At 39.3% G+C, this 144,179-nt stretch overlaps 2 protein-coding genes across 3 annotated transcripts; both read left to right on the forward strand.

Annotated features, from left to right (window-relative positions):
• Window positions 1-1,077: 1,077 nt before the first annotated feature.
• Window positions 1,078-71,618, forward strand: LOC149222254 (CLIP-associated protein-like). 2 transcript variants are annotated; one of them, XM_089385328.1, is made up of 11 exons: window positions 1,081-1,835; window positions 3,230-3,385; window positions 3,625-3,687; window positions 3,834-3,902; window positions 4,206-4,380; window positions 35,418-35,579; window positions 62,894-62,991; window positions 68,252-68,326; window positions 68,461-68,529; window positions 68,647-68,732; window positions 68,816-71,618. In XM_089385328.1, exons 1-11 carry the CDS (start codon window positions 1,491-1,493, stop codon window positions 68,937-68,939), a joined length of 1,422 nt encoding a protein of 473 aa, XP_089241454.1. In that variant the 5' UTR covers window positions 1,081-1,490; the 3' UTR covers window positions 68,940-71,618. The 2 variants fall into 2 exon arrangements, with proteins under 2 accessions (XP_089241455.1, XP_089241454.1); XM_089385329.1 differs by lacking the exon at window positions 35,418-35,579 and having other exon boundaries at window positions 1,078-1,835.
• Window positions 71,619-71,995: 377 nt separating this feature from the next.
• On the forward strand, window positions 71,996-118,910 carry LOC149222255 (CLIP-associated protein-like). The gene is made up of 9 exons (XM_089385330.1): window positions 71,996-73,879; window positions 74,038-74,139; window positions 116,410-116,514; window positions 116,724-116,798; window positions 116,903-116,971; window positions 117,106-117,174; window positions 117,925-118,026; window positions 118,164-118,286; window positions 118,378-118,910. The coding sequence occupies exons 1-9, from the start codon at window positions 72,137-72,139 to the stop codon at window positions 118,414-118,416; spliced, it is 2,427 nt and encodes an 808-aa protein (XP_089241456.1). The 5' UTR covers window positions 71,996-72,136; the 3' UTR covers window positions 118,417-118,910.
• Window positions 118,911-144,179: the final 25,269 nt, after the last annotated feature.

Here is a 144,179-nt window from a genome sequence, read left to right on the forward strand (position 1 = left end):
TTACCCAACAGAATGTTTTAATCCATCTAATTAAGATTTAAATTTTATAATCTCTTATGATACTTTATCTATACCAACTATAAAAGACATTTACCCAATAGAGTAGTTTTGTAGTAAGCACATGTACCCAACATACTATAGTTTGTAACCTTTGAAGTTGTAGAATGTGACATTAAAATACAATAAGATGTTAATGGGAGGCAGTAACGATTTGTAGCAGCTATAGAATAGGAGAGGAGTGGAGTGGAGTGGAGGTAGAGTGTATAGGGGGTAATTAAGATTTAAATTTTATAATCTCTTATGATACTTTATCTATACCAACTATAAAAGACATTTACCCAATAGAGTAGTTTTGTAGTAAGCACATGTACCCAACATACTATAGTTTGTAACCTTTGAAGTTGTAGAATGTGACATTAAAATACAATAAGATGTTAATGGGAGGCAGTAACGGTTTGTAGTAGCTATAGAATAGGAGAGGAGTGGAGTGGAGTGGAGGTAGAGTGTATAGGGGGTACAAGGGTGTTCATGGTGGATATCCATTACCTACCGGATTACAACTCATCACCAATTGGACTTTCAACTTCGCTACTTGTCAAATTCGACCACGCATCAAAACCTTGGAATCCAAGTATTTAAAATATATATCTAAAATTGATGATACAGATTGATAATGAAACCATGCCCAACTAAACATCTAACTCCACAACCTTTTTTCGCGTAAAATAATGAAACCATGCCCAACTAAACATCTAACTCCACAACCTTTTTTCGCGTAAAATAATGAAACCATGCCCAACTAAACATCTAACTCCACAACCTTTTTTCGCGTAAAAACCCTCCACACGAATAATACTTTGCCGTTAAACGCCGATAAAGTAAGTACATACGGTTAAAGTATCCTACAGAGCATCGCAAACACCCCTAATTTGACAGCTCCCCTATTTTTGGCAGAGAAGTCAGAAAGGTGGGGCTCGGCCTCGCTTTTTTTAATTATTAATGGTTTAACTTTTAATATTGCGTTGTGAAAGAAAATTGAAAGGTACGAAAGAAATGGAAATGTCCATTCTCTCTCTCTCCTACCGTTCTTCTCTCTTCCTTTTTATTTTATTTTTTTCCCGGCGACTGCAGAGGCAGACGAAGAAAGAGAAGTGTATGGGATTTGTTGGTGCAGAGGAAGAGGAGCGGAAGAGGCGGCAGCAAATGAATGATGTAATGCAAATTATAAAATAAATGAGTGCAGTAGAGTGGAGTGGACAAAGGAGCTTTTTTTTTCTCATGTCTGGATCAGGCAGCAGGGCGGCAGGGCCAGGGCTTCACTTGCTTCCTTCTCATGGCCGCAACCGCAGGTGCAAGATCTGAGTTTCGAAACCCCCATTAAGCGAGCCATTGTATTGTATGCACAAAATTTAGGTTCCCAGATCCGCACGGGTTTGATCCCCAGTGGCGGGACCATATCGTGGCTTTATTTGGAGTCCAGATGTTTAGCAATGATAACCACAATGGAGGAAGCGATAGAGATGGTGCAGGCCAAGGACACGAAGGAGCGTATGGCCGGCGTGGAGAGGCTGCAGCAGCTCCTGGAGCATTCGACCAAGAGTATGAGTGCGACCGAAGTGACCAATCTCGTGGACGCATCTATGTCGCTCTTGAAGGATAATAATTTTAGGGTCAGTCAGGGCGCTCTGCAGGCACTTGCATTCGCGGCATCATTGTCTGGGGAGCATCTGAAGCTACATTTCAATGCCTTGCTGCCAGCCATTGTTGAAAGGTTAGGAGATGGCAAACAGCCCGTGCGCGATGCCGCTCGCAGGCTTTTGCTGGCTCTCATGGAGGTATTCTTTCCTTCTTTTTCCCTTTTGTGGTTGCTCAATATCGACTGAGCTGTAACTTTCCCGGAGTCATGTCAAGGTATCGAAATTTGCTATATATTCCAGGTTAACACAGCCACGCTCAGATGAATCTCCGCAATTTCTGGGATAAATGCACGCGATTTGTTATAATTAGTAAAATTCCTGCCCATCATAAAATTATCTTATCTTATCTATACTGTAATACTTGGCTATTTTTGTCTATGGATTCTTTCTGTCAGTCCTTATAACACGACAAGATTAGTCACGTAGGAGTAATTGACGGTTATATTGAAAACTAAATTGTAGTTTATTGCGTTTAAATCCGCCTTGTGTTTTAGGATCTTCTTCTAGCAGTGAGTTAAGCGATATTTCACCACTTCATATGCCACAGTGAGAAATTGTAGAACTTGATTTACTAGGAATGTTTTGCTTGATGCTATAATCAAGTGCAAGAGGACAGTTTGCACAAAGCTTTTCACTTGAGATGACGAACATCAAAGATATTTGATCATTTCCAAGTAGTCTCTAAAAACAGGTGAATGCTGCCAATCGTGCCAACAACTAAAAAAAACAAATAAATGCTATCAATTATGTCATTGACCATTGGCATTAAAGGAAGATTCTGCTTATCACACCTTGTCTATGCGCATGATTTTGCAAAGAAGACTGCTCATTGCCTTTTAAACTAGAATACAGAGATTCAAATGTTAAGTAGGGGTGAAGACCATTGCTAAACCTTGCCTGCTTTAGCGAGTGATATCCGCTGTGATTCATCTAAACCTGATAGTTATTCACCTATTGAAAACATAAACTGGCGTCGGGCAAATGAATTCTTGATTAAGGCTTGGTCTTACTATCATTTTAAGCGACAGTTTCTATGTTCAGTAGCATTATGCATATCTACCATTTTTCGTTTGAGATACGGTGCCCTTTGCGGCTTTTTCCTATCTCCAAGTGTGAGGAATTCGGTTTATGGCATTGTATTTCTGGTTTCTTTCCGTGCTAGATGCTTGTCATTATTATTGTTGTTGCACTTCTAAGTTTTTGGTTAAAACGTAAAAGTAAAGGCCTGCAATCTTTGTTGATTACAGTTTCTGATTCTATGTTGTTTATGAGACCCTGACTCAAATATTTCTCTCATTAAGACTCCGGGATATAAATTTATACGAATCCAGTTTGATAGAATGCTCTATTTTATATGGTCTCTGATTTCCTTGGAGGTACTTGTAGAAACCTTGAAATTTGTTTACAAGATTGTGACTATCAAAATAATTTGAAAGCGACATTCTTGTATCATTTAGATTTTGAAGTGCAAGTAATAGTGAAATTAGTTTTGTACATCAAATAATTTTAAAATTATATAATGTGTCTGTCAGGTATCATCACCAACAATAATTGTGGAGAGAGCAGGGAGCTATGCTTGGACACATAAAAATTGGCGAGTTCGTGAAGAATTTGCTCGAACTGTTGCATCTGCTATCAGTCTTTTTGCTGCCACTGAGCTTCCTTTCCAGCGTTTAGTGCTTCCATCGGTATGTAGATTTCCTCCATTACTTTCAGAATGACATTACACAGCTGCTCTTTATCAAATCAACCAAAAAAAATACATCATGCAGTGCTTTTTATCAAATCAACCAAAAAATAAAGGAGATTACGCAGTGCTTTTGTGTACTCATGCTATCTGTGCGAATTTTTTAGTTAGCGTGGTTATTAGTTGTCTTTTTAGTGTTGTGTCATATGATAATTCTTTACTCTGGCATTATTTTTTCAGGTGTTACATTTGCTAGAAGACTCAAACAGCAATGTTAGGGAAGCAGCTATTCTATGTTTTGAGGTACGTTAACATATATATGAGGTGATGTTATATATATCAAAAGTAGTGTTTGCAAAACACTATCATGAAGTACAGTGCCAGTTTTTTTGCATAAAAATGATTAGGTGTCTGTTTTTGATAAAAATGTTGAAACCGTTGCCTTTCAGGAAATGTATCATCAAGGAGGACCTCAGTTTCGGGAGGAACTCCAACGTCACAATCTTCGCCCAAGCCAGGTAAGTCCATCAAATGTTGGAGGTTAGATCTTGTTGTTACTTACCGGAAAGCTTGATTGTTCAATGTCTTATTTCTCTGCAGTAAGATCAGGATATAGTTTATACATTGCCCATTATGATGGTGTAGAAGTTTTCCCGTTGATACCACAGCCAAGTATGACTCTATGAGTACATAAACTAATAGTTATATTGCCACATGCGAGTGTATTCAAGCAAAATTGTGGGTAGCCACATGCGAGTGTATTCAAGCAAAATTGTGGCTACTTTGATTGTGCTCAGCCAATTAGGTGTCGTTTGCTGCAGCTGAAAGAGATCAATGCCAGGTTGGAGAAGATAGAACCAAAGATGCGGGCATTTGAGGGAATGACAGGTCATTTTGCACCTTCAGAAATAAAGTTGTCTTCAAGTTTGCCTGTTATTGGCAACAAACGAAATAGTCCAAAGACAAAGACAGTCCGTGAATCATCTCTCACAGCAGGTTCGTGGTTTCTGGAATACTTAATCTCAAGTTTCATTTGAGAAGCATAGTTGCTACTTTTGACTATTTCTAGGATGCTTCCCAATACCATCATAGAAGGTGAACATTGCATCTTTACGTTTGCAATACACTTTCAAAATTTGAAATTAAGTGCCATATGTGGAACCTTTTCGATGTGTTATGGAGATCAAATTTTGATTTTTGTGTTTTTTATCATTTAGTTTCCAAAAAGCACAATATACATGCTAATTGAACTTAACTGAGGTTAACCCTTAAGTTTTAACAGACATCAAAGGTTTAGTTTTCTATCATTAGTGAAATCCCGTGGTTTACATTGGCTTGATGATATAAATAATGAACGGTTTAATAAATGTGTATGGACCAAAGTAATTGTGCTGCCTATATTGTATATATACTATATAGTTATGCTATCCGCTTACATCTCCATATTTAGTTTTGTTGTTGAATGGTAGCGACTCTTGCCCAGAAATAATAGTCCAGAAATCTCAATTAGTTGATATGCCTGTCATGTTGATATGTAGTAGTCCTTTGATATGAACTCTTTGATGGGACATTGATATCCCCAAAATATGTAACTAAGCATGAAATAACTTTTCACTAGAAATAAAAAATGTCTGGCTGGCAATCATCCTCTACCTGCATCATGCTTAAAAAATGGCCTGAAGGGGGAAACAACATCTTGTCAATATCCAAATCTTGTTGAGTTTGACACATTTTACTACAGCTGCCTTGTTTACTTTTCTGAGTTCTCATATGATTCAGAAAGAACAGACAAGTAGTTGTAAATTTTTGAATTTGGTTATTTCTCATAATTGGTGCATTTTTTTTTTTGGTTGGAAGCTTAACACTGGATTTGCTGTTTTTCTTAAAAAAATCAGAATTTGGCCATTTATAAGGATTGTGGAGGGTTTTGTGAAATTTAATTACCACATCTATTGAAAAATAGACATTCTGACTGTAGATGAGGGAGATAAAGGCATGCTGCCACTGTAAAGTGTAAACACCGTGAGAAAGAGAATGAAGTATACTATCACTGCAAGTTTTTTCTGCCGACTGATATTGAGTATGATGAGAACATGGCATACCCTTTGCTCATATCAAGTTCTCTGAACATTTGTGCTGCTGCCATCAATTCTCTGATAACATGGGAGGGAAGCATTTGTTGCCATCGAATTCTTCTGTTTGTATGTCAGCTTTATCTGAATTCATGTGACTTGTGCTACATATCCTTGGAAATGGCTTGTCCATACAAATTTTGCATTGAAACATGTACATTCTTTCATGGTTCAGATTGATGAGTGTTGTATCTGGAGCAGCACCAGCCTGTTACGAAAGCAAAATATTTACGTACTCTCAACTATTATATAATTAAATTATTCTACATTGCATCTCTATAGACTTTAGCAGTCATTGATATGCAGAGGCAGGTCCCTTGTCCCACAAACAAGGGGGTTCTCATACACCAATTTGATGTCTGGCTTGCCTTTGACCTTAAAATTAGATTATATTTATAATTCCTATTCAACCTTAGCCACTACCTTCCTATTTAGCCTTGGTCACATTAAATGAAATTGGCTTATACTCTAAGGTGCTAGTGACTTGATTATATGTTTTTATAGGGAAAGAACGGTTTAAAATGTTCGAGGGCTGAGGCATATTATTCTAATTAAAGGAGGTTTAACATTGGTGAGTCCATGTTAAAATACAAAGAAATGATTTTATTTGAAGTGAAACTTCATATTTAAAGGTTTTTTTGGATCACCCTCGGAGGCTTAACCACTGCTAGAACTTGATGGGAATATTATTATATTTGTGTGCACTAACAAATTTTCTGGAATATCATTGTTGCTGAATTCAAACCAAGTGACTTATGTCAGAAGGTGCTTCTAGAATCACACCCAGAGGAGCTGCACTGCATAACATGGATCTTCTTTGGCTTGGGTTCCAGGTTTGAGGGGTGTCTATTGTTGGATTTTTAGTACCTCAGAAAGTGTCCAGAGTGCCATCAATGACAGAAGTCGCTGAGAAGACCTAGGTGCATGGAGAGAAGATATGGTGGCAGGTACAACAGCAGAGCTGGTACATGCATGTGTTACTGGTGTGCAGGCATGTACGGCAGCAGGGTGACCCTCCTCCAGCTGAGATTCAGGACAGATCTGTACAGCAGTGAATGAGGGTGCAGAGCTAACTTTGTTTTTAGAAGAGACGCAGGTAGAGGGCGCTTGCATACCTTTGGAGCCTTGGCATGCATGCACTGTCCTTGATGCTTAAAGTTCTCAGCAGTCCATGTTTAGCAGTTTGCTTTTGTTAGTTGCTTTTCTAGTTTGAGAAAAGTAAGGTCCAGATTTAGAACTAGTGTTTCTGTTTGTTTTCAGTTGGATGCCATTTTTAGGTCTAGTTCTACGTAGATGCTATTTCCAGTTTTTGCAGTTCAGATTATTTTTACATGCATTCAGTTAAAAGAGTGCCGATCCCTAGGTAGTGGTTACATGAACACAGTTGAAGTTGGCACAAATCTCAAAGATATAACAGGCTTTCATGTCTAGCATATTTTCCAGTTGAACTTAATCCTTTATTGGCTCTTCTATCCATGCAGGGGACCACATAGTTAAGTAGGGTTTGACTTAGTCTAGTAGTTACCATTGCTAATTTGTTTAGAATCAATATACTTGCCATTCCGCTACTCTATACAGGAGGTAAAGGGCAGACCATTGAACATGTGACTATTATTCTTTGAGAGTGCAGTGGCTTACTGTTTTCCCAGTTCATGAATAAACAGAGCTGCAGATTCAAAACTCAGATTTCCTGTGTGTGTTTACTGTGTGTTGCTGTTAGAAATTTCCTTCAGTATGTGTCACAGATTTTATTTTTATTTTAAGCTACAACAGCTTTGATTGAAGATTAAGGCTTTAATTTCCTAAGCTTAGGGTTTGTATTGAAGTGCATATCTGACTGCTATGGTCTAGAAATTTAACATGGTATCAGAGTAGTGTATCGGAAGCCTTCTAGAATTCTGTGTATGGAGAAATCAGCCTTGAAGTGAAAATGAGGTGTTGGAGGGTTTTAGTGGGTGATATATCTAGGGTTTAGTGACTTTGCAGATTTGTGCCAGTTGGCATGTGGATCTGAGAAGGGTTGTGGGGGTGTGAAACCCTAGTTGACCCAATGAGTGGAGATTGAAGCTTGTTTAATGGAGTTGTAGTAATGGGCATTCCCATTATGCATAGAGTCACTTGTTGGAGGGTGCGTTCAAATTTGCACCATGGAAGTGGAGATCACAGAACCTCTAGGAAGTAATGAAGGTTTGATACCTTGTGGAGAACGAGGTCAAGCCTTGACAAATCACAACGATCTCAAAGTACAACAAGAATTAAATGAACGTGAAGCAAGTCTTGTTGGATTAGGTGAAGGATCATCTAATCCCTCATATGTTGGGAAGAACATGGCTAAGGAGATGTATGATGTGTTGGGAACTTGTATCAAAGTGTGAGCAATCAAGGAAGAAACTCTTGGGAAACAAGCTCTTGCCACAAGCTGCATATGCAGGACAAACACAGTAGCAATCTATTTATTGAAGCTAGCAATGTTCAAAGAGTAGCTTGGTGCAGTTGGTGACAGAATCAAAGATAATGAGCTAGTTTGGATTTCTCTGAATAGCGTTAGTTCCTCGTGGCCCAATATTATCTAGGTTATTTGTGGTGTGAGAGAAGCTTTGATACGTTGAGGAGGAGGAGGTCAAATCTTTGACAAATCCCAAATATCTCACAGAGTACAACAAGAATTAAATGAATGTGAAGCAAGTACTGCTGGATTAGGTGAAGGATCATCTAATCCCTTGCATCGTTGGGAAGAACACTGCTAATGAGATTTATGATGTCTTGGGAACTTGCATCAAAATTTGAACATGTCCGGTAAAAAGCTCTTGAGCAACAAGCTTACCACGAGCCACATCCAAAACAAATAAATAGCAAACTATCTGTTGAAGCTAGCAATGTTGAATGACCAACTTCGTGCAATTGGTGATGAATCTAAAGATAATGAGCTTGGAATGTTTTAGTTCGTCTTAGTAGGGGTGTGATGCTTTTATTGGAGAGGACATGAAACTAGAACAAGCATCAAGCAGTTACAAGCAATGTTGCATGAAGTGGGAGCGAAGCGGAAGCGGAAGCGTCATTTTCCAAAAATCTAGGAAGCGAAGTGTCCGCAGAAGCGTCTGCTATATATATATATTTTTATATTTTTTTTTTGCATTTATACTCAAAACAAACATCCCAAATACCAAATTAATTGTAGAAGACATGAAAACATGCATATTTTTGCATAAATCAAGATAGATATGGCATCCATGATTCCATTGTAGTTACTAGTATGTACAACAATCATCTATATTTTAGCTATTACAAACATACATCAAATTTTTAAGCATATTATAAAACATAAAACATAGAGCATATTATGATTTATCTAGCAAGTGAGCAACTGTCAACATTTGTCATGTCCAAAATTCAAATAATAATGTTTACAAAATATGTCACTTGGTCACCGCCAAGCCAAAAAGGTTCAAAATTCAAATTCACAAGTCTACAAGTCTAATGAGTAATCTATGACAAAAAGTAGTAGATTGTGAATATATGTACTAATCTCTCCTCCTTCCACCACGAATAGAACGTGGTGGCGGGCCTCCACGTGGTGGCAATGAAGAAGATGGTGCCTGTGTAAGTCGTGGCACTGAAACTGATGAAGAAGAACCCCCTGCTGTTGGTGTTGAACCATGGAACCTAGGAACCAAGGGACCAGATGGGGGTGGGGGTGGTGGCATATCAACACGGTCATCATCATCCTAGAATCGCTCAAAAAATTCATGCAAAAAAAAAACACTAGTTAACAAAAAAATTAAAAACATGAATTAGAGAAATGCTTTATAAGGGAAAATTGGAAAATTAATACCACAATGGACATACCTGGAAAAGAGCATCCTCTAATTGCTCTAGTCGCAACTCTCCATCCTCCAAATTGGGCTCCTTTGGATTCTTGTCCCAAATCAACAAGTCTTTATTAGACTTTGCATCTTCACAGTAATGGGACAACAATCGCAAGTTGTAATGAACATAAACCAAGCTCTCTGCCCGGTCTAAACTCAACCTGTTCCTTTTAACACTGTGGATGAAAGAATAAGAGCTCCAACACCTCTCTGCAGAAGAAGTGTTTACCACCTGTGATAGCACCCGCAATGCCAAACTCTGTAGAAGTGGAGTACCCCCTCCATGCATGTTCCACCACTCAAGAGCAGAAAAAGTCTCTCGATCTTTAATTGCATGCATGCTCCCAAATGGACCAGTGTTGAGCATATAGTTGCTCACCTGTCTCCGTACCAATGCAGCGTCCTCCTCATCAGGGATTAATTTACTCAATGCAGCCATATATTTTTGGTGAACCTCTTGATCTTGGTGTGGTTTTCTCCTGCTTCCCCCCCCAGGTGCTGGTGTTGAAAGCCATGATGGATGATAGTATTTAGGTGTCAAAACATATGCTAATGCATGCAATGGAATATTTAGCATTTCCCATCGGTTTTGCACCTCTACACGAATATAATTGTACAAGGTGGTATCTCTAGGCTCAACAATGTCTTTAATCTGCCCCAACATGCTATCCATTTGCTCATACACCTCCCCAATTACTGGTCGATCTGAATCTGCAAACTTGATCATGTAATAAATTGGTTTGGTGAATTGCAAAACATATTTAACCTGTGACCAAAAGTAACTGTCAAGAACAGTGTCCTTGACTGCATTAGCACCATCTGTGTCAGTGTTAATTTCATCCCATGTTTCAGCACACACCAGATTAGTTAAAGCTTGTCTCACCTTCACTAGCCGCCTAAAGGTGAGGTAATAACTAGCAAATCTTGTCTTTGCAATTTTAAGCAATTGCAACTTGGAGTAAGTGCCATAGAAGTAGTTTACCCTTGTATGCCCTGTGATGAATTTAATGAGCTGCTTCCCTTTCCTGTAAACCTCAGCAATCCACCCACATTCTTTGTGTTTCACAATATCATGCATCAAAAGGTTCAATGTGTGAACCAGGCACCCAGACCAAAAGATGTGTGGATGAGTACGCTCAATAATTTTTCCTGCTGCCTTACAATTTGCTGCATTATCTGTGATCACTTGAACCACATTATTCGGACCAACATCTTTGATTGATTTCAATAGGAGATCTGCAATGTTTTGTGCAGTTGCAGTGATGGAGGAGGAGTCATGACATGCAATAAATACTGCACCACTAGAAGAAACACCAAGAACATTTATCAAATGTTGGTTTCTAATATTTGTCCACCCATCTGATACAATGGATACCCCAGAATCTACCCACTCATTTGTAAAACGTGTCAAAGCTCTTTGAACCTTAGCTTTTTCTCTTTCTAATAACACTGTTCTAGCTTTCTCATAGTTGGGGGCCTTGTATCCTTTTGGGGCTTCATTGATGGCCTTTACCATGTCATGCCAATAGGGAGAGCGAAGCACATTGAATGGTACACCGCAAGCACAAAGAAAACGGACTATCTTTCCATCCACATCATCCCTCCCAGCAACATTAAGGAAATCCCCTATTGTTCTTCTACCTCCAGAGCTTGCAGAAGTACCATGAGGAGATGAGCAACTACCAAATTTAGAGGTTGCACTTGATTCAGAATGAGTTTTTTGTTTCTTGTTTTTTTGTTGTGCAGCCATCTCTATTTGGATGTATTTTCTTCTTTCTTCAGTTGAAATGTTTGGGCAAATTTGTACCCCCACAGAACCCTTTTTTTCATCACTGTCCAGCACCCCACAAAGATGCCTCCTCAGACTGGTATATGAACCACAATATGGTTTTCCTCCATGACAACCATGAGGGCACACAAATTTGTAAGATCCACCACACTTTCCCCCATCAAGTTTGGTCACATAGTTCCACAAGGGTGTTGATGTAGCTTTCCCATCTTGTGTTTCAGTGTCCCCTTCAAGTTCATCCCCTTCCTCTTCAAACCCTTCCTCCTCATCATACATTGGGTCACTACTATTAGGACCATCACCAATGTCCTCTTCTGTTTCTTCCCTTCTATTCCTCACCCTTGCCATCATTAAAACCAAGAGTGGAATGATACATAGAAGCCAAAAGAACACCATCTTGGAATATGGATATAGGTGGTGGACAACGACAACCTGTAAATAAAGGAGCAAGTAGAAACAATGGGAAAGAGTAAGAGAGGGAGGAGAAAAATACAATTTTATTTTCAAAAAAACAAGGGAGTTTGGGGTTTGAACTTACCTCTTTAGCTCTTGTAGATGAAGTCCTCCAAGCTCCTCCTCCTTCTCCTAGCTCCTCCAAGCTCTCCTCTCTTCTCCTCTCCTTTCCTCTCTTCTCTTCTCCTCTCCTCTCTTCTCTTCTCCAACTCTCATAAACTCAAAGTGAGAAAATGAGGAATGAATGGGGGCTTTATTCTTTTCATTCCTCACCTTAAACTCACCCTAACCCACTCCCTTAAGCTTTAGTTAACTTAACTTAAAAAAAAAAAAAAAAAAAAATAAAAAAAAAATTGTTTTTCTCTTGGGCGCGCCCCTTTCCGCCGAAGCGTACGGAAGCGTGCGTGAAGCGCACGCTTCCTGCTCCGAAGCGTGGCGCTTCGGCGGCCCGAAGCGCCGTACGAAGCGCGCTTCGGAGCTGGCGCTTCGGAAAAACCAGGAAGCGCAATTTTTTTTAGGAATCGCGCTTCCTAATTTCCGAAGCGCGCTTCGGAAGGCGCTTCGTACGGCGCTTCCGTACGGGGCGCGCTTCCGAGCTTCGGAGCGGGGGGGGGGGGGGGCGCTTCCTGCAACACTGGTTACAGGTATGAGGATGTACTAGACCTATCCTTGATTGGGAAGGTGAGGAGAGGAGGTAGGAAAGGAGGACTTGGGACGGTTTAGAAGGCCAAGGAGAAAGAATTAGATTCATGTTAGGGGAAGAAAGTTGTGTCATATCAAGTGCTTTAGGTGTGACAAGCACAATCATCTTCTCAATGTCCATGATGAAGGGAGAAGGTAAGTAGCAGCAGGAGTTTAGAGAGAGTGCAGATGCTTCTTGTGTGGTTGATTTGACTGCCATGCTAGATACCCATCTTGCTGTGGTGTTGAGTTTTAGGGGTTAGATGGTCTGTGGACAATGGTGCTTTGAGAGATGATGGTATCTTGATAGTGGAGCTTTGAGACACTAATTATGATAGAAAGATATTCAACAAGTTTCAAGCGCTAGAGGGAGGACTGTTTTTGGAGTTGTTTAATGTCCTCTCCAAATTGATGGGCTAATGGGGGACAAAATAACTTATCTGACCCTTTAGGCTATAATCTTGATAAAGGGGTAAAATCTTTTTTGTTTCTATGTTGGGGCAACACTAGGCAAAAGTTGGGTCAACTGTGGTAAAAAAACCCAAAATTGGGGGTTGCACCCACAACCACTCACATTCTGGAGCCCATGGAGAAACCTATAAATAGAGAAGAGTTGAGACCAAAATATCATCGTCACATTGGATCAAAATACATTTGTGTTCTTGAGCTATGGCTTTGAAGGTTTTAATACCCCTTTTCCGGTTCCCTGCTAATTTTAGTGGTGAAAGATTCCACCCTAGTTAGTAAAACTACCTTTATCTTTTCTTTTTTCTATTTTGTTTAGGCACAGGAAGATAATCTAAGGAATAACAAAATTGGTGAAGAAGCTGAGACAAAGAAGTTGAAATCTCCTTGAAGCAAGACAAATTTGTTTCGAGGCATAACATAGGCAAACTTTCTGAATCAGAACGAAGTACGATGAGGCTGAATCTATGTTGTTTTCTCCCTGGAACTCATACGTAACAATTCTTTTGAGACAGGCCGAAATATCTCTAAGATTGGATGGGGGTTTCTGAACAATTTTTGGCTTGTTATGTGGTCACTCGGGGGGGGGGGGGGGTAATTGTAGTCTATTACAGATTCAAGGCCATACTGAGGCCATACCATATGTTGTGGTAGATACGAAAGGGTTTTTTGAGCCCTCACAGTGGATTATTTCTTCTCTAGTAGATTTGAAGCCTTACGAAAATTCGTGCTCTTGAAGCAGAGTTCGGAGGGGCATCCTGAATTGGTTGGAGGTTTTGAAGCATTCAAGGTCAGACCATATCGTATTTGGCAAATGATCCTAAAGAATAATTTTGGTGGTTTAATTGGCTTGAGGTCATCAAAAAATTTTTGGTCTCAATTTTGTGAATAAGAGATAAGTTGATAACTGTTTGTTTAGTCTGTGGATAATATAGGACATCATCAGTTCGACTTATAGGACAATTAGGAAATATCTGTTTATTGAACAAAAGTTGTTGGACCTGGAATGTGTTACTGGAATTGTGGTTGAATTTCTCTATGGTAGTGAATGCAATATTATACTTTCTGATCATTGTTATACTTGCTGTGGAAAGGAAGTCGTATGATTTAATCCTATGTTGTATTATTGAATGTTCTGTCCACTTCATCATTGAAACAAGCAAAGAAAATAACTGTTGAAACCCCAATATTGAAGAAACCCTAGGGCAAAAATTTCCCTAGGATACCACAATGGTATTAGATTTGTGCATCCTTCCAACTAAGTATATGAGTTTTGCATGCTTCCAGAAGATACAAGCAACGCCATAGTAAGGAGAAAAAGGAACACTCATCATTCAACCATGGGAAATAGAACAATGTAAGGAGACTAGGATACTGCTATCTTACTAAATACAATAATTCATGGGCAACAAGAAATGAGTAACTTGTTATTGCAAGGGCAACAACAAGGACAATAGTTGATTCAAGGGTAATAGGAAATAGCTCGGGCGTTAGCTCAAGGAAAACAACAATTAGCCTAGCTCACGGCCCAATTCGTAGGGAACCTAAACGTTGCTGGCAATAATGCTAACAAAACCATTACTGAAGGCAACAATAACCATAACCCTGGTCTCAATGTACACACTAATACCAGGATAACCAACAAAAGAAGTTATAGCCCATTACTTCCTCAAATTTTAAATAATAATAAAGCAACGATAAACCAGGGAGCAACAGATCAAACTAGAGTCTTTGATGAATACCTCTAGCAATATGCAACACTATGAGATGATACGTGGGCTGTCTTGACTTTTCAAGAATTCTGCAACATCAAATACTGGAACAGAGTTCAAAGGTCTTGATGTGATAGTAGAGGATGGGTACAACTTGGACTGCACGCGAGTAGTTCTAGGTTTGAGCATATCAATTGGCAATTATACTTTCGCTAGTGACTTTTATGTAATAGATCTTGCAGATATTTATGTAGTGTTGGGAGTCCAATGGCTATACTCGTTGGGAAAGTTCACTATGGACTACCAAGTAATGGATATGGAATCCAAAGTATCAAATGGCAGTGAAGTAGTATTGAGAGGCATGGCAAATGGTAGCCCACAAGTCTTCCGCGAGGAGAATGGTGGCCATATATAGGCATGGAGATGTAGCATATGCGGCAGAATGTATGATTACAAGCCAAAAGACACCTAGCAATAGCAGCCCGCAAGACAAAGCAAACATTCAACAAGTACTGGACAAACATGGCCAGGTATTTGGTGACATTCACCCATGATTGCATCTTTAAAGAGGATTTGAACATACTATAGAGTTGGAAGAAGGGGCCAAGCCTGTAGTTACCACACCATATCGACACCTAACGAAATTTAAGGATGAGATAAAGAAGGCAATCCAGCGATTGCTAGCTATGGGCCACATTAGACCTAACTCATGTCCATTCGCCTCGTTGGTGGTTCTGGTTAAAAGGATGGAACATGGAGGATGTGTATTGACTGTAAGGTACTCAACAAAAAAACTAGCAAGAACATGTACCCTATTCCTAGGAGTGATGAATTACTAGATGAATTACATGGAGCATTGTATTTTTTCAAAATTGACCTACGATTAGCATATCATCAACTTTGGGTTCAAGAGCAAGATGTGCCAAAAACAATGTTTCAATGCCATTGTGGGCACTTTGAGTTTTTGTTCATGCCATTTGGGCAAACCAATGCTCCCGCCACATTCCAATCATGTGTGAACAACATCTTCAAGAAGCAGTTAAGGAAATTCTTACTAGTTTTTGTTGACGACCTTCTCTTATACAAGACATGGGAAGCTCACTTGGGACATCTGGATGAAATCTTGAGCATAATGCAACAACAATCACTCTATGCCAAGGCATTAAAATGCGAGTTTGGAATGATGAAGATTCTTTATTTGGGACACAATTAGTGCGAAAGGAGTACATGTACATCAAGAGAAGATTGAAGCAATATTGGATTGGCCTACATTGAAGAATTTGATTGAGTTGCGAGGATTTTTTGGAATTTGTAGCTATTACTGGTGATTCGCCAAAGGTTTCTCTCAATGAAGCGCACCATTAACAAGTTTGACAAAGAAAGGAGCATTCAGGTGGATGGAGGAATCATACAAGACATTCAATAAGCTCAAGGAAGTAATGAGCTCATGTCTCTTGCGCTGGCATTTACCAACTTCAGTCAAGCCTTTGTATTAGAATGTGATGCATTAGGAGAAGGAATAGGAGCAGTTTTGATAAAGAAGGGCCATATAATTGCACTCAGAAGTCGGAAACTCTAGGACTCAAAGACTCTACTCCATATACAACAAGGAAATTTTTGTTAAAATGCATGCCTTGGCAAAGTTCAGACAATACTTGGTGGGAAATGGGTTCGTAGTGAAGGTAGACCACAACAACTTGCGTCATTTCCCACAAAAAGACCTAAACAAAAGGCTATGAAAGTGGGTGAGTAAGGTCCAGGCCTATGATTTTGATATTGAATATGTAAAAGGGAAGAAAAATATTGTGGCTGATGCACTATCGAGGAAACCAGCAACATGTTACCTCATGGAACATGGCTCATCTCTTAGCAGAATACTCTAAGAATAAGTTTTCTTGCGCACTGACGGATGGACTCATTCGAGATGATAGGTACAAAATCGTTGCTGATATTATTTACTAAAGATAGGATATACTTGGTCCTTGAATCCACACTCAAGGAAAAGATCTTCAAAGCTATACATGACATATCATTAGTAGGACACTAGGGATTTTTCAAAACTTACCTACAGATCAGGGAACGATTTCATGGAAAGGTATCAAGGAAGACGTGATGAAATATGTCAAGAAATGCATGACAACTCAACAAAGTAAGGTCGAGCACACACAACCCGCAGGTTTACTCCAACCTCTACCAATTCCAAAGCAAAAATGGGAGAGTATCTCAATGGACTTTATCATAGGACTACCCAAAGCACAACGCAAATATTGTATCTACACCGTGGTTGATAGGTTGACAAAATTTGCACATTTCGTTGCAACCCTAACTATTTATTCGGCCAAATGGGTAGCATAATTATTCTTCGAATAATTCTTTAGACTCCATGGACTACCTAAGTATATAGTTAGCGATTAGGATATAGGCTTATGGGTGCATTTTGGCAGGAACTTTTTAGGCTAGTGGGAATAGAATTAACCCCTAGCATTAGTTACCACCCACAGACAGATGGTCAGACAGAGGTTGTGAATAAGTGGATTGAAGGATACTTACGTAATTATGTGATTGGTCAACAAAAAGCATGGATCAAATTGTTGTACCTTGAGGAGCATTGTTACAATACCACTTACCATTTATCTATTGAGATGATAGATTTCAGAGCACTGTATGGTTATGATGCACCGTCCTTTATCGACAGGGTTTTTGGAGATAGCAAGGTCTGAATTGCTAAAGATTGGATACAAGAGAGCCAGGACATTCTCAGGGTACTCAAGGAAAACATGCATGCTGCCCAAAATCAACAAAAGATGTATGCAGACCAACATCGAACATAATGCTGTTTCGAGGTAGGAGACTTAGTCTTATTGAGATTACAACCATATAGATAATCTACACTCAAGAAGAGTGATGCAGAAAAGTTGAAGTCGAGGTTTTATGGGCCTTACAAAGTTCTTGGAAGGATTGGCGAAGTGGTGTATGAGTTAAAACTACTAGGAAAGAGAAAAATTCATAACGTCTTCCAAGTAGCGTGTCTCAAGAAGGCTGTATCGAATTGCCTCTGTTGGACGAAGAAGGGCAACTAGAGTTGATTCCAGAAGCAACCATGGCAGTGCGAGAAAAGAAACTAAGGGGCAGAGTAATTTTAGAATATCTTATTAGATGGAAATATCTACAAGAATAAGATGCCACATGGGAAGGAGAATGAGTTTTACAACATCCCAATTTGCAATTGCTTGAGGGCAGGCAATTTAGGGAATGGGGGACTGTAATGTCCTCTCCAAATTGATGGGCTAATGGGGGACGAAATAGCTTATCTGACTGCATAGGCTATAGTTTTGATAAAGGGGTAAAACACAATTTTTTCCAACAACACTGGACAAAAATAGGGTCGGCTGGGGCCAAAAAACCCAAAATTGGTGGTTGCACCCACAACCTCTCACATCTTGGAGCCCATGGAGAAATCTATAAATAGAGAAGAGTTGAGATCAAAATATCATCACATTGGATCAAAATACATCTGTTTTCTTAAGCTGTGGCTTTGAGGGTTTTAAGACCCCGTTTCCCTACTAATTTCAGTGGTGGAAAATTCCACCCTAGTTAGTGAAACTACCTTATCTTTTCTTTTTCCATTTGTTTTGGCGCAGGTAGATTATCTATCTAAGGAATTGCAAAATTGGTGAAGAAGCTGAAGCAAAGAAGTCGAAATCTCCCTGAAGCTAGACAAATCTGTTTTGAGGCATAACAGAGGCAAACTTTCTCAAGCAGAACAAAGTACACTGAGGTTGAATCTATGCAGTTTTCTCCCTGAAGGCTGAAACTCATACAGAATGATTCTTCTGAGGTAGTCCAGAATATTTCTGAGGTTGGGAGGGGGCTAATTGTAGTCTGTTACAGATCTGAGGCCATACTGAGGCCATACCAAGCTCTACGGTAGATACAGAAGGGTTTTCTGAGCCGTCACAGTGGATTATTTGTTCTCTAGCAGACTGAAAGCCTTACAAAAATTCGTGCTCCTGTAGCAGAGCTCGGAGGGGCTTCTTGAATTGGTCGAAGGAGGTCTGGAAGATTTCAAGATTGGACCATTGCCTGTTTGGAAAATGATCCTGAAGAAGAATTTTGACGGTTTGGTTGTCCTAAGGTCATTGGACACTTTCTGGTTTCAATTTTTTGAATAAGAAATAAGCTAATAGCTGTTTGTTTAGTCTGCGGATAGTATAGGACAACATCAGTTCCACTTATAGGACAAGTAGGAAATATCTGCTTATTGAACAAAACTTGTTGGACTTGGATCATGTTACTGGAACTGTGGTTGAATTTCTCTATGATAGTGAATGCAATATTGTAATTTCTGATCATTGAGTAATAGTTATACTTACTGTGGAAAGGAAGTTGTATGTTGTCTGAACCTTTCTCTGGAATATTCAGACAATATGAATAACTGTGGAAATCTCCACTGGTGTATGGTTTAATCAGATGTTGTATTATTGAATGTTCTGTCTACCTCATCATTGAAACAAGCAAAGAAAATAATTGTTGAAACATCAGTATTGAAGAAACCCTAGGGCAAAAATCTCACGAGGATAACACAAGTTGGGTGATGATGCCACATGGATTGGGTTCCATATTTTTCCAGATACCTTTGAGTGATGTACTTGAGTTAGATTGTCTTGTGTTTTCCTGATTTAATAAAGTGTTTCCTTTCAGTTTCTTGCATGATATATTTATAGTATTTGGCCGAGTTTGATGGCCAACTAGTCACCATAAGAGACAACAACCATGGAACTGGTCGAGTTTTGGTCAGGATTGTCAGAAGGTGGCCTTTATAGGCTACCTGCCGATCCAGTTGAGCAGGAATGGCAAGATGCCATGACGGAAGAGGGTTCCCCCAATGATGGGAAGATGAATATAGAACCCACTGTGGAATCAATGATTGATTCCTTGATTGCAGCTGATGGTACCATGAAAAAGTACCAGGATAATGTTGTTACAAAAGGAATCACGCCATTAAAGGTAGCTATTAGCTAACCTTGATGAGACACTTATTCTAGTTGTTGGAGGGTTCTCCCAGGAAGAGGGAGTTGCCTTGGATGGGCTGATATATGCACTACAAGTTTTGGATTTTAGTGTCAATTAGAGTGTACTCATGCTGTTCTGTTCTGAGTTTAGTGCATATTTCAATTGGTTATTTATAGATTTAAGACACTAGTCCTGCCCTGTATACGTATGAGTTTATTATTGTAGGAAGTCCTGAAGAGTTCATGAAGTGTTGTGAGAAGGTTTTGACCAATGAAGATGGCATGAAGGGTGAAAGAGCTTGGCAGGTTTTTGATGCAGTGTTCATTGTAGAGAATATTTTCACTTTGAAGATTTTGAAGAGAGTTCAGAGTACAGATGCAAGCAGTGATCCAGAGTCATGTTTCATTAGGTTAGTTGGTGGTCAGTGGTTTGACCAAGCACCTATCTAAGGGGAAATTCTAGATGTGAGGGAGTATCTTGTTTTTGGCAGAGAACGCTTTCCTTGGTAAAAAGGAGTGTTGGATTTTTAGGACCTCAAAAATGTCCTGCAGTGCTATTAATGGCAGAAGCTAGCAAAAAAAGCTTGGGTGCGTGCAGAAAATGTACGGTGTTAGGTATAATAGCAGAGTAGGTACAGGCAGGTGTGACAGATGTGCAGTTCTGCATAGTAGCAGGGCAACGCTCCTGTTAGAGATTCTGTACATTTCTGTACAACAGTGAATGAGGGTGCAATGCTGACATTTATTAAGGAGAGGGAGAGGAAGAGGGTGCATGTATAGCTTTGGTATTCATGTCCCATTCTGAAGATACTTCCAATGTTCAACAGTTTGCTTTTATCAGTAGCTTTTCTAGTTTGAGAAACGTAAGTTCCAGATTTAGAACTAGTGGTTTTGTTTGTTTTCAGTTAATGCTATTTCTAGGTCTAGTTCCAGTTAGATGCTATTTTCAGTTCTAGCAGTTCACTTCTAAATTTGCATATAGTTAGTTAAGAGAGTGCTGATCCCTAGGTAGTGGTTGCATGAAGGGAGTTGGAGTAGGCAGAGATCTCAACTTTCAAGGAGATAGCAGGCTTGAATTCCTAGCATATTCTCCAGTTGAGCTACAGTCCTTACTGACCTTTCTATCCAAGCATTGAAGTACACTAGTTAAGTACGGTTTGACTTTGTGTAGCAGTCCCAATTGTTGCATATGTTTAGATTCAATGTAATTCCCATTGAACATGTGTCACTATTATTATTTGAGAGGGTGGTTGCTTGCTGTTGGTCCTGTCCACCTTCTCAAATGCTCTACCCTCCTTCAAATAAACAGAGTCGCAGATTTGAAACTCAGATTTTCTGAGTGTGATTACTGTGTGGTGGCTGTTAGTAATTTCCAGCAGTATGTGTAGCAAAATTTGTTAACTTACAATACTTTTCACTGAAGTTTTAGGTTATAATGTCCTAGGGTTAGGGTTTGTATCAAAGTGTTCATCTGACTAAATTAGCCTGGAACTTCCACCCATCCTCAGCCCCTTTTTAGCATGCCATTTGAGTGGTTCAGACTACAGCAAGAAGGAAACCCTGGTGAATGGCTTAATACTTTGTCAATCTTCACAGATGAACCAAGGTTCTGTTGGCTATTGTTAACTCTTTGAAATTGCATTTGTTCTGCATTGTGCCTAGTACATTCAATTGTGATATGGTTTTTTAAAGTGAGTTGCATTTCAGTTGGGAGATGGGATTTGCTACTATCATATGGGCCAATAAATAGGGTCCTTTAGGATTTATTTAAAGTTTTAGTTTCAACTCTATATCATTGTAATGTTCCCTTCTAATTACTTGTGCTGAGGAGGATGAAGTAGTCTATCCAGCCCCATAGGCTATACTCAATGATAAAGGAGGAAACCCATTATCCAATGTTTTGGGCAGCTTTGAGTAAACTTGGGGTAATTGGGGCAAGTCTTGTGGAGAAAGCCAGAATTGGGGCTAAGTGGAGGGAACTTGTAACCCCTCACAGTAAAACAAGCAGAAGAGATGGTAGACCATATAAGGAATCTATAAATAAGAGAGATGAAATCATTTTATCATCATTGATTTGATTGGATATTTCTGTTTTTGAGGTGAGGTTCCGAGGATTTTAGGACCCCTAATTTCCCTTGATTGGTTTCGGTGGTGCTGATCCCACCCTAGCCAATCTCCTCTTCTTTCTCCTTTGTTTAGCATAATTTTCTGAGGCATTTCTTATTTGGTTGTTGGCAAGCATGGTGATTTCTGTGTTAATTGATTTGAGGAGATATTCTGTGGTTTCTGTCCAAGACAGCGAGGATGCTTGAGGCCTAAAACCAAGGGCAACAGGGTGTCTGTGGAGCAATAAACCCACCAGAGTTAGCAGAGGCCCTCTAGGGCAACATCTGAGGCAGCATGCCCTACCTAGACACGGGCTGAAGCAGTGGCGTGACACCAGGGTTTCTCCGGAGGCAGCAGAGCTCTGTAAGATCTTGTCTGTTATAGTACGGGATTTGTGATGCCCGGGTTAGGGTTGGTGATCATGTCCAGCAAGCAGCAGTCCCCTACTCGAGTTCATGCTGAGGCAGCCGCAGATTCCTGGAGACCAGATACCAGTGTTAGATCACACACAGTGACTGATCCTGGCAACAAGGTCTGCTATTAATTGCTCTGTGGCAACAAAATAGTCTTGAGGGAAGCAAATGCCCATTTTGACACTAACCACAGCTCCAAGGTAATTTCAAGGAGTCTGGACAGAGTGGCTTATAGCAGGAGGCTTATATATAAAGGCAACAGGCTACTGAGGGCAATTTTACCTAATGACCCATTGCAAATAGCTGGCTATCTGAAGGGAAGACTAATAGCCCTAGGGCAGTAGGATTATTAATAGTTGTAGAATTGAATTTTAGTAGTACTGGGAATTATAACCTAGTATGTATTTGGTGAACTGGTAGCACATGCCTGTACTGTTGGTGGAATTTGCTCATTGATTACACTATTTACCAAGATTGTTATTACTTCTATCCAAAAGAATTAAAAAATAGTATTGTGATATTAGTGGAATACAAAGTTGGTCATGTACTCTATCAAACCCTAAGGGCAAAAGTTCCCTAGGGATGTTACAATCAAATTTTGTGAATCACAGTAGTCTAACTGTTAGACAATTTTTCTCTCTTCTGGGCATTTTTTTTGGCCTAATTTTGCCTAATCTGCAGAAATTGACCACCTTAGGGATTTTCCAGGGCACCATTTCCATTTATACATTCAAAATGCATTTTAAACAACTAAAATTCTCCATATTGCTGAAAGTAGCATCGCTGGATTTTGGAGAAAAAAGCAAAAAATTCTAATAGTTACACTGCTCTGCTTGATTAGTCATCTCTCTAGAATGAGATTTCTAAATTCGTTTGTGACATTCTCCCTCCCCCAAGATGAGTTCTTTTTGTCTGCTCTTTTTATTTTTGTTTTTCATGAATATTGTTAAATTTGGGAGTGAAATAGCAAGCCAGTCATTGGGTTTTTTTTCTTGTTCCTTTTTGCCATTCAATATGAGGGCCTCTTATGGCATTATATTTTCTTAGCTATTAGATTGTCTGTGAAGATGCAATTCTTTCTTGAAATCAAGAGGATGATATTATGATGATAATGGCTTATACTTCAAAAGTCTCAAGTTGATATTTTTTTGCACCAAATTCTACATCATCCTAGCTTGAGTCTCAACTCTCATTCTTATGGTAGACTATTTATGGTGCGAGGGCTTTGGTATTGCTGTATAAAGGCATTCAAGGCCTTCTTGTTCTCTCACTTTGGATATTGCTCTTTGTAGATTGAGGTTGAACTTGACTTTTTGGAAGTTCATGTTATCACTTAGAGAATTGAAGTTTCTTCAGCAAAGGCATCAAGTTTTGCTATGGGAACTTTGTACTTATTTTGAATTGTTTCTCATGCTTTCATTACTTGTGTTCAATTTTCTCCAAGAAGTTAAGCTCAAGAATGTGTTAGTTCGATTGTCTATGATTTGTAAAGTATCATCTCTCGGCTTTTTAATTATTATCTAATCATTGGGGTCTATTTATGACCCTAGGACTTTTATTTGTTGAATTTCTTTCTCTTGCTTTGGTTTCTTGTTTAATTACCACCGACACTAAAGTTGAGAAATGTTGTTATGATTTATGGCAGTCTCTTTTTTGTTTTGACATTTATCTAGTTCATGCTCGTTTGGGCATTTTTTTTTATTTGTTTCTTTATTTCTGTTTTGCTTTAATTTTTTAATTACCAGAGAAATATGCTATCTGTAGCTCATAATAGTTAACCATCTTGAGTGCACATTGGGCATTATTTGCCTATTGGATCATAAAATGATGTACACTTCATTATAGCTAGACGATTTGCGTTATGTTGGAATGCATGTGTTAAGCCCTAGTCAAGGCCACTTTAACCCTAAAACCCCTTTGTTAAGCCCTAGATATTGACTTGTATTTTTATTGTTATATTGTTATGTAGGCCTGAACCTTTTCTTGTATCATTTCTTTATAATTGTACCTTTGTCTCCTATATATGTGGACAACTAGTCTTATCATTTTTAAGGAGAACCTTTAATTGTACCCTTGTCTCCTATATATATGAAGGAGAACAAGTTTTATCATTTTTAAGGAGTCTTATCATTTTTAAGGAGAACCTTTAATTGTACCCTTGTCTCCTATATATATGAAGGAGAACAAGTTTTATCATTTTTAAGGCGTGTGGTTCATAACATTTGATGTCAGGGCTATGATTTTTTTATCCTCAAATCTAGTCTTGGCATTTTCACTAAAACTTTTTCTAAGAAGCTCCGCATAGTGAAATTTTGAGGAGATAGAGAACAAATATTGAAGTACTTATGCTCAAAATTTCAAATTCTTGTTTGCTATACTATCGGAGATACACCTTGTTGAAGTTAGGGTTTGTGATTGATCTTTAAAATCAGTTTCAAATTAGTCATATTGGAATTTTGGCTATAGATTTCTTTTGGGGAGGCCTCGCAACGTGAAATTTTGCGGCTGTTAGGGAGAGATATCAGGGTGTAAGTGGTCAAAATTTCAGACCTTGATTTGCTATAATTTTAGAGATATACCCTTTGGAAGTTAGGGTTTGTGACTAGCCTTGAAATCATCACTTAAATGAGTCATCGTGGTAGGTTTGCTATGACTTTTTTCTAGGGAAGCTATAGGCAACTTGCCATAACTTTCACTGGGAACATCATTTTTTGATCGAACTTGTGGAATTACTAAAGGCATATCAAAGTACGACATGCCAAAATTTCAGGCCTGAAAGGGATCAAATTTCAAATATATATGAGGACAAAGGTCGGCCATCCAAATACTCTACAAGTTATGGTTTTGAAAGATACATAACTTAGAATTGGCATGAATTTTGGTTGGAGGATTTATTTTGGTGATTCAAAATTGTGATAAAGAGGAAAAAGAGTATTATTATTTTCTCACATGGCTCCTAAGGGTGCTTTTAAAATATACTTCACCAAATAAACCCCTAGATAGCTCTACCATTACTCACGAAGAAAGAGAAGAAATTTCTCAATATCTTGAAGAGGGAAAGAAATTGGAAAACAAAATGGATAAGATGGAAAGAATATGGAAGTTTTGAAAAACTCCATGTCCACCAACCTCTTACATACTTGAGAGGATAAACTTCCTAAAGGAGATGCTAAGATGTAAGGGAATCTTGAAAATGTGGAGGAAATAAAGATCGAGTTCGAAGATCATGATTTTTCATCACCTTAAGATCCATGTTATTAGAGATTCAATGTGGCACTAAGGAGCTACTTCATTTTGAGGATTGATATGAGGAAGTTTGATGGTAATGATCCTATAACATGGATATTCCAAATTTAGCAATGGTTTGATGTATACCAAGTGATAGCTTTACAAAAGGTAAATAGAACAAGATCGATTTGTATGATATGAATGGTGTTGTGAAAGGAAAAATGATTCTATTGTATCTTGGTCCGCTTTTATGGAGGAATTGATAGCATAGTATAGGGATATACATTCTTTAGTTAATTGGTAAATGTTTGGCAAACAGGTCCAATTACATAGCTCATTCAGTGATTCCAAAAGTTAGCTTCAAAGTAAAGAAAATTTCCGAGTACAATTTGTTAGACCTCTTTATTGCAACTTTAATGGAAAGCATCTAACATGAGGCACGTCTCTTTGAACCTAAGTCCATAGAGCATGCTTTCAGCGTGGCAAGGAAAGTTGAAGTAAAAATATAGTTACTAGAAGTGCGGTCATTGACAATTATAGAGAACATCATGTTCCCTCTCCTAACCTCTCACTCAACCGAAAAGGTTGACACCTCCGCAAATGGATGAAAAAAATCAAAAGGACTATGTTTCATTTATGTTAGCAAGTACTGTAAGGGCTACAAATGTGGTGAGAATAAATTAATTATACATAGATCGTGAAGAGGAGGAAGATCAAGAATTGTAATCGTCACATGATTTAGAGCTAGAAGAGATTACTCTGACAATATGTTGTCATGCATTGGATGGCACCAATACTCCACAATCCCTCAAGATAGAAAGATATATCAAAAAGAAAATAGTGTTGATTGATTAAGGTGGTACCTATAACTTCATTAGTTACAAATTGGCAAATGATCCGGATTTAAACAGGAACACAACAAATTACAGAGATAACCATAAACACAAAAATGCAGCGGAAATAATACTTCATTTCATTAATGTAAAATACTGAGATATGCTTACAAACAGAAAATAAAAATAAACAACTAGGGCGATGGTAGCTTATCTCTGAACTGTGTTACAACGAGGCTCGAAGGCCTATTTATTGTTGAGAAACAATGGAAAACCCAAAAAATCCAAAAACCTAACCCTAGAAGATGAAACGCCAAACTGTGGGCTCCGTTTGGGTAAATTGGTACATCAACTTCCCGGGGTCGTAACTTTGGCATACGATCTCTGTTTGATGCGTACAATATCTCGTTAGAAAGATCTATCTGAGAACTACAACTTTGGGAAGAGCAACATCAGTTCATGGACCCATGTTGCTCCCAATTTTCCCAAAAAATGTCGTTTAGGGCTTCAAAACGGCTCCAGAAGTTTAGGACCCGAAAAACTGCTAAAAATAGTAAATTGTGCTACAATTAAGGAAACTGAAAGGCTGAAAGAAACAATGGTGGGGGTCCAAGTGGACTTGGCAGGTGGCCACCAATATCCACCTGGATCATTCCTCCCCCCTTAGGAAGCAATGGTCCCCATTGTGTTGAGTTTCTCCATGAGATGAGGAAAATTCTGCTGAACTTGGTCCCGGGTGAGCCACTTGCCCTGGTGAAGGAGTTGGCCTGCGTTGACAACTCGATACAGTTGGATGTTCTACTGGCGAGTGTGCTTGATCTGTGTGTCCATGATCCGATCAGTTGTAGCTTGTTCCATGCAATCTGGATTTAACTCTGTGGGTGTGAGTTGTTCTGCAATGTCGGATGTGTCTAGTAATGGTGGAAAGTATGGCCGAAGGCGGTCCACATTGAACACTGGGTGCAGGCCAAGGAATGGGGGAATGCTGAGCTCAAATGCATTGTCTCCCACAGCTTTGGTAATGGTGTAAGGACCATATCGGAGTGGTCTGAGTTTCCAATAGGCTCCGGTAAGGCGTTCCTTTTGCAAATGCAACCAGACTTTGTTGCCCACCTACAACTTGTGTGGCACCCAATGTTGATCATGTCGCTGCTTCTACTTGGCATTTGATTTCTCCAGAATGTCATGGACTTGCTAGCGAATATGTTGGATGTGCTCAATGAAGTTGTTTGCCTTATCTGTTTCGGACTGGACATGAGCCGAATCTGCGTGAGTCGATGCAAATGGCATGGCCACATCAATGGGACATAGTGGCTAGAATCCCAAGCCCACCTGAAAAGGGCTGTGGCCAGTCGAGCTGTGGACAGCCCAGTTGTAGTTGTGTTGAACATAGGGGAGGCTGTCATCCCATGTGTGTGGATGCTTTGAGTTGTACATGCGCAGAAAGTGTACAATCATCCTGTTGACAACCTCTATCTGGCCATCAGTTTGAGGATGGAAGGTTGTGGACTTAGTGAGTTTGGTGTCCAGCATCGACCAGAGACTGGACCAAAATGTACTGAGGAACCTGCTATCTCGATCCGAGATGATAGACTATGGGATCCCAAAGTGCATCCACACTCGTTCAAAGAAGAGTTTAGCAGTGGCTTTTGCTGTGATATTCTTCTTGCAGGCCACCATAATGGCCATCATCGAGAACCTGTCGACGACCACAAAAACACAGTCATTTCCATGTTTAGTGGAAGGAAGGCCTGACATGTAATCCATGGAGAAGGATTCCCAAGGTCGACTAGGGGTAGGCAGCGAGGTATAGAGGCCTTGCTTCTTGATTGTCGGTTTGGCAATGGCGCAGGCAGTGCATGATCTGATGTACTTCCCGAAATCCTGTCGAAGATTTGGCTAGTAGAAATACTTATGTAGTATTGCCACCGTTTTCTCGACGTCGAAATGCCCAGCAGCTCGACTGTAGTGTGGTTCCCAAATCATCTTGGCACGCTCGCTTGAAGGAACACAAAGGTGACCCAGGTGGCATAACAGGGCATCCTGGAGGTGAAAATTTGGAACATGCCAACCCTCCAAGAGTGTCTGGTATGTGTGGCCAAAGTCTGGGTCGCTTTTGTAGAGAAGTGGCCAATCAAAAGTCTCGTGCCCACAAGAGTTGAGCACGGTGGTTAATGACATGATCGGTGGTCGACTGAGGTAATCTGCAACATTATTGGTGCTGCCCTTCTTATACTTGATATTCAAATGGAACTGTTGCAGGTATGTGGACCACTTCTGATGGCGATCATTCTGTAATTTCCCTTGGGTCTGTATGAACTGGAGGGGTCGGTGGTCTGTGTGGATGACCGTTTCCTTCCCCAAAATGTAATGTTTCCATTTTCGGCAGGCCTGCACAATGGAATACATCTCTTTGTCATAAGTGGGATACTTCCGGACTGTGTCTGAAAGTGTCTCACTGTGATATGCCATTGGATGCCCGTGTTGAGTGAGGACTACCCTAATAGCATAGTCAGAGGCATCTGTCTCGACCTCTAATGGTTGTTGCAAGTCTGGCAATGCGAGCACTAGTGCCGAGTAGAGACGGTCTTTAAACTCTGTGAATGCCTTTTGTTGAGATTCAGACCAAAAGAATTTTGCTTTCGCTCCTCCCTTGGTGACTTGACTCAGGGGCCAAGTGATATGAGAAAATCCCAACACGAACCTGCGGTAGAAGTTGGCAAGACCAAGAAAGCCGCAGAGCTCCGTTAGAGTGGTTGGAGAGGGCCAATCCCGAAGGACTTCGATCTTGGTTGGATCCACATGCACCCCCTGTTCATCAATAATGTATCCCAGATACTGAACTTGGGTCATGCCAAAAGTGCATTTCTCCAAATTGGCGCATAACTTGTGTTGCCGCAGTGTTTGGAGAACCTGTCGGATGTGCTCTTCCCAACTCTGGCTGAAGATCAGGATGTCATCCAAGTATACCACTACGAATGAGTTGGTGAATGGCTGCAAGATGTCATCCATTAGCCTCATGAAGGTTGCAGGAGCATTCGTCAATCCGAAAGGCATAACCAACCATTCGAAAAGGCCCTCCTTGGCTTTGAAGGCAGTCTTCCACACATCGGAGGGTTCGATTGGTCCCTGGTGATATCTTGACTTCAAATCGAACTTGCTGAAATATTTTGCCTCCTTCAGTTGGTCCAGGAGGTCATCGATCCGTGGGGTCGGGTACCTATCACAGAGAGTGATTTTATTCAGTGCCCGATAGTCAATACGGAGTCTCCAAGTCCCATCCTTCTTCTGTACCAACACGATCAGGCTCCCACAGGGCGATGAACTTGGACGAATGTGACCTTTCTGTAGTAGCTCCTGAATCTGCCTCTTGATTTCATTGTTTTCCAACACGGAGCGTCGATAGATTGGTCCATTAGGCAGCGACGCACTTGGGGTCAGATCGATGGAGTGCTTGACCTGACAGTGCAGAGGAACCCCTGTAGGGGAGGTTAAGATGTCCTCATACTCCTCCATGACCTTGTCCATCTATAGTTGTCGTGCGGAGGGGCCCTGTTTGGAGGTCGTGGCCACTGTCTTCTTCTTTCCTTGAGGGCATATCATTAGGAAAACAAATTTCCCCGTTTTGGAAATGAGCTTACTGCATTGTTTTGAAGTATTTCCCAAAATAATAATAACAGCACGGGGCCTTGATTCATACACAACATGTCGCTTCCACTAGTATGGTTCTCCTAATAATACGTCACAAACTTCAAGGGGAGCAATGTCACACAATACCTCATCCGTGAAGGGCTTGATGTTGTATGGAAGGCGAGGGCTTGATGTTGTATGGAAGGCGACACCGCTGGCTCACCCGAAGATCCCGTCTTTGCTGAAGCTACCCGATGGTGTACGGTTGTGGATGTGCTGTGGTCGATAAGCCCAGCCGCTTCACGACCTCTGCCGAAATGAGGTTCTTTTGGCTCCCGCTGTTAACGATGCACTGTAGTGGGGATCCCTTTACCCACATATGGGAGTGGAAGAGACACTCCTCCTCCTCTGGATCTTCGGGTTCCTCCTTCTGGATCTTCGTGGTGGCAACGGTGGCGTTGGGCTCCACATCGATAATCTGCTTCCTTTTGTCATTCCCCTTGTCGGGTTCTGACTCAGAGTCAGAACATGCATCTGATTCTGAAATCTTTAGCTTAGCCACCAGTGACTGCTTGGCCCGACACTCACTTGTGTTGTGAGTGGAGCTCTTATGGAACTCACACCATTTTCCCGTGTCTTTTTTCGGCTTTGCGGCGCTGTTCTTTGCTTGCAGCTTTGACGGGTTGTCTTGGGCCACCCTGCCTTGGCTTTGTCCTTTGTTCTACGGTTTGAGGGCACCTTTCCCTTGCTTCGGATTTGTAAGTCCAAAGTCTCGCTTCTTTTGTTTAAACTTTTGCTCGACCTTGACGACATATTGGTATGCCGTGCCGAGCGAGGAGATGTTCAGGAATTCTATTTCTTCCTGGATGTACTTGTGCTGGCAGCGGTGGTATTTGAGTATCAAATACTGCCTCAAATCCTTGATACCCAACTTTGTGCGAAGGGTATGGAAAATATTGGTAAACTCCGGCACGTCTTGGTCCCTTCCCTGCCGCAGCGTGGTCCACTTTATGTATTGATCCTCATAGCTTCCGACAGGGTAGCACTGCTCCTTGATGGCATCCTGGAATGAATTCCAGGTGGGTGCGGTTGAAAATAGTGAGCCGGTACTTTCATCCTTCTTCGCAGTAGGTTTCCCACCAGTCCTTGACGTGGGGGGTTGCTTTGAGAACAACGAAAATAATCTTTTCCCGTCTGGAAAAATCATGAACAGAAAAATAACCTTCTAGCAGATATAACCATTTATCAACGACATTTGTGTCTATGTGACCCTCAAATTTGGGGATTTCAAAATTAACTTGTACCTTAAAGAGTGTGGCGTTTCCAGAGTAGCTGTGGGAAGCCGATGCGTCACCCCTGGGTAGCTGCTGAAGGATCTAGGCAAAGTTGTCCATCATCGCGTTCCTTTGTCGCTCGAGGGCTTCTTCGAGCAAGATTTTGATAGGATCTCCTGCTCCCTCGTCTTTCTTTTCATTCGCCATGGGAGGCCGTCGAGTTTTCGAGGCTGGTCTTGCAAAGTTTCGACCAATTCAAGCCCTAACTCCTTATATCCCGACCTCGTTGGGGACATGCAAAGAAAAACAGAGAAGAAGCAGACCGCTCTGATACCACTGATCCGGATTTAAACTGGAACACAACAAATTACAGAGATAACCATAAACACAAAATTGCAGCGGAAATAATACTTCATTTCATTAATGTAAAATACTGAGATATGCTTACAAACAAAAAATGGAAATAAACAGCTAGGGCGATGATAGCTTATCTCTGAGAAGAGATGTGGTGGCTACATGCCTTTGAACTGTGTTACAATGAGGCTCGAAGGCCTATTTATTGTTGAGAAACAATGGAAAGCCCTGAACATCGAAAAACCTAACCCTAGAAGATGAAACGCCAAACTGTGGACCCCGTTTGGGTAAATTGGTACATCAACTTCCCGGGGTCGTAACTTTGGCATACGACCTCCATTTGACGCGTACAATATCTCATTAGAAAGATCTATCTGAGAACTACAACTTTGGGAAGAGCAACATTGGTCCATGGACCCATGTTGCTCCCAGTTTTCCCAAAAAACGTCATTGAGGGCCTCAAAACGGCTCCGGAAGTTTAGGAACCAAAAAACTGCTAAAAATAGTAAATTGTGTTACAATTAAGGAAACTGAAAGGCTGAAAGAAGCAATGGTGGGGGTCCAAGTGGACTTGGCGGGTGGCCACCAATATCCACCTGGATCAGCAAAAATTCTTAGTTGCTTTGTATTTCCATCACTAAAATCTCATGTAATGATTGCAGATAGAGGTAACATAAATTGTTAAGAGAAGTGAGGTTGTATTAGGGTTCGATTCAAGAAATGTTAGAGGCTAACATCATTCAACTTAAGCCAAAGTGTTTTCACTTCACTAATGATGATGGTTAGAAAAAATATGGTTCATGGTGTATGTGTCCATATCATAGTATTCAAAACCGTAACCAGTAATTGGACCGGTCCACCTATCAAATTGGAAATAGTGAAACTGGGATTGGTCAGATATCAATGAATTGGTCTTTAAAGAAATACATGAAATAATTAATTTTTAATGAAAAAAACTATTTTTAAGATTTAAAACCATGATTCTAAACCAATAGAGACAAAATATGCAAAGTTTTCTCATCTATATACCATATAAAGGTGAATATATCAAAATGGCACCGAGTGCAATGCATATTTGTAATAAAGTACACAATCAATGAGGCTCTAAATGGCCCCTAGACTCGAAAAAAAATGCTACAAGCTATGGGGCCACTGGCCTACTACAAGTCTACATATCAGTGATCGACATGATCACTTCTCATCATGATCAAACTCATCACCACTACTAGACATGGGATCATCAACGTGAGCTATATAAATATCATCTGCTCAGGGTTTGAGCGCTCCTCAAGCTCCTCTGCAACCTCAATAGTAGTAGTAGCAACAACACAACTAGACATCAAAACTACAAACCATTGATCAACATGATTACTCATTAAAGTCATCATTGATTCAACACCATTAGAAATGGGATCATTAACAAGAGTTACATAAACATCATCTAGCTCAAAGTTTTTAGACATGGATTGCTCAACCTTGTAATATGGTAGAAATTGAAAATGTTTAACATGCCTAACCAATGATTTTGGTTTGAGTGAAGGGTTCACATCTCCTCAACCTTATAATATGTTAGAAAAAGCTTAGCATGCATCACCAATAATTTTCCTTCTAGGGAGGGGTGCATTTTTGTTAAAGCCATGGTAGAGGAGTTAAACAATCAATACCACCAACATAAACAAAGTTAAACAATCAATGCGACTAACATCAAGGTACTTGAAGGGCTTCATGCTCTTGATCAAATGCAAATCACATACCCTCACACATGACATAATCAAATGGAAACATTGCAATCCCCCAAATCCTGAAATCCAATGAGGTGGAATCCACTCTCAAACATCCTGAGTCATTTCATGGCAATGTTAAAAATTTAAGTAAAAATGATTGATTTCAGAATTTTCAGCCTTTTTACTTTAAGAATTTAACATTACCATTGATTGCCAACATTGCTAGGGTTTGGATGTGTGAGGCGAATGAGAGGGGACACATGCTTTTAAAGGCTTGAAGGGGCTGTTTTTGGAGGGAAACAACCACTAGTTTCCTTCAAAACCGCTTCAAAACCCACAAAACCACCTTCTGTGGGGTTCACGGCTGGCCTGACAATAAACTGACCAGTTTATGGCCGGTTAGGCCCAGAAACCCTAGCCTGCAAGGTGCAAAACTGGTTTTTCTACTGGTTGGATGGCTCAGCCTAATGAACCGGCCAGTTTGACTGGTTTACACTTCGAACTGGCTGGTTTTGAATACTATAGTCCAGATAAATTAACACTGAGGTATTATGGCCCTTCTAAGGTGTTGCAGAAGATTGAAAACATGATTTACAAATTGGGGTTGCCTTGATCTTTATGTGTACATCCAATCTTCCATGTTTCTTGCTTAAAGATGGTAATAGGTGACAAGATCTCAGTGCAAACTACTTTACCAAAGATTAAAGAAGGGATAATCATACTAGAACCAGCAATAATCCTTGAAATAAGGGTTAAGCAGCTGAGAAATTGAGCAATTGCTTAAGTTCCTCAACAAATGGAAGAACTTACTAGTGGAAGCGGTGACATGGATATATGAGTTATTCATGTAGAAACTCCTAAAGTTATAGTCAAGTGTTGAGGACAACACTTGTTTGAAGTGGTGGGGCATGTTAAGACCTAGTCAAGCCCCATGTTAATCTTGAAACCCCTTATTAAGCTCCAGATATTCAATTATTACATTTCTATTGTTATATTGTTTTGTAGGCCAAAACCTTTCATTATAATTGTGCACTTTGTCTCCTATATATATATACCAAGGAGACCTAATCTTAGGATCATCGTATCTTCTGTTATATTATATTGATTGTAAAAGGAGGTTCCACTCTCAGTAGATTGGATTCATTGACTTCTTATCATTTTTAAGGTGCATGGTTCATAACATCATGAAATTTGTTGCATAGTCAGTAAATAAAGTTAAACAACTCTGTCAAATTCTTAATCGGTTCAGATATATATAACCTGTGCACTTGTGCACAGTTGACAAGCACATGCACTCAGTGTAGTTGATACTATTGCCTATTTTCTTCTATCGGAGTTTACCCGTGTTCGTTGAAAGTTGAAATATTTTAGTTTTTGTGTTTGCCATTGATACATATCAATTTTTTTTCCTCCCAAGGGATACGTGTATTCTCTAAAATGTATTAGAAACATGGCAATCATTGATTGACAATTACTGAGTAATGCATATGATTCAAGTTGTTGTGGGAATCAAGGAGAGGTGATGGCATTAAACTTCGAGTTGTAATTGCACTGATGTGTTAATTATACTCTCTCTTGTGTTTTCTTCTTTGCATTAAAGTATAAGGAAAAAATTGAAATTCTTAAATTTAGTGCAGCACTCGTTATCACCATGCCTTGATATTTGATCTAGAGCCAGTTATAATTCTCTTGCTGATTCAAAATTTTTCTGCGCAAAGGGAATTTTGGGAGTACTGTTAGTTTTCTTCACTGTTTTGGATATATCCATTACTGCCAACTTGTAAAGATTATGCATCCTGAAGGCTTCCTTCAAAAATTGAAGTTATATGCAATGGACTGTATTGAGTACTGTTGTTTTTGCTTCATATGTTCGGTTCAAAGTCGCTACTTCATCAGTAATTGCTACTGTAACTATTCTATCAAAACTGTTAAAAGGATTGCTAAGAAGCAGAAAGTGTTCTCCAACCCATCTTTCATGCAGCAGATTCAGTAAGGCTAAGCCATGCTGGATTGCAACTCTTGAATTATTGGATAATTAGGTGCATGTGCCTTAACTCTGTGCACATAAATGACTCACCTATCGAACAGTTGAATGCAATGTTTGGTTCTGGGTGAACTTTATAGTGGATCCTGTTGAGTGACAGTACTTGTTTTTTTTGGTCTGTGTATGGTTTCATTTTCTGTGGATGTTTGAGCAGAATTGCTTTATCTAATTTCGTGATCTGTTCATGGATGTATTTTCAATCTTATTGTCTTCATGGAAATATTTCTTCGAGTTTTTACTAGCTTATTTCTATAGAAATCTGGTTTTTAAAAGAGGATATTTCAAACTCCATTTGATAGTTTAGTGTCAAATGGCAGGTGATAATGATGTCACTGAGAAGCCTGTTGATCCTATAAAAGTTTATTCTGAAAAGGAATTAGTCAGAGAAATGGATAAGATTGCTGGGATGCTTACACCAGAGCAGGACTGGTCAGTAAGGATCGCTGCCATGCAAAAAGTTGAAGGTCTTGTTTTTGGAGGTCAGTTTGTATGCTGAAATTGTCTTGCTATTCATTCAGGTTTTATGATGAAACCTTTTATTCGGGAATGGTTACAAGTCTGTGTCTCTGAAGTGTTTTGAAGAAACATGCATTTTATTCTCTTATTATAGCCTATATGGAGTCTGATTATTACTGAATATGTATATCTATGAGTGACAAATAAGAAAGTTCAGGATTGATGTAGTGCCCCTTGGGGGAAAATTACCCTTAGGGTCGAAAAGAGCACATGACAAAAATTGTATTCCAACTAGTATCACAGTATTCTTTCAATTTCTGCGACAGAGATGATATTGAATTCAACAAACAGTGTAACCAGTATTGATTCTACCAACGACTCATACATATTACAAACAAACCAAGTCAACAATTACAAGTCCATGATCCCTTACAATAGGATACTATAGTTAATTCACCATCAGTTCCTGCTGCCCCTATACTACTGATCTAACCTTACAGCCAGCTAGGGTCCTACCTTGGATTTGACCTTCTTGTTTTAGCCCCACTCAGCTGGTTCCTCCAATTTGATGCAGCCTCTTTTTGTTCTGCTAACAACACCTCGACATTGGCTGCCACAGGCCTGTAGGTTCCTCTGTGGCCTAAGTGCTCCATTGCTGTCTCCAACGGTGTTTCCAATTGCGCTGCTACAGGGAAGATTTCCCATGCTTCCTTGCTTCTCAGATATACTGACTTGCTGCCTCTCAATGTTGATTTTTAATGTACCTTGGACTAGTGGTTTCCCATGGGTTAGTCTCTACCTAGGGAAAAGTGTCCAAAATAATTCTTTTCTTAAGTGTGACTTTATAAAGTGAAAGTGACTTTATAAGTGGTAAAGTCAATGTTAAATTATAAAGTGAAAAGTGACTTTAGACATAAAGTATAATGTGGGTACTTTATTTAATGGGTGAGTTAAAAAATAGAAAGTGAGAATTAAATGCACGTTTATTCTTATTCTTTGATCTAAATGAATTTGAGCCATTAGATCTTAGGGGTGCCCAAAAGTCATTTAGGGAAACAAAAGGGGGAAAAGAAAAGAGAGACTGCATTCATTTTTCATGAGCAGATTGGAGAAAGGAGGTTGAGAGCTCGAGAAAAGTGGTAAGGAGCCAAAAGATCGACTACCTTAATGCCTGTTTCGAAGATGGATAATTTTGTATCCAACTCTGTAAAGGCGGGAGCAGGTCTATGAATAGGAGCTCATCACTTGACTGGAAGGCATTGAATGAAGTAAATGACGGAGTCATTTTATTTGTACGAATCTTCTCTTCTAATTCAGATTAATATAGAAAGAATCTCAAAAAGAGATTTCGATAAGGCCTTACCCTCTCAGCCTTCTGTAGTGTACGACTCATAAGCTTCAGATTCCGACCCGTCTGTCGTTCCATAATCAGGGATGTACCCCAGGCGTCTAGCCAGCCCGCCAGCCATCCAGCCAGCCGATTCTTATCCCACCTAGTCCAGGTAGAAACAATCAATGGTTCCGTAGCGTAGGTGCACTTCCAATCACTGTCTCCCCTGGGAATATATATATATATATATATATATATATATATATATATATATATATATATATATATATATATACGGGCAAGCTTGTGTTGGTTTGGATTCCAACGTACAACCAGTAGGGCTGGGGACAAGAAAGTCAAGGTTCAAGGAGGGGCGCAAAGCCGGGGTTTCTTTCAACCAGCCCGGATTCTCCCAGCAAGTGAGAAGCAAGCCCTGGTTCTTTTATTAGACCAGGCTCGGGTTCAACCAACTTCGGTTGATTTCTCCTAGCCCTCGGTTTCGACCGCTACCTAATTAGCTCCGCTACCACAGGTTCTCACTTTGTGGACCAAAGGAAATTGAACCAAAAAGAAGGTTTTATTCTCGGCCTAACAAGCACAACTAGAACAAGGTAGCCACAAGGCGGGCCGCCTACTTTAATAAGGAATATTCTCTAAAAAGGGGTTATCTCATTAGAGAAATAGAAACTAGGTAATATGTAAATAATAGAAGGTTCCCAGTAGGATTAGTTGGATTAGATTAGCTTTCAATCACTAACTATACCTTATATATGTATTAACAACTGCGAGATTATAGAAACTTTCAAGCAGAATTTGCCTCCTAGCCTCTTCATGTGGATACCAAGCCCTAGGGATCGGCCCTAAGGTATGCAGGAACTCGTGTACCCAATACTCAGGCTGAAGGCCTTCCCTACTCCATTTCTGTACACACTTCGGAATGTGAATGGAAGGGTCTGTCTTACCTCTCCCTTATGGTCAATGGCTCCGGTCTTGAAAACCGGTATAGATAAAAAAACTATCGAGGGTTCGAATCCCTCTCTCTCCTTTTGTTTTTCAACAATTGCATTTACCGGTCCAATAAAAAAAAGAGAATAGCTCGGCTGTATATGGTCGAGCTACAAGGATCCAGTTGGAAAAAGAGTGGGGAACCATAGGGGATCGAGAGGTGGGAATCGTAAGATATCGGGAAGGTTCTCGTTGCATCATTTAGAATAATAGAATCAAATGATTCCTCAATAAACCATTGCATCATTGCCACTGCCATCCCATGCCTAGGAAGCTGTTGGTGGCACATATTTAGCAAGTACGAAGACATGTCAAAGGTTGGAGGAATGTCAACAGTGTGGATATTTGTCCCTGGAGACGACATGGTGAAAAATAGAAAATGCATTGGGTAAGGGCCGGGTTGAGTCCTGTCACTAGCGGGTCCGGCTGGGAGAAAAAAGAAAGAAACGTAATTGCTTTGAGGCTAGAACCGTGATGCTACACGAACTAACCCGACGAGTAGGCTTCGCTTTACTTATGAGATTATGCTTTGCTCGATGAAACCTAACACCCTACGAATAACTTCCAATCACTCTCAAGCAGTTGCCGCTGTTGGGTGAATATCCTTTGCTATTGAATTTTAAGAAGCTGTGGCACTGACTTTCTGAAGGAGAAATTTGTTGCAACGAGCTGAAAGAGTGATTTCTGGGCAAAGTTGGGCACATAAATCGAGGCATAGAAGACATTAGAAGGTATAGTATGAACATCATTCAATGCTGTAAGCTGCATGCTGTTCGAGAGAAGTTTTGATTTCTTTTGAAAAAAATCCATATAGCGGTATGGAAATCCTTACAATACATATTTTCAGCTTCAAGTGGGCACGGAAATTGAGGCAAAGTGGGCACAATTTTCAAGGAGTTTTGGGCTGAAGAGATAAGTTGTATTTTGCTGTTTTGTTTTGTCTGCAAATGTATTTTTCTTGAACTTGAAAGATAAATAAATTTGAAGAGCTCTCTAACAGGTTTTCCCCGGAGAAGATTGAAGGGGTTTTGCCTGGGTCTAAGTTGACCAAAAATCTGTGTATTTTTATGTGTGTTGCTGGTCTGTTTATGTCCATATTTATTTTCAGCATGTGTTGACAGTCCCATGTGTTTTAATCTGAAAATTTCATTTCCAGAATCCTATATGTTGAATGTATGCTTATGGGAAATGTCATTTAACTAAATGGGAGTGATGAGGTTAAATTAAAACCGGGTTGGGATTGCAGGAAACGTTTTAATCATCAAATTTCAACATGGTATTGGAGCTAAACGTTGAAAATTGCAGTTTGAATAACAAATAGTGGTTTGAACAACAAACTGAATTTTTGGACAACAAACTCAGTTTGGACAACAAACTGATATTTTTGGACAAGAAGGTGAAATTTCACACAGACTGAACTTTTGGGACAACAAGGTGTGTTGGAAAGTTCATTTCTCTATATTTTTGGACATGGCCATGTTCTTAAGGATAGAGGATAAACTGGATGAGATATCAAACTACGCTGTTTGGAAGGACATAATTCAGAAAATGTTTGAGGAGGCAGTAGTTTGGGACATTGTGCGGCAAGTGGTTGTAGCTCCTACTATTGCAGATAAACTTGTTGAATTCAGAAAAAATAATGCAAAGGCAAAAATGATTTTGATGGACAATCTGAAGGATCATTTGGTTCCTGAGGTGAGAGGAAACACATATGCATATCAGATGTGGACAACTTTGACCACTCTCTATTAGAGAAGCAATGAGAGTAGGAAGATGGTACTCAAAGAACAATTGTAGAACATTAGGATGACAAAGGCTCAAAGTGTAGTTCATTATCTTGGGTAAGTGATGATTTGACTGCTATTGGTGAGGAAGTTGCACCCACAGAGTTAGTCAGGATAGCTGTAGCGGGACTTTTTAAGTTTTGGGAGGTCTTTGGAGATGCTGTTACCTCTAGGGAGAGTCTTCCATATTGGGACAGATTCTGTGATGATTGTGTGCAACGTGAGATACAAAAGATTGGCAGTGGTGGGGTGAAGATAGCAGATGAGGAGGATGTAGACTTGACAGCCAGGGGGAAGAACAAAGGGAAGGCCAAGAAAGGGGCCTCATTAGATGGGGCTAAGGGAAAGGAGAAGAAGAAGAATAAATATATGGATATGTCCAAAGCCAAATGTTGGGCATGTCAGAAGATGGGACACTATGCTGCTACATGTCTTAAGAGGAAGAACAAGGGGAAGAAGGGTACTGTAGCTTCAACAGAGGTGGAGCAATTTGCTTCACAGTTTGATCAGGACTTTTCATTTATTACTTTTACATCTAGTAGGAGTACATCATCTGATGTTTGGTACATAGACAGCGGGGCTTCCTGCCATATGACAAGTGCACGTGAGTTTTTTCAGAGCTTGCAGAGACGGTACTTGATATTGAGATTGTACTAGGAGATGACCACACTATGCAAGCTGTTGGTTGGGGACTGTGACCTTTGAGAGGTAGTCTTTGCCTCCTTTGAAGGTCATGGATGTTTTGTATGTTCGGAGAATGAAGAACAACTTGATTTCAGTGTCTAATACGGAGGAGAAGGCGTTTGACGTCAGTTTCTCAGGGGGGCAGGTATTGATGCATCGCAGGGGAGCTTCCATCACTTCGGCCAAAGTGATTGGAGTCCGCTTTGGGAAACTATACAGGTTGAGTTTTCAGTCGAGTAGCACATCTAGTAGCACTCACACTAGTACCACCAACAATAGAGACTTGTGTGAGTTATGGCACCAGAGGATGACACATATACATCATGGAACTTTGGGAGTACTGACAGAGATCACTACTGGAGTTACTGATTTCAGTGTCGAGCAATATGAGGTCTGTTGAGGCTGTGCTTAGGCAAGTACACCAAGTTACCATTCCCAGCGAGCGACAACAGATCTACAGGTATACTAGACTTGATTCATACTGTGATGTTAGTGGTCGTATGTCTCACGTGTCTTTGGGTGGTTATGAGTATTATGTTATATTGATTGATGACTACTCTAGGAGGATGTGGATATATTTCCTGAAGACAAAGAGTGAGGTCTTTAGTTGCTTTAAAGAGTTCAAAGCTCTTGTGGAAAAGCAGACAGGTAGGAAGATTGGGTCTTGAGGTAAGACAATGGTGGTGAGCGAGTTTTCTGACTTCTGTGCACAGGAGGGCATTAGGAGAGAGTCCACGGTTCCTTACAACCCCCAGCAGAATGGGGTGTCTGCAATGAAGAACAAAGCTATTGTTGGGGTTGCTACAACGATGATTCATGATTAGGGGTTGCCTTTGTTTTTGTGGGTTGAGGCCTGCAATACTGCTGTTTATCTTCAAAATAGGAGTCCTCACAGAGTATTGGGGAATATGACTGTGGAGGAGGCGTTCATTGGAGAGAAGCCTCATGTGGGACATCTTCATATCTTTGGATGTCTCACATATTCTTATATCCCCAAGGAGCAGAGGACGAAGTTGGAACCCATGGCATATAAGGGTATCTTTATGGGTTACAATGAGACTTCGAAGGCCTATCGGATCTTCATTCCTTCTAAACAGAGAGTGGTGATTAGGAGGGATGTGAAGTTCGAGGAGGAGAGGGCCTATTGAAGATCACGAGAGTATGATGAGAGAGAGAGTCACAAACTTCTCCTCAGCAGGGAGGTTAGGTACTGGGAGTAGGACCCAAGGGTTTTGGATCGATTGGTACATGAGGTGCTTCAGTGTCAGTGACATCTGGGGCACCAGTGGCGAGTTCAAGGAGGACTTCTTTAGGGAGTCCACTGGTACAAAGTTCACATGGCATTTCAGTTGACACAGGCACAGGTGCGAGTACAGGTTCTTAGAGGACAGGTGTTGGTACGGGCACACCAGGGTCAGTTGGCAGACCTTCAGGTTCACCAGGCTGGGAGGCAGAGGATGAGGTTCCCTATCAGGAAGCTTCTTAAGGGAAGAGGAGGCCCAAGTGGCTTCAAGACACCTTGAAGGAAGGGGAGTCCGTTGGCCCTTCGAAGAGGGTGAACATGGACAGTGTGACACTTGAGCGGTTTCGTAGTTATGTAGCCAAGGCTACCAGCATTGTTGACTCTGAGGCTACTAGCTATGAGGAGGATGCTAGCCAGGAGGTATGGAGAGAGGCTACGGTGGAGGAGTATGCCTTTATCATTAAGAACAATCTCTGGGAAGTGGTGCCTAGGCCTGAGGGCAAGTCAGTTGTGCCTTCTAGGTGGCTCTATGAGATCAAGCATGGTGCGGGTGACATCATTGAGAAGTTCAAGGCGAGGTTTGTAGCTACGGGAGTTGACTATGATGAGGCCGTCGCTCCCGTAGCACAATACACTTCTATTCAGTCCCTTATTTCTATTGTTGCAGAAATGGTTTGGCAGATCCATCAGATGGATGTGAAGACCGCATTTCTGAACAAAGTTATAGAGGAGGTGTATGTTGAGTAGCTACAGGGCTTTGAGGTACTTGGGTAGGAGAACCATGTATGCCGGTTGAGCCTAGCACTCTATGGACTTAAGCAAGCTTCGAGAGCTTGGTATTCGAGGATTGATACTTACTTGCAGCAGATGGGTTTCACGAAGAGTGATGCAAATCTGAACCTATACTACATTGTTGTAGGGGATGACCCGGTCATTCTTGTGTTGTATGTTGATGACTTGTTCATTACTAGGGCAAAGAACTGATTAGTGGTTGCAAGGAGGATCTTGCTATGGAGTTCGAGATGAAGGACATTGGGTTGATGCATTACTTTTTGGGGCTTGAGGTGTGGTAGGAGGGAGGGCATATCTTTTTGGGGCAGGGGCAGTATGTTGTAGGATGTGTTGAGCATATTTCACATGGCAAATTGTAGACCCATGGCTACACCTATGATCACCAACTGGAAGAAGCTTCATGCTTCCAATTCTAGTTTGGTGGATTCCACATTGTATAGGCAACTTATTGGGTCCTTGATGTATTTGGTCAACACTAGGTCGGATATATGCTTTGCAGTGAATATACTTAACCAATTCATGGTTGAGCCCAGGAGGGTGCACTGGATTGCTACAAAGCACATTCTTCAATACGTGCAAGGGACTGTTGATTATGGTCTGGACTATAGGCGGGGAGATGGAGTGACGTTGGTAGGTTACACAGATGCAGATTGGGCAAGTTGTCCTTCTGATAGGAAAAACACTTTAGGGTGTTGCATCGGATTGGGTTCGACAATTGTGTCGTGGTTCAGTCGAAAGCAAAAGTCAGTTGCTCTGAGATCTTTTGAGGCTGAGTATATGGCTGCTAGTTAGGCTAGTTGTGAGGCTATTTGGCTTCGCAAGTTGTTGTATGGCCTATTTGATCAGTTGTTGAGATCGACGGTTATTCACTGTGATAATCAGAGTTGCATTAAACTCACGAAGAATCCAGTGTTTCATTACAGGTCAAAACACATTGACATCATATATCATTTCACTAGGGACTATGTTTAGAAGGGGGCAGTGACGCTGGAGTATATATCAACATATGAGTAGGTGGCCGATGTTTTCACGAAGTCCTTACCAAGAGGCAAGCATGTCCATTTCAGGGACAAGATGGGTGTGGTGAGAAACACTTTTCTCCGTAAGAGGGAGTGTTGATTTTTAATTGACCTTGGACAAGTGGTTTCCCACAGGTTAGTCTGTACCTAGGGAAAAGTGTCCAAAATAATTCTTTTCCTAAGTGTGACTTTATAAAGTGAAAGTGACTTTGTAAGTCGTAAAGTCAATGTTAAATTATAAAGTGAAAAGTGACTTTAGACATAAAGTACAATGTGGGTACTTTATTTAATGGGTGAGTTAAAAATAGAAAGTGAGAATGAAATGCACATTTATTCTCATCCCTTGATCTAAATGAATCTGAGCCATTAGATCTTAGGGTTGCCCAAAAATCAATTAGGGAAACAAAATGGTGAAATGAAAGAGAGATTGCATTCATTCTTCATGAGCAGATTGGAGAAATGAGGCCGAGAGCTGGAGAAAAGTTCTAAAGGAGAAATTTGTTGCAGCAAGTTGAACGAGTGATTTCTGGGCAAAGCTGGGCACATAAATTGAGGCATAAAAGACAACCAAAGGTACAATACACACAACATTTAATGCTGTGAGCTGCACACTGTTCGAGAGAAGTTTTTGATTTTTTTGGAAAAATCCGTACAGTCTGTATGGAATTTGTACAGTACAGTCCATAACCGTACAGTACATATTTTCAGCTTCAAGTGGGCACGAAAATTGAAGCAAAGTGGACACAATTTTCAAGGAGTTTTGGGCTGAAGAGATAAGTTGTATTTTGTTGTTTTGTTTTGTCTACAAATGTATTTTTCTTGAACTTGAAAGATAAATAAATTTGAAGAGCTCTCTAACAGGTTGTTCCTGGAGAAGATTGAAGGGATTTTGCCTAGGTCTAAGTTGACTAAAACTCTGTGTGTTGCTGATCTGTTTATGCCCATATTTATTTTCGGCATGTGTTGACAGTCCCATGTGTTTTAATCTGAAAATTTCATTTCCAGAATTCTATATGTTGAACATATGTTTATGGGAAAGGGCATTTAATTGAATGGGAGTGATAAGGTGAAATTAAAACCGGGTTGGAATTGCAGGAAACATTTTAGTCATCAAATTTCAACATTGCTGCCCATAACAGACCTCAGGAGGGCTTGCTGCCACAATTTCATCTTCAGACAGATCTGCGATCCTCAACAGAACTCAGAAATGATTTCACTACCTCATATTTGACCTTAGGTGTGAGCAACTGCCATTAAGAACCCTTCAGAGGTGGCCTGCTGTCACAATGGGGTTTATTCAAGCTCTTACTGTCACAAAGGGATAAAATAGACTTAGACCTAACCTTAGGGAACTTTGTTGCCAAAGATTTAACCTTATAAACAATTGCGCTGCCACAATAAAGACTCCTTCAAGGTGGGTTGTTGCCTCAGGTAGGGTTTCAGGGCTATTTTGTTGTTCAAGTTTCACTTGTCCCTTGTTGCCCCTGGAAAAACCTTGAACATGCCTACACTGTGACAGATTAGCCCTTCGTTGCCCAAACTTTCCTTTGCTGTCTCGCGCTCTCCCAAAAGAGCCTTGAACAGTCCTTTACTCCACAGACAATGCTACACAATTACTCACTCAGAAACCCATGTTGCCACAAAATAGATGAAGGATGTCTCAGAGATTATGTTGAACAGATTAGAGAGAAAGGATTGGGTAGGGTGGAATCTTTCACCACCGAAACCAATGAGAGAGAAGGGGTCTTAAAACCCTCCAAGAGCCTCAGGGGAAAAATCAGAACGATCCACCATCCATGATGAGTAAAATGATTCTCCTCTCTCCTTTTTATAGATTCCCTTTGGGGTCTTGCTTTCTAATTTTAATTTGAGGGGCTAACAAGTTTCCCTCCATTTTGCCCTAATTGGGATTTTATTATAAGTTTTCCTCTAATTACCACAAATTATCCAATGTCACCCCAATAACATTAAATAATCGGTTCCCCCTTTTACAAATGACTATATCCTACAAGGTTGGATAGGCTACTTTGTCCTCCCCTTGGGCCAATTGATTAAAAGAGGACATTACATATGTTAGCATATTTCAAGGGTGCTTATTTGTTAAAATTGGCAACTAGGGCCAAATTTCACTTTGGATAGTTCATTTGATGGAGATGATGATTGCATTGAATTCCTCTTTTCGAGAGGACCAAAATTGATGTAAAGATCATCAATTTAGGATAAGCAGAAATGTGTTTTTAAATTTATACCCACACATGTGCAAATTGTCAAGGTCGACCACATCATCATGTAGGTTCATGAAGTCCAAGAGACATGTCACTTCACCCTTAACGACTTGTATAAATACAAGAGACCTCAAACCTCATTTGACATCATCTCATCACACACATTCTTCTTTCTCCTTCTCTGATTGGTTCGTACAACTTATTGGGCATAAATTTTCTCTCACACATGTGGCAAGAAGGACGAATTTTAGGCCAAATTATTGGTCCGAAAATTTCAGAGACAGTTGTAGGGTTGACCAACATTGGCCAAGGGTGGTTTGACCTCCTTTGACTCCGGTTTTTGTTCTAGAATTTTGTTTTTGGTAGGCCGCATCTATTGGCACAGGAATTTTAAGGCATTTTGTTGACTTTGATCGTAGACCAATTGCAAGGTTGACCGCAGAGTTTGACCATTGATTTTGTCACTGTTTTGGGTTGACTTTGACCACTTCAGAAGGACGAGTTTGATTGCGTTTGACCAAGCTCCAAAGAGGACTCTTTGCTACTGATTTGACCAATGTTGACTTTTTGGTTAGCGTTGTTGACTATTGCAGATAATCTCTAATTTGACAAGGCTGTTTTGACCAGTGTTTTCAAAACCGTTTTTAAAAACTGGTTACCGGTCTAACCGGCCGGTTAGCAAGGCCACCGGTCTAAACCGGTGAAAAAACCCGGTTGGAAAGGCCATTTCGCCATTTTTTTGCCCTAACCGGTGAAAACCGACTGGTTTTAGGCACGCCCACCGTAAAGTTAAAAAATCATATTTTTCACTATGTTTCAGGGGTTTTGGGGGGAAACTAAGGGTGTTTCAACTCTAACAATGTTAACAATTAATGGTAATGTTAAATTCTTAAAGTAAAAGTGACATTTCTTTTAATTTTAATTTTCATCATTTTACTTAAATTTTTAACATTACCATGAAATGACTTAGGATGTTTGAGAGTGGTTTCAACCTCATTGGATTTTATATGGAGTAACTAGAATTTTAGATTTCACTCAAAATTCAGCAGACTTAATGGTTTTCAAGATTTCATGGTTTGGGGCTAAACAATAAATGCAATCGGAGCTCTAAATGATGAGCAAAACTCCTGATCTAGATGCCATTGTGTTGGACGATATTGATCCAACATCAGAATGGGTGGAGGAGACTGAAGAACTTGTGTTTGAGGCTGATTTTGATATCGACATGGCTTTAGCTGGGGATGATGCAGATTATGTGGTGGCATCAGAACTAGGATCAATAGCGGCATCAAGGAAAGGCAAAGAACCAATGGAAGGCCCTAGTCATGCAGGTCGACAAATTCGTGCTTCCATTAGGTCCACTTCTATTGTCATTGGTGGCATTGATACTGAGGTTGCAGATCAGGCTGAGTCATCCTCAGACTCTGAATCAGATGATGTCTATGTAGCTCCTGATGATGATCCTGTGTCTAGTAGTGGTGATGAACTTGATGATTGATCATGTGTACACTGTAGACTTGTAGTAGGTCAATGGCCTCATAGCTTGCAGCATTGTTTTTGGACTTTATAGGCCGTTTAGAGCCTCATTTCTTATGTATTTTTCTATTTTGTCGATGAGATGTATTGTACTCGGTGCCATTTTGATATATTCACCTTTACATGGTATATAAATGAACAAACTTTGCATATTTTGTCTCTATTGGCTTGGAATCATGGTTTTACATCTTAAAAATAGTTTTGATTCATTAAAAAATAATTTTTTAATGTATTTTTTTAAAACCGGTTCGTTTAGACCAAACCAGTCCCGGTTAGACCGGTTCCGGTCGGTAAACCGGTTCATTAGGTGGACCGGTCCGATCACCGGTTCCGGTTTTAAAAACATTGGTTTTGACTATGATTTGGCAAGTCAATTTTGACTTTTGTACTCTCTCTCTTTGCTGAACATTTGATACAATAATAAGAAGAATTGATCAAAGGGTTTTCCCCATCTTGGAGTTTTTCCTGGCATCCGCTAGATCCGGTGTCTCTTTGCCTTTAATTGTCTTCTACATTTTATTATTCATGATCTATCTACAGTTACTATCAATGAAATTTATGGTTAATGTGATTGCTATTGGAAACTAATTTGGAAATTGTCATTGGGATGCTTAAAGGACATTGAAGCTAAGTTGCACGAAACAACGAAATACCTATTTTGAAACGAGGATGGTCCGAAAGGCGATCCCCGAAAAATGGAAACGCGGTCGAAACATCATATATATTATAAATAGCCAATATTAAATAAATTTTAACACATTATTTTGCAAGAAAAGAAAGAATGAGACATATAAATGGCATTTTAGAAGGAAATCCAAATTTATATTAACTCCAACAGATGATTACATGATGCAGATATCCAAAATTAGCCTTTATAGATGAGGCTTTACATCCAAGACACCAAAATCAACTTTTATATGTGAGGCTATATGTGCTAAAACTGAAATAAAACATGAACTAGAGACAATCATGGCTACATTAACGTATCATAGATTCATTACTAATACAACTCCTCATCCTCATCAGCGAAGATAGAACAAGATGCTTGTTCAGCGGAAGAAGCATCTCTACTAGTCCTTCCAGATGCACTTGCATCACCATTGGCACAAAAATCAAGAGCAAAAAGAGAGAGCCCTAAATCTGGACATTCTGCATCCACATCCCACTCTTTATGAGGTCCACTTGTATATTCTTTACCCCTACGAGACACAAAGTGTAGGTTTGAATGCACATATACAAGGTCCTTTGCCTTTTGCGATCCCAACTTGTTGCGCTTCACACTATGAATGAAACTGTAAGTGCCTCAATTCTGTTCTGCTGATGAAGAGCTTTCCATTTGTGATAGAATACGAGTGGCAAGACTTTGCAAATGAACACCACTTGCCCCATGACAAGTCCACCACTTAATTGGGTCCATGGTCCTCCTCTCATCCAAAGATGATATGTCTGCAAAATCCTCTAATCCAACATCCAAACAGGCAAATTATTGCCTTACATTAGTTTGTAAAGAAGCTGGAAATATCCTCTAAAAGGCTTTCTTCACTCGATTGGCCACCTCCTTGTCCTTATGTGAAACCTTCCTCTTCCCATTGCTTTCAGCAATGAATTCTTCATCATAAAATTTTGGTTTCAGAGCATGTGCCAAAGTGTGCAATGGAGTGTTGAAGCCATTCCACCTGGTAACAATAATGGGCCTCACTTGTCCAGCAAAATCAAAATCCACAAAAAGTAGAGTGGGAGCCTACTGCGTAATAATTTCCACAGTTTTTTCAACCATGGTATACATGCCATCATAAACCTTGCCTAACAAAGGTTTCTCTGTGTTTGTAACTCGAAGAAGATCAAATGCAGGTGATGTGAACTTGAGCAAGAAATCAATATTGCTCCACCAATCTTCATCAACCAACACCCTCCTCACTATACTTCCCTTCTCTGAATCTGCCTGTCTCCAATCAACCCAAGTTGGACTCACCATCAGACTCATTAATTCATTTTTAACATCAACAAGGCAACTCAACATGATGAAGTTTGAGGCGTATCGTGTCTCAACAACTTTCAACAACTCCAATTTGGAGTATTCTCGATATATTGCTTGAGATTGGTGGGGGTTGGTGATGGATTTTATAATCTCCCTAGCCTGCCCTGTGACCTCCTTAATCCATTCTGTGTTTGCCTCAATCTCTTCTAAAATCATATTCAAATTGTGGACAATGCAAGGAGTCCAAAATATGTGATTGTATCTACTCTCAACACTCAAGCTTTCAACTTTGCAAACAGGTGCATTATTTGTGATAACTTGCACCACATTTTCTGACCCTACTTGTTCAATGGCAGAAATTAAAATATCAGCAATGAACTTACTATCCTTTATCTCACCCGAGCAATCTTTTGCTTTGATGAACATGGCTCCTTTTGGTGATGATGTAATGTCATTAATCAAAGGCCTGCGTCTTGTATCCGTCCAGTCATCTGAGGTAATAGAAACCCCTGTACTCTCCATGAACTACGAATTGATTTGAGAACATCATCAAGAAGTTGAACTCTTTCTTCAGTAAAACTATTATGACTTTTTCATAGTTTGGGCCATTGTAACCTTGAGGAGCTTTGTTAATCGCTCTCACCAAATCCTGCCAATATGGGGATCGAAACACATTAAAGGGGATGCCACAAGAAAAGATGGCCCTTGCCACTCTTGAGTTAGCTTCTTCTCTCCATTTACTATCAAGCATTTTCACCAATTTGGTGTCTTGAATTAGAGTTGATGGCTTTGATAACTCTGCTTCTATTTCTAGTGCCCTCCTCTTTCTTGCTTCTTGAACAATCCTTGGCTCAACGTTATCAGACATGCGAGGATTGGTAGTGTTCATGCCGATTTTGCTTCTTTGATCCTTCAACCTTTGAGCATCATCACTCTCTTTCTTGAATTTAGCCCTCACCTCTGAATTTTGTGTATGTGCACACACATCAATACCCTTTATCTGTTCATGCAAAATATGAACCTTCACTCTTGTGTACGAGCCTTTGAAGGTCTTTTCGTTTTTGCACAAATTGCACTTCCATTCCCATGTACCACTGGAACCCATTTGCTTCACTTTGGTAACATACTTCCATAGAGGGTAATATTCTTGCTCTCTGTTTGCTTGAGTGGATTTAGGGGCACTTGAAACACAACTTTGAGACTCCATGATTACTGCAAAATTACTGTAATACAAAATGAAAAACTCACCCAATTTATGGGCACTTGAAGCACTACTTTGAGAAGCCATGAATGATGCAAAATCAGGAAATGAAAACTCACCCAACTAGCTGCAGCCCACACTCTTCCTCTTATTGCTTACGCCCTTCCTCTTGCCGCCCATGCTCCAAAACACAATTAAACTCCTTGCACTGTTATAGGAAGCTCTTGCAAAACAATGTGTGAGAAATGAGTGAATGAAGTGCCTTTTTTAAAGAAAAGAAGAGGCTCATAGGGTTTCTAGAGAATTCCATTTGTAATTCGTTTTTATTAGATTTAGTTAATAGCCACATAAAAATTAATTTATTAGTGTTTTTTGGTGTTAGATGGGGCTCACACCCTCTTTCCACTTGTTGAGATGGTCGAAAAAGGCTTAAAATATGTTGTGACCGAAACTCTGCCTATCGTACCGTTCGGCGTTTCGAAATCGCAAAACACCGTACGGTACGATCGACGACGTTTCAACAACGTTTCAAGTCCGTTTTGACGTTTCGGGCTGTCCCGGGTACTGGTACGTCACTAAAACTAGCGTTTCCTACAACATAGCATTGAAGTAATTTTGCTAAGCATAGAACATATTTTTGTTAACTAAAATTAACATGGTATCAGAGCCTAGGTGAAGACAAAGCCCAAGCAAGAGAGATAAAATCAATCACCAAGAGAGATTTATTATTGTTCAAGTATCAATGTCTTCTACATCTTACTTCAACATTGAGGACAAGCTTAATGACAAATCTGACTATCATGCATAGAAGATGATTTTGGACTTGACTTTGGAGGAGAATGAAGTATTGGACTGTGTGCAGTGAAAAGTGGTGGAGCCTCCTTTAAATGCATCGGCTGCTGCTAAAACAAAGTATAGAAAAGGTGAGGTCAAAGCAAAGAAAATTTTGGTTGACTCTATTCAAAAGCATTTGGTTGCCTATATTTCAGATTTGAGATCTTCTAAGGAGATATATGATAAGCTCGTTGGGATGTTCAAAGTGAACAATGAAAATCAAATCCTATTTCTCAAAAACAAGTTGAAGGATATCAAGATGGATAAAGGGGAGTCTGTTCAATCCTACTTCATGAGAATAACTCAAATCAAGAATGACTTGCGATATATTGGAGAAGTTATTTCTGACAGGAAGCTCTCTCTCATTGCTCTTGGAGGTCTTCCAAGACCATGGGATGTGTTTGTCACCACCATTCTCAACAATGATAGGATACATGGTTTCGATGAGTTATTGGCTAGAAGCACTCAAGAGAAGACTAGGATGATGGAGAGAGACAAGCCTTCATATGGAAATGAACCTACTGCTTGGAGACAGGGTCAAGGCTCCAAGAAGGGATTCAAAGAAGGAAGAAAAGGAAGATGCTATAGTTGCAACAAGTTTGACCACTATGTTAGAGAGTGTACTCACAAGAAGAATTCTCTAAGGGATGATGACAATAACAACAACAATTTCAAAGGAAATGGCAATCAAAGGAACAACAAGTTCAACAACAAAGGAAAGTGGAGTGCTCCCACTACTCGAAGTGGAAATGGTTGACCTCCCAAAAGGACTAGAAATATCAGGTATGATTAAAGTAATGTTGTAGAGAAACAAGATGAATTCTATCTTATTTTCGCTCTATCTATTGCCTCTCCTTCGGATACGTTGGATCATTGGTTGATTGACAGTGAAGCCTTGAGGCACTTCATTAGGTACATGGAGGCCCTCTCAAATTTGGTTGAAAAGAAGACTAATTAGAAGATCATACTTGTAGATAATGCCACCTACCCCATGAAAGGGATATGTACTGTCACTATTCACTTGAATCGAGGTCAAACCATTCATCTACAAGAAGTGTTGTATGTCCCCCGATTTGAAGAACTTGGTGTCTATTTTTGTGATGGAAGATAAAGGCTTCAAGGTAGCATTCATTGGTGGAAAGATATGTATTTGGCAAAGAAACCCTAAAAATGCATTTACTCTTGGATTTAGAGTTGATGGCTTCTATCAAGTTGGAGGAAGCCCTTTGGGAGCTTTGGTGAGTGATACTTCCCTTTGATCCGAGCTAGGAGCTTTGGCGAGTGATATTTCCCTTTGATCCGAGCTAGGAGCTTTGGCGAGTGATCCGAGCTATGGCATCGAAGGTTTTCCCACTTGCATTACAAAGCCTTACTTGGGGTAAGGAAGATGGTCACAAGTATGCCTTATGAATCATGAAGGTGTTTGTCAAGGTTGTGCATTTGGGAAACTTACAAAGGGATCAGTTCCTTCTAGTGAAAGCAAGATAACCAATATTTTCCAATGGGTCCATTCTGACCTATCTGGTATGTTGCCCATAACATCGTTGGGAGGATACTATATTATGCAATCTTTGTGGATGACTTCTCACACAAAACATGGATCTATTTCTTGAAGAAGAGGGACGAAGTGTTCAAATGGTTCTGTTCTTTTAAAGCATTGGTGGAAAATCAAACAAGGAAGAAGATCAAGATATTGAGGACCGACAATGGAACCGAATATGAATCAAATGAATCCAATGACTTTTGCAGAGAGGTCGACATTAAGAGGGAGACAACTATTCCATACACTTAGGAGCAAAATGACTTTGTTGAAAGGAAGAATTGAACAATCATGGAAGGGACTCGTGCCATGCTCCATGGAGGATACTATATTATGCAATCTTTGTGGATGACTTCTCACACAAAACATGGATCTATTTCTTGAAGAAGAGGGACGAAGTGTTCAAATGGTTCTGTTCTTTTAAAGCATTGGTGGAAAATCAAACAAGGAAGAAGATCAAGATATTGAGGACCGACAATGGAACCGAATATGAATCAAATGAATCCAATGACTTTTGCAGAGAGGTCGACATTAAGAGGGAGACAACTATTCCATACACTTCGGAGCAAAATGACTTTGTTGAAAGGAAGAATTGAACAATCATGGAAGGGACTCATGCCATGCTCCATGATCAAGGTCTATCGAAGTTCTTATGGGGAGAAGCTACCAACATTGTTGTATATGTTCAAAATAGGAGCCCATTGTTAAAATTTGGGTACCAAAGGACAAATGGTTCCCTAAGGCTTTGATCTTTGACCCAGGGAAAAGTGTCCAAATTTATTTGTACTTTTCTCCTAAAGTGACTTTATAAGTGGTAAAGTCAATTTAATTTAAAAGTGACTTTATAAGTGGTAAAGTTAGATTGTAATTTAAAAGTGAGTTTATAAGTGGTAAAGTTACATTTTAATTTAAAGGTGACTTTATTAAAGTCAATGAAGAATTAGAAAGTGAAAAAGTGACTATGGAAATAAAAGGCTAAGTGGGTCTTTATTTAAGTGGGCGAGTTAAAAAATAGAAAGTGAGAATTAAATGCACATTTATTTTCATCCCTAGATCTAAATGAATTTCAACCATTAGATCTTCGGGTAACTTAGAGGTCATTTAGAGAGTAAAAGGAGAAGAGAAGAGGAAAAGATCATTCATTCTTTCATGAGCATTTGAGAGAAAGAGGAGAGAGTACGGAGAAAATTTCTGAGCAGTGAGGAAGTGAAGAAGAGCAGCAAGAAGACATTTCATCAAATTTGGGCAACAACATTTATTGGCACGCATCCCAAGGCAAAATTGTTCAACAGGAGAAAGGCACAGATATCGAGGAAGAGGCATAGCACAAAAATCGAGGAAGAGGGACAATAGAAAGGGCACAGATTTTGAGGCAGATTTGGGCAAAAATTACGAGAAAGTCGTACTATTGAAATCCGTACGATATGTATAGTTTGTACAACAATTTATGGGCACGTTTTTCGAGGTAGACCATATAGAATTTAATGCTGTCTTATTGCTGGAAAAATCTCTGTTTTGATTGTTTGTTGATCGGCATAATTTTCGAGGTGGAGTTTAAGCACGGAAATCGAGATAAGTTGTAATTTGTGGTTGCTGGAATTTTTACTGTTTATTTCATTTTCTCTATAAAAGCATTTTCAAAAATAAAGAAGAGCTCTCAAACTGGTTTGCCCCAAGAGTTGTAGGGGGTTTTTCTAGGGTCACATTGACCAAAAATCACTGTGTTATTGTTTGTGTGGCTGTCATAATTTTACTGTGTTTTATTTATGCAATTTCAGCAGTTGTGAAATCTCTAAATTTGTGTTTTCAGAAAATATTGTCATTTCCAGTTTTTAGAATTTTTATCATGCTTGGATTTAAAACTAAATGCATGGAATGACAAGGAAAACAGATAACCAGAGTGGGGGTTAAAATTCTTCACCCACATCAAGTATTGGATTTCAAGACACTCGAGGAGGTCTTCACTAGTAAGAAACTTGATGTTTCTCATTTTAGAATATTTGGTTGTCCTGTGTATTTTCATGTCCCTAAAGAGAAAATGAACAAGTTGGAAGCATCTGGGAAGAATGGTATATTCATTTGCTACAGTGAAAATTCGAAAGCATATAGAATCTATGTGCCTAGTCAAAGAGATTTGGAAGTAAGCCGTGGGCTACAATGAAAATTCGAAAGCATATAGAATCTATGTGCCTAGTCAAAGAGATTTGGAAGTAAGCTGTGATGTCACCTTTGATGAAGATACTGCCCTTGGGAAACCCAGAGTTCTCCCCATCCCAAGGAAGGACAACGCTGATGCTACCGAAAAATTGGATGAAACTCCGGATCCACATATGTCCTAAAAACCTCCAAAATTGCCTAAGAATCATCCCAAGGGATCCAAATATTTTCCAAAGCACTCCCTAAGTCTTCAAAAGTGCTCAAAGATCATTCGTCGATCAAAACAAGCAAGGGAGGAAAGCCCTTGGAAGGGTGGAAATACACTATCGGGGGGCAAAGAATGCTTGAAAAGCATGAAAATTCCAAAATCACAGGCTTAAAGTGAGGAAGCACAGCATCCGTCCGATCTGGCCGATCAACGGTCCAGATCTGATCAGTGGATTTGAGCAGTGGAAATCGGCGCAAGACATTGCCGATCAGTGATCGCTGATGATCGGATCGGCGGGTCGCATTGGCGGAGTTATCGACATATACACATGGGCATCACGATTGCGGTCGACGATTAAATGTGGACCGTCGATCACTCGCGAGGATCGACGAGCCATGTTACATCGCCCGATCGCTATCGGCGGAAACCATGGGGTAGGGCCTTTGCATATATATAAGGGCGATGCAATAATGCCGGACCCGACGGCATTATGAATGATATTCTATAAGATTTCAAGTCCGCGCCCAAGCATTTTTTAATGCATTTTTCATATATTTAGTTATACAACGATATACAAAGGAACCTTGGGGCAACGCCGATTGCGATGAAGCCAAAATTAATAATTTTTGAAGTCCGAAAAGGCCGATTTTTCACGGTTTTAGTGTTGTTTGCGTATTTCATAATACGAGGAAAATACACAGGAGCAGGCCGAGTGCGACAGGCGACAGCGACCCAAGGGCGGACCCGATGGAGCAGAAAGCCATGTTTAAGGACTTTTTAAGGTTCGAAAAAGCAGAGATTGGCGGGTTTTTGCTATAGGCAACATTTTTCTCTGTTTAAATAGAGAAACGGTAGTTCTAAGTATTCAAAGGGAGACAGAGACCAGAAAGGAAATAACAAAGGCCGGAAGGGGAATAGAAAGAGCCACAACACGCGCAACTCACCCCTAAACCAACAAAATAGTCATGGAGCATCAATGAACAGCGCAGCTTGCCCGAAACAGAAAGATCAGGGAGCATAGACAGCGCATCAATAGCCCAGACAGCGTAGCAAGCTACCCAAAATATCTGAAGGGCAGTTACTCTGCTGTCAAAAGAATAATCTTCCAAGCCCATGCTTGCCTATAGAGGGAATCAAACAGTTAAGGGACAGATCAGGCAGATTAAGACTTCGAGCCTTCTAGAGAGCTCAGGACCATTGTAAACAAGCTATAAATGGCTGTTAGTAAGATGTAATAGAGGTTCAACTTCTGCAGACTGTTGCTACTTTGTTCCTTCAAGCTCTTCATCTTTATTCTAGCAATACAAGCTTCTTTTGCCATCATATGTACAACATCCATTCTCTTTACTGTTCTATGCTTGCACTTGAACAATTTGTAACTTTGTTCATGTATCCTTTGTGTCTAAGGCCAAATAACTGTTATCTTATCTATGCTTTGATAACTTAGATTTGCAAATCCTTTTTGCTGCCTGTAGATAACCATTCATATGTGGTCATATATGCATCTACCAGTACAGTCAATATTCCCTTTCACTGCCCGTAGCTAGTCATTCATTTATGTTTATGTATGTAATCTACTGATACAGTCAGTATTCTCCATCTATCCATTAAATCTACAAATTATTGAGCATTAGTGGTTTAAATCCTTGTGTTGTTGAGGGTGTTCATGCATGCCTTGAGTGGGAATAGAGTTGAAATGGCCATCCCTTGAACCAAACCATCATCCATTCCAATAGTTCTGAGAACAATATTGAAGGTTATATGTTACCAGGCATCTTCGAGCAACAACCTAGGAGAGTTTCCTGGAGTGCTAACAACTCTGACAGATGAACTTATGCCTGATGATGATGGTTCGATGGATCCTATTGATCCACCTCCTGGTGATTCCTATACCTCAAGGAAACAACCTCTATGGCCCAATGATACTCTCGAAGATGCTGAAAGACATACTGCTTCAAGAGGGACATTTCGTGAGAGTAAAAAGCTGAACAGGTCCCAAGGATATTTGGCTACGTTCGAAGAAGCCATAAAGCACCAAGAATGGAAGGATGTGATTAATGAGGAATACTAATCGATCATGAAGAATGATGTCTAGGACATGGTGCCTAGACCCAAGGACAAGTCTATGGTCACTTCTAAATGGATTTACAAAATTAAACATCAAGTTGATGGGGTTGTTGAAAAATATAAGACCAGGTTTGTTGTTCGAGGCTTCTCTCAAAAGGAATGAGTGGATTATGATGAGATATTTGCACAGGTTTCCCCACTATCGGATCTATTATTGCTCTAGCGGCCACTCAAGGATGGATCTTACATCAAATGGACATCAAGACTACTTTCTTGCATGGCTTCCTTAAGGAGGAAGTCTACTTGAACAACCTCAGGGGTTTGAAGTACAAGATCAAAAGACACATGTATGCTGGTTGAAGAAATCCCTCTATGGGTTGAAGCAAGCCCCTAGTGCTTGTTACGAGAGGATTGACAATTATCTTATGAAGCTGGGATTTACAAGGAACTATGCTGATCCAAACCTATACTTCAAGGTTGAAAAGGACATGCCTCTCATTTTGGTCCTTTATGTTGATGATACCTTTTTGACTGGTGCAGACCCTCTCATTTATCAATGCAAGGAGGAGTTGACTTTCAGTTCGAGATGAAGGACCTAGGACTGATGCAAACGCCAGGCGAGATTTTCCTTTCTCAAGGAAACTACGTTGTGAAGCTACTAGAGAGATGTGGGATGGTGGATTGCAAATTTGTGTCTACTTCGATGGAACTCAACTTCAAGAAGCTATGTGGAAGTACTACTGGGCCCGATTGGCAAACCCTTTTGAGTATCGACAACTTGTGGGGTCCCTGACGTTCCTGGTAAACTCCCGTTCGGACAAATGCATCGCTGTGAATACTTTGAGTTAGTTTATGGTTGAGCCTCATCATATACATTGGATGGCTGCTAAGAATCTCCAGAGATATCTTCGTGGCACTATCAACTATGGTCTGAAATACACTACTGGGAATTTGAAGCTACAAGGTTATTCTGATGCTCACTGGGTTGGTAGTGTGGTGGATCAAAAGAGCACATTTGGATGCTGCTTCTCATCGGGGTCCGCTTCAATTTCATGGATGAGTAGGAAGCAGAAATGTTGCTCCAAGCACCGTCGAGGCTGAATACATTGCTGCTAACATGGCTTTGTTGTGGAGCTATATGGTTGAGGAAGCTCTTCAGTGAGCTATTTGAGAATGTGCTGGATACCACCGTGATGTATTGCGACAACCATAGTGGGATTCCCCTTTCAGAGAATCTTGTGTTCCATGATTGCCCCAAGCATATTGATATTAGGTAACACTATACGGGATATGGTACAACTAGGAGCAATAAGGCTCCAACACATCAAGATCGATGAGCAGGTTGTTGACATCCTCACAAAGCCCTTGGGGAAGGTCAAATTCTTAGCCTTTTGAGAGAGACTTGGAGTCGTGGAAGGACCCTCCCATGAGGGCCTCGCTTGAGTTGGACTTTGAGCTCTGGGAGCTCTTGGGGGCTTGGGGTACTTCTTGGAGCTATGTGCGACCATAGGGAGAGTGGTTCACTGTCCTCTATAGGTGCGTTGTGTACAAGGTGAGTGGTTGAGTTTAGATAACATGTTCTTTGCTTAGGACAATTACTTCAATGTGCCATATTAGCACGATTATCGGTCCATTTCATTTCCATTAGCATTCACATAAATCATTATCACATTGACAGTAACTGAAGAAAGAACATAAATGGAAAATGCAGAAGACAAGCCAAGATGAGAGGACACAAGAATATGGCTCAATCTAGGGAAAAACCCCGAGATGGGGAAAACCCTTGATCAATTCTTCTTATTATTATTATCAAATGATCAAAAGAGAGAGAGAGAGAGTACAATAATGCAAAGTCACGGTCAAACTGATTTGCCAATTTGATGATCAATATCGTTGCCCAAGTGTCAACGAAACAACCTAGTCAATTTGGCAATACTTCTCACACATCATCCAATCTAGGCTTGATCTGGAGTTATGACAATGCTGCCCTTTGATTACAAGCTTGGACTCAACCAATGGTTGTAGCATTTGCCCACTTGTTTCATCAATGACCGAAGTCTGCTTGTTGCACATCCGAATTCTGGTTAGGGCTTCTTAGTTGTAGCATTTGCCCTCCTTCAAGGGCTGTGATCTCCTTTTTAGTAATTCAATTCATTCTTCTAGGCTGGTTTGGGCTAGTTCCAACCTTCAAACATGCCCAAAGACTCACCTGTTTCCACATGGTCAAGTCTGCATCCTACTTGAGATACTCCTTACTTTTTCGGCCCCTTGTCCAAGTTGTTTCAGGCCTATGGCCTACTTGAATTAATGTGCTTGTGCTGCGGTCCACCTGCACAAGAGAAACCCTACACAAAACATCCCAAAAACTTCTTGAAAACAACCCTCAAGCTTGCAACTGCCTTCCTGTAGGATCTTACCCTGCAAAGGAGGAAAAACGTTGGCCTGAACAGTTCTCAAACTAGCTTAGACTTGTCCCTAATAACCTCGACCTCCTGCCTAATGATCTCAACCCATCAAATAACCCTACAATGGTGACAAGCTTGCCCTTCCTCCTTTGCTAGAGCCATCCTTCCTTCTGTGGCCATTTTAGAGAGAAAAATATGTGATGTAGATGTGTTTAATGTGGTTGGAGGGAACCTCTATTTGTATAAGATGGAGAGGGGTATCACATGACTAAATAACCCCAAGCCGACCTTGACTAATTACATGAGAGTGGGCATGCCTTCAAAAATATATTTTTCCTTATTCAAATTTGGTGATCTTTAGGTTGATTTTGGTCCTCTCAAAAAGAACAATTTAATGCAATACTTGTCTTCTTCAAAGGAGTTGCCCAAAGTGGGATTTGGCCCTAGTTGTCAATTTTAACAAGAAGCTCTTCAGTGAGCTATTTGCGCACCTGCTGGATACCACTGTGATCTATTGCGACAACCAGAGTGTGATTCACCTTTTAGAGAATCATGTGTTCCACAACTGCTCCAAGCATATTGATATCAAGTACCACTTTATCTGGGATATGGTACAACGGGGAGCAATAATGCTCCAACACATCAAGATTGATGAGCAGGTTGCTCACATCCTCACAAGTCCCCTTGCGGAAGGTCAAATTCTTAGCCTTCCGAGAGAGACTTGGAGTCATGTAAGGACCCTCCCATGAGGGTCCCGCTTGAGTTGGACATTGAACTCTGGGAGCTCCTGGGGGCTTGGGGTACTTCTTGGAGCTATGTGCGACCATAGGGTGAGTGAGTCGTGGAAGGACCCTTCTATGAGGGTCCCACTTGAGTTGTACATTGAACTCTGGGAGCTCCTGGGGGCTTGGGGTAATTCTTGGAGTTATGTGCAACCATAGGGTGAGTGGTTCACCTTCCCCTATAGGTTTGCTGTGTACAGGGTGAATGGTTCACCTTCCCCTATAGGTTCGCTGTGTACAGGGTGAATGGTTCACCTTCCCCTGTGATACTCCATGATGGTTGACATGTGTGTAGGGTGAGTGGTTCACCTTCCCCTACGATTGATGACACGTGTGTTTGGTGAGTGGTTCACCTTCCCCTATGATTGATGTTATATGCATAGGCTGAGTGGTTCACCTTCTCCTATGGCATATGAGCAGGATGAGTGGTTCACTTTCTCCTGCAGATGCCCCAACATACATTCTACCCATGTAGTGCAAGACTCCTGGGAAATACCTCTCATCTAGCCAATGAGTTGGGAAAAGTGGATAGGGACCACAATACTACATATGGATGCATCGTGTAGGGTGAGTGGTTCACCTTCCCCTACGATTGATGACACGTGTGTTTGGTGAGTGGTTCACCTTCCCCTATGATTGATGTTATATGCATAGGCTGAGTGGTTCACCTTCTCCTATGGCATATGAGCAGGATGAGTGGTTCACTTTCTCTTGCAGATGTCCCAACATACATTCTACCCATGTAGTGCAAGACTCATGGGAAATACCTCTCATCTAGTCAATGAGTTGGGAAAAGTGGATAGGGACCACAATACTACATATGGATGCATCGTGTACTGCTGTACTCCCTATGTCTAGGATGCATGGCGTTCAACAACTTGATTTGGGATCAAGTCTGATTGGGGTTCTACCCTTGGACTGACTTCGGTTAGTGGAGAGTGGCAAGGTCTTATGACTCACTCTCGATTGATTCTTCTTCATTATTATATTAGTGTTTAACATAGTTGAGGTGAGATGCAGAGATGGTTCTTGATGATAGGATGCCATGATAATGGATGGATTGGCAAGTGGAATTCTCCCTAATTGAGAGTGAGTGTTAAAATTTGCAACTAGGGCCAAATTTCCTCTTTGGAAAGCTCATTTGATGGAGATGATGATTGCATTGAATTTCTCTTTTCAAGAGGACCAAAATTGCCCTAAAGATCATCAAATTTGGATAAACAGAAATGTGTTTTTGAATTTATGCCCACACATGTGCAAATTGTCAAGGTCGGCCACATCATCATATGGGCTCATGAAGCGCAAGAGACATGTCACTTCACCCTCAACGACTTGTATAAATATAAGAGACCTCAAATCTCATTTGGCATTATCTCATCACACACATTCTTCTCTCTCCTCTGATTGGTTCGTACAGCTTATTGGACATATCTTTTCTCTCACATGTGTGGCAAGAAGGATGAATTTCAGGGCAGATTACAGGGCCGAAAATTTCAGAGACAGTTGTAGAGACAGTTGCAGGTTCGACCAGCATTGACCAAGGGTGGTTTGACCAACTTTGACTGTGGTTTTTGTGCCAGAATTTCGCTTTTGGCAGGTCGCATCTATTGGCACAGTAACCAAGGCATTTTGTTGACTTTGACGACAGACCAATTACAGGATTGACCGCAGAGCTGACCGTAGGGTTTGACTGCTGATTTTGTGACTGTTTTGGGCCACCCATGAGCACTTCAGAAGGCCGAGTTTGACTGCCTTTGACCGAGCTCCAAAGAGGACTGCTTGCTACTGATTTGACCAGTGTGGACTTTCTGGTTAGGGCTGTTGACTACTGCAGAAAATCTCAGATTTGACAGGGCTGTTTTGACTGTGATTTGGCAAGTCAATTTTGCCTTTTGTACTCTCTCTCTGCTGAACATTTGGTAAAATAAAAGAAGGATTGATCAAAGGGTTTTTCCCCATCTTGGGGTTTTTCCCCGGCATCCGCCAAATCTGGTGTCCTCTTGTCTTGGCTTGTCTTCTGCGTTTTATTATTCGTGTTCTATATACAGTTACTGTCAATATGATTTATGGTTAATGTGTTTGCTATTGGAAACTAATTTGGAAATTGTCATTGTGCTGCTTAAAGGACATTGAAGAAATTGTGCTAAGCATAGAACATACCATTGCTAACTAAAATTAACATTATTAGAATAGTTCCTTGTGTTATCTTCTCCTGAGAAGTGGTATAACCTTATGCCAGTCATTATTTTCTTAAGTGTCATGAAATAATGTAGGTGGATCTTCTATATAAAAATCAGTATTAGTTTTAGAGAACACTATTGTGTATGAAAAAGTTGTTAAAATTCACTTGTAGGTATGAGTTAGCTATATTAGCAGTTCCTAGTGAAACTGGAGCATCTTCATGTTGTCTGCCTGTTTCAATTAATTACATTAAATGCCAAATGCATGATTTTTTTAATGGATACAATTCGTGCTAGCTAGCCTAAATGTTTCTGTAATAATAACCTGATGTTTTCCCTAATCGTTTCTTTCTATATTTTTTCCCAGGTGCTCCTGATTATGGATGCTTTCCAGCACTGTTGAAGCAGCTTGTGGGACCTTTGACTGTTCAGTTATCTGATCGTCGATCTAGTATAGTGAAGCAGGTTTTTGCCTTACATATTGTATTCCCCCCTCTTAATTAAAAGAATAGACCTGTCCTACATGGAAGCAGGTTAATATATAACATCTGCCTAACAACTAATAAAATAAGCTACTATTTTATTTCTGCTATTATTTTATGATGACTATATATCTGATCAGCAACACAACTTGTAGTGATTACTTAAGATTCTAAAATCGCCTAAAAATTATTCCTATTCCTGCTTTCTGTACTGACTTGGGAGAGCACTAATAGGAGGAGCACAATAATCATGTAAATATGACAAACTGAAGTAAATCTACAAAAAGGGTAGTCATCCTTTATGACAAACTTGTTCCAGATAAGTTTGTATTTAGGGACATGTTTGGTTTTGAATAGACCTGTAAAAGAGTGTGATAGAGATAATATGGTCTAGTGGTCATAATACGTGTTTACTTAGTTACTAGGTGTTAGAATTAGTTAGTAAAGTGACTTTGGACATAATGTCATAAAGTAACATGTCTCCTAAAAATTATAAATTATAACTAGTATAAAAGTTGTCTGAATCCTTGGGTATAGGATTGTCTCTCTCATGAGACTTGATGTTTGTATCTCAAATGTTAAGATGTTAATTATGCATTCTCTTTTTCTTCCTTTCTTTCTGATGTTACCTGATCATGCTCTTTTATGTATTTTTCATGTTTGTTAGTTTAGTTTACTTTATGCTTTTGGAGTAGCCTTAGGTATGCATGCCTGTAGATGCTTAATGGCTCATCACTGATTGCATTTTTTTCTTCAGTACCATTCACCTATCTCTTTAGTCATTTATTGGGCATCTCTCTCTCTCTCTCTCTCTCCAACTTTGTATTGTGTATATGCACAATCTTATAAAGGAAATGACTCTTTTTAAACTAAGGCTATTATTTCTCGATTTAAAAGGGGTGATTATCTGCTACATAAGAGATCCATTCAGGTCAATTGGAGGACAATCCTTGTCACATTGATGTTGAAAAGAAACGTATTGTGGTAGCTGGTCTGGGATCCCCAAGATGAAGGTGTTTAGATACAACAATATTAAGGCATGTTGTGGCGAAGAACGGTTCCTGTAAGGGCCGTTTGTCAGCAGGCTGCAGGATGTTGAGAAAGGAGGAATAATAATTGAATTTTCTGGATTTATTAGTAACAGGAGTGGGGAGTGAATTTGAAAATGAAGAAAAAGAGTGATGGCAAATGAATTAAGCTATGACCTAAACAACAAGCTTCAAAGAAGGCAAGTGTGATTCTAACAATCTGTTTTTAGATAAACAACAAACTTCAAAGAAGGAAAGTATGATTCTAACAATCTACTTTTTTGGCAGATAGTGAAAGTGCATTATTAGCGAGGCTGGGAAAGGCCAAGTTGATAAAATAATAATACAGCATGCAATTGCTTTGGTTTGAAAATATATTTTAGTGTTGTAAGCAAAATGCCAATTGATCAAATCAGTCGCTTTTTGAGAAACTGGGTAGCAGAGACACTTGAGATTTTTGCAATGGAATAATACTACGGCATCATAATTACATAGTGCCAATCAAGACCTACAGAAAAATAGGGGCAGGTGATCTCTGAAGGAGTGATAATATTGGATTGTAGTGTTATATGTTTAGACTGTAGAAATGCACTAAATATATGTATATGTTTGTTATATGCTAACAGAAACAATGGATGATGAACTATTAAGTTACTAGTATAATAAATTTTTCCCATGTTACCATGCTCTCGCCCACTAGTTTGTAGGAAAGAATGATATTGCTGATACGTTGCAAGCCACAATAAGCTTTTAACTCACGAATAGCGAACATGTCACAAGTTTGATTTGAACTCAGCTGGGGAGGACAACAACTTCATCTCTCTACCACTTGAGCTAGACCCAATTGACATTACTAGGATAACAATTATTCACACAATTGTGATTTTTAATCATGGCAATAGAGTATATAAGAGTGACAGAAGAGGGAATCTTGGCAATAGAAAACAATGGAAAGAGAAAGGAATGCTGAAAAGATGATTATGATAGATAGGATAGGATATAGATATCTGGATTTCATATTTTGGTTTTTGAAATGGAGATAGAAAGCCAAAAGGCTTTGATACCCACTTTTACTGGGCAGATGCAATCATGCAAAAATAAATAATAATTATACCATGACCTGATGATAGTCTAACAATGGGGATTAAGGATACAACATAGTTGCAAGATTCAAATACAAACGAGAATATGATTTGGAATGGAAAAACTATGTAAGAAAATAACCCAGTACAATTTCAATGCAGATGTATATAGCTTGAGTGGGCCTAATGGTTAAGAGCACGTGTTTCCTCCTAAGAGGTCGCAGGTTCAAAACCAGAGTGGGGGGTAGAGTATGTATGCCTTCGTAGACTTAGCAGTCAAATCGCTGCGCAGAGGTGGGGCCCTTGTCCTACAACAAGGGGGTCTCATACACCAATTTGGTGTCTCGATTGGTCGAGACCTTAAAATTGAATAATAATAGTAATACATCTCACAAATAAGAAAATATGCATTTTATTTTAAATTTTAGAAAATAAAAAAATACAGGTTTAAACCATTTAAGATAGTAAAAATCTAAGTCACGTGGTTTTGGTTTGTGTTCGGGTTCGGTAATGATTAGATTTGGTTCAAGATCAAATTTTTGATGAGGTTTACCATTAGGTTTGTCTATATACATTTTCAAATTTCTATATATATATATGTTAACATTAAAATGAAATATAGCATAGAATAGTAGGAAATCAACATCAATAAACTTCAAAAATGCTATCATAGACTTGGATACTGCAAGGATAGGTTAGAAGCGTGAGTTGTGGCACAAAGTACTGAATTTGAGCCATGGACATGGTTAATGGCTATGAGGTTTGATGAGGTTCGCCAAACCTCAATTTTTTTTAGGTTTGCCATTTTTTGAACCTCAAGGTTGAAGTTCAAGAAATCTTTTTACATGGGTAAAAATTATATAACCTTAAAAACATAATACAAAACATTATAATATGAAATATGTAGTAACTTAAATATAAAGTATATATGATACCATTTTAAAAATATTTTGTATATTATAACATAATGCAAAGCATTTTTTCTATGAAACAAAGCATCTGTCCTAAAACCTGTAGGCAAGGGTAACATATTCTTTAGGTCTCAAGGCCATTCAATGACAAGGCTTGAAACCATTACAATAATATACTCAATATGAGCCCATCATGTCACTTTGTGGTGGAAATTGGAATTGAACGCGGGTGGTGAGCATAACACCTCCCAACTCCTCGAGATAAACCCAATTGACTGTAACATAATGTAAAACATATCTATGGCATAACTGGAATATGTCTTGATGTAATATAACTATTAACATTCCTTTGTTGTTGGGCATTGGGTGGGCAGAGAGAATAATTGGTGTTCAAGCAAGTATAATCCACTGTCTGATAGAGGTACAGCCTGTAATTATTAGCTGTCACAATTGAGTGCAAATTTGTTGAGGTTGTCTTGCTGGAGAGATATGAGATTCTCTCTGCAACAGTTGCCCAAGACTCCAAGCCTCAAGAATGGATCTGCCCAGTAAAATTCGACCATGATAATATCCCAACAAACTTTATATTTCTGAATATTTTATTCAGCGCATAAATTTACAGATAGTGGAGTTTGACAGGGAACCAGTGACTAAAAAAAATTATTGCCATGTCTGAAGAGCAAAATCCAGTCCAAAAACCATTGTCTAGGGTATAAAGAGTAATTTCTGTCCAAGCTGAGATTTTTGAATTTTGAATTTCATTGCAGCAAATCAACACACATGCTGCACTGTGTCCACACTGTACATATTATATGACTCTTGTATTATGACCATATTTCTGCACACCAATTAGCGATGGGGCCAATTCTTGATATTATGCGATACTGTGTGGTTTTGCCTCTGAATAAGAGTTGTGACCCCAAGTTTGATTATTCATTCTAATGTAACTATTAATGTTATTATTGTATTTTAGAAAAATTCTATCATCTAGAAGAAGAATTGAAACCGTTGACCCTCCTTATGATGATCCATAATTGCAATCAAACAATTCCTACATCTTCAAGATTTTCCCTCATTTTATCCATCAAAAGCCACATCTTGGCTTGATTTATTTACAAAAAATGCAACAAAATTCTCTTAATTCAAGAGGAAGACCACTCTTCTCCATTTCTACGCAATTTTCCCTTTCTTTCTCCCATTTTCTGTTAAATCCTGAAACTAGTACCTGGCAATTAGTTCCCCTAGTAGATTATTATAGATTTATTGAATAAAAGCACAACTAGGTTCTTAACACAGTTATTCAATGGAAGCTAAAATATTAACCAATTTCAATCACATGTGATACATACAAATTCTATCCAATCAACAGTTCTTCATTAACATAATAACCTGAACCTACTTGGGTTCCTGTCTTGGGATAGTGGCTCAACTGAGGAAAATGCATATACAACATACCCTAGATCTGATCCAGCTGGTGAGGCCCTAGATCTGTGCTTGATCTGGATCTCCAACGCTGTACCCCTACTCCTTCGTCGGACCCGCCACACTTGAGTATCTCAGTCCTCACTTGAGAAAATCCCCTTCTCAATGGCTTGTGCCGCTGTATGGTGTGTACTTCCTTCTCTTTAGCTTTGCTTTTATAACTTTTTTGTTGAGCTAAATCCCTAATTTTCTTTAGCTTTCTAGCCAACATAATTAATTATGTGCTTTTCCTAAGTTTGACTTATTCAATACTTGAGTAAGTGTCCTAAGGAGACTTCTGCGCCTGTGCAGATGTACCTGCACAAGCTGCAGACATCAACAATTTTCATCCATCCAACTACTTTATTAAGGAGTGAAAATATTTCTAGGCCTTGAAAGACCCCTAAACCCTGGAAGGTTAATTTGTGTGCAATCTCTTTGTTTATGTTTGCAAATCCTTATTGAGTCATTTTAATATTTATTTATTTTTAGTTTTAGATATGTTGTTTCTAAGTATTTTTTAACCCTAGAATTAATGGAGATACAGTTTAAACTTCCGACCTGCTCCTGCTTTCGCTACCTTTTTGTGATAACATTGGAAGCAGAGACTGTTTCATTTAGAATTTTATCCTAAAGGATGTATAAATCATATTTGTGGTTTTATTGCTGTTCGATATATTACCAAATAATTAGGCTTGGGTTCCTATTCATACACTTCATATTGTATATCTAAATGCTAATGACAGTTTTTCTTCTTTCAGGCATGCCATTTATTGAGCTTGTTGTCGAAAGAGCTATTAGGCGATTTTGAGGCCTGTGCTGAATTGCTTATACCAGTAATGCAATCTATCTTATTTTGGTGTTGCTTTTCTGTTCATTTCAGTACTGGCTTTATAATGAGATCAACAGAGTAAAGGCTTATTACTGCCTGTTTTATTTGTTTTTTTCACTACATTTGTTTTTTTTCCAGGTTCTCTTTAAACTTGTAGTCATAACAGTCCTTGTGATTGCTGAATCAGCAGATACTTGCATAAAGACGGTAGGGAAAAGTATATTTGGGCTTCTGTTCTTGATGTGAGAAAATTCCATATTTAACTTTTTTGAATGCATATTAAGCAATATATTTCTAACTGAGGCATGTCTTACTATTGTTCAGATGTTACGTAATTGTAAAGTTGCTCGCATTCTTCCTCGCATCGTGGATTGTGCCAAGAATGATCGTAATGCAGTTCTCCGTGCCAGGTAGGGTCTTATTTGTTTGCCTACAAAATAGACCTGAGAAGATTTCTCATCTATCTTGGAATATCAATCTTTTCCCTTTGCAGGTGTTGTGATTATGCATTGCTCGTGCTAGAATATTGGGCTGATGCTCCTGAAATACAACGTTCAGCTGACCTTTATGAAGACCTCATAAAGTGTTGCGTGGCGCCGTGGAGATGCTATGAGTGAGGTGTGAAACTAATATGGTGTTTATTTCAGCCCTTCTTGAAATTCAAATATCTTGATTCTTAGCAATCCTTTTCAATTGGAATGTTTTTTGGTTTAAAATATGAATATTTAATTTGACCAAAAATGACAAAAAACATATATCAGAAATTTCAACATGAACTGAGAGTAATTTAAATGCCCCTCCTGGAGGTAGGTGCTGTCTGGTATACTGTGAGACATGTAAAGAGGCTGTTTAAACAGAAAATACAGTTTTGCAGAAATTCATGACGTTGCTGCCCCTGTAAAAAGATCCCTGTGTGGCCTGTGATAGAAGGCAATGGAAGAAGAACCATCTCGCTGTTCCATTATTTCCCAAGGACTTTCTTCCATTATCAGCCCCTCTTTCGAGAGACGATTTGCTTCCCTGTTCCATTCCCTGTAGATGCGAGAACATGAAAACAAATTTAAAGTGTCTTTAAGTTGGATTGTTTCTTCCAAAATAGGCAACAGTAAGATATTTCTGATGCTTGGGTGTTGTTGAGCCAGCTAATTATAAGCATGGAATCCCCATATACTTGGATCTGAATACAACCTTTTCCTAAAGCGGAGAGTAACAATTCTTTTGCAAGCTAAGATTTCTGCCTGATTATTAGTCCCTGTGCCAAAGCCCATTTGAACTTGAAAGAAATGTGATTTTGAGAGGAAAAGAACAAATACCCCTTTGCTGTTCTGCCCTGTATTACTTGATACTCCATCAAAAAAAGCTCATGGTTTGTAATGATCTGGATTTTCTGGTATAATCACTGTGGGAGGGGCTGCACCTTTTTCCTGAGGAGAGTTTTCATAGATAGCTAAAGCTTCAGTGGCCAGGTGCTCAGGAATGGAAGGTTTATCCTGGAAAATAGCTCTGTTCTGGGCCAGAGACACACCCCAGCATATGATCATGGCGAGTGCTTTCATTCCTGACAAGACGGACTGGACAGGCAGGCCCTCCAGATCCTCTCCTTACCATTCCCCTGAATGACCTGCGGAATTTTTACAGTTTACACACATACCATACCTTCTGATAAAATGGGCATATCATGAAGATATGCTTTACTGATTCTTCATTATTTTGCACGGAGAACACCAGCCTGGCCCTATCACGGATCTTTTTGAAAGACTTCCCATGTGGGAACCTTATTTTCCATCAAATACCACATGAAAAGTTTTGATTTTGCAGGGCACTTATATTTCCACACCACCTTCCACCACCACTTGCTTGTGGCAACATCTCTGACAGCCATTAGAGAAATGTATCCTAGTTTAGGGGTGTAGGGGTGAAATGCTCCAAAATAATTTGTCTTCTCTGTCTCAGAACCGAATATGACCAGCATCATAGATCATTCAAATAACCACTCCATGCCTCTCTGGACTCCTCCATGCTCAATTCATCAGCTGAAAGCCCCATCCCTGGCTCCATATAGATGAGTTTGCTGGGTTAGCAATATGGGCAAAGTTTGGATAAACCTCTGTCTCTCAAAAAATCTGTTAGAGGTTGGGGAAGGATATGTCCTTGACCACTACCTGGCCAAGGGTTGAGGCCAATTCTCACCCTGTCTCCCCTGCCAACTTTCCATGCCAACCCTTATTGATAAGTTCGAAGGAATTAAGAACAATCCTCCATATCACATAGATGATTGCTCGTGGCTTATCCACCCTTCTAATTCAGTATTCCAGTGCACTCGGGGCTATGCATTTTTGAGTAACAACCAATGACCATAGACTTTGAGATGAGATTAATCTTCATCCACACTTTGCAGCCAGGGCTTTTGAGTTCAATATAATTGAAATCTGAATACAGTATAATTGAAACTTTTGGAGGCCTGCTAGGAAATGGTTAAAAATTATTCATGTGAATCTGTCATATTTGAAAAAGCTGACGTGTTAGAGAGCATTGGCTATATTTCCATGTTCACAAGAGGCAAAGTTGGTTTGACAACTATTTAGAGTAGAGTTTAGTTGCAAGTGGAAGACAAGCTGATTTTCATGGTGGTTTTGCTGTTAGAATAATTTCTGATTGAAAAAACCTCTGTTGTACTTGGATTAATAGCCTCACGTATAGCTTCTCTTTGTAAAACAAAGTCTAGCATTCTATATGTGTGTTTGCTTTGTCAATGGTCTACCATGAAGATTCCTCTGGTATAAAATATGAATATATTGTTTTGTGCTATTTGAGGATAAATTCAGCTTTGCAGGTTCGTTCTATGGCAAGAACATGTTATCGCATGTTTGTAAAAAACCTGGCCAGAGCGCTCGCAACGCATATTTTCAAGTTTTGATGCTGTGATACAGAGGGTAAGTATGGAAGGTCAAAATTGTTTAAATAATCAAAACTTTAAGTAGTGCCTGATATTATAATTCGGGTGTCATTAGTGTTGGACTGATCACATAAAATTATAATTTGGGGAGTCAAATTATTAATACTTCTCTAAACTACCCAAAATTTTTGTCTGACACACAACCTGTACTTCACAGCTTATAAATGAGGAGGAAGGAGATATTTATAAGAGATATGTTTCTCCATCAAATCGTGACAGAGGTACACAGCCCTTGAGGAATCCGGCACTGGTAAACCCGAATACACAGTCTTCTGCAACTTCAGCACACCCAGGATATGGCACCTCTGCTATTGTGGCCATGGATAGGAGTGCAACTTTATCATCAGTACCATCTTTGCCTCTAACTGGGAATTTACTCATGTCACAGAGAAAGCCTTCTGAACAAGCTCCTGAAAGAAGCCATGAAAGTGTTCTTCAAGCCGGCAAACAGCAAGTTAGTGCCATTGAAAGTATGCTGAGAGGCTTAGACTCTTTGAAGAAAGGGAGTGTTTCTACAGTTTCACGGCCTGTTAGCAGGGATCCGGGAAATGAAGGTATAAATTATTGGAATTGTGTTTTGCACATTTACAGGTTGTGAACTATATATCTTCTTGTTTTCTTTTGTGAGATACCAAAGTTAGTGGATCACATTTATCTGATATTGAAATTATCTAATGTTTTCAAACTCTGACTTTAGCAGTTGGAGGAAGTTGTCGAAGGACACAATCTTCTGTGTTTCTTGCCCGTGCCGGTGTTGATCCCCCATCTGCACATGATCCACCCTTTCCGGCATATGTTTCTGGAATAAGTCAGATTCCTGTGCGCCCTTCTCTCGATGCTAATGTATATAAAATTGGCATGCGCAGTGGTACTTTAAGTGCTGATCTTCCTGATGTGGCATCTTCGCAAGGCCCAATTCCTACAGATGTTGGTAAAGCATCTCTTTTGGGTAGTATGAACCATGAAGCATTGTCTACACTGACTACGTCATACACAGCAAAAAGATTTCCAATGACATATGAGAGGTCAAGTCAACGAAGTTCTCTTGAAGAGAGTAATGACATTAAAGCACCAAGGCGTGTTCTTAAGTTAGAATCACAAATGGACAAGTCATATGTGGATGCCCCATCCAAGGATACAAGTTACAAGGATTTACAATATAGTTCAATACCAAATTTTCAGAGACCACTCTTAAGGAAGCATGGGCCAGGAAGGTCATCTGGAATCAATAGATTAAGTTTTGAGGATAACCAACTACCAGCTGGGGAGGTGTTTAATTATATGGATGGTCTTATGTCCCTCAATGATGCCCTTACAGAGGGACTTAGTGTCAGTGCAGATTGGTCTGCTAGAGTTGCTGCTTTTAACTACTTAAGGAAAATGCTACAGCAGGGGCCCAAAGGCGTACAGGATATAACCCAAAGTTTTGAGAAGGTCATGAAGTTGTTTTTTCAGCACTTGGATGATCCACATCATAAAGTGGCACAAGCAGCACTTTCCACACTTGCTGACTTGATACCAGCTTGTCGAAAACCATTTGAAGGGTACCTGGAAAGGATTCTACCTCATGTCTTTTCACGGTTGGTTGATCCGAAGGAGTTAATTAGGCAACTCTGTTCATCAACATTGGAGATTGTAAGTAATACTTATAGCATAGACTTGGTCCTTCCTGCCTTGCTCCGTTCACTTGATGAGCAGCGCTCTCCAAAGGCCAAGGTGGCTGTTATAGAGTTTGCTATATCTTCCTTCACAAAGTTAGGAATGAATGGCGAAACTTCCAGTGGAAGTGGGTTGCTGAAATTGTGGCTGGCAAAGTTAGCACCATTGGCAAATGATAAGAATACGAAACTTAAGGAGACAGCTGTTACTGCTATTATATCTGTCTATTCATATTTTGATTCTACATCTGTCTTGAACTTTATCTTAGGCCTCACAATTGAAGAGCAAAGCACATTGCGTCGATCTCTGAAGCAGTATACACCAAGAATTGAAGTGGACCTCATGAACTTTTTGCAAAGTAAGAACCAGCGGACACGGTCTAAGTCATTATATGACCAGTCTGATCTTGTTGGCACATCTTCTGAGGAGGGCTATTCAGGAACAACAGCAAGGAAGAATCAGCTTTTTGGAAGATACTCCTCTGGATCAATTGATAGTGATGGTGGGCGGAAATGGAGTTCTGTTCAAGAACCAATGCAATTTAGCAGCCATGTTGCTGGCCAGACAAATTCAGAAGAACCACCAAAGCACTTCTACCAAAATGAATCTTCTTTAAATCTTGAGGAGGCTCATGGTTATGGTAAAAGTAAGGATTCTAGGAGTAGTATGGAAGTACTGACAGAGAAATTAGCTACATGGAATGATCATACAATTCCAGACAGCCTTGATGGAAGGCTCGACATAGAAAATTCTGTTGGTACCCCACGTTTGGATTCCCATGTTCTCACAAACATAGATCCACGGGTGGGGATCCTGGACAACAGGTTTAGTGGAGAAGCTAATCCAGATGCAGAGATTATAAATGAGAAAATTGGTAGCTTGAAAATTAAACAGGAGCTTCAGCAGGAATCTGGCCCTAGTATTCCTGCACTTCTTCATCAGGTATACTGTAACAGCCTTGGCTTAATATCGCATTCTTATTCTTCTACTTTTTAGCAGTACAGATTGTCTCTGCTTTTACAGGGAATTTTAACAGATGTGCAATGGCTGTTGAATCTTGCAGCTGGTTCTGACTATAAATCTTGTGGTGCTTTCCACAGATGTGTGATGGTAATGACGAGAAATCTGTGAGAAAGAAACGGGAGGCTCTTCAAATGTTAGTTCAGGTTTCTAAGATGAATGATGCATCCCTCTGGTCTAAGGTTTGTCTGCTTGCTCTTGTGTAAACAAGGTTTGTCTAGAAGCAAAAGTAGGATGCCTCTGTTTGATCCCTCCAGCATGTTTTACTCTTAACTATAGTAAGGCTTCTTCTCTAAAAAATGTAATTGGCACAAGATTATTTTACAAACATTTGGAAATGCTTCCTGGGGCATATCTGCTGCCAGCAGCATATGGCAAAATTTTCCTGTTGTGCACACAATAAAGGCATTCCTCTTTACGCAAAGTTAGAAAACACTCTACAGCCTAAAATAAATACTAATCAGTATCCAAAATCTCATATTTCTTTTTAACTGGTTTCCAGTTTTCCTGATGCAGCAAGTCTGCCTTCTTCCAATCTTGTGATCACTGCAGCCAACTTAAAATTCAAATCAGAGTTGCTTGGCTGAAGAGGCATGTGGTTACATGGATGTCTAGGTGTCTTTCGATTCCATGGGGGATGGATGCTAGCGCCTTTGGCCCCACTTAAGATGTTGATTACAAACAAACAATTTTTTAGAAGATTCAACTATTGATAGGCCCCAAATTGTATCGTGATACATCTTACATTTTCATATTTCTTATTGATGAGAAAAACAATGGTTGACATATTTGAAGTTTAGTGCATCACTTTCTACTATCACCATTTTCAAGTTTGCGTTTTTTGTTTCATTATTCTGATTCATCCATTCAATTGTCAAAATGAATGTTGTAACCCGATTTTAGCTATACACACGTGTGTGTCTATATATATAGATATATATAGTGTTTTTTGTTTCATTATTCTGATTCATCCATTCAGTTGTTTAAATCAGTGTTGTTAAAATCGCGATTTTTTCAAAAAATTGCGATTTTATCCCCAACCCGACCAAATCGCCACTTTTTTTTTATACCGATTTTTATCGAAAAAATCGCGATTTTTAACCAAAAAATCGTGAATGGCGCGGGCAGCGGGCTTTTTATATGCAAAATCGATTTTTTTTTAATTCATTGTGCTGTCCGCGCGGAGGAGGAGGAGAAGAGGTGAGGGAGAGGAGCTGAAGGGTTTCCGTCGGATTTGGGAGCGAATCCAAGCGTTTTTAGGAGGAATCCAAGCCAAGATCACCAATTTGTCCATAAAAAAGGTATGTAGATTAATTTTTTTTTGTTTTGCTTCTATAAAAACTTTGTTTTTCATTGTTTTTAAAGAATTTTTTGAAATTTTTCATTGATTTGGGATGGGTAATTTGTTATGACTATGAGAACCAATTTTTTATTTTTATTTTCTCATTTTTTTTAAACATTGTTTATTTTTTTTGAATTTTCATTGTTTTTTGGCATTTGCCATTGGCATTTGGTTGGGTAACTTGGGTTTGGAAATTGGGATTTTGGAAATAATTAACTTGTAATTTTGTAAATGCTAAATTGTAATTTGTATTATGTAATCCTAAATTCCTATTTCCTAATCCTTATTTTTCCATAGGTTTGCAAATTCAAAATTCAAAAACAAACATGCCAAGGAAATTGGATCCTTTCTGGGAATATGGTGAACCTAAAACTCCGAATGATAGACAAAACTTGTATTGCAAGTTGTGTGGAAAGGAGATATTCGGGGGGGTGTACAGGTTGAAGTTCCACCTTGCACAAATCCCTGGACGTGATGTGGTGCCCTGTCAAAATACAAATGCTGAAATTATCCGAAAAGCCATGAGAGCATTGGGAGAATTAGAGCACACTAAAGAGGCCAAAGAAGAACTCAAAAGGCAACTAAAAAGGTCAGCTGAAGGAAGTGGGCCAAGTGGCACTGGTTCTACTGCAGCGTCAGTCAATCCGGTAGCTGCATCATCATTTTTTGTTCCTCGAACCACACCTGGTGCACAACCAACTATCGGTTCAATGCTAAAAAGAAATGAAAAACAACAAGCTGACAAGTTGATGACAAAATTTCTCCTCTGGAGTGATATTCCTTTCAGCATTGTAAGGAATAATCCATTTTTCCAACCTACTGTTGATGCTATTGCCAGTGTTGGCTCGGGGTACAAAATCCCTTCTCTTCATGATTTCAGAGGCTGGCTTCTTCAAGATGAAAAGCGTGACTGCACCCAAAGATTGGAGGATTTTAGGGAATCATGGGCACAAACAGGATGCACTGTTATGTCAGATGGTTGGACTGACCAAAAGGGGAGAACCCTTATAAACTTCTTGGTTAGTTGTCCCAAGGGGACTATGTTTATCAAATCTATTGATGCAACTCATCAAATCAAAGATGCAAAAACTTTATGTGATTTGCTGGATGTGTTTATTTTGGAGGTGGGTGCAGAAAATGTTGTCCAAGTCATAACGGACAATGCTGCAAATTATGTTGCTGCTGGTAGAATGCTTATGGACAGGCATCCTACTTTATTTTGGACACCTTGTGCTGCCCATTGTATTGATTTGATGTTAGAGGACATAGGGAAAATTCCCTTTGTCAAAGAGACTGTTGACTCATCAAAAAGCATCACAAAATTTATTTACAATCACACATCTGTGCTTAGCTTGATGAGAAAATGCACCAACAACAAAGAGTTGGTGCGCCCCGCCATTACACGGTTTGCGACGAGTTTCATATCTCTTCAATCCCTCTTGAAATCTATGTGGGATTTGAAGAGAATGTTTCTTTCAGAGGAGTGGCGTTCTTCGCCAATGAGCCGCAAACCAGAAGGAGAGGCCGTGTGCAGACTTGTTTCATACCAAGAAGACTTCTGGGCGGGAGTGCAGGAGGTGTGTGCTGTCACTGAACCTTTGGTAAAGGTTCTTCGGTTGGTAGATGGTGAGAAGCCCGCAGTGGGCTGTTTGTATGAAGCCATGGACAGGGCCAAAGAAGCCATTCGGTCCTACTATGATGACAAGGGAGATGATGGGTTCCAGAGACAACTCCTTCTATGGAACGTCATTGATGAGCGATGGAACAACACACTCCATCGTCCCATTCATGCTGCTGGGCTTTTCCTGAACCCTACATTTTCTTATGCATGTGGGTTTGATTTTGATGCTGAGATCATGGATGGATTATTAACCTGTGTCCAGAAGATGGTGAGATCTCCAGAACAACGTATAGAGATCTCTAAACAAATTGAGACGTATAAGATGTCAGGTGGCACATTTGGCTTTGAGATGGCTGTCATTGATAGGACGATCAAAATGCCAGGTATTTTTTAGTTTGTAACTTTGTACTTTGTAACTTTGTTTCAAATTTCATTGTCTCTTCAAATTCCATTTTTTTCTTATGTTTATTTAAAATTTTATTTGTAATTTTGTTGTAGACGCATGGTGGAAGATGTATGGTGGCAGAGTACCCCTTTTGCAAAAGCTTGCCGTACGCATCCTCAGCCAAACATGCAGCTCCTCGGGATGTGAGCGCAATTGGAGTGTATTTGAAAAAATACACAACAAGAAGCGCAATAGGTTAACAACTTAACACTTAAACATTTAAAATATTGCAAATTTCCAAATAAATTTTTGAATTCATTAAACAATATTTTTTTTATAATATTAATTATTAATTATTATTTCATGAACTTTGTACAGGTTGGAGTCCCGTAGACTTAATGACATGGTCTATGTCTACTACAATCTTCGATTGTGGGTGAGGCAACTAGACAAGACACCTGATATGGATGCCATCTCATTGGATGGGATTGACACCACTGCTGAATGGAGGGTTGAGACCGAGAGGCCTCTCATGGATCCCACTGAGGATTGGTTAGTGCAGGATGAGGGGGAGGAGGAGGAGGAGCAGGAGCAGGAGGAGGAGGAGTTGGAGGAGCAGGAGGAGGAGGTGACACCGCCTACCCGGGCTACCACTACCACCAGTAGAGGACGTGGTCTCCGTCTACCTACAGTAGCTGCTACTTCTACAGCTACTTCTTCAGCTTCTAGAGCACGTCAGACTCCACTGCCATTTCCACCACCACAGGCACCAGCATCTTCATCTAGGGGGAAAGGGAAAGCAGTGACATTTTCTCGCAAGAGGGGCAGAGGAAATCAATAGGATTAGAGTCTTAGACTTTCATTTTATTGTATATGACATTATGACATGATGAGATACATCATCATATTTTTTGTTGATATTTTGAGGCTGAGTTGGGACTCAGGACTTACTATTCAGGACATGATTCAATGTTATGTGTGATTTTAGCGCTAGAAATGATATTAAACATCTTATATATTAGTTTTTTTATCATATTTATGTGTCAATGTATTTATTTTATGTTGTAGATGGTTTAGATATTAAAAAAATTGAAAAAAAATGAAAAAAAATGAATATTTTTGTGCCAAACGATTTTTTCCCGATTTTAACGATTTTTTCCGCTTTTTTCCCGGCGCCGATTAAATCCCGATCGCGCTTTTAACAACATTGGTTTAAATGAATGGGAATTTAGGATAAGACCCTCGCCATTTGTTACACCTCATATCATATAGTGGTTCCACTTCGTGATTTTAATCACATTGATGGAACTTTGTTGTTGTTTCCTTGGAGAAATTGGACCAACTTGGGCAGATTCATCTTTATGGTGCCTCTCATCTTCATGGCATCATGTCATTTGATTGAGGTCTTTGGTTGGGGGAGTCTTACTCCTTAGTTGAATGATTGCGCTTGCTGCTTGGTCATCTTCTTGCATGTGCTTGCCTTGTTGATCACACCTTGGTTGCTCTTTTGATGGATGTGGAGCATACTATTTCATTATGGTGGTTTGGTGAATTTGCTTATTTTGGATACATATGATGGTTCTAGCTACCTAAGAGGTTACATGATGGTGGTAGGAGTTAGATGTTTACTTGTTAGTACTTCCTAGTTGGTGGGTTGGTGTAGCTAGGATGGGGTGTTCTAGATGGTCTTCATATGGTGGATGTGAGATGGGGATTATACTCTATGATTGGATGGGTTAGCACTTCTTTATGTTCCCTTCTCTTATGATGTTGCTATGGTGGGATGACTCAAGTTGCTTCTGTGGCATTTTCTTGAGGGATTTAACTTTATGATGTAACATTTACTAGGCATTGCCTAGGGCAAATGTGTTTAGTGATGTTAGTACCGTCATTGATGTATTATTTCCTAAGTTTGAGATAGAGCTTGAGGTGGGTTGGGGAAGGGGGTACTACTTATGATTTGTTGGTGATCTAACCTCTTTCCTAAAGTTGGATAACTACTTTTGATGTGATCGTACCTTGGTGGTTGTGCGCCTTAGGTTGGGCTTTATGATTTTTTTGTTATGATGGTGGGATTTTACTATGGAGAACATCTTCTATTTACATGGTACAACACTTTATTAAAGTGCACCCATCTTTGCCACACACATTCACGGTGATTTAATTTGTTGGTGACTAATTGAAGGACACCATGGTTATATTTGAGCATTAACTGTTGTGTACAGATGTTGAGGTTGATATAACTTTTCAATGGTTAAATTAATCTAATTTATCTAGATTAAGGTTAATAACCTTGGCACCCTACTTCATTAGCTTCCTTTTCACACTTGAAGGGGGAAGTTGGCTCATTACAGGCATTGACTTGGTCATCTTACTATATCTGGGCACATCCTTGGAGGTGTACATATATTTATTTCATGAAGTTATGACATGGTCAAAACCCCAATTTGCTCTGATCTCAATGGATATGTTTTGGAGGAGGTTGCCCACTTACTATTTTGGGGTTTTGACTACATTTTACACATTCATCTGTGAAGTTGGTTGCTTTGGGATTTGCACGTGGACTGGTGGCATGAGTCTTATGGACCATTTTCTATTTTTGGAGTTGGCTATGAAGCACTCTCTGAGGTCTAATATTTTATTGTTACATCTCTCATGCACCTTGGAGGGCGCTTTTTGTGGATGCATGTAATGTTCCTATTTTAAGTTTCCTCTATAGTACAATCAGGATGGATTTTCATGGTACATGATGGCCAGGTCACAGGAGTAGGATTACATCATCAGGAGTCCCAAAGGGGTTTTGAGGAGTTTTTATGGGATCCGACGACATTCAGTTGACATATTCATCATCATGATTAGTTCTGCACAACTTGTTTCTGGTTCTGTTGCTTTCTGATAATTCCGGTAAAATGGGTTTATTATTGAGCATAACATAATTAATCACGCTTAAGATCACATTCTAGGAGGAATATTTGACAAAAAACCATAGTGTAATAGCTCGTTGGAACTGGAATGAGAAGATTTACAGGATGGGATGTTGAGAAGTGACTTCTAGTGGTTGAAGAGATTATGGTGGGTGATTTACCATTTTCGTATATTAAAAATGTTTAATCGGTCATTTAATTAAAAGGGGAAAGATTAATTAAGGGGAAAAGGGCAAAAGCGACTTAAATAAATTAAAAATTCACTTAAGATGAAGTCAAGGAGGAGCTTCTAGAATAATAATAAAATAAAATACTTCTAGAAGATTGGAGATCTATCTATTGGACATCTTGGTTTGAGTATTTGTCTTTGGCATAGGTTGGAGAATTTAGTTCTTTGCTTTAGTAGCCCTAGGATGAAAATGTTACGAATATAAATTACATAAAACAAAGTGAATAAAAATAATGTAGATAATAAAATAATAAAATAATAAAATAATCAAATATTGATTATGTTAAATAGTCATTAAGTTAAGTGAAAAGGCATGTCTACAAAGACATGCCCAATCGTGAAAGGATACCTGCCTAGTATTATGCGGGTCCTCATTGTAACATTCGACATCAATTATACATTTTTATATATAATAAATTCTTATTACAAAACACCTCTCGTGTATCTTTACATTCAAGCCAACAAGCTATCAATTTTGATGCTTCAGTGGTATCAGAGCCATGGCAGACAATATAATCATGCGAGTCTTTGAACGTTGTTCACCACACAATATGCCATTACACTCACATCTTGAATTCATGGAGGATTTTAGTAAACTTCAAGAAGCATTTCAGCGTTTAGAAAAATCATATGCAGAAGTTAAAGCATGTCGAAAGGAAATCGATAATAAGGAAGATGATAGCGATGGTGAAACAAAACCAGATGAAGCATTAGATGATTATAATGTTGAAGATGAGGATGTTGCAGAAAATGATCTAGATGTTGATTCCGATGAAGTTGATATAGATCAAGATGAGGATATAGATGAAGCTGGTCTTGATGTGGATGATAATGATGTAGATCAAGATGATAATGTTCCCTTGTGTATGAGGTTTCAGGTAAAACAATTGACAAAACCTCCCAGTGAAGGTTCCCATATGCGTGGTGTTGACTCCCAGATGAGAAGCCTTTAGCGTTAAGACACAAACCAAAATCTCCTAGTGAAAGTTCATCATATATTTATCAAGCCACGAGAGATCTGTGGCACACTCAATCACATTCCCTTGCAGGGAAGAAAAAAGAGAATGGAATTCCGCATAGGAAGTGGAGAAGGAGAATACAGTTCAGTGACGAACACTAAAAGTGGAACCATGGAGAATGACAACAGGAAAGATTTAGATTATACTGTTGCAAAAAACTAAACCTCAAACCAAGGTGTTGACTTTAAGAGTAAAGTTGTTCATGATGTATGGTCAAGTTCTAAATCTGTCAAAACACTTGTCTCTGTGAAACATGTGGAGTCTAAAGCTTTAGTTGAGACATCCAACATGCATTGTAATGAACATTTTAGTTTGTGGGTGTGGAATCATTTTCTTTCCTTAACCAGTATGCTTCCCCCACCCCCATTTGCTTTGATATCAAAACACAAAATTGAAATTGCGAACGACGGTGAGCGTATATATGCACTCATTCCAGGCATTGTAGCAGAAGAGAAAACATTTCAGCTCGACCTCTACCATGTGTGGATGCTCGAATTAAGAGAGTTCAACATTCGTTGGAAGAAACTCCCTTCCTTGCCAAGATTGGGAAGACATTTATGCTACCAATTGTGAGGAAGAGAGCTACATATGGTAGCGAAGCCGTGCAATTTCATCGGAAGATGTTGGAATACTGAAACTCTTGGGAAGTGGAGAAAATAATAGCGGATGGCATTGACAATATATTAACCTGAATTTTGATACCTCGGATAAGGTTCCAAATTATATTTAGATAAGCTTATCAAATAACGTTGTTGTGAAGTGTTAATACAGAAGGCCTCCTATTCCTTATCACACGCTACACATTCTCTTTGAAACTTTCAACCTTATTTACATTATTTCGGTTGTAAATGGAGATGGAAGCGGTGTGAGTGAAAGCCAACACGTGCGTGGTTACCTGTATTTCTCAGCACTCGATAGAAGGAATTACAACCTGCGAATGAAGGGAATGTTGGTTTCCATAGTTCTGACAGAAAAGGGAGTGTGGGCTTCGATGGTTTGAACAGTGGCGTAGAGCATTCGAAGGAAGAGGAAAGAAGAAAAAGACGCCACCGGTCACATGATGAGCCTTCCCGAAAGAGATGACTGTAAGAGTCGAGAAATGTCCCAAATACAACGCCACTGTTCGGACACTGTCGCTGACATTCCTGTCTCCATCGAAAAGTCAACTGTGCAAAATTGTTCCCGACTAACGCGTTAAATCCTTGCCAGTTGGTGATTTCCATATGTCACGTCTCTTTGGTCAAGGGTCAACCCGCGTGTTTTGGGTCGGTTCACTGGGCTCGATATATATATGGCGTCGGGGGATGGTTCACATGTTTGAATATGTATATATGTTAATACAAGCTTCTGCCGCTGTCCACGCCGCCGTCGACCACGCTGCCAGGGACAAAATTCTCGGCCGACACCCTTTCTTGTGCTGCCGTCTGTCTGGCCCCTCTACACTGTCGTCACTGTTGGGTTGTGTTAATTTTTTTCCACGAATATTAGGTGGGCGGATCTACCTATGGTTTTGTGCATGGTTTCGCACATGGTTTTGGGTGCGATGGTTTTCAGTCCATGTTATTGGATGCTTCAGCATGTATATATATGTATTGTAACATTGAAAGGAACATAATGAAAAAATCAATCTAGTAGTCCCGGTTTCGGGATCTAGGGAAAAATCTCTCTATATGTGTTTTCTGTGTTATGCTCTCGCATTGTTTATTTTCTGTGTTTTAGAATTCGTATGCAGGTAATTTCTGTACGGGGTTAAAACCTACAGTCACCCCCGCTGTGTCCCTCCACAAACAATTGATCTGCCGCATAATTGTCCACCCTCGGTTTTGCATACTCCACACTTTTTTCGTCGTTGTATTACCTGATCTCCTTAACCCTACGAGTTTCTGTTATCGAACTGCGCCGTCCGCACAGTCAGTCACCTTGTTGCTTTTCGGTCGGGTTCTCGAGCCAAACATGATGCCGCACTTTGCCGTTTGGATCTGGGTCAACTGTAAATCGTAGTCAAATAGGAGCAGCTAGATAGTCTGGATTCACGTGGTGTTCACCAGTGAAATGGTGTGGCTGCCGTTATTTTTTTTGGGTTACAATAATTTTATACATACTAAGGTTATTGCTATATAAATAGTCGTATTAATTTATTAAAAAGGAAAAAAACAAAATTATTAAAAGAACAATTACTATTAATTTTTTTTTTTATTATTGCAAGAAAATTAAAAAAATGGAAAAACATTACTATATATAAAAAAAATGAAAAAAAGCAACATTATTATTAAAAGAATTATAGTTCAAGACAAAATTACTAGAGAATTCTACATGCTAAGGTACCAGTGAAGAATTATACACGCCGAAGACGACCTACACCGATGTGAAGAAAATCGTCAGCTACAAGCTTTGAGGACAAAGCTTCTGAAGGAAGGGGCAATGTTACGAATATAAATTACATAAAATAAAGTGAATATAAATAATGTAAATAATAAAATAATCAAATATTGATTATGTTAAATAGTCATTAAGTTAAGTGAAAAGGCATGTCTACAAAGACATGCCCAATCGTGAAAGGACACCTGCCTAGTATATATGCGGGTCCTCATTGTAACATTCGACATCACTTATACATTTTTATATATAATAAATTCTTATTACAAAATACCTCATGTATTTTTACATTCAAGCCAACAAGCTATCAGTTTTGATGCTTCAGAAAACCCTCAAGCAATTCACTGAGAGTGGGCGAGAATCCATCTCACCCCTTGGTGAATTCATTTAGAATTCACAGGTGCTTTCAACAGATCAATTATTTTTGGAGGCCTGCTGCAACATTATCATTGATCTTTGAGGGCATCACCTCAACCATCTCCAGTATTTTATATTAGCATGCTATTTCATATTCCATATTCATAAAATAAGGCTGAGATTATTTGCATGCTTATCTCGTTTATTCTTCAGTTGTAGATTATATTTCCAGTTTTGTTGTTGATTTTGTGGTTCAAAATTGTGCAAATTGTTTATTTAAATTGACAACATAATTTTTTGAAGCAATATTTGACGAAATTTGTATTTGGGATATTATAGTGGTATCAGAGCAGTGCATCTTGCCAACCTGTGGGTTTATTGCATATCAACTTAGGGTAAATCGAGGGTTACAGAGAAACTAGTCTTCTGTGATCCACCATAATCACCCTATATAGAATCTCGACAATGTCAGTGGTTCTCTATAGCCCCACCCTAATTGGCTTATTATTGTAAAAATTGTCTGGAGTTTATTATTTTGCATGTGATCTTTGCGGAAGCCCAAATCCATTCTCATAATTGTTTTATGAGAAAGAAGAATTTTTTTAAGGCGTGGCAACTATTATTTTGACCAATATTGTAGCTAAAGTTCATTGTTTGGTCTAATTATTATTACATATTTTTTAAAAAAAGAGGCCAAATATTTATTTTGTAATGTTCAAAGGCCCAATTATTATTTAAAGGGCCGAGAGCAAACCATCGAACTGTATTACTGTGTAAACCTTTACTAAGGTCGAATATTTATTTTTTAAAACCTTCAAAGGCCTAAACTATTAGGCCATCCGAGAGCAAGTTTATTAGGGCCGAACTAGTTGGCCACATTATTCCCAGGAAAGATCATGTTTGCATCTCAGTTGGGTCTATTGCATCTTCAAAAAATGATCTCTAAGTTGATGTTTGGTCAGATCAAGTGGGAATATTTCAAAGCATGGGGAACTGAGTTGAGTTCTAACCGTAGGCCGAGCCATTCCTTGGCTGAGTGAATTATAATTCCTATGTAGCAGAGCACGAAGGTCATGTGCAAATTTCCCTGCGACTTGCAATTCTCAGCAGGAAAAGAGACGATTTTTTTTTCTAGCTAGGTCGAATATCAAAGATTGAGGAATGATTTCGACATATCTTCTCATGGCTGAATTGCACCAAGGCCTAGTTCATTGACATATTGAGATCGTATTGTGCTCAAGGTGCCCAAAGATTAAATTCACATCCCTCTCATGCTCATGCCAAGGACCATGTTCAAGGTTATAAGGCCAAATTAAATATGGGATCAGGTCGAGCTATTTTGATTAGAGGTTGAGAAGTCTAAAGGGATCCACACGCTCAAAGTTTGAATTGCAACTCCAAACCAATCATTTCAAGGTCGAGTAAAATTACTTTTCGATATAAGTGCTCATATAGTCAAAAGCTGATTTGTCCAATCACAAAGAGGGCTAAAACTATTGGAATAGTGTAATCACTCACTTAAGGCTAATCTTGAACCATATGTTCGAGAATTAAAGTAAGAATCAGAGGAACAAATTACTAATTCCAGTTTTGTTGAAGCAGGGTATGTGACCAAGAGAACGCCGAATCTTTCATCTTCCCTCCAAAGATAAGTGATTCATCATACTTAGAAACACCAGTGCCCATGAAGGTTTGATCTCTGTAAATAAATGTTAAAATTGGCAACTAGGGCCGAACTCCACATGGGTCATCTTATTTATGACAACTGATATTTTTCTTGGATTCCTCTCTCCGAGAGGTGTAGGATTGATCTAAATATCATCCGTTTCTTACATGTACAAATGAAGTTATGAATTTATTTTGATTATGGTCCAATTGTCAAGGTCGGCCAACAAACTTATGTAGGCTCAGAAGCCTAATAGTCACGTCTATTCATCCTCAACTTTGCATATAAATAGAAGGTGACTTAGCCTCATTTGGGCACACTCATTTTCACACTTCTCTCTCTCTCTCCTCATTGATTGGGTACGAATTTCTGGGCCTCTCTCTCTCCACATGTCCGAAATTTCAGGAGAGCAAAATTTCAAGAGGGCGAAATTTCAGGAGACCGAATTTCTAGATAGTTTGACCAAAGCGTTGATCGGCATGGGTTGACCTCCTTTGACTGTATTTTTGTGAGGGCTATCTTTGTTTGGGCAAGCCACATTTTGGACACAGAAATCGAGGCCAAATGTTGATTGTGGACCATAGGTGGGCTATTTGGCCAGACTTTGACTGGGTTGAATTTGATTGTTTTGAGGGCTGTTTTATTTTGCTGTTTGGAGGTCGAAGTTGACTGAATTTGATCGATTTGCTAAGGATGCCCTGTTGACCAACGTTGACTTTTTTGGTTAGGGCTCTTTCGCTGTTGTTATAAATTATCAAATTTGTAAATTGTATTATCTGTCTCTGCTAAACTATTGAAGACTAAAAGAAGATTTGATCAAGGGTTTCCCCACATTGGGGTTTGACCCTGACTGGTGCCACATTTTGTGTTCTCTTGTCTTGGCTTGTCTTCTACTTTTTATGTTTATGTTCTATCTGCATTTTACTATCATGTTGATGTGATTGCTAATCTGAATATTGATACTGGGCTAATAAAGAAATTGAAGTAAAATTGCTCTAAAGCATAGAACATAGCATTGTTGTCTAAAATTAACATGGTATTAGAGCTGAGGTGAAGACAAAGCCCAAGCAAGAGTGAAAGACAATCACCAAAGACAACTGGACAAGGACAAAAGGTTCAATGGGTTCCTCATCCTACTTCGCGGTTGAAGACAAGCTCCATGATAAATCTGACTATCATTAATGGAAGATGTCTCTTGTTTTGACCTTGGAAGAAAAAGAAGTGATGGATTATGTGCAGGGTAAAATCCTTGAACCTCCTTCAAATGCACCGGTTGCTGCGAAGATCAAGTACAATAGGGCTGAAGTCAAAGCAAAAAAGATTATCAGGGATTCCATTGACAAACATATGGTGGCCTACATTTCCGAATTAAAGACCTCCAAGTAGATCTACGACAAGTTGGTCGATATGTTCAAGGTTAGTAATACTAATCAAATTCTATTTCTCAAATAAGTTGAAGGATATTAAGAAGGGCAAGGACGAGGATATTCAATCCTATTTCTTGAGGATTACTGAGATCAAGAATGATCTACTCTCGATTGGAGAAGTCATTCCTGACAGGGAACTCACTCTCACCACCGTTGGAGGACTCTCACCACCCTTGGAGGGTACTCACCTGAGTGGTATGTATTACCATCGTCCTCAACAATGATCGAATTCTAGGGTTTGAAGAATTGTTGTCGAGACATTCAAGAAGAAACAAGAATGGTGGAGCAAGAAATGCCTTCTAATAGAAGCAACCCCACTGCATTCTCCGCTCATGCCAAAAGGAGAAATAATGCAGGGTCTATAGGTCATTTCCATGGAAAGCCTAGATCTAAGGGAGGAAGGAAAGGCAGGTTCTTTGTTTGCAATAAGTTTGGCCACTATGAAAGGGAGTGTCCAAATAGAAGGGACACATCGCATGATGATGATCACAATCATTCGAGGGGAAACTTCAACAACAATGTTCAAAAAAATGGCAGGTACAATGGCAAAGGAAAAAGGAATGCATGACATCAAGGAAATGATCGACCGTCCAAGAAATCAAGGAACTCCAGGTATGAAGAATCAAATGTTGCTAACAATAAACAAAAAGAGTACTATCTTATATGGACCCTCTCCATTGCCTCTCCTCCGGACACTTTGGGAAATTGATTGATTGATAGTGGTGCCTCAAGGCACTTCATCAGATACAAGGAAGCGCTCTCTAATCTGATAGAAAAGGAGACAAACTTGGAGATCATCCTTGGAGACAATGCCACCTATCCCATGAAGGGAGTAGGGAATGTTACCCTTCAATTGAATCAAGGTAACACTATTCATTTGCAAGAAATACTATATGTACTTGACCTCAAGAAGAACCTATTGTCCATTTCAGCCATGGAGGACAAAGGATTCAAGGTGGCATTCATCGATGGAAAGGTACGTGTTTGGAAAAGAAATTTTAAAGATGCTTTTACTTTTGGGTTCGGGTTGACACTTTGTATCAAGTTGGAGGAAGTCCATTTGGAGCCATGTCTTGTGACACATCTCTACAATCTGAACTATGGCACCAGAGATTTCCCATCTTCATTATAAGGCCCTACCCGATGTGAGACAAATGGTGACAAGTATGCCCGAGTTCAAAGTAGAGCATGAAGGTGTATGTTCGGGATGTGCCGAAGGAAAACTTACAAGGGGACCATTCCTCTCAAGTAATGGTAAGACCACAGATATATTGCAGTTGATCCACTCCAACATATCTGGTATGATGCCCGTAAATTCTTTGGGAGGATACTTATATTATCTCAACTTTACGGATGATTATTCTCACAAGACCTGGATCTACTTCTTGAAGAAGGAGGATGAAGTGTTCACCTGGTTCCGACACTTCAAAGCCTTGATCGAAAACGAATTCGAGAAGAAAATCAAAATATTGAGTATTGATAATGGGACTGAGTAAGAATTCAATGAATTCCAAGATTATTGCAGAGAAGTTGGCATATAGAGGGACACTACAATGCCATGCACTTCTAAGAAGAATGGTATGGATGAAAGGAAGAATCACTCTATTGTAGAAGTAGTTCGTGCCATGCTTCATGATCAAGGCCTTAAGAAGTTCCTATGGGTTGAAGCTGCAAATACCGCCGTGTATGTTCAAAACCGATGCCCTCATCAAGCATTGGACTCCAAGACTCCCGAAGAAATGTTCACTCGTAAGAAACCCAATGTCTCTCATTTTAGAATTTTTGAAAGTCTTGTATATTTTCATGTGCTGAAAGAGAAAAGAAGCAAAATGGGTGCATTTGGGAAGAAAGGAATCTTTTTGGGCTATAGTGAAAATTCTAAGGGATATAGAATTTATGTGGCTGGTAAAAAGGAAGTTGAGATAAGTCATGATGTCACCTTTGACGAAGATATGGCCCTCAGGAAGATCAACAACCTTCCTATCCCAAGGATGGACAAAGAAGCTGACACTAGAAATCAGGGTGCAAAAGAAGACGAAATGATGCCTGATGTTGATAACCCTATGGATCCTATTGATCCTCCTCCTCATGAGCCCTCCTCCTCCAAAAGGAGACCCTTATGGCTTAGGGAGACTCTTGAAGATGCTAAGAGACACATTGCACCAAGGGGGACTTACCCTGAAAGCTAGAAGGCGAACAAGTATCAAGGATATTTGACTGCCATGAGCACTATTATTCAAAATGAGCCTTCATCATTCGAAGAAGCCTTGAAGCATCAAGTATGGAAGGATGATATGAATGAAGAATATGAGTCAATTATGAAGAATGATGTCTGGGATGTGGTCCCTAGACCCTAGGGAAAATCGGTTGTCACCTCTAAGTGGCTTTACAAAATCAAGCATGGAGCTGATGGAAGTGCAGACCCTCTCATCCACAAATGTAAGAGTGAGTTGGCTTCTAAATTTGAGATGGAGGACCTAGGGCTGATACACTATTTCCTAAGATAGGAGGTCTGGCAAAAGGCAGGTGAAATTTTTCCTCTCTCAAGCAAAATATGTTGTGAAGACATTGGAAAGATTTGGGATGGTGAACTGCAAGCCTGTGACTACTCTGATGGAACTTAACTTTAAGCTATAACTTATGTGTGGTAGTGTTGCTGCACCTGAAATGGGAAATGCTTTTGAGTATCGTCAACTCATAAGAGCACTGATGTTCTTGGTGAACTCCCGTTCAGACATATGTTTTGTAGTTAATACATTGAGCCAATATATGGTTGAGCCTCTTCATATACATTGGATTGGTGCCAAGAATCTTCTGAGATATCTTCGGGGCACAATCACTCATGGACTGAGATACACTGCCGAAGATGTGAGGTTGCATGGTTATTTTGATGCTGATTGGGCTGGCAGTGTGGTGGATTGCAAGTGCACTTCTGGATGCTGTTTTTCTTTGGGTTCTACTTCGATATCCTGGATGAGCAAGAAGCAGAAATCTGTTGCCTTGAGCACCGCCGAGGCCAAATACATAACTGCTAGTATGGCCTCCTGTGAAGCTCTCTGGTTGAGGAAGCTCTTCAGTGAGTTGTTTGGACATGTGTTGGATACCACCGTGATCCTCTGCGACAACCAAAGAGGGATCCGACTATCGGAGAATCCTGTGTTTCATGATCACTCCAAGCATATAGATATCAGGTACCACTTTATCCGGGATGTGGTACAACGAGGAGCAATAAGGCTCCATCTCATTGGGACTGATGTGCAAGTCACCGATATTCTGACAAAGCCCCTGGGAAAGGTCAATTTCTTGGCCTTTTGAGAACGACTTGGAGCCGTGGAGAGACACTCTTACGAGGGTCTTGTAGGAGATGGACATTGAACTCTGGGAGTTTCGAAGGGCTTGGGGTACTTCTTGATGCGATGAGCAACCATAGGGTGAGTGGTTCAGCCTTACCCTAGTGGTTTGCTGTGTACAGGGTGAGTGGTTCAGCCTTCTCTTGCGACACCTCTTGGTGACATGTAGGCAGGATGAGTGGTTCATCCTTCTCCTGCTAAGACATCCTACCCATGCAGTCTGGGACTCATGGGAAGTACCTCTCATCTACCCAATGAGTAGGGAAATGAGGATAGGGACCATAGTACTACCGATGGACGCATCGTGTACTACCGTACTCCCTATGCTAGGATGATCGATATTGATCTGGGATCAATTGGAACTGACCTCGGGTCAGTAACAGTGGTATGAGACACTTTCTTTTGATTGGAATTGACTTCGAGTTAGTTAGAGTGGTATGACACACTCTCCTTTGATTGGGACTGACTTCGAGTTAGCAAAGAATGGTATGATACATTCTCGATCACTTCTTCTTCTTCATAGTTCAGCAGAGCAGAGCAGTGCATAACAGTGCATTGATGGAAAAGATAGTATAGATTGACAGATGGATTAGCAAATGGAGTTCTCCCTAGTTGAGAGGGAGTGTTAAAATTGGAAACTAGGGCCAAACTCCAGATGGGTCATCTTATTTATGACAACTGATATTTTTCTTGGATTCCTCTCTCTGAGAGGTGTGGTATTGATCTAAATATCATCCGATTTTGAGATCTACAAATGAAGTTATGAATTTATTTTGATTATGGTCACATTGTCAAGGTCGCCCAACAAATTTATGTAGGCTCAGAAGCCCAACAATCATGTCTATTGATCCTCAACGTTGCATATAAATAGAAGGTGACTTAGCGTCATTTGGACATAATCATCTTCACACTTCTCTCTCTCTCTCTCCTCATTGATTGGGTACGGATTTTTGGGCCTCGCTCTCTCCACACGTTTGCAATTTCAGGAGAGCTAAATTTCGGTAGGCCGAAATTTCAGGAGACCGAATTTCTAGATAGTTTGACCAAGCATTGACCAGCATGCGTTGACCTCCTTTGATTGCATTTTTGTGAGGGCTATATCTGTTTGGGCAGGCCATATTTCTGGGCACAAAAATCAAGGCTAAATGTTGATTGTTGACCAGCGTTGACTGCAGCTAGGGCTGACTGCAGGTGGGCTGTTTGACCAAACTTTGACTGGGCTAAATTTGACTATTTTGAGGGTTCTTTTATCTTGCTGTTTGGAGGCCGAAGTTGACTGAAGTTGACCGATTTGCTGAGGGTCAAATATGCCCTGTTGGCCAACGTTGACTTTTTTGGTTAGGGCTCTTTTGCTGTTGTTATAAATTATCAGATTTGTAAATTTTATTATCTCTCTCTGCTGAACTATTGAATACTAAAAGAAGATTTGATCAAAGGTTTCCCCACATTAGGGTTTCTCTTTGGTTGGTGCCACATCTTGTGTCCTCTTGTCTTGGATTGTCTTCTACTGTTAATGTTTATGTTCTATCTATATTTTACTATCATGTTGATGTGATTGCTAATTTGAATTTTGATACTGGGCTAATAAAGAAATTGAAGTAAAATTGCTCTAAAGCATTGAACATACCATTGTTGCCTAAAATTAACAATGAAGGAGGACCAAATTCCTCAAGAAAGAGGACGCAATTTCTAGACATTTTTCTACAAGAGACCAAGCAGGAATTTGCATGAGATTAGGGTACTAGAATCAGTGTTGCACTAGCCTTTGATATATTCCAGATCTAAAGATTTCACTTAGGTCGTTCTTGCGTCTTCTCTGCCTATAGCAACCATAGTATTCAAAATCGAAACTGGTGACCACACTGGTCCACCTATCAAATTGGGTTTCAAATTGGAACTAGTGAAATCTCAATGAATTGGTCTTTAAAAATACATGAAATAATTAATTTTTACTGAAAAAATCTATTTTTAAGATTTAAAACGACGATTCCAAACCAGAAGAGACAAAATATGCAAAGTTTGCTTATCTATATACCATGTAAAGGTGAATATATCAAAATGGCACAAAGTGCAATACATACCAACAACAAAATACATAATCAATGAGGCTCTAAATGGCCTTTAGTGTCCAAAAACAATGCTACAAGCTATGGAGCCATTAGCCTTCTACAAGTCTACATATCAGTGATCAACATGATCACTCTTCATCATGATCAAACTCATCACCACTACAAGACATGGGATCATCAATATGAGCTACATAAATAATTTGGCTCAGAGTTTGAGGACTCCTAAGACTCCTCTACAACCTTAGTAGTAGTTGCAAAACTAGACATCAAAACTACAAATCATTGATTCAACACTACTAGAAATGGGATCATCAACAAGAGATACATAAAAATCATCTAGCTCAAAGTTTTCAGACTTGGATTGCTCAACCTTATAATATGATAGAAATTGACAAAGTTTAACATGCCTAACCAACGATTTTGGTTTGAGTGAAGGGTTCATCTCCTCAACCTTATAATGTGGTAGAAAAATCTTGGCATGCCTAACCAATTATTTTCCTTTGAGTGAAGGGTACTTTTTTGTTAAGGCTAAGTTGCAGGAAACGCAGGGGTAGAGGGCGTTTCAGCCAAGGAAACGAAACAAAACGCGATTCGGCGTACCGTACGGCCTGGAAACGCGTTTCCGGCCGTATGGGCACGTTTCCCGAAATGGAAACGTGCCCGTACGGCCGGAAACGCGTTTCCAGGCCGTACGGGCCCCGTTTCCCCAAAAAAATGACTTGTTTTTAATTTTTTTTTTTTCTAATTAGTTTTTAATTTTTTTTAGGGTTTCTAAGCTGTTCTAGAAACCATTTCTAAAGTTATAAAAGAGCAGTGTCTCTCATTCTCTCATCACACTATGAGTTTCTCTTGGAGATTGGCAGTTGTTTCAGCTGCTTCTATTTTTGATGAGGATTGTTATGATGAGGATTAGTCTTTTGTGACTTGTCTCTATAGTTCTTGCAGCCTTATAGTCTTTATTGTACTTGCAGCCTCATATACTAATATAAATAAAGGCTGACTTTGGATTTTCCAGTTCCTATATTTTTATTTTCATTATGTGATGACTCATGAGTAAATGTGATGTAAATTTAATCTTAATGTTAAAATGTTTAAGTAAATGTATCATTAATGCTTTATGATTGCACATATATATATTAATAATTTTTAAATGTTTTTAATATATATATATATATATATATATATATATTATATATATTCGCGTTTCCCCGTTTCCAAAATTTGGGGAGGTCGCGTTTCGTTTCGCTTCCCGTTTCCGAAACTCGTTTCCGTTTCCCCGTTTCGTGCAACTTAGTGTTAAGGCCATGGTAAAGGAGTTCGACAATCAATACCACCAACATCAACAAAAGTTCAACAATCAATGCGACCAACGTCAAGGTACTTAAGGGGCTTCATGATCAAATGCCAATCTCACACCCTCATCCATGATAGAATCAAATGGAAACATTGCAAACCCCCAAACTATGAGATCTTGAAAAACATTAAGTATGTTGAATTTTGGGTGAAAGCTAAAATTCTAGTTTCTCCATATGAAATCCAACGAGGTTGAAACTACTCTCAAACATCCCGAGTCATTTCATGGTAATGTTAAAAATTTAAGTAAAGGAAATGTCACTTTTACTTTAAGAATTTAACATTAACATTGATTGCCAATGTTGCTGTTGATTGCCAACATCGTAGTTTGTCACCCTCGTCATCCCTCCATTTGACTCAATCGTCACCTGCATGTTTTTCTCCCATTTACCCATAACCACCACCACTGCTAGGACACAATTCATTTTTCTGTACAATCTATATGCTTATATTGCAGATATTATTTGACAAGAAAAGTACAATACCTCCAAATTCGATAGCTTGCGCCAATACACTATATCGATTGGTCAAATTGATTAACAAAGTGCTAGTATTAGATTAACAAAGCACTGAGTAATAACATACTTTTAAGTGAAGTTATTTAAAAAAAGGAATTTAATTTAAAACCAGAAAACCGTAAAGGTTTTATAAAAAAATATTTGAAAAAAGGTGGTGATATCTACTAAAAACTTTTATTAAGTAGTCAATATATATCAATAAAATTGTCGATGAAAGGAAAAATGGAGTCTAATTTGGAATTGAAGGAAGGAAGATTTCTGAAAACTTCACGTAATTATGCTTTAGTGCTATTTAGAATTAAAGGGCCCATTGCGGGAAAAAAAGGCTCTATTGCTATCTCACTTGCCGATGATGAAAATTATATAATGAATTATAAGGAGGTTTGGAAGCATCCAAGGATTATTCAAAGTTACCTAGTATCATTCAATAAAATTGTCGACGAAAGGAAAAATGGAGTCTAATTTGGAATTGAGGGAAGGAAGATTTCTGAAAACTTCACGTAATTATGCTTTAGTGCTATTTAGAATTAAAGGGCCCATTGCGGGAAAAAAAGGCTCTATTGCTATCTCACTTGCCGATGATGAAAATTATATAATGCCTAAAATCGCAAACCAATTAGTGATCTGGGAGTCAAATATAATCGAAAAATTAAACTGTTTTGGAAACAAAAAATATGACCTAACCAATTTACAGTTAAACATTGAGGATTATACATTTATATCGCACTTCTTAGTTCAAACCCTATGGAGCAATCAAGGTGACATTATTTTGGGTTCACCCTGGATGGAAACCCTTGGTTCCTTCATCCTGAATACGAAAAAGAAGTTTTTGACATTTTCTTACAAAAAGAAAAAAATAACACTACAGGATGTCACCGTGAAGCCAAATTCAGTAACACTAGAAGACATCCAAGATATTTCAAAAGTAATTTTTCAAGAAGGTAAAAAAGTACTACAAAATATGCAAAATAAAATTGACAAAATCACTGTTGATAGAGATGAAGAAGTTTTGCGACTTAAGGATCATAGTGAAAAATTACTAACACAAATTAAAAAGCTTAAGAAGGACAAGAAGTCGTTAAAAGACAAGTTAGAACATTGTATTCAAGAGGAAGTATCGAAGTCACTGGTCGTAACATCGCTAGTTGAAGATAAAGAAACAAATACTAAACCAGTCAATAGCAGAACTCAAGAAGAGGATCATTGAGTTGAAGGAAAAACGTACTCACATGTTACAATTCAGATGATAAAAATTCCAAACAAAGATTGTGTACCTAACTCAACAACCATAGTACCAGAAGGAAATACAAAAATTTCCACACACTTAATAAGGGAAAGTCAAACCAAAAAAGTTCCCTATCGACATCCAAATCATGAGAGTAGACAAGTCAACCAAGTTACGTATCAAGACCATTCAAAACAGAAACAACAAACTGATGTTCCAAAGAATATTGATGTAACCTCAATCCAGTCCTATGATGACAATTTGTTACGAAATTCCAGTGATCAAAATATTCCACAAAAGATTAATCTAGGATGGTTTGATCCCTTCTCACTGCGACAGTTTTGTTTGTCACAACAAAGATGACAGTGCCAAGATAAGAAGACATTCGATACCGAAAAAGAGATCAAGCCTTTTGCATCAACAAGCTTTGAGGAGAAAGCTTTTTTGAGGAGGAAGGCAATGTTACAAATAAAATATATATAAACAATATAAATATAAGTAATGAGGATAGTTGTAATAATGGTTGGTTAATTAGTAATTAGGTTGAAGAGGCATGTCTAAATGGGACATGACTCTCCATGAAGAGGCACTTGCCTAATATATAAGCAAGCCCCCCACTTTCATTGTAGCATCATCTTATTCATCCTTTGCAATATATATTCTTATTCTCAATGGAGAGTTTTATATTCCAAGCCTTTTGGAGTATTTAACTAGAAGAATGAACTTTGTTTGCTTCAATTGCTAGGGTAGAGATGCGGGAGTCAAATGAGAGGGGAGGCATGCTTTTCTTAGAGGGTCTGTTTTTGGAGGGAAACAACCCTGAGTTTCCCTTAAACCGATTGAAAACTCACAAAACCACATTTTGTGTGGTTCATGGCTGGCCTTGGAATAAACCGACCGGTTTATGGGAAAAATGGTTGGTTCCTTTATAAACCGACCAGTTTATGCCTGATGGACCAAAAAACTAGAGGGTCTGCTCAGATAACCCAGTTTTTCAACCGGTTTGGTGGCCTGGGCTATTGAACGGGCTAGTTTGACCAGTTCACGATTTGAACTAGTCAGTTTTGAATACTGTGGTAGCAACCTATCCAGGCTGAATTGGTTTCAGGAGTATATTCAGATTAGTTTATATAAGATTTTTTCCTAAGTTAGTGTTTGAAGTTTCCTCTTAAGTTGCCTATAAACTGCTTGTCGAAAAGCCTGTGCTATCTATTGACATTAATGGACACGAACTGTTTGTAGAAAGATGCCAATTTTTTTTTTTTTTTTTCAAATTCCTTGAGAATTGATACTTAGTAGGGCGGCAAATTTCCTATAAGTGGTGGTCCTAAATCACCAGCCTAAATCACCAAAATCAGAGCATTCCTGAGGATGAATATTAGCATTGAATTCTTGTAGCAGATTTCCTTTTGAGGCTGAAATTATGACAAGTAGTTTTGAAGAGTTGTACTGAAAACTCAACGGCCAAGATATTCCAGTCACTGAAGAAGTTGGGTTCCAGTGATATATTTTCAAAGTCAGCAGAGAATCCATCCCAGGTTCTTACATATTTTTCCATTAACAAGTTTCTAATTTTTTTCCTTGAAATTCTTGTCGATTTTATTCTCAATTTTTCTGAAGAATTCTGATTACAACAACACGTTTGTGTAAGCCTTGTATAATACATAAACCTATGAGTCTTGGGTGTTTCAGTCCTTTACTGTAACTGGGCTGAACATTTTATGCTGAATGGTAATAGTATGTAAATAAAGCTTGACATATGATTAGAGAGCCGAGTCTCATTCATATATATGCCATGATGATAGTGAGATGTATTGTAGAGGGTATGTCGTGTCCCTTTAATATAGAGTTAATGGTGTATATAGTTTGATATTCTGAGAGTTTGCATGAATGCTTACGCTGTGAGAAGTTGAGTTTGTATTGAGTCAGTTGATCTTCTTGATGTACTTATCATAATCCATGGAGAAATTTATAGAACTCTTGAATGAATTTAAAAGATTGAACAATACAAAAGACAATTCCTTGAACCACCATGCATCATTAGACCAAAAGCCCAAGCAGATCACGATACCTTTCTCAAGAGGGTTCCATGCCACTCTTCAACAAGAGCAGCCAAGGGATTTATAGAAGAGACCAGAAATTGGACACAAAATCTTTGCACTTGGGACAAATATTAAAAACATGAGGATCACAGTAAAAGCCCTTCTCAAACTGGAAGAACTAGACTCATTCCTTTCCTAGGTAGGTGGGCCAATTAAAGGGGAAGAAGCTAAGTTGGGTTTTAAAACCAACCATGTTTGCCCTAATACAACACAAGTTCTTGGAGTACCTTGTGAAGGGGTCAAACTTCCCGTGGTATCCTGTCTCACTAACATTATAGGGCTGACCACACCTATACTCCCTTACAACAATGATATTATGAGGGGAGTTTTCAAATTGATAGTAGAGACCTTTTAAGACTTGGAAAACACTGTGGGTCATACCTTTAGGAAAAAACTTGATATTTTAGAGGCCATGACCATGCTTAGATCTTATGACATCATGTTTGATCTAGAGTGTGATGACCTAATTCTTCAAATGTTCCAATATTGCTTCAGCATTAAGAAACATCATTCAGACAAGGTCAAAGCACACATGCAATCCATTTTGTCTTTAGTTATGGGAGACCGTGATTCCATCTGCAAGAAGCTGGCAATCTAAGTTGTTGGCCATTTGTAGAAAGGAATAGATGGTCTCACCCATTGCTTATGATCTAGCTGGCAGGTTGGTTGGGAAAAACATTAAGCTATTTAGAAGATAGTTGACTAGGGAGGAGATGCTCAGGATTGGTGGACCATGCAACAAGAATGAGTTAAAGAGGAAGGGTCTTTGCTTAATCTGCAAGGAACCTTGGGGGTCTAACCACTCATATTTGGGTGACACCAAAGAGAAGTCAGGGGTAGATCAGGAGGAGATTCCTTCTGAGTTTCTAGATGAGGATTCTTCTTCTATAATTGAGTCCATGAGTTCTTATCCAAATGCCTCTGAGGAACATGAGCAGTCATGTAGAGTTGTTGACAATAACCTCATGTAGAGTTGTTGACAGTAGCCTAGATATGCATCCTTGTGTGTTTGAGGAGTATGATGAGCAACATATGGTCCGCGTAGTAGACTTGCGAGATGAGCGATTGATGATTCAACATGGAGAGCACATTGAGGAGCATTAGTCAATTAAGGAGGATGATATGCACAATGTGCACGATGAGCCATCTTTTGGGACAACCATTGATGAGGAGTAGACAGATGCACAAACAACTAGCAGAGCTACAATACTTTCTTGTAGAAACCCTTTCCAGGAGTGCATAGATAGGGTTTGCAGCACGATTGGGCAGAGCTACATGATTTGAGCATAGGGTAGCATAGTGAACTTGTTCCATATACAGGTACCCATGCATTCGATCATTCCCACAAGATGGATTGGCGAGAGATAATGAGTTGGTATCTTATTGATGGGGCGATATTCTTAGTCAGGGGCATAGTACAATGGGGGCCCTTAGATGTGAGGGATAGTACATGCTCTAGTGGGCAATGTGATGTAGGCTGATAGTTCATCAACATTCTAGTTGCACTAGCCCTGCATCAACTTAGTGGGGTTGATCGTGTTATGTGTTAGGAGTTGGATTGGAGAGAGGTGATGTGTTGGTATTTTATTGGTGGAGCAACATCTATGGCTAGAGACAAAACACAATTAGATCCATGGGGTTTAGGCGATGATGATTGGCCATGGTGGATTTGGGAGCCAGGTATTGAGCGATCCCTTGATTTTGGTCTAGCACGGATGCATGATGTGACCCAATGGTTTGTATAGGATCTTGGTATTAGTGTGCAGATGCCTTTGTGGTGGACATAGATGGATTGCTTAAGGGCAAGCAATCTTGGGGCAGGAGGACTTGTAATGTCCCCATTTTCAATTTCCTCAATAGTACAACCATGATGGATTTTCATGGTATGTGATGGCAAGGTCATAGGAGCAGGATTGTGTCATTAGGAGTCCCAGAGGGGTTTTGAGGAGTTTTTATGGGATCCGATGGCATTTGCTTGGCATATTCATCATCAGCAGCAATTTCATACAACGTGTTTGTGGTTTCGATGCTTTTTGATAATTCCCGTAAAACAAGGTTATTATTGAGCATAACTTAATTAATTACTCTTAAGGTGGCATTCAGAGAGGAATATTTGACAGAAGACCTTAGCGTAATAGCTCATTGGAACTTGAATGAGAAGATCTACAGGATGAGATGTTGAGAAGCGACTTCCAGTGGCCGGAGAGAGTATGGTAGGCAATTTACTATTTTCCCATATTAAAAATGACTCTAATTAGTCATTTAATTAAAAGGGGAAAGGCAAAAAATGACTTAAATAAATTAAAAAGTCACTTAAGATGAAGTCAAGGGGGAGGTTCTAGAATAATAATAAAATAATAAAATAAAATGCTTCTAGAAGATTGGAGAGCTATCTATTGGACCTTTAGGAGATCATTTGAGTACATGTTGGTTTGAGTATTTGTATTTGGTATAGATTGGAGAATTTATTTCTATGCCATAGTAGCCCCAAGACAAAATCCCTTAGGTGATTCAGTGAGGGTGCGCGAGAACCCATCTCACTCCTTTGTGAATTCATTTAGAATTCACAGGTGCTTTCAACAAATCAATTATTTTTGGAGGCACACTTCAACGTTATTGTTGATATTTGAGGGCATCACCTCAGCCATCTCCAATACTTTGTATTAGCATGCTATTTCATATTCCATATTAATAAAATAAGGCTGAGATTATCTACATGTTTATCTCGTTGAGCACATCCTCCTATATTGAAGAATATTATACTATATTTTATATGCGCTTATTCTTGGAAGGTGAATTATCTGGGGACCTATTTAGAACTTGAGTTGGTATAATACCTAATTGTGGATGGTGCTTCTTCTCTTAAGGAGGCTAGTATCCACATTTTTTGCTTGTCAACCATGGATCTAACTACTCCAATATTTTACAATTTGTTGATTTGTCACAGAGTTAGTTAGAAAAATATATATTTTATTTTATGAAAATTTCACTCACTCTATATAAAGAGGAGTTCTCCATTTCATTTATAATTAGCAACTAGAGGATTATGGAGTGAAAGTAGTGATAGAGGATTGGAGCATGGGGATAATGATGTGGAACTTCCGTTTGTATCGATTTTGAAGATTAATGATGATTTGGTTATTGATTCACTTTGTTGTATGGTTTATTTATGCTTTTAAATTGTTGCCCATGCTGTTGTAGATTCTTCTTGTTGTCATTTTTTTACAAATGCCTAGTAATGAATTCAGTCATCTAGTAGTAAAGCAATTTAAGGAGTTTCTCATTTCAGTCATAAAACAACACCTTTGATTAATGAGAGGCAACCTTAACCCTCCAAGACTTGTCTTTTTACGACATATTTCAAGTTCTTTCATGGAAGAGGTTGAATGTGGTAAACTATCCCTTTCACGTTTCAACCATATATCCTACTTCAAAATAGTTGATTGTAACACACTAGTTCTTTCATCCATTCATTGTTTCATGACTCCATTAGCCCTTAGATTGATAGACACTAGTCTTACATCATACCATTTCCTTTTTTTCCCTTCATTTTATTTTCTTATCCTTTCTATACCCCCATTTGCAATTTCCATCCCGCATACCATTACTACAACTATCACTTGTTTTGCTTATGCTAACTCTTCATTAAGTCACCTTGTGCCTCCATTTTATATCCTAGCAATTCTACCTTTCAAGGAAGACCCTCTTGAAAAAGAGCCAACCAAAAGAGAGGGAAAGAGCTATTTAGGTGACAATGGGTAGCCTTATGAAGTTGCACAAAGCCAACACCTTCATGACTTTACGTTTTTTGCGGATGATATATTTTGTTATAACACCATTGCTATATGTTCAACAAATATCGAAACTTCTCCTTGGTCACCAAATTATGGGCTTCCAAATATGATTGTGGGAAATATATAGTAATCCAACTTCATATATCTTGTCTAGGAATGTCAATTGTAGGGAAACCTTTAAATTTGCACTTGCCAATCAAATGTCTCTATGTAACCATTATAAAGAGTATGGATTGGGAACAAAACTCTGTATATTCTGAGGATGTCTTAGGTTCATTGATCTGCACAATTTCAAAAATGGACACGCAGGAGTATTTTTAACAGTCAAACATTTTGGTTAAGTAGGTGCAAAATATTTTTGGTTGAGGGAAATATATTAAGCATTCCATTCTTCTAGAATTGAGTTCTGTAAAACCCAAAAGAATCAGTGTGACATTCCCTGGTCCTACCCCTATGCCTTCTTGGGTAGTGTGGGAGACCAATTGGGATTAAGTGCCAGCAAAGTAGTAGAGATGAAACTGACATATAGTCGTGTGTAATTGAGCAATATCGCGGAAACATACCAAATCGAGAGAGATGGATGTAGGCTTGGAGAAGTTCATTGATGTTTCTATTGGTGAGGGAAACTTGATATCTTTGGATTATGGATGACTAGACTGGGCCATTGTGTAAAGGATCTTAAAAAGCTCCAAGCAAAGTGTCTTGGAAATTGTTATGTTGAGAGTCATGGATGCATGTTAAAGAGGAAACATTAAGCCCAAGGAGGACAAGTGGGTTTATACCAAACTAGATTAAACCAAGGTGAACATACTTATAAAACTGTATTGTAGATCCCATTCAATGTCTACAGATTTTAAGAGAGAGATTTGGTTAATATGTTGATTAAGTAATAGGATTAATAGAAACATTGACGGGGGTATATTTGTTAAGAGAAGATGCATGAAATTTGAACATAGGAAGGTTATCTTTTCTGGTGCAACTCGAGGAAGATTCCAATTTACATTTTGTTCAGTCTTGAACAATAACCTTTATATCATATAATTTCTCTTGGCTAGATTAATTTAATAATCTGCAGGTCCAAGTTTTCCTTCTATATTGAGCTTCTTTTGTGAATTCATAAGAAGAACTAGTATTTCCTAAAATTACTATTTTCTACTACAAAGTCTTTACTGAATGTTATGTATGCAAACAAGTTAACCAATAGATAGCGGTAAGTAATTTTACTCTTGAAGAAAGGGAAATAGAAGTACCGAACAACTTCCTTTTTTTGGTCTTCATAGCTTACTAGAATTTCAATTCAGCAATAGGTACAACTTACTTGTCTCTGAGCTAATTAACACTTCTCACATACTTGATTCATAAGACATATGGTATTCGAAAATATCGTAATATTTTCGGCAAAACGATATATCGCCAAGTAAATATTGCGATATTTTCAAAATATCGAAAAATATCGTGATCATATCGCCTATGCTTAAAAATCCGAAAATTTGTTTTTTGTTTGTTTGTTTTTTTTTTTTTTTTATGCTTGCCGATATTTTGCTGATACCAATATTATCAACACTGCCATCAATGATATTAAGGTGGTTGCCAAGATAAAGAAATATTCTAAAGGGCATAAAGGAGGCCACTAAATTTGAAAAACACACAAACAAATTGAACAAAGATGATGGGATTACAGTCAATAATGCTTAGCAACTAGTGATACACAAGGTCATTTATTCACTCTCCTATTGCTTGCTATTTATGAGTGTCAATTTTACATGGATTTGCAAGTATTAATCCTTCATTGGTAGCTTTTGTTATTATTCTTATTTTTTTGCATAATGCATTTCCCCACGAAATCCATTGGTTCTTCCCCTCATCCAGGGTAACCAAGATTCTTGAGGCCCAAGGCGGTTAACGGCCAACAATTGTCTCGGGCAGGGGAGTATAACAACTATCCTTTCAATGACTTGAGCGCACTTGATAAACAACTTTTGTTATTAGATGATGAAACTTAGGTATCATGCAAACTACCTTAACACATATATGTACTTGGTTGTATATTCAAGTTACACAAATTCATTGTCTGAAAGAGTGAATGTATTGTTGAATATGTCTCATATCTTGGATATGAAATAAATAATTGTAAAGATTGGATGATTTACTAAAGCTAACTCTCATGGATTTGATATGAAGAATAATAAATAATTGTAATAGGTTGCTCATATATATATGAAGGGATATATTTTCCTTCCCATCCTTGACAACAGATGCTAAGAACATTTTAACAACACGATTCTCAACTCTATTTGTTGCTGACATTCTCAATTGGCTGTAGGAAATTGTTTTTACTTATCACATCACATGCCACACAAAAATTGAATGCCACACAAAAAGTGAGGAAATTTGCTGTTTGTTGCTTGTCACGTCAAATACCCCTCTCCGTTGTTGTATTTAGTTTTTAGGGAATGGGTTTTGGGGACAACTAGAAGGTATCCCCAAATTTATAGGGGATAAGTGAACAAGGATGACAAAGAATAAAAAAATTCTACAAAAATTAAAATATAAAACACAAAGGTTCTCGAACATAGTACTATAATAGAAGTTAATAAAAGTAGCAATTCTTATATAACATGATTGAAAGACCTTGTCTACATGGACATTTAAACCTTGAAAATGAATAGTATATATAGAGTATAAGATCTTGTTAATCATTGGAATCAAATATTACAAAAATATACTATATAGTGTTTGAAATAGGTTTGTAAAACCTTGTCCACATGGACATAAAACCTTGAAATTGTAGAGTAGATTTAGAGTATAAGACTTTGCCAATCACGAGAATCAAAATTGTTGTTATGCCCATTACAAAAAGATGCTACATAGTGTTTTGAGTCTTCGACACATAAGCAATGCTAGAAAGTATTGTTAATGGTATGGAAGATGAACCCATAAGCGAATTTTTTTTTGGAGAACCATTGCCACATGGGTGCCAATTTGGAAGGGGCACATCAAGACATCCATGAAACCATAAAGATATCCTTGTTTCTAGAGGAAAATGTCTACATTAAATGGGATAGGTCTTGACACTGTCACCTTTTGAGGAATGATATCCCCTTCTAGTACCCAAGTCCCAGGGATGAGGAAACACAATGGATGCATGCACAACAATTAGGGATGGGTCCCCATTGTTAGAGCCAATGGTCATATTTAGAAATTAGATGTACTAGGTCTTAGATGCATAATAAAGTCTCACTAGTAAAATGATATGTTAATGAGGCATTTAAAGCAATGGTTAATAGTTAGGTATTTGGGAACATGTAACATGCTCCTACTATAAAATGAGACATAAGATTTGAATGAATCGACTCTCTCATTCTCATGAGTATTCTTGTTCAGGTCGTGTGGGTAAAATAACACGATATTAGAGCCACGATGAAGAGAGTTGAGGTTGAAAACAGGCTGATGAAGGATGAAAAGATGATTACATGATGTTTGTGAGAAGATTACCAAAGTGAATAAAGATTTTGGAACCCATGTGTGAATACCCTTGATGTTGCTTGTTATGTTGTTTGTGTAATTGTTGTCCATGTGAGGTGGAGAGAACCATATTACGAATTGAAGTTGGGAAATTTTTAAGGAGTCAAAGAACAAATCAAAGGTAATTGTTGTGTGAACCATTGCGAGAAAAAGAGGAATTGAGCACATAAGATTCTAGGAGGCCTTTACATAGGAATATAGAAGCAACTATTGCCATAAGAAAAATTGAGTTAGATCAATAGTTGTGAGAGGTAGAGCCATTAAATAGTTTGTTGTGTTAGAGTCGTCAATTTGGGATGGGTGTGTTTGGGAAGGCATGCTATTAGGTGTTTGTGTAGGTATATGATAAAAATCTTGCGTGAAGTTCCATCACAAAAAAGGGAGTCACCATAACATTGATCTGTTTTCCCTTGGTTTGTTTTGGGTTAGAGTAGTCATAAAAGGGTGGTATCTGTTGAGAATGTAACTAGTTTCGGTCTTCATAATTGCTGTTGTACTCATTTCAATATGTATCCTATGTAACAAACAAGAGAAGAAAAGAAAATTTATTATTAAAGCACGGGTTTCATGCTCTTTATTGATGGTCTTCTAGGTAAAAGCATGTTCTTCATGCTTCTAGGGTTTGTTAGGTCTTAGGCTTTATTGTCATGAGTCAAAGGAGTCAACATCATTTTTATAAGACCCTTCTGGGCAAAATGTAATTGTAAAATGAATTATTTTGAGTCTAGAGAGTCCTAGAAACTCCAAAAGTACAAGTCAACCCTAACAATTACAAGTTGGCCTAAAAGGAGGGAATTTGATCCCTTGAGAAGGTTATGTAAAGGAGCAGTTTGACCTCATTTAACACTCACTCAAGAAGTTTGATCTATCAAGAAAGAGTTTGATTTGTAGTTGGGAAGTAGGAAGAAGAAGAGCGAAGGTCTAGGAGAAGAAAGTAGGATGAAAAATCTCGGTTTTGGGCTTTATCTCTCTCACGTGTGCGAAGTTCTAGGGTTTCTGGTGCTGCAGAAAGAGGCCGAAGTTGCATGTCCGAGTTGTTGGAGGACGAAGTGAAAAATTTTGTAGCTGGAAGGAAGAATACCCTACCTTGACCTCGTTGACCTTGGGAAGCGCTGTCTTGCTCTAGGAAGGTCTTAGGAGGAATCTGGGTTAGGGTTTCCATAGAAGTTGCAAGGATGAAATTGCACGATCGAAATTGCAAGGATGAAATTGCAGGATCGAAGTTGCAAGGATGAAATTGCAGGATCGAAGTTGCAAGGATGAAATTGCAGGATCGAAGTTGCAAAACGAATTGTAGCAGTGAAGCTGGTAGGTCGAAGTTGCAGGTTGAAGTTGGTTGGTGCAAAATCAGGGAAAGACTTGTTTTAGGTTTGACTTGGTACTTGGAGAAGGACTTGGTCTAGGGTTTGGGTTTTTGTGTCTCAATTGAAGCAGATTCTATAAGAAGAGAAGAGTTTATTGGGTTTTCCCCTTGGAGGGGTTTTTCCCTGGTTGAGAGCCTAATTTTTGTGTCCTTTGTTATTGTTTCGTTCTTGATATTTGTTTGATGAAAAGATCTAACTAAAAAACAAAACAAGAAGATTAACTGAGTTTACAAGCAAATATTAAGGTTAAGGAAAATAAGACTCGATAAGTTGCCATTGCACATTTTCCAACATGGAATTAGAGCTAAGGTGAACAGGGAAGGCAACTGGAAGGACACTAGAAGGAATTAATTGTCAAGGGGAAGGAAAAAGGAAAATCTCAAGGAAAGCCTAAAGAATAAAACTTCAAGAAGGATCATCTCTTGAAGGGATTTGACTAAAGACTCATTGGTAGACCTTGTTAAAGGGATGCATCAAAGTATCTTGGTATCACCAATCACTCTTCGAAGATGTTGTTGAATTAATCCTAGGGACTATTGAAGACTCTCCAAAGATCTTTAAAGCATCAAGAAGGTTGGAGTCATCGTCTAAGAGAATCTTGGTTATCGAGAAAATATCATATTATTACATCATGTCTGAATCTATAGGTCATATGGGTGCTTCCTACAAGGAGAGCAATAAGCTTGTGGGAGCATCAAATTATCTAGCATGGAAGAAAAGGATTGACTTGATAATCACCGAGCAAGACGTAATGGAGTATGTTATTTGGGAAATTATTGAACCTAGCAAAGACAAGACACAAGAACTAGCAAAATACAAGAAAGGGGAAGTAAGGGCTCAAAGGGTCATAGTTGAATCCATTAAAGATTCTCTTGTTCAATTTGTTTCAAATTTGAAAACTTCCAAGGCCATGTATGATAAGCCAGTGAACCTGTACACGGTAAGTACATCAAGACAAAAGATTTCTTTGCAGAACAAGTTATATAAAATCCTTTCTCATGAAAGTATCTCAATGAAGAGACCATCTACAAGGACTTGGGGAATCAATTTCTGATTTGGAAGTGACCAGTTGTGTACTGTTGTAGCGACTACAACCACCCACCAAAATTTTGCCTTAGCTTCGTTTTGGAGCCTCCCTACCAACCATCCTTAGCATCATGTCTTGTACTATCCCAAGTACATAGGATTCAGTTGAGTTTTAGTGGCCTACCAGCCTGTACTTGTCAACTTGTTTGCCTCTCACCATAGGCTGTCATTTCGGACTTAGGCAATTTTCTGGCTGAGATGCTCCCCCTGAAAGTTGTGCAACTCTGGAGGGGAACCAACCTTCCCTCCAGAAATTGCGCATTCCTGCTGGGCTCTAGAAATGCGCAGTTTAGCCAGGCAGCGTTCCCCTTAAAAATTGCGCAGTGCAACCTGACACCAGTTTTCAGCTCAGGAATTGCATAGTTTTGACTGATAGCCAGGGCTTCAATCCAGAAATTGCGCAGTGCATGAGGGACAATCAGTGTTGCTCAGCCTAAAAACTGCACAAATCTCATCCACAGGCTTGCAGACTGCTGCATGTGCTTTCAGGTTGACTGGTTCCCTCCAAGATTGAGCAATCCTGATTTGCATGCATGGGTTGCTTTTCCTAAAAAGGCAAAAAGCAAAAAGCATCCCTAGATTTTAGGGATCCATTTTAGCAGCTGGAGGTTACATGCAAAAGCCATTTTGGAAACCTCTCGCTAAGTGTCGCTGTTTCCTATATTCGTGGCATGCACGTCATAACCTCGATCTTATCAAAACTCATTCATTTGACGTTGCAGCATAGTTTTTAAAACCGGAACCGGTGACTGGACCGGTCCACCTAATGAACCGGTTTACCGACCGGAATTGGTCTAACCGGGACTGCTTTGGTCTAAACGAACCGGTTTTAAAAAAAAAACATTAAATAATTAATTTTTAATGAAACAAAACTATTTTTAAGATGTAAAACCATGATTCCAAGCCAATAGAGACAAAATATGCAAAGTTTGCTCATTTATATACCATGTAAAGGTGAATATATCAAAATGGCACCGAGTGCAATACATATCATCGACAAAATAGCAAAATACATAAGAAATGAGGCTCCAAACGGCCTATAAAGTCCAAAAACAATGCTGCAAGCTATGAGGCCATTGGCCTACAGTCCTTCTACAAGTCTACAATGTACACATGATCAATCATCAAGTTCATCACCACTACTAGACACAGGATCATCATCAGGAGCTACATAGACATCATCTGGTTCAGAGTTGAGGATGAACATAGTGAAAGGGGTCATTGGTGGAAGGGATAGAAGAGGAGTCTTGAATCTCATAATCATCATACCCACTCTCTTTCATGGCTTCTAATTATTCCCTCTTCCTTGCAATGTCATCTTGGAGGGCCTTCTCCCTAGCCTTATCTTCATAGAAGTTTTCAAGCTTGGAAATGTATTCTGCCCTAATAGGACCTAACAGTGCATTTGGTGCATCACATGGCTCTACTTGGCCTCTTATCCTAGCCAAGTGTTGTTTCAACTTAAGAATAACCCCCACCTCCAATAGATTTATGGCATAATTTGCATATCATTTTTCCATCAATTACATCACAATGAGCCCATGCACTGTCCTTTCCTTTTGGAGCCATGTTTGCTTGAAATAATAACAATTTGCAAAGAAATCTGCCATTTAAAAAAAATTGCAGCTAAGGAACATGGAAAACCAATGATAAATGTAGGAAAAAAAATGCACACGCAAGCTACAGAATTTGATAGAGCTAGAGAGTTCATAGCATAAATGATAGATCATTGAAGTGAGAAGTTTATAGCACATAAAAAAAATAATTCATGGACAACAGACTCAAATGAGGAATTTTCAAGTGCAAACCCTTACCTAGAAATGCAAACTAACTTCCTTAGCCTCCTCTTGAAGATGGCAACTCCACTGACAGCTACACACTATCTCCAAAATAGCTCCAACTCCAACTCCAAGATGACTGCTTCAGCAAAAACTCAACACTCTCCAAGCCCACAAACAAACTCACAAACACTCACAAACACTCCAAATCAGTTGTGTGAGACAAATGAGAGTGAGAGGGGCCTCTTATAGGCTTGGAGAGGGTGTTTTTGGAGGGAAAACACCCTTAGTTTCCCCCCAAAACCCCAAAACCACAATCAGGAATACGCTTTTTGCAAGTTATGGTGGGCATGCCTAAAACTGGCCGGTTCCGTCCTAAACCTTCCGATTTTTCACCAGTTAGGGCAAAAAGTGGGTGAAATGGCCTTTCCAACTAGGTTTTTGGCCGGTTTAGACCGGCGGCCTTGCTAACCGGCCGGTTAGACCGGTAACCGGTTTTTTAAAACGGTTTTGAAAACTATGCGTTGCAGGGCCCATTCCTGACATTGATCTTGGAGCTCTGACATCCCACATCACATCCAGGAGTCTTCGGCACATTCGACTCAGCTTTTCCGGGTAAGTCCGCTTTTCATGTCTTTTGTTGCTTTTTTGGCGCTTTTTGTATTTCGGTTTGTGTAAGTGCTGTCTGCTTGGTTTGAATGAATGCTTGCTGTCGTTTTGATGCATGTTAGCTTGTAGAAACACTGTTTTAGTTTTCGTTTCATCTCACTGTTGTCGCATGCATGACACTGCTTCTGCACTGATGGTTGCCATTGCGGCGACTCGCTTCACACACATGCTTGCTTTCCCGTTTTCCGAATCTTGCACTCACTGTTTGCATGCATGATCATTCACTCTTGTTTGTACACAGCTTCACCATGCATTTAGACTTCTCATGTTTTCAGTTGCTCTTTAGCGGGTCTTGGTTGCCTTGGCCCAGACCTTTCCTTGCCTAGTTAACAAATGCACATTTATGGAAGTGAAGGCTCTGCCTTCCCTCCAGAAACTACGCAAATCTGGCCCAACACTAGCCTCCAGGCTTGCATTGCGCAATTCTGGGAGGCAGTGCCTTGCTGGCCCCAGGAATTGCGCAATGCAGTTTGTTGGGTTGCATGTCACTGCTGACTAAAACTGCGCACAGTTTCAGTCCTCAGTAAGCCAGGCTGGACTGTGCATTGTGCAGTTCCAGTAGTCAGTCAACCTTTTGACAACGCATACTGTGCCTTGCGCAATTTTGGCAATCAGTCTCCCAGCCTCCCGGTGGAAATTCCACAATATTCACAATCAGTGGCGCAGGTATGTTGCAAGTCAGTCCTCAAGTTGTTTTGGTTTTCAATTGATAGATTGCTTGCCATGAGTGTTGCTATGTCTCCAGGTATCAAAGGTGTTCGCCTGCCTCTCAGCAGCACAGGTACAATGGCCTCCAGGAGAGGAGAGTCAAAGGACACCGTGAGAGTGCCACTGGGGATTTAGTTGAGCAAGTGTCTATGAGCTTGCTTATCGATGAAGACACCAAGCTGTTCATAGAGAAGGATATCAAGATGAAATGGAAGTGACATTGCAACGAGCAGCACCATCAACAGCAGTAGAGGGTAGCAAACCTGCACGCGACAAAGGCAAGAGGAAGGTTGTTGACAGCGCAGAGGCAGAGCAAAGCAGATCAACTCGTGATGAAAGCAACTTTGGAGATTGAGGCTATGAGGCGACAACGCGATAGGAGGATCACGTATAGACAAAGAGAGAAATAGAAGATGGAGGAAACAAAAAAGGAGTAGTAGGAGTTGAAACAACAACTCAGGGAAGAAGAGGATCTGCGCAGAATAGAGAAGGAAGCGCAATAGGAACAAGTACAACAGGAAGCGCAACATGCACAAATTGATGAAACTGCGCCCATACAGGTTATAGACCCATCCCAACAGCTGGCACAAAGCAGATAGGGTGAGCAGTGTTGTCAATCACATGCGCGGGTGTTCAGGAGCATGGATGTCCCTGTGCACACGCATGTGATCCCATCTATTGGCACACTTATCGAGGCAAAGACAAAACCGAGTCTCACTAGAGCTGGATATGTACTTTGACAAGTTGATGCGGATAACCACCAGTGCACACTTGGAGATCAACCCAAACACTATGCATAAGTATGTTGTTGGTCTGGCTGCACTCATGACTATGATGCACACGTTATCAGACGAGTTGGAGAGAGGTGTCGAACCAGTGTACCCGGATGCAATAGAGGCAAAAGTTCGCTTCTAGAAGGATGTCACCACAGAGTACATAGACACCATCACAGACTACCAAGCTTGGCATTAGTTCGCCACCATCGATCATCCCCTTTTATTACCCATGGCAATAATTTCCACTTGTTCTCATGGGTATGGCATAATTACATCAATTACATCCTTGGGTTCATACTCCACTAAAGAAAATCCAGATTATGCCAATACATATTATTGTAGCCTTGGCCTTGAGTTGAAATTTCAAAAATAAGCATGTCATGGTAATACTTAGTTTGATGTTCACGGAAATTTTAACTGTATAGAAGGTGTGGAAATTTGAGGTTTTAATCTGTCTTCTTTTGTATTAGTGTCTACAATAAGGAACACCATCTCTTTCAATATCTCTTTACTTTGGCCCAAGGTCCTTAACTCTCTTCAAAAGATCTCCTTTTGTTGGCACGAACTTGTAACACCGAAAGTACTAGCTCTTCCTTTGGAGATTAATAACAACTTTATTTTTTTTCACCTTATTCATTAGTGTCTATGCATGAAGAACCGTTTGGACTATACTGGAGCAAGACAAATTTGTCAGGAATGCACTATGGATTTTGTAAACCTGGCCATAGAGGGCAGTCAATAGAGAGATTCATTTTATAATGTGTTTCATTTGAGGGGTTGGTAGTAGTAGGTTGAAGTTACTACACTATTGTTTTGCAGATTGATAGACAATTTATAACTTTGTTCTCTATTGATTCTACCTGCCTTCATTTGAAAGAAGATAAAAAAATCGGCGACGCTATATAATGGTGCTAAATTTTGGTACCAATGTCTTCTTTTGTGACCTGTTTTCAACTTAGTCCTTTACTTCAAAACATATCTTTAGATTGTGCATGGGCATGCGGTGTAATTTTTTGACGCAAAAGTATATCTGACATTGGGTTGATATATTACTTGGACCAACATAGTGTGCTTACACTAGGCTCAAGTTAAAACTAATTGACTGTGCTTTCTCCACTCGAGACAAAGAATCACTTGATGCAATTGACCTATTGGTTCAAGAGCAGTCTGTAGTGATAGAGGAGCTTTTGTAGGAGATAGAGATAGTGATGTAGCATGTTGTTTGAAGGAAGTGGTGCACAAACATGGACATAAGTTGAGAGCTATGTGCAAAAGATGCAAATATATGCACATTGAAGAGGCTATATGATTATTTTTGGATTTGAGGCCATTAGAGCCCAAATGATTATGTATTCTGGTTCAGATATGTATTGCACTGAGTGTTATTTTGCTAAATTGACCCACTCGCATGCTTTATACATATGAAAAATTTGCAAAGTTTGTGTCTAATGGCATGCACGTTTGTGTGAAAATGTGTAATATCCCTAAGGAAAATTAACAGCGATAAACGAAGCATGCATAGCAAAAGCAACACAAAATTAAATACTTAGAAATACTTCAAAACTGCGCTGAGCCATTTTATTATAATGCAAAGGTGGGGGGGGTGGGGTACAATATAAGCTTGGAATGTATGCACCTGGGCTTCCCCGACGCAAGCTAACAAGGCCCAGGTGATGAAAATGCCTGCTCATTTGCTAGGAAGATGCTCCCCTCAAATGCTCTCCGTTGGACCCAAAAAATTGCATTGCTGGATGGAATAAACTACTCTTTGGCCCTCTCCTGGTGCTCAGAAAATTTGGGGAAATTAACCCCGGTCTCCCCACAAATAACCCACCAAAACCCAGAAAGGGTGTGGTATGGTTTTGACCTCCAAATTTTGCCCCAATTTCCACGCTATCCTCCAATTGCTAGGCAAATCGACCCTCCAGAAAATTGCACTGTTTGAAGTCCCGAAAATGGCAACAAGGCTCGGCGAAATTCCCCTCCGGAAGTCCCCACAAGCACCAGCTTACCCCAATACCCAAATCGGCCTTCTCCCAAGCTCCCAACTGCTAGGCAATTCCCCTCTGGAAGTCCCCAAAATGGCAGAAAGGCTCAGCGAAATTCCCAGCATGAACATACCCCAATACCCAAATCGGCCTTCTCCTAAGCTCCCACGTGTGGTACGAAAACACCACTGCGCAGGTCCACGCAGTCCCTGATGATGGCTAAATGGCACAGTAGAACCTCCTCAAAATCGTGCCCAACTAGCACTCCAAATCTCCGGCAAATGGTGGCCCAAATCACTCCCGGAAAACCCAATCTGCTGAATCAGCTCCACGAATTTGCTAGATAAACTCCTGGGCAACTCCCAACGTAGTGTAGATCACCTCCTTGGGCTGGCACTCGAAGTCCACCGAACGAAGGGTGAGATTCTTGCATGAAAATCTCGTGTGCAGACTTGGTTTTCAGCTCAAGCGTGTTAAGTGAGTGTGAATGCCAAATGATCAAAAGTCCCCAAAGTGATGAATGCACCTCCTATTTAATCTTGAGCCTCCAATTCTCCATGTGGGACCCATACATCGGCCCTCCTCATCTCTCTTCCCTCCATAAGTGCGTATTGGCCAAGGGAAGTGTTTTTCCCTCTGGAGGTGGCCCCCACCATCCACTAGCAATTCGATTTTCCCTTTTTCTCTTATGTTGGAGTCTTCTTTTGCCCCAAAACTACAAGTGGGTCCCCACAACCCTCATTTCCTAAGTTGCAACCCAAAATTGACAACATTGATTAAAATTGATATTTCACTCAGCAATTTTGTTAAGTGGGAATATCACAGTCCTCCCCGCCAATATATTGCTTGCCCTCAAGCAACTGCAATGCTGGATGCTGTAGTATTTGCTCACCCTCCCAAGTGGCATCCTCATTGGGCAGGTTCTTCCATCTGATCAGGAACTCCCTGATGACTCTACTCCTCAATCCCCTCTCCCTGCCCTCCAAGATAGCTTCAGGCTCAAGAACTAGATGTCCCTCATCATCCAGTGGAGGTAGCTCAACAGCTGATGTCACGTGCTGTGACTGCTGTCCCAGTACCTTCTTGAATCACAAAACATGGAAGACATTATGCACTCTGCTCCCAAGCGGAAGCTCCAACACTATGCCACCTCACCAATCCTCCTGGTCATCCGGTAAGGGCCATAAAATCGTGGCTGTAGCTTCTCGGCCCCCATCTGCTTCAGAGTGGACTTAATGTAAGGTTGGAGGCACAAGAAAACCAAGTCCCCCACCTCAAAATGTCTCTCAACCTTGTGCCTGTCTGCATACATCTTCTGCCAATTTTGTGCTGTTTGCGAATTATCCTTGAGGGCTTTAAGAATATTTTGGCTCTCCTGTATCCAATCTTTGGCCCTTGTGGCCCGGCTGTCTCCAAAAACAAGGTCAGCAAAAGATAAAGTATGATATCCATATAAAGCTCGGAACAGTGACATACTTATAGACATGTGATAGGTAGTATTGTAGCAATATTCCCATGTGGTCATCTTGCCCAAGCTCTCTGCTGCCCTGTCATGTAATTCTGCAAATAACCCTCCAGCCATTTGTTAATTATCTCGGTCTGCCCATCAGTCTGGGGGCGGTAGTTGGTACTCGGTGTCAGCTCTGTGCCCACCATCCTGAAGAGCTCCTGCCAGAAAGCCCCCATGAAACGACTGTCCCTGTAACTCACTATAGTCTTGGGAAGACCATGCAACTGGAAAGCCTCCCTGCAAAATAACTCCACAACCTGCGAAGCAGAGTACTTGGTGGGAATAGCAAAGAAATGGGCATACTTCGTCAACCTGTGCACCACCAATGGAATCACGACCTGGCACTGTTTTAAGTCCTGTGATGAAGTCCATCGAGATGCTTCATGATCGAATTTGTCTCCATGATATTTAATAATTGATGTATTGTGTATATTGTGTGCCTTACAATTCTGTTTTCTGCTTGTCATTAGAGCGTAAATGATTATGTATTCTGGTTCAGATATGTATTGCACTGAGTGTTATTTTGCTAAATTGACCCACTCACATGCTATTTTGTGTCTAATGTTGTGCGTGTGTGCACGCTCATAAATGAAAGTTTGCATATTTTAGTTTTATTTTTGCTTTTTTCCCTTGGTTATTGCCCTCTTCTGAACATGGATCTCCTCAGAAACAGCATTAGCTTCTAAATGTGTATTTCTGTAATTAAATATTGGTTGGCAGGTTCTTCATCCCAAACTTTCCTTGCATGCCAGTTTTTAAAATATGCATATGATTGTAAACGGAAAATGAACTTTTTGTTATTCTCTTATCTATCACAACTTATCAAAATGATGCAGTTCTACTTTATTGTTCAATTGGGAAAACTGTTTTTAGTTTAATGATATTTAAAACTTGTAATTGTTTTCATTTGCATTTTTTCAAGTTTTGCAGTAATTTGTCTTAATTTGTCTTTCTTAACGGATGAAATCAACATGATTGATGAGATGCAGTTATTTTGAACCAATAGAAAGAAGCATGATTGTTTGTGTGTTAGTCTAGACTCTAAATCAAGAATAATCTGAAGTTTTCCACACCTTTCATTTTTCTATTTAGTATTTAACCGAGTTCCACTGAATCATATGCAGGTTTCACTTGTTCACTGGTTTCCTTGTTATCGTCTGTAGTTTATCTTTATTTCACATTGTTGTGTGAAAACAAGAAAGCAGCTTCATGATCGAAATTGTCTGTGTCAGATTTGAAATTGATGTATGGTGTATGTTGTGTGCCTTACATTTCTGTTTTTTGCGTGCAGTACTTCAATCAAATTTTAACAGGTGTTCTTGAGGTGCTTGATGATCCTGATTCTTCTGTCAGGGAGCTTGCTCTTGCTGTTATAGTTGAAATGCTGAGTAATCAGGTCTCCCAAGCTTCCATTTTTATTGTGTTTTTTAATGTTGGTTTCTAGTAAAAATCGTCTCTGTGCTTTCATTCTTGGATTGTCATTTGAACCCTTGTTTTAAAGTCTCCCAGATACATGTGCTCTCCATTTTATAGGTTCAATTTTTGAAGTTTTGTACCATTATTCTGGGAATATTTGAGGAAATCTTTTTTAATTGTGTTATTCAGAAAGATACGCTGGAGGATTCTGTTGAAACTTTATTGGAAAAACTGCTGCATGCAACAAAGGACCTTGTTGCAAAGGTATTTTTTGAAGAATTAAATGTTAAAATCGAAGTAATATTATTTTGGACATGCAGGCGTTTGTGTATTTTCTGTTTATTTTAAATGTCTGTTCTCTTTGTCAGGTCTCTAGTGAAGCAGATCGTTGTGCAACAATTGTGCTATCTCAATATGATCCCTATCGATGCCTCACGGTATGCAATGTATAGAAAATTATGTAGTATTTTGGAAAAGAACACATTTTTAGGGATTGTTGGGAGTGTCAGTTTGTTGTATCACATCACGTTTTGAATTTTACAGTATTTTTTTTCTCTTAACCTTTTTGCAGGTTGTAGTTCCTTTATTGGTCAGTGAAGATGAAAAAACTTTGGTGACTTGCATTGGCTGCCTAACTAAGGTGGGTTGATCATTGGTGTTACCCATCTATAATGAATTGTTTTGGATGCTAAGCAGTCATGGGATTTTATTTGTGTGTTCAAGCTGAGGTCTGGAGATGAGCTAGATTAGATTTGTATGATATGGAACATTGTCTTCATCGTTTTGTATATTAGGCTGACTATATAGGCTCGCATAATATATTTTACTGTTTTAGCTTCAGAAAAGTTCTTTCACTGTCTTAATTTCTCAACATTTAGGAAGTGTCATCGACAAATGTATTCAACATGTCTTGTTGAGTGGATATTTATCAAGTTCCTATGTCTAAAACTTCCCACATCACTCCAGTTGCCAGATTATTAACAAGAGAGGCTCTAAGTGTTCATAATAGATGTCACAGTGACTCTAGTGTACAAGATATGACATAATTATTTCAAAAAGCCTTTTTAAAATAGATGCTTCAATTCACTGGTGTAATTAGTTCAAAATGCTTTGACTAGCCAGGGGCGTTCATTGTCAACATCAGCTAGTATAGGATTTTCAGACCTTCTCACAAATAGATATATACTAGTGATTTTATCTTCATCAAATCTGTAGAAATTGGCTTTTATAAGTGTGCTTGTTTTCTGTTATGGGCATTCATAGTGAGGCATTTTTGAAATATTTCAGAGCTTCTATGAGCACTGAAAAGCTACTTAATGGACACTGTAGAAGTGTAATATTGAGAAGATGTTTATTGCCAGGTAACTGACATTTGCTGCTATTTTGCCAGCTTGTTGGGCGGCTTCCACCAGAAGAACTTATGGCTCAGTTACCTTCATTTTTGCCTGCTCTATTTGATGCTTTTGGGAATCAAAGTGCAGATGTTCGGAAGGTAGCACTAGGCATATCTACTGCTACTAGATGTAGAATGTATTGATTACTATTTTCTTTGACTGATTATGTGATGTAGATATTTAAGCATTTTAGAATGAAGATAAGATTCTGTAATTGATGCTTCTGCTGTTGCAGACAGTCGTGTTTTGTCTAGTCGACATATATATTGTTCTTGGGAAAGCATTTTTACCATATCTTGGAAGCCTGAGTAGTACCCAGCTACGACTTGTAACAATTTATGCGAATCGAATTTCCCAGGTGAAATACAAATACAAAGCATGAGTGTTGATACAGTTCTTGTAAAATGTTATTGGGAGAAGTTTCCTAACTGGCTCCCTTTTGTTTGCAGGCAAGGTCAGGAGCTTCTGTGGAATCGAACAATGCCTAATAAATAGGTTGTGGTACAAATTATGACAGAACATATCATAGGATGCCTATCTGAAAGTTGGGGGAGCTTCAGATGCTGCACCAACGAAAATGTTATATTTAAGTTGGAGTGTACCTTAACACGGTTAGTCCCTTGTATACTTTTTGTGAGGTGATTTTATTTACCATGTGTAATTGTTTTGGGTGAAATATTTTTCTGTTCTCTTGAGAATCAACCGGTCAAGGTGGTTCACACTTGTATGTTAATTAGAAGCAAGCTCCTCTTGTTTCTTTGTATATCTTTTTCACATAGATTAGGATTCAGACACTGTTCATTGACATACTGGTCAACTCCAAATAATTTATTTTTCATGTTGGGATGTGAGTTTGATGTAAAGGTTCATTTGTTTAAATCATTAATGTTATGAGTTCACTCTGACCGGAAATGCAATTTACAGAACGACTCTAGGATTTTGAGAAATTCTACAGAATGCTCAAGGCATTTGCTTGTGGCTAGCACCATCTTAAATCTGCTTTAATCCTCTGCTAAGACATGTATTTGATAACACAACTATTCAGCATGATAAGTGAGATGTGATGGCACAAGAGCACAGCTATGGTTGTGATTTTTAAATAAGCTGGGGTGCATTTAATTGACTATGGGCATGCGTTCAATTTGATATTTCTTTGAATGTTGAATATGCTTGTTTGCCTGGTTATATTTTGAACAGTAGTAATTGCAAGATGTATTGTTTTATATAATCAGATAACTAGGTGGGAAGCTGTTAGCGTTTCTTATTCCCTGGGAGAGAAAAATACATTTGTGCTTTTCATTGCACAACTGCAAGGATTTGTGGTCCCAACTTTGTAAATAAGCTTTAAGTTCTTTATAAAGATCAGTTATTGTATATTGTCTAAAACTTTGATGATATATATAATTCAGTGTAGTTTAACATTTTCACAAGAGCATATCTAGGAATCAGTGATCTCAGCTAATTTAGTATGGCTCAGCAGATACGTTTTATGGTGACACATTGTGCAGTCCATTTTAAACAGTTTTTGTCAGGAGTATTGTGACAGTTGTATGTGGGCAGATCTAAGGTTGTGAAAGTTATGGTCAAATATACTTATACCAAGCAAGTTGGCCATTGCATTGTCATGATTAAATTCTAAAGGTGGTATACACAATTAAAGGAGATTGAATTGTTGATAACAGTAATGAAGGGTGGGACAGGTGACTTAATGAACTTTCAAAAGAATATGTTGTCATGAACTTATACCAAGCAAGTTGGGCATTGCATTGTCATGATTAAATTCTAAAGGTAGTATACTCAATTAAAGGAGATTGAATTGTTGATAACAGTAATGAAGGGTGGGACAGGTGACTTAATGAGGACACCGCCACTTTCGGCTTGTATAACTTGAAGTTTAAATTTTTATTTTATTTGTTGGCTAAAATATATTTTACATAAAAACAAGGCGACCAGACTGAACAGTGATTAAAGGAGCTGTATCTTCTTAGCACTAAGTGCCTTAATACCCTTGTAACATAATTATTGCACTATATATGACTAGCAGACGTGTCAACCTTGCAACTAGGCCATCATAACAACCAAAATGAAAGTCAGCACTCAAATATGTTGGTTGCTGAATTTGTTTTATAGCGGCTTATCCTATAAAAAGTGAAATCGTATTTGAAACCGCAAGCTCTGGAGAACCAGACTACTTCAGGGCATTAAAACATTCACTGCATGTTAACTTACAGAAGCCTTCTGCACCTTACAAGTTAGCTATGAAAATATGTCAATATTTAGGAACCATGTGAATATCCTACTATCTGATAATGACAGTTGTTATGACATCTCATGCATTGATTTCTGTTTGTTTCAAGATGTCCTCAAAGTGACGCTAGCCAAAAATTGATCTGTAATTGGAAAAGTCTCTTGCCGTGCTTGTGCTAGCATTGGTCTTAATGAAAACATCAAAATCTTTAGCTGTATCATGCCATTGTGTCTGTGGGCTGATTGGATTTGTATATGATTCCGATACAAGTTTAAATAACTTTAATTGAGCAATCTAGTAAAAAATTTATGGCCAAGTGCAACATTGTTTTTTTCTCGTCGGCATTGATATGGATTATGGGTCAAATCTCAATCTGACTATGTGCCTACTTAGGTGTATAGTTGGCTTGACATAATGGTTTAAAAGTAAACGATGCTGTCTGAAGTCTTGAGCTTGTATTTTGGTCCTGATTATGGCATTGTTTCTGCCTGTGGAATACTTTCCTTTTAGAGTCATTCGTCGTTTAAGAATTTCATCCAGCTATTACAAAAATAACCCAAAAGATCAAGCTAAGTGATCTATCATCTTTTCAATATAACAAAAGGTACATGGTATTTAATTAAATTGGTGCCATGCTCAAGATAAATTCACTTAAATGGAAAGAATTGTGAAGTAGAATATGCGAATGTATGACCACCTTATTTTAGGAGTGACACCTTGAATCCTAGAATTAGTGAGACGAAAATGCCATGCCATGCTGCATTAATTGATCTATCATCTTTTCAAGATAACAAAAGATACACGATATTCAATCAAATTGGTGCCATGCTTCAGATAAATTTCACTTGCATGGGAAGAATTGTGAAATAGAATATATTAATGTATGGCTTCGAATACTGGGGATTTATATACATCACCAATTCGAAAGAGGGAAATGCCACACCATGCTGATAAGGACTCTGCTGCACTAACTAAACCAGGGCAGGTGATATGATGGTTTAGGAACTCCTTGTTGGCAAGACCAAAGTAATAAGCATATTAAATTAGGCAGTTGATACAAATAAAACCAACCCAAGGTCTCCTTGTTGGATAAATTTCACTTAATTGGAAGGAATTGGGAAGTAGAATATGCAAATGTATTTTAGGAGTGACACCTTGAATCCTGGAATTAGAGAGAGGGAAACACCACGTCATGCTGCATAAACTGAACTATCATCTTTGCAGGATAACAAAAGATACATGATATTCAATCAAATTGATGCCATGCTTCAGATAAATTTCACTCAAGTGGGAAGAATTGTGAAGTAGAATATACTGATGTAGGACCTTATTTTAGGAGTGGATCCTTGAATCCTGGGAATTATATACACCACCAATGGGAAAGAGGGAAATGCTACACCATGCTGACAAGGACTTTGCTGCACTAACTAAACCAGGGCAGGTGATATGATAGTTAAGGAACTCCTTGTTGACAAGACCAAAGAATGAAGCATATTGACTTAGGCTGTTGATACAAATAAAACCAAGGTCTCCTTGTTGGATAAGTTTCATCTAAATGGAAAGAATTGTGAAGTAGAATATGCTAACGTATGGCAACCTTATTTTAGTAGTGGCATCTTGAATCCTGGAATTAGAGAGAGGGAAATGCCATGCCATGCTTTTTCCACAGAAAAAATCAAACCATCTATTAAAAATAAGGTTACATAGTATATGCAAGCATTACGAAGAGACTCAAATCAACCATGAAAGGGGAAAAAATCTCAGCCGGCTGTCAAAACCTGCTCGATGTGTAAAAACGCTCAGCAAGCCAAACCAAGAATGGCGGCTCCTCCAGAACACGCGAACTTCCCGGGATTAGAATCATGCAGGGAAAAAAGTGCAAAGAGATCAATATAAACAAGAGACTAAACAGAGACCTCAAGAATCCACAGTGATCACTAGAAGGATTCTCGATCGTAAGAAAAGAAACGAAGAGAAAAACTCAGCTTCCCGGGCCTCCACAATTAAGGAAAACAGCCAGGAATCCTGAAGTAGTTCTACAGAAAGGAATGGAAGCGAAAAACAAGATGAACCAAAACAAATTATGTACAAAAACAAAGAAACAATTTCTGATGTAACAAAATTTAATCGAAAATGGGCTGTTCAACAGATCGAACCACCCCATTTTCATCCTCCAAGACAGTCCACGACCCCATATCAAGCTCAACACCTGCTTTGGAAAGGCGGTCCGCATCGAAATTCCTTTCCCGGAAGATATGACTGAGAGAGATCTCCATGAACTGACTTCTGAGGCGAGAAGCTTCTTTAAGCAGGGGAATCAGAATGAGATTGCTGCAGCGTTGAGCCCCATTAAACCAATTCACAACATTCATTGAATCCCCGAATATCTGGACTTCTCTCACATTTCTAAGTATAAGCCAGCAGAGAAGGAGATGTAAGGCTTTCAATTCTGCAAAATTATTGGAGCCCTGTCCCAGACCAATTGAAGCTTTAACAACCTTTTCCTTTGATAAGTGAATAATCAAGCCTGCCCCGCATCGACCATTGATGTCCGAGGCCCCGTCAAAGTAAGCCCATGGCATAGAATATCTGATAGATTCTTGACGAACAACTCTGGAAGTAGAAAGAGCTTGAGGAACAGGAATACTTTCATAAATAGCAACTCCTTCTGCGGCAAGTCTTCCAATAGGGAAGACAGAATCCTTAAAGATAACTTGATTCCTAGCTAGCCATGTCCCCCAGGTAATGAGTAACGGAATGGTTCTTTCTCTGTCATTTGAAGTTTCATTCCACCACCTCTGCCAAGCATCTAAGAGCCCCTGCCCTTCCCACCTAAATGGAACTTTTATCAATCTTAACATTTCGGCCCATAGGCTGGAATTAAAGGGGCAAAAAAGAAACAGATGTTGAACTGTTTCGACGCTGTCTTTACAAAGGGGGCACCTGCCGGGACCAATCCTTCCTCTTCTTTGAAGAAAATCCCAGGTAGGAACTTTCTGAAGCAGGACACACCAGAAGAACAATCTTGATTTAGCTGGCCCTTTTAACTTCCATAGTGATTTAGCCCACCAAGCCGGATTCTCCCATCCATTTTGAGACATCATCCATTTGTACCCCGACTTTGGAGAATAAAAACCATTCTGGGCAAAGACCCATTTAAGCTCATCCGGAGAATCAGAGAGCCTGACTGAGGAATTGAGAAGGTCCCTTTTATACAGGTCCCATTCCTCCAGCCATTCATCATTCAAATTTAAATCTCTTCCCTGAAACCACCCTTGACTCCAGATGGTGGAAGCCCGAGGATCAGCCACCTGATTTAATGTGTATAGACCCCTATCTTTTAAGGCCGAAACCAACCCCTGAGATAGAGAAAATCTCTCTGAACAGCCTATCCAGGGGTCTCTACCCAACCTGATCTGAGTTCCGTCCCCCACACTCCAAGCCAATCCCTTCTCTATGACTTTGACAGATGCAACCACAGCTTTCCAGACCACCGAGGAGTTTTTGGAAGACTTTTGCGGCAATCTGATCCAATCAAGCGTTGATAGAGGATCAATATATTTCCTTTTAGACACAGAGGTCCACAGGTTCTCAGTGGAAATGAGCCTCCAGGCTAGCTTTGCTGCTAAAGATTGGGAGAAGCAAGCAAGGTTTTTAATACCCCAGCCTCCCCACTCTTTAGGACGAGCGATTTTATCCCACGCGATCCACGGGGTAACTTTCTCAGACTTGGACCCCGCCCACAGAAATCTGCTGCATAATTTATCAATTGAGTATAAAATTCCTTTGGGAACCCATGTCAGACTAGCCCAGTAGACTGGGACTGCCATCAGAACAGATTTAATTAAAACGAGCCTGCCAGCCCTGGAAAGCCACTTGTAACTCCAATGTTTCAGTTTGGATTCCAGTTTTGCAAGGATCCAATTCCAATCTTTTATCCTGTAATTGTCGGGCTTCAGAAAGAACCCCAGATATTTAAAAGAATCCTCCAGCGTTTTGACTTCAAAGTTCAGGACCGATTCCACTCTGCGCATCAGCTCTCTAGACAGACCTGTGCATGTTAGTGTAGATTTTCTCTCATTTATGCAGAGACCAGTAGCCTTCAGGAAAAGGTCCAAGATCCTCTTGAGCGTCCTACAGTCCTCGAGACTACCATTGCTGAAGAGGATTATGTCATCCACGAAGAGGAGATGAGTGACCCAGAAATTTTGTGCTACTTCAATTCCTTTGAGAGTCCCCTGTCTTTTTGCTTCATGGATCAAGAGACTGATACCATCTGCTGCCAGCAAAAACAAAAGGGGAGAGAGCGGGCAGCCTTGGCGAAGGCCACGATCAGGGCTAAAAAAACTGGAGGCTGCACCGTTGATCAGGACAGCTATGGATGAAGAAGAAACACAGCTCATAATCCATCTTACAAAATCATATCTGAACCCCAGATGAGTTAACAGGAGCCTAAGGTACAAGCAGCTGATTCTGCATAAACTGATCTATCATCTTTTCAGGATAAAAGATGCATCATGTTCAATCAAATTGGTGCCATGCTTCAGATAAATTTCACTTAAATGGGAAGAACTGTGAATTGGATTATACTGATGTATGACCTTCTTTTATGAATGGTTCCTTGAATCCTGGGAATAATATACATCACCAATTAGAAAGAGGGAAACGCCACAGCATGCTGATAAGGCACTCTGCTACACTAACTAAATCAAGGCGGGTGATATGACAGTTTAGAAACTTCCTGTTGACAAGACCAAAGTAAGAATCATATTAACTTAGATTGTTGATACAAATAAAACTTGGGTTTTCTTGTTGGATATAACCAGACTAAGGAGAGCTACAAATTAAAAACTCCCATCACAATAACTCGACCAAGGATGCAGATAACTCTTTAGGCATGACAAAAATGACGTCTCATATATATATATATAAATAATATCTTAACAGCACGCTCTCTCGCTCTCTATTGGTGTTGGAAATAAAATATTGAAGGATTATGATACGGAAATAAAATCGTGAAGGATTATGCTTGAACTAGTAGAATTAATACAATGATAAAGCCAATCATAGAATACATCATTTTACAAAAATGTGGAGGATGGAACCCCTTACAATATGGTGAAGGTGAGGGTAAATATACGAGAGTTGGTGAAATCTAATTTAGTCATGATTGGAAACCTGCGACAAGAGATTATGGCAGTTAGCATCTAAGCTTCTTTTGCTAATAATCATTATGGCATTTTGCTTCTAAGCTTCTTTTGCTAATAATCATTATGGCATTTAGCTTCTAAGCTTCTTTTACTAATAAAAAAAATATTCTAAAGCAAAGAGTGACATTATGGCATTTAGCTTGTAAGCTTCTTTTACTAATAAACAAAATATTTCTAAAACATGGGTGTTGGAAATAAAATATTGAAGGATTATGATAGGGAAAATAAAATCGTGAAGGATTATGCTTGAACTAGTAGAATTAATACAATGATAAAGTCAATCATAGAATACATCATTTTACAAAAATGTGGAGGATGGAACCCCTTACAATATGGTGAAGGTGAGAGTAAATATAGGAGAGTTGGTGAAATCTAATTTAGTCATGATTGGAAACCTACAAGAGATTATGGCATTTAGCTTTTAAGCTTCTCTTACTAATAAAAAAACATATTTCTAAAATATAATTTCGCCAGATTAAGATGTAGGGAGGGTGAGCCAGGGTCTCTCGCGATCAATGAAAACGACTTCGTCGATATTAAGGGGCTTGTTATAGAACCCCCTGGAATGAAAGCAAGTTGATGCCATGACTCTTGCAAAGGGGAGGAGCCCAGGAGAAATGAGAAGGTTGGAAAGGGGGACTTCATCGGAGGATATGGTGAGTTAGAGAAATGGGAGGGGTCAACCAGGCCATAAATTTAACTATGGGGATACTACCTTCCCACACGAGACCCATCTCATCGTAATTAAAACTGCAGGGGTTCATTCGATTTAGAGCCATTAATACAAACGCTGGAGGAGTTGGGATTGATGCCATGTACAATATTTGTAGGGATGAACATGAAATCTTATAATAGCCTCCCACACAATACAACCACGATCTACTATTGCCACAACATCAATCTTCAAGGCCTTTTTAGTATTGACTGTATTATTTTGTAGGTTTCAAAAGTTATTTACATGGGTGCGGATACAGGAGGAAAACATAGGGCAAGAGATAGACATGAAAAACTATGGTATGGGGCATGACTCTTTGTTTCAATTGATTTATTTTTGACCTTCAGCGAAAATATAGGTTATGTTTGCTTGGTAGTTAGTCTCAAAGTTTTGATTCCGGAGGATGTGAAAGAGAGAAAATGAAGAAAAGAGGCTAAGAGCACATTTAATTCTTTTAAAGAGGATATTAAGGAGATTTTCTTGAGGGTATGTGCCACTAAACAAATGTTGGATAATGATCATAGAGTCTCCTAGGATGATAAGTTTGAAGATTCCCCTGTCGCGAGCTAAAGTTAATCCCAAAAGAAGACCATCTCGGCTTGATTGTTGGTTTTCTTAATATATTACCATGAATATTTGAATACATTTTTTCCATCAAGATTAGTGAAATTCATCCTCTTGCCACCCATTTAAGTCCCAAATATACTTAACCATATATATATTTTTTTGAAGTTAGGTACTTCGCATTATGTTAAATGAAGATTGCATAATCCATTTTTTCTTCTTCTGTTATTGGTATATTTGAAGGGAAACTAGAGCAATAACAAAGTTCAGAGTCTTGAGGTTTCTAAGATCTCATCTAACTAGAACATCTTGTAAATAGAAACTTATTAAAACAGGTTGGCTATACGAAAACTTTACATATATCAACATGAGACAAAAAGATTACAATTGCTTTAAGTCAAAAACCAGTGAGTCATAACAACTATCAGGTAGAATCTCTAGGCATCTGCCTAGTTGGTCACTGCCCTCATCCAAGGAGAAGGAGATGTTGGTTGGTCTCATGCCTATACTGGTCAACATGTGGTCTATATGGTCAATTTTCTGCTCTAGTTCTGCCAATCTGATATAATTCTCTTGCTAAGTCTTCTGATACCTCCCTATTCCACATGCAATATTCAAATGATGTTTAACATTGTGTTGGCTTCGATCCATAGTGATGAGAGTCCATGCAAGACGCCAAATATCATGTCTTACTGTGGTATTGAATTGTGCATATTATTTTATGTGGTACTAATCTAGAAATAATTTATTACTTCTTTTGATTGATTTAATGATGCATGCTGCCAGTAAAAGCTTAATAATTCTTGAGAATGGATTAACCACCAAATTTCAATCGTCTCATTTGATACATCCCTTTTTCCAGGGAAATCTGATTAAATTATTTATAAGTTCATGATGAAATATCTCAAAATAAATTATTAAAGTTGTAGGAGATATTCAAATAATTAATTTATATGAAATAAACGATAATTATACTTTGAGGATGACGTATAAACCATGGAGTATTTATAATCATTTTATTTGTAATCTCATGCAAGTAAAATGTTAATGCGATGTTTATGTTTTATTTTATTTGATATATTAAGTTGCATCACATGAAAAATAATTTCATGCATGTGATTATTTCACTTATTATGACACATATACTACAAGCTTGTCTCTTAGTTAACATATTCATCCTTTTCTTTTGTACTACAAAAAATAAAGATTCTGGCAATGAAGTATTGTATTTTGCTTAAGGCACTTACTTTTATGACATGTAAAACATACTTACTTTTATAGAATACATGTGAAACAAATTGTGGTTTTATTGTGGAGATATATACTTTTATTTTTATAGGAGTTTGAATCAATACAACCAACCATTATGTTGACCGTAAATTTTCAAGCATCATAGCTAAGTCACCTTATCCTTCTAACAAATTGTAGCATGATAACATTGTTACTACATTTCAGTAACTATTATTATTATGATTATTATGAAATGGTCATTATTTATTAGAGTATCCCTACACTACAAATTATTTCATATCTATTTTTTTGGTCAAATTATTGGACACTACTCGGAACAAGTCAAAATTCTATTGGATCTTCTTGCTTTGAGGACCTTTTGGCAGGGGGGAAGAGTGGTCTTAATTTGAAGCAATGTAATTTATGTTAAAGTGTTAAACCTAGAAAACAATCCAGTATCTGAAATCCCAAGAAGTAATCATGGCGCCCAAGTGTAGAAGGCAATCTCTGGTAACCTTTGAAGTTGAAACCCTACCTAAAGTTGGCTAAGGGGTTAGAACCCCAACTGAACAAGCAATATTGCATTCCATGGGAAAGATGATGAACATCTTTAAAGATTGGATTGCTAACCAAGGTCAAAGGCGATGACAAAATCAGGGAAGAAAATTAGAATAGAAACAAAGGCAAGACCAAGACCTTTTAACCAATGTGGAGAGTATTAGAGAAACAATAGATATTATGAAGGAAGTTCAAAAATTAAATTACCTAAATTCATACGTCATGGTGAAGGTTCATTTATGAGGGTTCTATCCTTTAAGGCATACTCTACAATGGAAAATGCACAAATAGTAATGAGCCTTCTCAAGGGAGATGCTCTATTATGGTTGGTAAATGAAGAAACTTAACTACAAGTCACTCGTTTGCAAGTTATGTTGGAAACTTTTCAAGAATATTTTCGAACTAGGTTCTTGTAAGAGGAATACAAACACCAACAAGTGGGAGCCTTTCATGTAATGAGACAAAATGGAAGAATAATAGTGGCCTATGATGTAAAGTTCTATGCATTATTCCTTCACGTGGACAATATAGCTAATGATAATGACAAGCTAAAATATTTCTTCACGGGCTTGATCTTTTAGTCAAGCTGAAGTTGCCATGTGGAAACCCACCACCATGGCAACAACAAGAAGTTTGGCTAGACAAGTCCAAAAGATGATGGATACGAAGAATCAAGTAAAGAAACCCGAGAAAATGTCAAAATAAAATTCCAAAGAGAAGACCACAAGAATTGGGAGGCACCAATGAGTCCTATGGAAGATATAACGATTTATCGTGAGTGTCTAATGCAAATTGCAAGGCACCTCCAAGGAGTTTGAAGTTACAAAATCCTCAAACCTATTTGAGAGGAACAAGAAGAAGAGGAAGATAATTGGACGCTCAACATCATCATTATAAAGAAAATAGGCTCATTGAAGCATTGGGATTGTGGTGGTCCACATTATAGACATAATTGTCTAAGGCTTTAGGTTGGATTCAAGTAACAAGGACATATATTAAGAAAATAATAACCTCAAACAAAACATTTTAAATTCACACCACCAAGAAAAACATCAAGTCATAGTAGTGGAATATGATGTTATGATAAAATACATTTCCCTCTCTGTATTGATTGATTCATGTGTCACTAATAGTTTTATATCTCCTACTTTAATTAGATGTGAGTTGGTAGCTCATGACCAAAGTAATTTTAACTTGGTAGAAATTGCTTCAAGGGTTAAGCAAGCAGTAAGCCCTCTAGTTAAAGATTTTGTGGTTAACATAGGAGGTCTTGTCAAGTAAATGAACCTATACGACACAACTCTTGTAATGCTCCTCCCACCCTGTGGACTTCCCAGGCTGAATGGTAGGTGTTACTTTTAATTAAACCAATATCCATGGTCTCATTATGGAAATGGGGTTCTGAAATTTCCTCCTTTCCAAAGTTTGTAGAATCAACTTTGGAGAACACCATCACATACTGCTCATTGAGAGATTTTTGATGATATAAATTGTATTTCAATATGACCTTTGGATTGAAAGTTATTCCTGTTAAAAGATTGACCAATTAAACAATGCTACATGGCACCCATGTGGCCAATGGTTATATTCATAGCATTTTCCAACTCACCATCGGTTCCACAGTTCCATTACACCATGGCGCAAAGTAGCAACAAGGTCTTAAACTACAATTGGCATGGCACAATGTACCAACTCTGACTGCCATGTGTCATTGCCAACGAGGGACCAATCAACAATACCTCCATGTTACCAGTGCACATGGTCTCAACCATGCATTCATGGCGCTTGCTACATTTGTCAAATTTACGAGTCCCACAGGCCAACCTTATGTGTTTTGTAGCACTTCCATGTTATATCTATTTTGGAAGAAACTCGATGCACACCAAATTTTTGCACATAAAAAACCTTTCAGACTCTTGGACTCCTAACTTTCCACTTCTCCATACATTTGGACTTGGCTACATTTGACCTTGATCCATATTTGGGTTCCGTGCAATTGCAAGGCAATCCATCCCCACACCAACAAATCCTTTTGGAACCCACTCCAAATATCATATGAGATCCGAATGCGAGCCTTAAACACCTCTATGAGCCCCATCATGGATGCCACCCTTTTCATGCGAAATATTTGGATCATTTCACATTCAATGCTTCCATGAAACATATAAGCACAAAAGTACCGGATGTTTGGATTCCCAGATGCATCCGTTGGACATAAATTGCGTATGACTAGGATACAAACCCTATATTTCAAAGGATGCATTGGACATAAAGTGTTGGAATTGTAAGAAATTATAAGGGATTTCCATGTATTTTTTCCTTGGTCCTCCATGAAGTGAAGTGTTTCTCATAACACTGGCTCCCTCATAGAGAATTAACAATATGTAAGTGCATAAATCCATGGTACATATAGCATAACAAATTGTGATAAATCTCATATAGTGATAGTCGACTGAACATTTCAAACAATTAGACATAAACATATAATTGGCTGTGCAACTCAAGAACATATTAGCAAGCACATGCTCTACAAGCCTTTCAACCATGATAACACTCATATCAATGTTTCGTTATAAACAACCAGGAATATCATATTTCTCCATCCACAATGATGATACATTCGTTGTCACATCTGTCAACACATCATTCATCATTCATTGTGCCACATGTATAAGTAAATAAACTTATCTTATTATCTTGAGTGACTAAAAAATGAGGGAGGGATTTCAACTATCCACCCAACCAAGGCCAACTACAATTCAATCTTTCTTGTAGTTGACCAGCCCCGAGCCAGATTTAGAGTCTAGAGTCTAAAGAGTTAATTTCTCACGGGTATTCTCACTACTAACTAGTCAAACATATGGTAAGAAGAGGAGTCCACTTTCCAAGTGGCTTATCAACTGCCTCCATTAGTAAGCACCATAGTGACTCTATGTCATAGTAGGAATCAACCACAAGAATTAATCCAAGGGAAAATGAGTATTCTTTAGTTCCAGGAGAACGAATACACTACATAGGTGGTTTATTATCTGACTGTTGAAATTTGATGACTAAAAAAAACTTTCCTGCAATCCCAACCCAGTTTTAATTTCACCTTATCACTCCCATTCAGTTAAATTCCCTTTTCCATAAACAGACATTGAACATATAGAATTATGGAAATAAAAATTTCAGATTAAAACACATGGGACTGTCAACACATGCTGAAAATAAATATGGACATAACCAGACTAGCAACACACATAAAAATACACAGATTTTAGGTCAACTTAGACCAAGGCAAAACCCCTTAAATCTTCTCCAGGGAAAACCCATTAGAGGGCTCTTCAAATTTATTTATCTTTCAAGTTCAGGAAAAATACAATTGCAGAAAAAACAAAACAACAAAATACAACATATCTCTTCAACGCAAAACTCCTTGAAAAACGTGCCACTTTGCCTCGATTTCCGTGCCCACTTGAAGCTGAAAATATGAACTGTATGGTATGACTGTACGGAATGTACTGTACGGACTCCGTACGGACTGTACGAATTTCCGTACCGCTGTACGAACTGTACGGATTTTGTTTCCAATTTTTTCTTTTCTTTTCAAAAATTTCTCTCAAACGACGTTTAGATCACAACATTCAATGCTATTCGTACTGTACCTTCTGCTATCTTCTATGCCTTGATTTCCGTAAATGACTTTTGGGCAACCCTAAGATCTAATGGCTCAGATTCATTTAGATCAAGGGATGAGAATAAATGTTCATTTGATTCTCACTTTCTATTTTTAACTCACCCATTAAATAAAGTACCCACATTCCAATTTATGTCGAAAGTCACTTTTAACTTTATAATTTAACATTGACTTTACCACTTATAAAGTCACTTTCACTTTATAAAGTCACACTTAGGAAAAATATTATTTTGGACACTTTTCCCTAGGTAGAGACTAACCCATGGGAAACCACTTGTCCAAGGTACATTAGAAATCAACACTCCCTCTTACGGAGGAAAGTGTTTCTCGCCAGACCCATTTTTTCCCTGAATGGACATGCTTGCCTCTTGACAAGGACTTTGTGAGAACATCAACCACTTGCTCATTTGTTGATATCTACTCTAGCCTCAATGCCCCCTTCTAAACATAGTCCTTGATGAAATGATATCTAATGTCAATGAGTTTTCACCTGTCATGAAACACTGGATTCTCTGTGAGTTTAATGCAACTCTGATTATCACAGTGAATAACCGTCGGTCTCAACTCCTGATCAAATAGGCCATACAATAACTTGTGAAGCCAAATGGCCTCACAACTAGCCTTTCTAGCGGCCATATACTCAGCCTTAGAAGAGCTCAAAGAAATTGACTTTTGCTTTCGACTGAACCACGACACAATTGCCGAACCAATTCGAAGCAACACCCTGAAGTGATTTTCCTATTAGAAGCACAACCTAGCCAATCTAAATCTGTGTAACCTACCAACCTCACTTCATCTCCCCGTCTATAGTCCAGACCATAATCATCAGCCCCTTACACGTAGTGAAGAATGTGCTAGTGCACCTTCTTGGGCTCAACGATGAACTGGCTAAGTGTGTTCACTACAAAGCATATATCTGGCCTAGTGTTGACCAGATACATCAAGGACCCAAATAGCTGCCTATACAATGTGGGATCCACCAAACTAGAATCGGAAGCATGAAGCTTCTTCCAGTTGGTGATCATAGGTGTAGACATAGGTCTACAATCTGCCATGTGAAATTTGCTCAACACATCCAAAACATACCACCCCTGCCCTAGAAAGATATGCCCCTCCTCCTACCACACCTCAAGCCCCAAAGAATAATGCATCAACCCGATGTCCTTCATCTCGAACTCCATAGCAAGATCCTCCTTGCAACCACTAATCAGTCTCTTTGCCCCAGTAATGAACAAGTCATCAACATACAACACAAGAATGAGTGGATAATCCCCTACAATAATGTAGTATAGGTTCAGATCTGCATCACTCTTCGTGAAACCCATGTGATGCAAGTAAGCATCAATCCTCGAATACCAAGCTCTCGGAGCTTTCTTAAGTCTGTAGAGTGCTCACCTCAACCGAAATACATGGGTATCCCACCCAAGTACCTCAAAGCCCCGTGGCTTCTCAACACACACCTCCTCCTCTATAACTCCGTTCATAAATGCGGTCTTCACATCCATTTGATGGATCTGCAAACCCATTTCTGCAGCAATAGAAATAAGGGACCGGATAGAAGTGTACTGAGCTACGGGAGCAAAGATCTCATCATAGTCAACTCTCTCTATCTGTGAGAACCCTCTAGCCACAAAGCTCGCCTTGAACTTCTCAATGCTGCCATCTGCAACATGCTTGATCTTGTAGAGCCACCTAGAAGTCACAACTGAATTTCCCTTAGTCCTAGGCACCACTTCCCAGACATTGTTCTTATTGATAGATGCATACTCCTGCACCATAGCCTCTCTCCATACCTCCTGGTTGGAAGCCTCCTCATAGCTAGTAGGCTCAGAGTAAAAAATGCTGGTAGCTTGGCTACATAACTGCAAAACCGCTCAGGTGGCACACTCTCCCTGTTCACCCTCTTCGGAGGACTAACAGACTCCGCTTCCTTCAAGGTGTCTTCAAGCCACTTGGGAATCCTCTTCCCTAAAGAAGCTTCCCTATAAGGAACCTCATCCTCGACCCCCAGTCTGGTGAACCTGAAGGTTTGCCAACTGATCTTGGTGTGCCTGTACCAGCACCTGTCCTCGAAGAACTTGTACTGGCACCTGTGCTTGTGTCAGCTGAAGTGCCATGTGAACTCTATACTGGTGGAATCCCTAAGGAAGTGCTCGGTGAAATCGCCACTGATGCCCTAGATGTCACTGACAGTGAAGTACCTCCTGTACTAGTCGATCCAGAACCCTTAGGTCTTTCTCCCTGTACTTGACCTCCCCGATGAGGAGAAGTCTGCGACTCTCTCTCATAATAATCCCATGATATCCGATAGGCCCTCTCCTCCTCGAACTTCACATCCTTCCTAATCACAACTCTCCGTTTAGAAGGAATGAAGATCTGATAGGCCTTTGAAGTCTCGCTGTAACCCATAAATATACCCTTCTCTTCCATGTGTTCCATCTTCGTCCTCTGCTCCTTGGGGATGGAAGCTCCCCTGGGATGCATCAATACCTGCCCTCCTGAGAAAGTGACGTCAAACCCATTCTCCTCCATAGCAGACACTGAAATAAAGTTCTTCTTCATCCTCGGAACATACAAAAAATCATGACCTTCAAAGGAGGCGAATACTCCCTCTCAAAGGTCACAATCCCCACACCAACAACTCTCACAGTGCGGCCATCTCCAAGTACAATCTCAATATCAAGTGCCCTCTCTGCAAGCTCTGAAAAGAACTCCCATGCACCTCTCATATGGCGGGAAGCCCCACTGTCTATGTACCAAACATCGGATGATGTACTCCTACTAAATGTGGAAGTAATAAATGAAAATTCCTGGTTAAAATGTGAAGCAAACCGCTCCACCTTTTCTGATGATGCAGTACCCATCTTCCCCTTGTTCTTCCTCTCAAGACACGTAGCAACATAGTGTCCCATCTTCTGACATGCCCAACATTTGACTTTGGATATATCCGTATCTTTCTTCTTCTTCTTCTCCTTTCCCTTAGCCCCATCTGATGAAGCCCCTTTCTTGGCCTTCCCTTTGTTCTTCCCCCTGGCTTTCATGGCTACATCCTCCTCATCTGCTATCTTCACCCCACCAATGCTAGTCTACCGTATCTCATGCTGCACACAATCATCCCAGAATCTGTCCCAATTGGGAAGATTCTCCCTAGAGGTAACAATATCTCCAAAGACCTCCCAAGACTCAGGAAGTCCCTCTACAACTATCCTAACAAACTCTGTGGGTGCACCTGCCTCACCAATAGCAGTCAAATGATCACTTACCTATTTGACCCTGCCAAGATAATGAACTATACTTTCAGCCTTTTTCATCCTAATTTTCTTCAATTGTTCTTTGAGTACCATCTTCTTGTTCTCATTGGTACTATGAAAGAGAGTGGTTAGAGTTGTCAAAAAATTCAGTTTGTTTTCCAAACCACTGTTTTCTGTCCCAAGCTACTGTCTGTTGTTCAAACTACAATTTTTAGCTTGTACCTCTGATACCATGTTGAAATTTGATGACTAAAAACCCGGTTTTAATTTCACCTTATCACTCCCATTCAGTTAAATGCCCTTTCCCATAAACATACAGTCAACATATAGAATTCTGGAAATGAAATTTTTAGATTAAAACACATGGGACTGTCAACACATGTTGAAAATAAATATGGACATAACCAGACCAGCAACACATAAAAATACACAGATTTTTGGTCAACTTAGACCTATGAAAAACCCCTTCAATCTTCTTTAGGGAAAACCTGTTAGATAGCTCTTCAAATTTATTTATCTTTCAAGTTCAGGAAAAATACATTTTCACACAAAACAAAACAATAAAATACAACTTATCTCTTCAGCCTAGAACTCCTTTAAAGGTGTGCCCACTTTGCCTCGATTTTCGTGCCCACTTGAAGATGAAAATATGTACTGTACGAACACAAATGTACGGATTTTACTGTATGGATTGTACAATTTTTTTTCAAAATCTTCTCTCGAACGGTGTGTAGCTCACAACATTAAATGTTGTTTGTACTGTATCTTCTCCGATCTTCTATGCCTTGATTTCCATGCCCAACTTTGCCCATAAATCACTCTTTTTACTTGCTGCAACAAATTTCTCCTTCAGAACTTTTCACCAGCTCTCAACCTCCTTTCTCCAATCTGCTCATGAAGAATGAATGCATTATCTCTTTTCTTTTCCTCCTTTTGTTTCCCTAAATGACTTTTGGGAAACCCTAAGATCTAATGGCGCAGATTCATTTAGATCAAGAGATGAGAATACATGTGCATTTGATTCTCACTTTCTATTTTTTAACTCACCCATTAAATAAAATATCCACATTGTACTTTATGTCTAAAGTCACTTTTAACTTTATAATTTAACATTGACTTTACCACTTATAAAGTCACTTTCACTTTAAAAGGTCACACTTAGGAAAATAATTGTTTTGGACACTTTTCCCTAGGTAGAGACTAACCCATGGAAAACCACTTGTCTAAGGTACATTAAAAATCAACACTGACTTCTCTAAGCAAGAATTGCAGAGGTAAAGAGCCCACTATATAGGTGGTTTATTAGCTTTCTAAGAAAGCACGTAAGTGGTTTATCAGCCCCAATGCTAACACTTAGTGGTTTATCCATTCCTTTCAAAAAGCACCCGGGTGTCTTAGCCTCTCAAGTGGTTTATCATCCCCCCAAAAAGCATCCCAGTGGTTTATTAACCCCAAGGAAAGCACTTAGTAATTCATCTTCTCCATTGAGATTTCACTAGAGTAGTCAATTTGGTAGAGGGGTCAACTGACATCTGGGTCATGTGACCGCTGAGTTGTTTTAAAGCATCCCCGGAGGTTGCTCTGATAATCCCATCGGCGTGCGCTTCGGGTTGCTGAGTAGCAAGAGAATTGGAGTTGCGAGGGGCATTGGTAATGACATCGTATAAAGTGCCAATATATCAAATATAAGTGCTGGTCAAGACGAATGGATTGGTCTTCCATGATCACACCACCTAAGGTGACATATTTAGTTATTTGGGGGAGTAGAGACTTGCATAACCAATCCGCTAATAGAGAGTTTGGGAGGGGAGCTTTGACTAACCTCTGCCTACGTCTCCATTCATTTATATGATCAGAAATGTGGGTGGTGGCGTCCTGACGTAATGAAGTGAGGAGTTCCATCCCAGTTTCATAGCGGATGGGTAGTTGGAAGTGCTTTAAAAATTCAATCGCTAAAGCACCAACGGTATTGACTGACGCACGTGGTAAATCGATGTACCACTTGGCTGCATTTCTAGTAAGGGTGCAGGGAAAGAGATGCAGCTGGATACTATCATCCACCATGGAGTTAGAAACACACCATAGATGATAGGTGGTGATGTGTGTACCTGGATCCTCCCCTTGTTTCCCTTCGAAGTTCAGGATGTTTGTCGGTATTTTATGCGGGATTGGCGGCCAAAGTAAGTTGTGATAGATGGGGTCATTTGTGAGTTTGTACAAGTTTGGGATATCAAGTGTTGCCAAGAAAGAAAAGGTGTTTGATGCCCTCGAATCAGACCAAGGCAATGACATATGACTTGAGGATCCTTGTGGTCCTCCCATCATGATGTTTCCAATATTATACATAGGTTGCATGGTATAGTAATGTCTTGGGGTATGGTATTGTACTATGGGTTTCCATAGGGGTTGTTAGGTTGGGGGATGGAAGTGACCCCAGGATAAGGAGTGCCCCCTTGACTCGTTTGAGGTTGTGAGTAGGGTGCCCCTATGGATTGATTGGGACCTTGTTGAGGGTTCTCGCTTGCCACATAACAAGCCATAGGTCCTTGACTGACATAAGGAGGGTTCATGTCAATCAATGACTGACCATGCAGACCTGAAAATGGAGGGGAAACTGTTATGCTCCTGGCCAGTATATGCATATTGGGAACAATTCCCCTAGATACTTGAATCTTGGGGTTAGAACTATACAATGGATGCCAACCATAGAGTTGGTTGAAGGGACCCGTGCTAACCGTGCTATATTGAGCGTTATAAGGAGAGCTATATGTTGCACTTTTTGAAGCTCTAGGGGCTGACACAAAAGGGGCAGAACCTGAAATGTACTGGGTGTGGTGGGTGTCATGATAGGGTTTGAACCTGAGACAGATGGGATAGTGAGGTTCGCCATCAGAGGTGCAGTACTGACTGTCGACTGGGGAGGTGTGGTGGACCAAAAGTGTCCACAAAAGCCCACGACCCATTAGTCGTCAATGGGATTGGTGGAAATGTTCCAATGAAAGATAAAGGAGATAAAAATGCAACGGGAACCAAGAGTGGTTCCAACGGATTCGTGATCGGAGGATTGTATGGAGGAAGAAATCCTTTAGTAAAGAAATCCTCTGGTAAGCTTGAATCGTTGGATGTCCAAACTAATTCTGTGTTACATCTCAGAGACTGATTTCCCGAAGATGGGGAATCCGGTTCATTGGAGCTCAACAAATCATGCAGAGTGAGTGGGGGAAGTAGTAACAACAGTCTAGATTGACGACGAGGACTGGATGTGGACACGGTGGCCGATAATTTTTATCAGTAAATTTTACAGTGATGTTTATTAAAGTCTCGATGATAACACTCTGGCACTTAAAAAATAAAAAATACACTAAGGAAATCAATCAACAAGCAGAGGGAAATGACCCTGTTCGATAAGCACTGATCACTGGAGATATAACCCAGTATCACAATGAATAACAGAGAGATCTGGCCAAATGTACAATTACGATTACTCTTGAGATTTTCCTGAACCTTAGATTAAGGGGCCAAGTACTCTCGTGAAGATGAGCACCCTCCCAAAAACCGAAGACAAAGTAGGTTCATCTGTGTTAGGTACCATGGCAGCCTACCCCAGTCACCTTGTGTTCATCCCTAAAAGTATGGCCACTAAGGATACCTCAAATCACAGACACTATTGGGGGGGACATAGTCTTAGACAGTACGCTGTGTGGGTAGGATACCTGAGTCCTTGACTCAGTTCTGATATCCCCAAAGGGATCCTCGATACAAAAAATACCCAAAGGAGATGTAATAAAATGTGGTATACCTTCACTTACAGTCCGATTTTGTCTCGTATTTAGCTCTGCTTTTACTGGAGTGGTCCCGGATAGTATGAGTGCAGAAGGATTTCTCTCTTTAATGACACTAGTTTTGGTGTATGATCTTGAGCAGTTAACTCACACTGCCTATCCCAAGATCTTAGCCTAAACTAATGTGTGTTTACTCTAAAAAGAGTTGCTGATTGATTTTATTAGGTAGATTTTAAATGTACTTCGTTAGAGTCTTCGGTAGGGGTGTTGACATATGAAATTATATGGGACTCTGACTCAAATCATGCAGAAACAATGCTTGTAAATTTTCACTTTCGATGAATAAGATTCTTCTACAAAGCAAGAGTCATTCATACATCAATATTTATACCATGCAACCTATTCAGTAAAACACTAGCATAATCGATAGAACTTCAATGCTCACTAACAACTATTGAAACCAAATAATGCAGATCTAACCAGCTAAGCAGAAAACAACAAAAAATTTGTATTTTTTCTTTAATGAAAACAAAAACTTTAAGAAGTAAAGCTATTTTATTAAAAATTTTTTTTGTTCAAGACACAGATCAGTCAAACAAGTGCAGCCGCAGATCCCTGATCAATCTACACACAGATTTACCAACCCATGAGGTCACAGAGCAAGCTAATTATAAAGAAATGGCTGACTAACACTCTGTACTAGAGGCTACAAAGAATTAGTTTCAGCACTAATGCTCTTTTTGTGAGGACACAATGCTTTATAAAGCATTGTTTTCACTAATAACCAGCGTTAGTGAGGAAAAATACTCAAAAAATGTGCTATGGGGATCAAATTTAGGGCCGAGCACTGACAAAAGAGCGCTGTATGGTCCTGAGTGGTCAGAAAGGGAATGAAGAAGTACAGGATGACCTGGAAGAAAGAGAGATCTAGGAACTTCCTGGGAAAAACCAGGAACTAAGTGTAGTCCCCAGTGGAGTCGCCAATTTTTCTATAGGGATTAATGCACTGGTGTTTGGTGATGTAGAAATCCTCAAGGATCTTCACGTGATCCTTGGCAGACAATCATATTAGTTGCAGTTGCCACAAATATACATGCATATCTATGTTTAAAAAATGAATATCAAACCGAGAAGGAATTATTACCTTGAGTCTTAGTGTGGTGTTGCTAGAGAGAGAAATGCAGCTAGGAAAAAGACCCCTAAGATGGCTTCGGATCAAAACCTGCACATATCAAAGACAAGCGTAATATCACAACATAAAACCTTGACAAACAATGCATGAACATATAAAGATATCTAGTTGCATATAACTAAGCCACTCATGCTAATGATATTGAATAAACATACAAACAAGTTATACTATCAACATCTTAGAGTGGATAACACAACTGCAATTCTATATTGATGTATAAAGAGTGATTACAACCATTAGTTGCATCAACATTCCCTTACCCCTCCAGCTCTTCTATCTCTCTCCCTTATTAACCTCTTATGATTCCTTAGTCTGAGACTCTGCTCGACAGTCAAATAGGAAATCCTTTCAAATGGTTCAACCTCTTTCACAATGGCCCTAGCCTTGCATGTATAGCATGCGAGGATAGGGTTTCCAATTCCTTCATGAGTTCCATTAGGAAAAAGCAATGACGCTTCCATGCCTTTGTTCTCTTTCCCGTTTGCATACTCCATTAGGAATTAGTAATTCCCCCAAACAGGTCGAGTTCTGATGTTTCCCTGATTTTATGAGCTGACATAGGAGAGAATCTAGGGATATTTTCTCAGTCAACTCGTTCCCTTATCCCATATAAACACATTAGGGTTCACTAACACTCTTCCTGAGGTAACAAATAGAGTTAATTTGGGCACTAACGCACCCTTAGCCTTGCTAGGAAGCTTTATAAAGCAGGTTGCTAGTGTTTAGGCAGCGTTAGCTTGACAACTGGGCTTGTGAACTTGGTTAGTCCTTCAGTCATCATGTCTTTATCCTCTGAGCTGATGAGCAGGTCATTTTCCTGTATAACAAGTTTAAAAGATCAAAAATTTTAGGCCCTATTTCCATAATGACACCTTGTATGTTGGGTTAACATAGTAATCACCTCCTCTTAATTGGTGTTACGGTAAGGATTAGGTGGAAGGATGTTACAAAGTGATATTAGAGCATATAGGTTCAACACTCAGACTGGATGAGATCTATCATGGGCAAGAAATGACAAGGGTTCCTGCAAAGGAGTTCATATTTATTTTTAGGGTATTAGCTAGATAAATTTTTAGGTGTTAACAACCGATATATAATTGATGTACTGCATGCATAGTGAATATGCATGCATCCCAGGATCTAGGGAGGAGATCAATTACGAGTGTAATAATTGAATATGAGAATGATGATATCTTACTCATAGCATTTGATATATGTTGCACACTAACTATAATGATGTTCAGTGTGTTATTGTGATAAATGCCTTAGAAATTCATGCTCTTGTTATTTGGCATCCTAAAGGTTGGACATCTAGTGAGTGTGGCCTTGGAAGTGTTGGTTATGTGTTATATTCTTCCGAGGACTAGCATGAGGCGTTGTTATGTGCGTTAGGTGCAGCGGGGGTGAAAACCCCGCCTTGTCGGAGGGTTTGCAAGGGCGTGATATCCCCCCTGCATGGGGTCCGGGGCAACACCCTAGGATTTTTTTTAATTTGCATACCCATTAACAGTTGGGTGGACCCAAGGATGGGGGGCGAAGCCAAGGATGGTGGGAAAACATACCCATGATTATGCATAGTTTTTGTGCATGTTTTTGGGAATGAATGTTTTTTCCCATGGTATTTTGTAGATACGGTCAAGGGAACTATCGTTATTTTCTAATCTATTGTTAATGGATTGGGGTTTATGAATGCTTCAACATGTATATAATGTATTATAACATTGAAAGGAATACAATGAAAAATCAACATGGTTTTCCTAGTTTGCGTTCCAAAATAAAATCTCTATGCATATTTATATTCTCGCCATTGTATATTTTTTTGTTTTAAGAATCTGCTTACAGGTAATTTCTATACAAGTTTAAAACCTACAAGAAGTTGTATTTTATTTAATTTTATGGAATTTCCAGTAGGGTAGTGAGTACATGTAGAATACCATCACCATTAGTTGGGAGAGGTGATCTAGTATCCTTGGAACAATTATGTTCAGATAATTTGAGGGATTTGGGGAAGAATCCTTGTCTAGTGGACGATGGGCATATGTATTATATGCTGGTTGGGATATGGAAATTCCATGGTTTTTATGTTGTAGGAGGCTAAGAACCTTAGTAGAAGTTGATTGTTTCCTATATGTTAATGTATGTCCTACCCTATGAATGCTTGTTTCCCTGGTTAATATCTTCCTTATTTAAGGAATGGGATGTGGCATGTGTAAAAAAGACTGGTCAAGCCCAATGTCATATCTCACTACGAAAAGGGACATCCATCTTCAGTAATTGAACTGAATTAACTTGAGAGCAAGGGCCTTGTGTAGACCTTTTCGTCAAAGGAATCATATACCTATTGCTACGTGAGGAAATTGGTGGTTGTTGGATGGTATGGATCATGGAAATGTGAAGGTAAAATATAGGGGGATTGATTTCCTGCACAAATAAAGTGTTGGGTTTAGCAATGTGCTTGAGAATTATTTTACATGTAGTAACTGGGAAAATGTCTACATATGCATGACACGTTCATAAACATGGAGAGTGATAAGTAAAAGATGACAAGATGCCATATGTTGATGATCGATAACTGACCTTAGAGATAGAAATATTAGAGTTCATCTCAAATTGTCAGAAATTCTCTTGCGTTCCTCACCCTCTTCAGTAAATATCAAAATTTCTCGTATGGGGTATATCCCTACATAAAGCAGTTGAATAATGTGGCATCGATGATGGAACTGCTATAATAGAGTTAATATTAACCTTTCATATTTCACATGATGAGGATTCCATTACTAATTTATATAGCTCAAGGAATGGGGACATGGTTAGATTTGTTAATGATGCTACTATAGTCATAGGTGGAAAGATAATTATTTGTTTAGGGATGATGGTGTCGGTAAAGAGGCTAATAATAAGTTAGGCTAAACCATAATATAGTAAAGGAATGATTAGGCAGGGGAAAATGTGAGTATAGAAAATTATTCCAAATTACTTCCCTTAAGATCGTAGATGCCTTGATTACTAGCCTTGGTAAAAACGCTGAAATTAAATTGCTGTTGAGTCTCGGTACAAGAGGCTGAATGAAATTAATGATGCCGATTCTAACCTTAGTTGCACTTGAAAAATAAAGCATGATTATAAACAAGTTGATATGCACATGTAGCAATTCTAGTTTTATGAAAACTTATGTTGAAAATAAAATGTGCTTATTTATGTCTGGGATCTTGAGGTATTGTTGGGGGGAAAAGTATCTAATGCAGAATGCCTCTATCCCTACTCTGAAGGTGATAGTACTCCAGCAACAACTGAATTCAAAGCTATTCAAGTTTCTTCTTTATGAGATGGGAGAGGGAAGAAAAGGATGATCTACTAACCGTTATCTTGTGCTTATAGTCGATCCAGTCTTCACTCCTTGCTGCTTGCTCCTAGCTCCTTGCCCTTTCACCGGCCCAGCTACACACAGATCCTGTAAAAGCACAAGAAAAGGAAACTTACAAGAAGCATACATCCATAATCGATTATAGGATTAGCATAAATCAAATGTACAAACATCTATTCATCATAAAGATACATGCACATAGAAGAATCTTGAATACTTTATTGATAATAGAAGTAAAGTTCTGAGAGAGTTACAACCACAATGGGCCCAATCCAGCAACACCTCCCAGCTGAAAGAAATCTCCTCTTCACCTCCTTCAAGCAAACACCCAATAGCTCTAATCACAAACCAACAGCACTTCCTTACTTGCACAAAATTCCAGCCTCCCTAGACCTCATGAGAGAGCTCTATATATAGGAGATTTGGAGAAAGGATGAGTCAGCTTGAGGCTGGCATAA

This window comes from Pinus tabuliformis, chromosome Q (assembly GCF_031772625.1).
Source record: "Pinus tabuliformis cultivar Carrire ecotype Pingquan chromosome Q, CPIR1, whole genome shotgun sequence".
In the NCBI taxonomy this organism is placed as follows: Eukaryota; Viridiplantae; Streptophyta; class Pinopsida; order Pinales; family Pinaceae; genus Pinus; species Pinus tabuliformis.

Excerpts from the sequence above, each read along its gene's own strand:
- LOC149222254 (XM_089385328.1), top strand. The coding sequence starts at position 1,491 with ATGATAACCACAATGGAGGAAGCGATAGAGATGGTGCAGGCCAAGGAC. Across the intron at positions 4,381-35,417 it reads TGAATCATCTCTCACAGCAG|GTGATAATGATGTCACTGAG; the intron begins GTTCGTGGTTTC and ends GTCAAATGGCAG. Across the intron at positions 68,530-68,646 it reads CAGATACTTGCATAAAGACG|ATGTTACGTAATTGTAAAGT; the intron begins GTAGGGAAAAGT and ends ACTATTGTTCAG.
- LOC149222255 (XM_089385330.1), top strand. The coding sequence starts at position 72,137 with ATGCGCAGTGGTACTTTAAGTGCTGATCTTCCTGATGTGGCATCTTCG. Across the intron at positions 116,515-116,723 it reads TTGAAATGCTGAGTAATCAG|AAAGATACGCTGGAGGATTC; the intron begins GTCTCCCAAGCT and ends TGTGTTATTCAG. Across the intron at positions 118,027-118,163 it reads AAAGTGCAGATGTTCGGAAG|ACAGTCGTGTTTTGTCTAGT; the intron begins GTAGCACTAGGC and ends CTGCTGTTGCAG.